Source organism: Diceros bicornis, chromosome 1, assembly GCF_020826845.1.
Source record: "Diceros bicornis minor isolate mBicDic1 chromosome 1, mDicBic1.mat.cur, whole genome shotgun sequence".
NCBI classification, from domain to species: Eukaryota; Metazoa; Chordata; class Mammalia; order Perissodactyla; family Rhinocerotidae; genus Diceros; species Diceros bicornis.
Genome location: NC_080740.1, coordinates 37,253,730 through 37,397,908, shown reverse-complemented (window position 1 = coordinate 37,397,908; position 144,179 = coordinate 37,253,730). Strand labels below are relative to the sequence as shown.

The 144,179-nt window shown below is 37.9% G+C and overlaps 2 protein-coding genes across 3 annotated transcripts; both read left to right on the top strand.

Moving 5' to 3' along the window:
- Positions 1–54,700: 54,700 nt before the first annotated feature.
- CCDC112 (coiled-coil domain containing 112) lies at positions 54,701–79,532 on the top strand. 2 transcript variants are annotated; one of them, XM_058538743.1, is made up of 10 exons: positions 54,701–54,894; positions 62,900–63,021; positions 66,744–66,865; positions 69,947–70,036; positions 71,818–71,893; positions 72,298–72,688; positions 75,664–76,077; positions 77,544–77,639; positions 78,656–78,774; positions 78,977–79,532. In XM_058538743.1, the coding sequence occupies exons 1-10, from the start codon at positions 54,778–54,780 to the stop codon at positions 79,005–79,007; spliced, it is 1,578 nt and encodes a 525-aa protein (XP_058394726.1). In that variant the 5' UTR covers positions 54,701–54,777; the 3' UTR covers positions 79,008–79,532. The 2 variants fall into 2 exon arrangements, with proteins under 2 accessions (XP_058394726.1, XP_058394735.1); XM_058538752.1 differs by lacking the exon at positions 75,664–76,077.
- A 3,183-nt stretch (positions 79,533–82,715) lies between these two features.
- PGGT1B (protein geranylgeranyltransferase type I subunit beta) lies at positions 82,716–134,492 on the top strand. The gene is made up of 9 exons (XM_058538766.1): positions 82,716–82,922; positions 91,060–91,178; positions 104,456–104,523; positions 108,915–109,066; positions 110,704–110,836; positions 116,565–116,610; positions 124,055–124,239; positions 129,279–129,387; positions 133,056–134,492. Exons 1-9 carry the CDS (start codon positions 82,783–82,785, stop codon positions 133,235–133,237), a joined length of 1,134 nt encoding a protein of 377 aa, XP_058394749.1. The 5' UTR covers positions 82,716–82,782; the 3' UTR covers positions 133,238–134,492.
- The last annotated feature ends 9,687 nt before the right edge of the window (positions 134,493–144,179 follow it).

Below are 144,179 nucleotides of genomic sequence, written 5' to 3'. Positions count from 1 at the left end.
AAAACATGAAGAACGTGATGAGATCGGATGCCTCTGAAGAAGGGAACTGGGTGGTTGGGGAGTCAGGGGAAGAAGGGAAAGTTTGCACTGTATACCCTTTTGTAAATTTTGAATTTTAAATCATGTGAATATTATAGTTACGTAAAAAAAATAAAATCTACTTTTAAATGTTAAGTCCCCAAAAAGGGGGTAGCAGAGAGTTAAAATATGAGGAGCTTCAGTCCCTTGCTATAACCTGAAATCTTGAGCAAACTGATGAGAGAGGTGCACAAGTGTAGATAGCAAGTGAATCCCTAGGAAATCATAAAAGGAAGCAGAACTCAGCCTTACAGAATTAGGTGTGGGTTTGTTTAGGTTTTTTTCTGAAAAATGTATTGAGACACCTCTCATGAATGTGCATGTGCTGGGCCCCCTTGGCCCATAACTGGGAAGCAGATAGGCAGGCCCATGACAGGCCAAAGTAAGATGCTAGAGGGAAGCATCAGGAAAGCTACAGTGAATCTGAGTGGTTTAGCCAGCAGAGATTGCCAGCTGCATTAAATTATGCATAAATGCGTGTGTGGGTTTCTGTGAGGGCCCACCACCAATTAGGGATTTGAAAATTCACAGTGTTTAATTTTGTGAGGCTCGTTTGAATTTTAGGCAGGAAGATGTTGTGTTTTGACGATACTCTGTCACAGTATCTTCCTTAATGGACGTCCGTTCTCCTCAAAACAGAATAAATTTGTGTTCCCTGGCGTAAACAATAAATAATGTACACAGAAAGTGCTTTACAATATTGGTTACAACTGTGTCTACAATCTGCTGTTTACACTCCCATCACTTGGTGACAAATGAGCTTAATGCAGTGACGAAGCTACCACAGAGCCCTGTGCAGCCCACAGAGGAGAAGTCACAGTTCACCAGATACCCAGTTGGTTATCAAATTTGCAAATCAACCACAATAGGCCACCAGCACTAAAACTCTTCAGAGCAATTCATAAATGTTAAAAATTAGAATTTACTTAATGGCGTACTGAATGAGGGTACTATAATACCATCTATGCACTAAATAGAGGGTTTTTTTTTAGAAAAGCAAAACATACACAAGATCTGTTCTTTTTGTTGTGCTTGATGGACATCTAAAAGGTTTATACCAAAATATTCATATTGCAACTCTAAACCATCGGAAATTGGAACAAAGGCAAATCCCTGAGGTGGGCAGAATTCTCTACTGAACTAGATTCAAATGAGCCACCACTTCTAGGATGACAAAGAGTGCTGGAGACCAGAGTCCTTCACTTTGTTTCCCTCCTTACAGCAGGCTGAACACATTTGGCTGTCAACTCATCTTCTTAGTTTCACAGCTTAAGCTATTTACATGGATTACTTCATTAAATCTTCACAACTACCAGTTGGGCTATAGTTATTCTGTTTTCTGGATGAAGAAGCTGGGACACAGAGAGGCTAAGTCATTTGCCCAAAATCACATGGCTAGTCAGTGGTCAAACCTAGGCATCAACGAGATCATTTTATATATGCTGTGTTTAATAGAAAAGTACTAACTTTACATTTGAATCTTAGACGAAAAGAAAACTGTAATAAACTTGGGCTGCCATGTACAGTGGTGCAGGTGAGCACTGTTCAATCATGGGGGTCCCATCTGTGTTACTGCCCCTATGAAGGGCACCTGTGCAGTGCACAATATACACAGGCATGTGCCCTGGCCCTGAGTAACCTGAAGGATTGATGAACTTTGGGTAAATATTTCTTTACCACGGGAGCTAGTATTCCCTAAATGATCCCTGTAAGTTAGGAAAGTTGATTATAGAAAAAAGCAGAGGAGGAGACGAGATTATGTAAAGCATTAAGAGCCTGGCAAATTTATTTTATGCTTCAAATTTGACAAACTAACTCATTTTGCTATGAGAGATGTGGTAATTAGAGTTATCACCTATCCTCCCACATCTCTTCCCTCTGTCTTCTGGTTTTTGTTCATTGTATTATTATTATTACATGGTCAAGATTTATGATATTTACAATCTACTAGAGATTGTAATTCCCACAGTTGCTTAGTCTCTTTTGTGTGTGTGTGTGAGGAAGACCAGCCCTGAGCTAACATCTATTGCCAATCCTCCTCCTTTTTTTTTTTCCCCCTTTTTCTCCCCAAAGCCCCAGTAGATAGTTGTATGTCATAGTTGCACACCCTTCTAGTTGCTGTATGTGGGACATACAGGGCTGGACAAGCGGTGCGACGGTGCGTGCCCGGGATCCGAACCCGGGCCCCCAGTAGCGGAGCACGTGCACTTAACTGCTAAGCCACGGAGCCGGGCCCACTTAGTCTTAATCTCACATCTAAATGGACCACCAGACCTTATATCATGACCTGGAGATCAATTCATATTGATTATTTTCTTAATTGGCCCCAAAATTATCACTGAGTACCTATAATTTTGTGATTTTGTTCAAGTATTTCTGTGGGATGGATTCCAAGAACTTGGAATTGTTGGGTAACAGGGGACAAGCATTTAAAAATTTCATAGGCATTGTCAAATTTGCCTCTAAAAAGGCTGGACCAATTTACTCAACCAACAGTCCAAGAGAATATCTTTATTCTTATGCCCTGGCCAACCCCAAATGTTAACACTTTTTAAAATTTTTGATTATTTGAAGGGTTGAGAAGAGTGTCCTATGCCAGAACCCAAGTCAGAGATGAGGACTATTAGTAGTTTCTTGCATATTTTCCACAACATTTTGCTGATATACCAGCATAAAATCTATACACACACACACAGTGTCTTTTTTTTAAACATAAAAGGGCACGTGTTATACAAACTGTTCTCCATCTTGTTTTTTTCCCCATTAAGGATCTTACAGAAAGTTCCATATCAGTGCATATCCATCTAATCTTTTTGTGTGTGAGGAAGATTAGCCTTGAGCTAACATCCGTTGCCAATCCTCCTCTTTTTGCTGAGGAAGACTGGCCCTGGGCTAACATCTGGGCCCATCTTCCTCTACTTTATATGGGATGCCACCACAGCATGACTTGACAAGCGGTGCGTGGGTCTGTGCCCGGGATCCAAACCTGCGAACCCTGGGCTGTCGCAAGTGGAGTGCGCGAACTTAACTGCTGTGCCACCGGGCTGGCCGCATATCCATCTAATTTTTAAGAGCTGTTGCAATATATAGATGTTCCAATATTTACTTAATGTTCTACTAATAGTCTCTTAGGATTGTTCCAGACTTTTACTTCAAAAAATGCTACAGTTAATACCTTATATCTACATCTTTGAACACTTGTATGAATATATCTGTTGATTAGTTTGCTAAAAGTGAAATTTTGGGGTGGAAAAGTATATGCATTCAATATTTTGATCAGTGTTGCCGAAATGGCCTTTAAAGAGGTTGCACCATTTGCAGCCCAGCCTGTTTACCTACAGCCTTTGCAAAATCGTGTGGTGGTAGATGTTTGGAAGATTGCCAATCTAGAAAGTGGAAAATGATATCAGTTTAATTTTAATGTCCACTTGTCTTATGGGTAACTACTGAGAAACTTTTTAGTATGTCTAAGAGGCAGCTGTACGTCTTTTTCTATGAACTCGCTTTTTACATCCTTTGCCCATTTTTCTATTGGGCTTTTGGTAACTGCTATTTCTTTTTGATTTGTAAGCTTATTTACATATTGAATAAATTAGTCTTGGCCATCTGTTTTGTTAATGTTAGTTCTCATTTGTAGTTTGTCTTTTGTCTTTCTCTGAAGTGTTTTTAGCAATGAAGAACTTTTTTTTTACTTCTACGTAGACAAATTTATCAATAGTTTATGATTCTAGGTTTTATGTCTTCCTTAGAAAGGTCTTCTTCATTCCAAGATTGAATTAAAAAATTATTTCATATTTTCTTCAGGTGCTTTCATGGGTTAATTTTTTTATATTTAAATATTGACTCATCTGCTGCTTATTTTGGAGTAAGGTAGGCATTCAGTTTCCTTTTTGTTCGAATTATTGATGATCCATTTTTTCCCTGCTGCTTAGAAAAGCTGCTCTCAAGAAGATCATAGAATTTCCAGTGGAAATGTACCTAAGTAGGCATCTAGCTAGTGCTTCACGCATGTTGTTTTGCTGATTGGTGCTCTTCCGGTCACTTTGGGATCTCACGAGGTGCTCACCAAAAATACAGGTCCCTGCCCCAGGAGCGGCAGGTTCTGAAGCTCTCAGGTGGGGTTCAGGCTGGTCTTTCTTTCCCTAACTTTTATTTTAAAAATTTTAACCCAGTAGAAATGTTTCATGAATAGTTCAATAAACAACTATATATGTTTCACCTAGATTCACCGTTATTAATGTTTTTCCACATTTATTTTAGCTCTTTCTATATGTATATTTATATACCTATTCATATACCACACACACACTTTTGTTCTTTGAACTCTTTGAGAATTAGTTGCAAACGTAATTTCTCTTCACCTTTATGTATTTCCACATTTTTATCCTAAGAACAAAGATATTCACCTACATAGCCACGATATAATGATCATGCTCAGGAGATTTACTGTTGTTATTATCTAACTAAGAGTCCATATTCAAACTTTCCCAGTTGTTCCAATAATGTCTTTATAGTTGTTTTTTTAATTCCAGATCCAGTCAAGAATCCTCAATCTTCAATCCTCTATCCTCAATTTAGTTTTCACATCCTTTCAGTCTTCTCTAACCTAGGATAATTTCTTTTTTTTTTTTTTTTGGTGAGGAAGATCAGCCCTGAGCTAACATCCACTGCCGTTCTTCCTCTTTTTGCTGAGGAAGATTAGCCCTGAGCTAACATCTGTGCCCATCTTCCTCTATTTTATATATGGGACACCGCCACAGCATGAGTTGATGAGCAGTGTGTATGTCCACACCCGGGATCCGAACCTGCGAATCTCGGGCCACCAAAGCGGAGTGTGCAAACTTAACCACTACACCACTGGGCCAACCCCCTTTCCTTCCTTCCTTCCTTCCTTCCTTCCTTCCTTCCTCCCTCCCTCCCTCCCTCCCTTCCTTCCTTCCTTTCTCTTTGTCTTTAATTACCTTGACATTTTAGTTGCTTTGCAAAATGTCCTACAGTTTGGATGTTTGCTTCTTCATGATTAATTCAGGTTGAGCATTTGGGCAGGAATGCTCCATAGACGATGTGCATCATATTAAGAGACACTTAACGTCAGTTTGTCTCGTCATTGGTGATCTTAAGTTTAATCACTTGGTTAATGTGGTGTCCACCAGATTTTCTAGGCATCCATAATTTTTAGATGCTACCCATGTGAATCTGATGTAGAGCCAGGTTTGGGAATCACTAATTAGTCAGATATACTCAGAGACGGGAATCTCTCCTAGGGAGTCTTTGAAGGCTGGGCATTTGCAGGAATTTTATTAGCTGTAATAAAGGGGAACTTACAGTCTTTAAGAGCAGACAGAGTCTTCATCTAGTTTAGTTCATTAAAAAAATATTTTTTAATACCCAAAAGAAAAGAATTAAAAGCAGGGATTCCATCACATACTTGTACAATCATGTTCATAGCGACATTATTCACAATTGCCCACAGGTGGAAACAACCCACATGTCCATTGATGAATGAATGAATAAACAAAATGTGGTATATACATGCAGTGGAATATTAGCCTTAAAAAGGAAGGAAATTTTGACACATGCTACAACGTGGATGAACCTTGAAAACATCGTATTTAATGTTCCTAAGTGAAGAAAGCCAGACACAGAAAGTTATATACTATATGATTCCACTTATATGAGGTACCTAGAACAGTCAAATTCATAGAGACAGAAAAACACAAAACCTTTCTCTCTTCCATGTAATATCCTTTCAACTAGTTTGCAGCCTATACATACACTGCCCCTCTCTGTCCCCCATCTTCCCAACCATCGTGGGAGCAGTGTAGAGTCGACTGAAAGTTTTACTTCTTACAAACTGCATATTATCCTCTTTTAAAAAACACAACTGTTTTTTAGAGAAAACTAAAACGAAAGACTCTAGTACTAAAGCAGTCCACCCATTTCAGACATGGGACAACATCTGTGGCACTTGCCCAGAGCTCTCCTCTTTAAACAGAGCTTGCTCTCCTGTCCTGTGCTTGCAGAGGATCACGTGGCTGTTTGAAAACAGGTTGCGTGTGATGATTGTATCAAGCAAGCTGTAGAGAATGCTGAGGTCTTTTATTTTATCTCCTGGAGGCTTCAGGGCAGACAAAAGAAAATTTGGTCAACTAGAAACAGCTCGGCATTTCTTGATAAGCTCATATAACAATTCGTAGGCAAAAAGAGAGTTCAACTTTGCCATAGCAACAAATCCATTCCATTTCCTCCACGGAGGCAGCCCCTGGCAGGCTTATTACCTGCCCTCACAGCTCAGCATGCACTTGGCCGCCAGGCTGCGGGCTCTGTGTGAGGTGCCCCATGCTCCATGCAACTCCAAATCCAGGCCCAAGGAGCCCGTCGGTGCCACTTGGATTCCACGCTGATCAGGTGGCTTGATCCAAGGTCCAATCCGAAGGAAGTCACCAAGCAGGTGGTGGGTCTCCCCCTGCCCCTCACGGCTGGTGTTCAGCTTTGGGACATCTGAGGAGGCTGCACCAGCCTGGATTCATCAGCACTCCTTGGAGGATATTTCTGTCCTTTCATGGAGCAGGCAAGGGCAAAAATAATCAAAACAGAGACAGGAAAGAGAGCTCAGAGTGAGGAGAAGAGAAAAGGATCAGAGCGTCTGGTACCTCGCATGGGAGCCAGTCTCTCTGCTTCTCAGGAGTATGGGCCCCTCCCTGCACCCACCACCCTGAAGAACAGGCCAAGGCCAAGTAAACAGCTCTCACTGCCTGCAACCTGATCCCAGACTCAGCTTCTCTAGAGCCTTGGAGCCATGCTTCCCAACCTCCCCCAAAGATAAAGTGGCCTTTCAGGTCTTGAATAAAGAGATGGCTGCAGTACTGAGGAGGAAAAGTAACCAAAAATCTCCCAGGACTCAGGGGAAAAGAGGGGTGACCCCTAGCCCAGGCATGAAGAGGAAGAGGTAGACCTTCAGTGTTCTTTGGGCCCAGCCTGGTCCTTCCAAGGCCCAGAGAGTAACAATCCAGTTCAAGTGGGATATCAGACCTTCAGCAAGAGCCTGCAGGAGGTTGGGGAGAAAGACCCAAGATCCTGCGAGTAAGATCTTCCTCTCCACCCCACTCCCCCATCCTCTTTCCCACCATCATCCTAGGCTTAGGCTAGGCCTGGGTGAGTGGAAAGTTAAGGCTCTTTGCAAAGGGTAGGAGGAGACACTGAGCAGAAAAGGAATTGAGCAGATAATACCCTGCACCCCAAAGGCATTCCCCTTTAGTCCATCTAGAATGACAAAAGATTTCCTTCTTCATTCTCTTTGCTTGCAGATTGACTTCTGCCCTGTAAGATAGTATTTTCCTTCTTGTGACAAGCCTCCTACGTATCACTCCCATCCAGGCAACCATCACCCACTCATCTGGAGGAGACTATTTTTGCGCCCAATTCACTTACTGGAAACTACTGTGCTTCAACGTCTACAGTGCAGATGGAAAGAAAAACAAGAAAATCTAGTCCTCTGCCTTGGTGATGAGAGTGGAGAATCAAAAGCAGCAATATATGTAGCTAGCAAGCCTTTAGTGGTGAGGGAAGAGGTGAGGGAGGAAGGGAAGAGGGCCAAAGGTCGTTGCCAAGATATGTTTCCTCTACTCAGTATTTGGTCTGGGCCTGACCATCTTTCTGTACACCCAATTCTGTCCTCCAGAAATAGGTGCAGTGACCCACAAATAAAAAACACTATAAGCAAATGTGGTGCCTCTTTAATCCTTTGATGAGTTATAAAAGTTGTCTTTGCAGGTCAGTTATAGTCAGAGCAATCTCTAGGGAAACCATATTTGTTTTTAAAGGATGAGAATTGAAGTCACAACGTAAAATTGAGAAATTGACATAAAGGAGTCTGGAATCTCTTGAAATGAAAAATAATAACAGAAATATTAGACCCTTTGTTGTTAAGGAAATAAAAGAAACGGAAAGGGAGAGGCCACTATGCGTTGAAGAAGCAAGTGTGGAGTCTCTAAGTACATGCTGAGAAACACGAAACACTGTGCCTGAAAATGTATGAGAATGTGGCTCTAAGATTCCCCACACAGAAGCACTCTCTTAGCGTGCAAAGCACATGAAGCAAACAGACCACCATGGAGACCTCTCCCAATTTCCACTGTTCTAGTAAATGCTATGAGATAACAATCTGAGCTTAACCACTCTTCCTTCAGTGACACTGCCCACCATCTTGAAACATTTAAAGCAGTGTCTGTGGGAAGTTTAGAATAAGCTGGAAACTCATCTTCCAAAATGGGAGCACTCCAGCCCCAGAGCACTCCCATTGCCCTGAGTTGATTGACATCAACTCCACTACACTGCACTCTGCTGAGGCAAGGGAGAGGAAAGGGGATGGCAGCAACAATGAAATACACTCTGATTGCAGCCCTTTGGTATCTATCCAGGGAGGCAGAAGCCCTGCTGAATGATCATCAGTGGATGAAACCATTAGACCAACGGTTGACAGGAAATTTTACAAAGGAGGAATCAAGATGGCCCTACCTGAACCCATCAGGCCCTACCTGATGAAACCTGGCGTCTCGAAGAGTAAGACAAGCAATCATGGTATCCTGGTATGCTGCATGAGGAAATACACAGCATCACTTATCATGTGTTCTTGCCAAAAAGTTTACCCTAAACTGAATCAATCCTGTTAGTCTAACTTCCTGTTTATAGGAAATACATGAGTAGAGGAATAAAGTATTCCACCAGGAAGCAAACAGTCAAAGGCAGATCATGGAATATTCTACAGAACAATTGGCCTTTTCTTTTCAACACATCATTGGGATTAAAAAGTAAGAAAAAGGAGGAGGAGAAGGAGAAGAAAAAGGGTCTGCTCTATACTAAAAGTTGCTTAAGGGACATAATAACCAAATGTGATATGTGGACCGTATTTGGATCCTGATTACAAAAACTGGGGTGGGGGGGGATTGAGGCAATCAGGGAAACTTGTATATGAACTGTTATTAAATGATACCAAAGAATTATCAAGTTAATTTTGTTGATTATGATATTGGCATTACAGTTATGTAAGAAAATGTCCGTAGTTTTTAAAGATGTATGCTGAAGTTTGTAGAGGTGAAATGATAAGATGCCTGATATTTGCTTTAAAATACTTCAGGGGCTGGCCCCGTGGCATAGTGGTTAAGTTTGGAGTGCTCTGCTTCGGCATTCCAGGTTCACAGGTTTGGATCCCAGGCTCGGACCTACACCACTTGTCAGCCACACTGTGACAGTGACCCACATATAAAGTGGAGGAAGATTGACACAGACGTTAGCTCAGGACTAATCCATCTCAGCAAAAAAGCCAATAAAATAAAATAAAATACTTCAGAAAAAAAAGGATAGATGAAGCAGGAGTACTGTTTAGAGTTCTTGTGAGATTAGATGTTAATCATCTTAATGATTTATATATATGAATAGACAATGTGCACCAGTGAAACAAATTTGCTCTGTGAAACACACAGACACAATTGAAAACATGTTAGACTTATTAGCACTCACTTAAAACAACCAGAAAAAGTGTTTTTCTGAGTCACTGCAAATAGATCTGTTCTTTCTCCATCTTTCAAAATAATCAAAACCAAAAACTTCTTTAGGACAGAAAGACAGCTCACACACAAAGAAATATGGATAACGTTTGAAAGATATATCTTTGAAAATCCACTGATTTCTAAGAAGCTTAAGGAATGTTAACCTCAGATTTGCCACTTGGAACAAAATGGGGCTGGATTCTCCCTGGTGCCCAGGCTTTCTCTAGGACAATGGTCTTCAAAGCACCACCTGGCAACTTCTAGAAATGCAAATTCTTCAGGTTTACACCAGGCCTATGAATCAGAAACTCCTGGGGGTGGGGCCAGCAATCTTGTTTTAATGAGCGCTCCAGATGATTCTATGCACACTAATAATGAGAACCACTGCTCTGAGAACAGCAAGTTAAGTATTAAGAAGGTATATCAATTCTGGGAACCCCTGAAAGCATCGTTTACTGCAATGCGGACGTAATGCGCTAAATGACTCATGGCTCTTATTTGCTAAATGGTGGGGGTTTATCCAGTGGTTATGTCCCACATCCCCTCCTATGAACGTGTCTCAGCTGTATAGCTATTGTCAGGAAGTATGAGTTAACAATTCACTTTAAATCCAGCCCAGGCCAGGAAGTTAATGTTCTCAAAGGGTTTTGAATCTGGTTGTCAGCTTGTGCCCATTTAACATCTTATTCCTTATGCACACCTCAGCTCCTGATTCGATGAACCTCATCCTTGAAGTGTTATCAGCTGTGGAGTATTTGGTGGAGCCCTGCCCCAGGCGACTGAACTTGATCCACTCCTTGGCGGGTCCCCACTCAGGGATTTTCTTTTATTCAACTAGTTGGTTTATGCAGAAGTTAGAAACAGAAGCAAAGAAATTAGCAGAAGTCTGTGCTTACATCAGAAACATTTTCTCTCCCTTGATCTCTGTGAGAAGTGAGAAGTCTTAGTTCTGCAAGAAAATTATCATTGTTCAAAGAGATTAGAAATGCCCCTTGGAAAATATAGTTGTACTTCTAATACAGTCGTCTGAATGCTAACTCATGAGTGAAAGCAGGAGAAAGGAGTCACCTGCCGGCATCACGGACTCCTGAAGCCGGGTCTGAACAGGCTGAGGCTGAGTTGCTAGGGAGTCCAAGGAATCAAGTCTCCACCGTGGAGAAAAACCAGCTTGAACCAATCTTTAGTTTGAAAGGCAACAGCGTTGACTATGCAAGTCCAGTCTCGCTAGGGCCATGACTGCTTACCAACTTGGAGATGCAGGTCTAAATTTCTAGAAGTGGAAGCCTGTTTCCTAGTAAATGACAAGACAAAGAAAGAAGAGCGTTGATCTTAAAACCTGACAATACAAACTTCAGAGCTCAGCTTAACAGATATCTGTGTGAACTAGGTCACATTTGTTATTCTCTGAGCCTCCGTTTCCTCGTTTCCGAAATGAGAATAACACCTAGCTTGTAAAGGTTGGGTGGACTTATACACACACACACAGAACATTCTGTTCTGCTATAGTCATCTTTTTGTAAACGTGAATTAGCTCACATGTGATTGGTAATAGTGGAATACTGGCAGAATAACATGGAAGTCCTGAAGGGCTTCACCAGCACGCTGTTTTTCTGCTTGAGAAACAGTAGCTGATCACAGGATATATCTACACAGTGAATATGGCAAGTGTGAGGAATACAGTACCGTCCACAATGTCTAGTGACCCCTTATTTTTTTGGCTCAGTCCCATCCACTGCTCTGTCCAGAAAGTGTTATTGCGTAGCTTCCCCCCGTCTTTGGGCGTGTTGCCCTTGCCATCATAACTCAGCAGCCTCATGCTCCCTTATACCCATTCCATCGAGGTACATTCACTTTTTAATTTTTTTAAGTAAAAATTTTAGATTTACTGTAGTATTTCTTTGTTAGAAATTTAACTTTTTTTAACTAATATTTTTATTAGGATTGTTATTTTTGTTGATGCCCTGGTTACAAATTTGCATAGATTTTAAGGGGTATACTCCTAATGTTATTTTTCCCATAAGCCTTGTTATTTTTAGTCTGAATGCTAATTTTAGTATTAATTTTATAGAATGCTAGGTTTATCAGAAGGACACATATTGTTATAAAGCAGAAATTGCATAACGCAAATAATACACACACACACATACACACACGTGCACACACACACACACACACACTCTGCCACATTTTGATTCCTGGTGGCACCGGTAGACTCTTGTCACTCATTTTGACTTCCCAGCTTCTAAACTTCTATCCTTGGAGAAGTCACACGTACCCTTAGGACTTTGATGGGGACAAAGATTACCTCTCAATATAGAGTCTGAAAATGCTGCATACTCATTTGCCCAGGCCCCTTGCAGCAAGGGCAGAGGCCTATGCCTCAGGCTCTGACAATCAGGGCCACTATGCCAAAACTCTGGGAGCTAGTGACATTCAACCCAAGGGGCCAGGAGCCCACTGTCACTTCTGTGGTGATGGTGTCACTGCTTTCCTCCCCAGAGTGGTTTTGGGACACAGTGTTGGTGTTCTTATTTCCTGCTTAATCTGTTGCTACGTCTTCAGACCCTCCTATGATTCAGGAGTTACCCACTATCTTTTCAAAAAACTTGTCTGCTTAACTCAGCCAGAATTAGCTTTTGTTGCTTGCTATGAAGAACTCTAGCTGATATGGTAGTTGTTATTACAATAAATTCAGTTTTTTTTTAAACATCTACTGCATCCACTACACTTTAAGGGACACCCAGATGAGCAAATTACCTATCTGTTCCAGATATCTATTGCTGAGTCTAACAAACCACCCCCAAATCTTAGTAGCTTAAAACAATAATCTATTATTATCTTTCATAGTTCTAGGGGTTGACTGGGCTCAACTGGGTGGTCCCTTCTTGGAGTCTCTTATGCAGTTGCAGTTGGGTGTGGCTGGCACCGGAGTAAGCTGAAGGCTGGACAGGGCTGGTCGCCCAAGATGGTTCCTTCACTTACGCGTCTGGCTCCTTTTCCCCTCTCCCTTTCCACATGGTGTCTCATCCTCCAGGGCCTTGCCGTGTGGCTTGGGGCTTTTCACAGCGTGCTGATCTCAGAGTAGTCACACGTGGCAGCTGGATTCCAAGAGTCAGGAAAAACACTTACGGGCTACACCAGGAATTGACACGGTATAACTTCCATATTCTATTGGTCAAAGCAGTCACAGTGCCTGCCCAAGTTCAAGAGGGGTGGAGAAATGTAGAAATGAAGTCTAGTTCTTGAAGTGGGAGTGGCAAGGTTATGCTGCCACTGCACTGCCAGAGATATTTTTGTGGTCGTCTTTGGAAATACAATCTGCCACACTGTCCTGAAGGGGAAAGGTACTGTCCAGAGAATAATGTAGAAAAATATTCAGCAAATATGGTTTTTAAAAGGCAAAGTGACCATCCTTAAGGGATAAGTTTGACTGTCCATGGACTAATACAGAAAATACACAGTGGTATGGTTTTTAAAGGAAGGTGTTAACTTCCCAGTGGAGAGACTCCCCCACCCCTTCACACAGCGTCCTAATCTCTATTTTATGGCAAATAATGCAGTGCAATTTGGACCCTCTAAGAGTTTTAGAATCCAAGAGAAAAGTTCTCTCCAAGTTATTGGCATTTTTCATTACTTGGGAAAATCTACCATGTGAAGAAATTGATAAGCAGTCTCCTAGCTAGCAAAGCTTTGGAAGTGAGTGTTTAAAAAAAATAATAAGTAAACAAGAAAGATAGTAAGTAAACTGCTAAGCTCCAGGCCTTTCCCTGAGCTACATGGTACATGAGAGTGTGATAAAGGAAGAGGGACAGCACTTCTGAATTTCATTTTAGTGGTTAAAATCTGGGAATATGTCTGAACACAACTTGATTTAACATAGTGGCTGCCCAAATAATAGTCTGTTTACCTTCACACGAAGCGATCTTTTCTTGTGGCTACACTTCAGGGATGCAAGAAAGTGTGCTTTGTCTCGAATCTCCAATACTTCTGACTCTTAAAGATCGTTTTTGTTGTTTACCATTTGGACATTATTGCTTAGGGCTACACATGCTCTTGATAGCACAGACAGAAATACCTCTATTGGTTACACAAAGCTCCTGAATCTAGCTTTTTAAAAAAGAAAATCTATTTATCCTGGGGCTCCTCCAAACTTGACCAGGAAAGTGGCTTGCTGTTCTGGAGCCTGAGGGGTTTAATATCTTACGTATGGTTTTTGTCTCATGTACTCCATTGGGGCCAAGGTTAATTCCATTTGGTTAACAGAGTGAGCCAAAAGTTCTCAGTGATGTTTCCCTGGATCTTAGTTCATTTATTTCTGCTTTGCTTCTGTCAAGGCAACTTTCCTATAAAATCTATAGAGTCTTAATATCTAATATCATTTTCCCCTTCACATAAAGTTTTCATTGGCTTTCCCCTACTACCTTTACATTATTGTTATTATCAGCATCATCATTTGTATGAGTTAGTTCTTTCTTAGTTTCAAGTGACCTGGGACCAAACTCAAATTGACTTAAACAAAAAGTGCATTTATTGGCTGGAGAAGCTGAAAGACCCGTGGGCTGGGCTGGCTTCAGACATGGCTGGATTTAGTGCTTACACCATCTCATTGGGACTCAGTTTCTTTCTATCCCTTTACTTTGATGCCTAGTGTTTTGACTTCATTCTCAGTCTCCATTTAGTTTCAGTCTCCAGGCTGCCCCCTCATAGTGACAAGATTGCTGGGACACTTCTATCGAGCCTTACATTTTCTCAGGCTAAAGTTCAGCTCAACAGAGAGGGTCTTTTTTAGTAGTTTCTGAACAAGTCTCAAGATTTATTCTGATTGGACCAGTTTAGGTCATGTGACCATCTCTGAACCAGTCCTTGTAGACAGAGGAATATGGATTACATTCAATGGCTTATGCCTGAGTCACATGTTCTGTCCTTAGAGCCAGAGGAAGGATTCCTAGGGGGATGAATCTGCAATGAGAGTCAGGAGCTGTTTTTGGAGATGGGAAAAAGAATGCTAGAGAGGCAAACAACAACGATTAGTGTTACTATTACCATCATAATTATTTTTAAGCCACCATTATTTGTATGATTTCATTTAATCCGCAGCACCTGGTACACAGTAGCTGCATAATACATGTTGAAGGAATGAGCTTTTCACTAATGATAAACATTAGTTCATCCTCTAAACTGCCAGTCAGACAGGGCTGCCAAGAGTCAGGTGCATAAAACAAAGAAAACATTACTCCCTTGAAGCATAAATAATACATCAGATTTTAAAGCAGTTCTTCTTCAGATCTTTGTTATTAGATTGTTTTGATTACATAGGCAGTATTTGCACATGTTATAAAATGAAGTACATTTTATATTGCTGTATAAATGGATGGTTTTAAGTCTCTCCCTAGGCGGGCAAATCTGACACACTTCGCTTTCAGCCAAATTGGAATGCTTCCAAAATGCACTTTCAGATGCTGCAAATGCACCTCCGTTCTGGTGCCTCACTGTCTAAGCAGAAAGCCTTCCCACTCCTCAGGGGGAGAAGGCAGAGGCGAGAGGAGAGAGGAAGAAACTACCAAGTCAGCTTCGGCAGTGCAGAGGGGGTATATTCTTTCTTTTGCCTCTTTCCACTCCTATTGCTTACTTTCTCTACTCTCTAAGCAGGGAAAGGCAGCTTGTCACTATCTAGGGCCATAACCTTTGGTAGAGGACAGGACACAGAAAATGATGTGAGTGGCTATGTCTAAGTTCTCCCAAGAGTGGTACTAAGAAGGGCACATAGCTAGTACCATTCTGGATGCACAGAGACAAGCTAATTTATAACTAGCACCATTGTATATGCATAGAGCAGAATTAATTCATTACATATAACAAATGCCTTGGGGTAGTAGGGAATAACTCTCACACCGAATTCCAGTTGAGAAAGGCTTCGTTAGATCTTGGTGCATCATCATCTTGTTTGATTTGAGTACCTTACTGTCTGTTGAAGAAAAGAAGGTTAATTATTTCTCTGGCTATGGACAGGAATGCAAATCAAGATCGGCCAAATATACACACACACACAGACACACACACATATTTTTAACTTCAGGAAGAAATAAGTAGTGCAGCCTCCTGAGTGTAAGGAAGAGAAAATCCTCAGTACTCATGGCTCCCCCTTGGAGATGGCAGAAATTGCTGCTAAGGAGCATCCTAGCGTCCTAGTGTGAGCAGAAAATGGTGTTGTAGTCAGCTTCAACCTCAGGCACTACCCGCATCGTTGGACCCTTTAGGTCTGCACTGAGAAGGGCAGGTCTTCCTCCTTGACACCATCTTGTGGGTGCCCCATGCTTTGGTGGCTGTGGTGAGTTTTCCACATTTCAGAAAGGAGAACTAGGGGAACCTTCTGGAGAAGCACCTTACCTGCCTCCTACTTCCTGCCCAAGACGGCAGCCCTTCTAGCTGGAAAGAGGCTCCCTCCATTCTGCACGAGGCTAACCATGAGTAATAGTTTGTCACTGGTGCTATCTCGCCCTTTCACCAAGAGGTAACTGAAAAGATTCCTTCTATGTATCTATCTTCAGTGCCTGGAGTGAGAGCTCTGGAGAAGCGAATAGAGCCATGAGTCTTCTGACAAAGTTGCAGGAGGTGTCAGAGCTACTGGGCAGAGACAGATGGTGCCTTCTGTGCACTTGGCCATGGCCCCAAGCAGCAGAGAGCCCAGAGACCATGTAAAAGAGCAGCCATAATCCCACAGTCAGGTATGCAGGTGGGGTAGGTAGGGTTAGAAGGATCTTCTTCTCTCTTCTGTGGAGCCCCCAGAATAACCCTTCCTCTCCCCTATGCACAGAGATGAGTTGGACCTCTTGAGTTTACATAATACTTTTCATGTGGATACCTCAAAATACTTCTTGGAGAGAATTTCTAAAGCATCAGAGAGATGGGAGGAAAATCAAAGCTTGATTGTTATGGCCTCGTTCTGATTTTATAGCACACTGAGAAGAAATGGTCTATCATATCAGTTAATATTTGTGCACGTTTTTTTGCTTCTCTCTCCACTGACTGCTTCCCAGAGGTAACTTAGCAAACTCCAGCATTCAAAGAATTTAATCAATCAGGGCTGTATTATGAAATTTTGACTCACTGAAGGCAGTTTCGTGAGCAATTTTTCAAAGCTGATTTTTCATTAGAAAGAAGATGGGAAGTTGGGAATTAAGTGGGAACAAAACAAACTGGCAAGGATATGTATTACAAATGCTTCATCAAACAAACAGTGAGTCATCTGGTTTCACCACAGCCCTCCTCCGAGGAAGCTGCCCGCGGACTTTGCCGCCTGTTTGTATTTGTAAACTGCAAATTGGTTTAGAAACATTATTCTGATAAAGAGTGGGTTTACTTTATTCTCCTTCCGAAGGGTTGGCCTAAGGGTTGAACTTAAGAGTAGATTTTATTAATAAAAACTGTTCAAACAGTTCATGATTAAAATTTTTATTTAATTCCTCTTCATTTTTAATTAAAATTAAACTGACCTATTTCACATAGCCCTAGCCTAATAAAATATAATGTTTACCTTCTATTCTGGTGGTATTAGTGTGAAATATTTGCTTCATCACAAAATAAACTCAGAGAGCAATTTGAAATCAGGTCAAATAAAATCAGCAGTCAGTTTGGAAAATAGTCTTTTCTTCTACCCTGGCATTCTTTTCCTCCGGACTTAAATTTTCTATGAGGGAAAAAAATGTAACAACAGAGAAAAAGAACCAAGAGGAAAATAATAAGAAAAACAGAATACTATGAAAGAGTGTAAAATTTTTTTGACCAAACTGCTGCTGATAGCAAGTATATCTGCGTGGAAAATACAGCATTTATGCCTTTGTTAATTTACTAAATATTTGTAAAGTGCCCAGGGTATAACTGCTGTAGAAGATGTGCAAGCAGAATGATTTGAGAAGGTCATGGGTCATAAACTCAAATGGCTGTGAGACCTACGCAGATAACACAAATGTGTGATTGTGACCAAGGCAATAGGGATGACCAAGCAAACAGAACAATGCTTGCTCTCTCTAAAACATTCACATTTAATTTAAAAAATTACCCAGGGTCTACTGTGGGCTTCCAGTTTCCTGTTCCTGGAACATTGAGGAGGAAGTCAACTCTTATGGAAAAGCTTTCATTTAAAGTGAGCCTTGAAGAGTAAGATTTCAAAAAAAAAAAGAAAGAAAAAGAAAGACAGAAAGAGAGAAAGAGTGGGAAAGGACATTCTAACCTGAAAAATTTCACAAACAGAAGCCTAGGTTGCAGTGGGAGAAGGGCCTTGTGAGTAGAATGAGGTCTTGAGTGCAAATGTAGGGAATTTAGACTTTATTGAATATGTCAGGAATACAATTTTAGATCCCCTCCAAACTGTTCTTTTCCCAGGGTACCATGGCTCAGATATGGTGCTACCATCCTTCCTGTCATTCTGGCCAAAACCTAGGAACCATCATTTTTGACTTTCTTTTTCTCTCAGAACCCAGAGACAGATTCAGCTTTTGTGGAAACGAATCTCATACATTGGTGGAAGAGGGTTCTCTGTAAGAAAAAGACTGTAGTAAATAATGCTGCAATGAACATAGGGGTGCATGTATCTTTTTGAATTTGTGTTTTCATGTTCTTTGGATAAATAGCTGGATCACATCGTGTTTCTTTTTTTCTTTTTTTTTTTTGTGAGGAAGATCAGCCCTGAGCTAACATCTGTGCTAATCCTCCTCTTTTTGCTGAGGAAGACCGGCTCTGAGCTAACATCAATTGCCAATCCTCCTCCCTTTTTTTTTTTATTCCCCTCACAGCCCCAGTAGATAGTTGCATGTCACAGTTGCACATCCTTCTATTTGCTGTATGGGGGACGTGGCCTCAGCATGGCCAGAGAAGCGGTGCATCGGTGCGCGCCCGGGATCCGAACCCGGGCCGCCAGTGGCGGAGCGCGCGCACTTAACCGCTAAGTCAGGGGCCAGCCCTCACATCGTATTTCTATTTTTAATTTTTTGAGACATCTCCTTACTGTTTTCCATAGTGGCTGCACCAGTTTGCATTCCCACCAGCAGTGTATGAGGGTTCCCTTTTCTCTACATCCTATCTAACATTTGTTATTTCTTGTCTTTTTTTTTTTTTGCTGAGAAAGATTTGCTCTGAGCTAACATCTGTTGCCAATCTTCCTCTTTTTCTTTTTTCTCCCCAAAGTCCCAGTACATAGTTGTGTATCATGGTTGTGGAGTTGTACCTCTTCTATGTGGGATGCTGCCTCAGCATGGCTTGGTGAGCTGGTGAGTAGGTCCACGTCCAGGAACCAAACCGGCGAACCCCAAGCTGCTGAAGCAGAACGCACAAACTTAACCTCTATGCCACCGGGCAGGCCCCGTCTTATCTTTTAATAATAGACATTCTGACAGGTGTGAAGTGATATCTCATTGTAGTTTTGCTTTGCATTTCCCTAATAATTAGTCAGGTTGAACATCTTCTCTTGTGCCTGTTGGCCATCTGTATATCTTCTTTGGAAAAATGTTTATTTATATCCTCTTTCCATTTTTTGACCTAGTTGTTAGTTTTTTGGCTGTTGAGTTGAATGAGTTCTTTATATATTTTGGAAATTAATCGTTTGCTGGATATATGATTTGCAAATATTTTCTCCCAGTTGGTGGGTTGTCTTTTCGTTTTGTTCATGGTTTCCTTTCCCATGCAGAAGCTTTTTAGTTTGATGTAATCCCTTTTGTTTATTTTTTCTTTTGTTACCTTTGCCTGAGGAGACATGGTATTCAAAAATTACTGCTAAGGCAGACATCAAAGAATGTACTGCCTATATTTTCTTCTATGAGTTTTGTGGTTTCAGGTCTTATATTCAAGTCTTTAATCCATTTTGAGTTAATTTTTGTGTATGGTATAAGATAATGGTCTACCTTCATTCTTTTGCATGTTGCTATCTAGTTTTCCCAACACCATTTCTTGAAGAGACTTTCCTTTCTCTGTTGTATGTTCTTGGCTCCTTTATCACAAATTAGCTGTCCATAGATGTGTGGGTTTATTTCTGGGCCTTCAATTCTGTTCCATTGATCTGTGTCTGTTTTTCTGCCAGTACCAAGCTGTTTTGATTACTATAGTCTTGTAGTATACTTTGAATTCAGGGAGTACGATACCTCCAGCTTCATTCTTTTTTCTCAGGGTTGCTTTGGCTGTTTGGGGTCTTTTGTTGTTCCATTGACAATAGCCAAGGCTCAGAAGCAACCTAAGTGCCCATCAACAGATGAATGGGTAAAGAAGATGTGGTAAATATATATATATACCATGCAATACTACTTAGCCATAAAATCATGCCATCTGTGACAACATGGATGGACCTTGAGGGTATTAGGCTAAGCAAAATAAGTCAGAGAAAAACAAATACCATATGATTTCACTCATATGTGGAAGATAAACAAACAAACAAACACATAGATATGGAGAACAGATTGGTGGTTACCAGAGGATAATAGGGTGGGGGGAGGGTGGAAGGGGTAAAGGGGCACATATGTATGGTGACAGATGGAAATTAGACTTTTGGTGGTGAGCAAGATGCTGTCTATACAGAAGCCGAAATATAATACTATACACCTGAAATTTACATAATGTTATAAACCAATGTGACCTCAATAAAATAAAATAAAACAAACTAAAAAAAAAAAGACTATAAAACTAGGTATAAAAAAATGAATATTTATTTTGGATGGGCTGGTGCAAGTGGCAGGACACCTGCCTCCACAGACCCTATATCAAAGCCGTCATTGGAATCTGTTGCCTCTACTTCCAAAAACATGTCCCAGATCCAGCTGCTCCTCCTGACATCCACCACCACCTCTCCAGGCTAAGCCGCCATCAGCTCTGCAATAGATCCCTACAATCCGGACCCCAAGCTGGTCTCGCTACTGATACTCCGGCCCTGCTGCAGTCTATTCCAAACACATTAGGCAGAATGATCTTTTGAAATCTATATCAGATCACATCAGCACTTTCCTCAAAATCCTTCCGTGGCTATCTATTACACACAGGTCTCCAGGGTCCCAGGATACAGCCCCTGCTTACTTCTCAGGCATCATTTTCTGCCACTCTCCCCACTGATCACTCCACTGTAGTCACCTTGGCTTCCTTGTTATTCCTTTAACAAGTCAAGCACTCCACTGCCTTAGAGCCTTTGTATTTGTTTTTCCCTCTGCCTGGAACACCTTTTCTCTAAATATTTTCATGTCTCTCCCCCTCACTTTATTCAACTTTAGCTCAAATGTCACCTGATCACCCTGTCTAAATGCGCCACCCTTTAACCTCTATCCCCTTACTTGATTTACTCTATATCCTTTATCACTGCTTTCTTTATTATTATTTATTTATTTGTTATTGTTTATTGCCCCCACTGGATGTAAACTCCATGAAGGTAGGGATTTTGTCTGTTTTATTCACTTCTGTTTTCCCAAAGCCTAGCATAGTTCTTGCTATGGACAATAGGGTAAATCCTTGTCTGGAGGAATATGGCATCCTCCAAAGCCTCTACAGTTTTTCAAACCCAATGTCCAGCACTTAATTTTTAAAAAAAATTCCAGGCGTACCAAGAAACAGGACCAAAAGAAAAACAGAGAATACAAAGAGACCCAGAGATGAACCAGTTATTGAAATTAGCAGGCACAAACTTTATGTTAAGTATAATTAATATAAGAAAATAGATTGAACATATGGGACATGATGAAGATACAGATTCAGTATGGTAAAAAGGCCTAATATGAGTGCAATTGGACTCCTGGAGAAAGGAGAAGAAATAGGATAGAAGCAATATTTGAAGAGATAAGAGCAAAGAATTTTCCAAAAATGATAAAAGACATCCAGCCACAAATTCAATAGGCTCGCCAAGCCCAAAATGGGATAAATACAAAAAAAGCCACAATTAGGCACATCACAGTGACATTGCTAAAAATGACAAAGAGAAAACCTTAAAAAAAAAAAAAAAAGCAGGAGAAAAGAAAAGGAAGCTAGAAAAATAAGGCACTACCTTCAGAAGAACAACAGGATTGACAGATTAGTTCTCAAGAGATGTGTTAGAAATCAGAAGGCAATGTAATTGCTGATGCTCTGCCCCCAACTGTACTCCAAAGAGTTGCTTCCTGCTTACCTTTGACTACAGACCAGCTCCAGTCTCAGCAAACCAGTAACCTTCTCTACTATTCAATGGCTGAACTATACCTTCTCCAACAAGGTCTGAACTCTTTCCATGTTTGTCCTTCCTTGAGTATTCTCTCAGCTGTAGAATACCATATTGAGTTTCCTTATACTATATTGTCATTCTTATTATAATAATTATTTATTAAGTCTGTTAACTTTACTAAAATTCTATTGTTGGGCCGGCCCGGTGGCTTAGTGGTTAAGTGCGTGCACTCCACTACTGGTGGCCCGGGTTAGGGTCCCGGGCGTGCACCGATGCACCACTTCTCCAGCCATGCTGAGGCCATGTCCCGCATACAGCAACTAGAAGGATGTGCAACTATGACATACAACTATCTACTGGGGCTTTGGGGAAAAAAAAAAAGGAGGAGGATTGGCAATAGATGTTAGCTCAGAGCCGGTCTTCCTTACCAAAAACGAGGAGGATTAGCACGGATGTTAGCTCAGGGCTGATCTTCCTCGCAAAAAACTAAAAAATAAATAAAATAAAATTCTGTTGTTTAACCCACTTATTGAAATCAGACTAATACAGAGGACTATGTCAAAATGATAAAAGGTCATTCCACCAGGGAGATGATAGAATAATTCAAAATTTGAATTCATCTAATAATACAACTTTAAATTATACACAGCAAAAATAGACAGAACTGAAAAGAGAAGTGGACTAATCTATAATCATAGTGGGAAATTTAACATACCTCTCAATAATTGATATAATAAGCAGAAAGCAGTATCAATAAAGTTATAGAAGATCCAAACAACACAACTAACAGACTTGACCTGATTCACATGCATGAAATATTCCACATAAAGACAACAGAATACACATTCTTTTCAAGGCACTTGGAACATTTACCAAAATTGACTATATGTTAAGCCATAAAGGACACCTCAATTTTAAGGTATTGAAGTCACTTAGAGTATGCTCTTTGACCGCAGTGGAATTAAGCTAGAAATAAATCATGAAAATCTCCAAATATTTTGAAAATCAACAATACACTTCCAAATTAAGGTGTAACCTTGTGAGGTTTTGGACTTATTTGGAATAATGTTGTCTTTGTTTAGAATAGTTTAAATACATTTCCTTTAAGTTATCTTTGGATCAACCATACCAAAATCACAGACTCATTACTCGTATATTACAATGTCAAATATTATTCAACTTGATCTGTGTTCTACTCCCTGTCCCTTATTCACAATATTTGACACTGAGTGACTTTTGCATATTTCCAAAAATCAAATATGTATTTAAAGGACAATGGCTTGCTAAGATTAAGGATTTGTGTGTGTGTGTGTGTGTGTGTGTGAGGAAGATCAGCCCTGAGCTAACATCCGTGCCAATCCTCCTCTTTTTGCTGAGGAAGACTGGCCCAGGGCTAACATCTGTGCCCATCTTCCTCCACTTTATATGGGACACCGCCACAACATGGCCTGACAAGTGGTGCGTTGGTGCACGCCCAGGATCCAAACCCGGGCCGCCAGCAGCGGAGCGCGTGCACTTAACTGCTATGCCACAGGGCCGGCCCCAAGGATATTTTTTAAGTGGCCTGCTTCACCACTTAGCTTCTCTATGCCTCAGTGTTCTCACATATAAAATAAGAGGGTTTGAATTGGAAGTCTCTAAGGCTTTCCAACTCTTAAAATATTATGAGTAGGTGAGCTCTGAATATGTACAAATATTCTATTTTCAGAAATATGTATATTACCAGAAAACACTGTCAAAGATCATTAATTAAACTAGATGCAAACGTATAGTCTTCATTTACATTGATTCTTGATTGCACAAAGAAATATGAAGAATCCAAGTCATTTTTTTCTGGAGCAGTTATTAATTCTTGGACTTAAGGGTGACTGTGAAATTAAAAAAAAGTAAATTCTCCCTGTACAGGCATCTACGTGGTGTTATGATAATGTGTACATGCTGATGACAATGTTCAACATATTCCTAGGATGAATCTAGAATTTGTTCTCAAGATGGTGTTAATAATGCAAGAGGCCTTTCCTGGAACAAGTTTTTGGTCATCTAGTCTGACTTCAGGTCAGATCTACCACTAGTCATCTAAGTAAGTAATTTGAACATCAGATACATTTTATTTTTCTTTCTCTATGTTAATATTGTTATTAGACTAGATGAGTATAATTTTAGTAAGAGTGGGGAGGACTCTCAGTGATATACATAAAGGTAACACCAGTCTCTTTGCAGAAAGACAGACTGACTTTCAACTCTAGTGTGCCTATTTACTTGCTCTGAGTCCTTGGACTCGTTACTTAATGCTTCAAGTGGATGCTATTGACTGCAGGTGACTGAAATCCAGACCCAAACTAGCTTAAATGAAAAGGGAATTTGTAGTCTATTAATTGAAAAAGTCTAGAGAGAGGGCACTGTCAGCGTCATCTCAGTCCAATGGCTCTCTCGCCCTCTCTCTGTGATTGTTTTGGCTCTGCTCTCCTCTGTGTGTGAGCTTCTTCCTCTGACTGGTAATGAGATGGATGTAGCAGTTCCAGGCATCACACCTGCACATCCTAGTATAGCTGTACCGGTTATTAACATATTAAAATCTTTTGGTACCCGTTGATAAGTAGCCATTGCTCTAGACCTGCGAAGTGCCCCCAACCTCCAGCTGCTGTAGCACTCCACCCCAGGACCTGGCCACAGTCCAGCACCTAATGGGGTGATATATAGCACAACAGGGAATTCCAGACCCTACTTTGGTCTTATGTCCATCATTCATTCTGATAAGTATGTATCACTTAAATATTATCTGTATCACCCTGCTGATACATATCAGCATTTGGAGGAAGAGAGCCTATCTTTCCCTATGGCTTTATGTAAGAGCAAGAAAAGAAGTTTCTGGCAAGTCTCTAGCTCACTATCCCCCAATTCCATTTGCCCAAACTGGATAATGTATTTCCTAACCAGTTTCTATGGCAAGGGCAATGTCATGCCTTTATTAGCTTAGAATAAAGTTCAGAAACTGATCATCTGCAAAGAGGATAGGCTCACACCTGAAGTTAGAGGAAGGGATGACTTCCTTGCTGGGTGAGAGAGGGGTGGATATCAGAACAAAAGTCAGAATACAATTGAGAAGGGGGAAATGGATACCGGATAGGAAACCAACAATGCCTGTTCTTTTAATCTCAGTATCATCATCTATCAAATGTTATTAAGGTTATCTACTTAACGACAATGTATAAGGATTAAATGAGGTCGTATGATAAATTACTTAGAACAGAGTTTGGTTCATTAATTCACACTAGGTGCTCAATAAATAGTGGTTACCAACAATAATATGGTATTAATGATAACAATATTAATGATATTGCTATTGTCAAGAAATGGGAAGAGTCTGAGATTTCACACCACTTGCAAGCTTAACAAGTTAGCCTGCCACAGTTTAACGGATCTTGGCAAAAGACACAACATCTCCTGGGTCAGAGATAAAGAACTTTATCACTCATAGCATTAGCAGTAGCCAAAGTATCAGCATTTTCTTGTGCCAGTTCCTGGAGCCCCAATTCCAAGAGGATCTCCAGTCGACGTTGGAGTCAAACAGACATTCCAGCCTCTGCTGCTTACTAGCTGTGTGAGCATGAACAAGTTCCACAACATTTTTGTTCCTTAACTAGAAAATAGAGAAAGTAATAGCACCTACCTCGTAGGGCCATTATGAAGAGTAAATTCTGAAAAGTGCTTAGCATAGAGTCCAGTGCACATTGACTAGACATTTGTGGGACAAAAGGCCATTCCATAAGCCATCTATACATGGCAAGTTTAGACTGGTCATCAAAATGATGAGGCAACCCGGAGATTCAGTGCCACCTCTGTGCCACCATAAGATCTCTCTAGGTAATGCATCGGCCCATTTCCTGGACTCTGTGCAGCCACAGAGCCAGCTCCTAGTTCTAAGAGATGGACGTAGGGTGCAGTAATCAAATTATGGAATGTTGGATATGCATCCTGGTTCCGCTTCTTATGAGGTTGACTCTAAACTGGTCAACATCTCAACAAAGAGTTTTGATATTTAAATAAAGCATGTTTATAAATTTCTAACTAGCACAGTTTCTGGCACATCTTACACTCCCAGTAATTATTTATTCCTTTCTTTCCATCTCTATTGTATTAAGGTGGAACAGATGTTTTCTCTGAGTGATTGTCAAGATGTCACTTTTGGGGAGGCTAGAAAGGAGCAATTATTTCAGCAAATCTTAAACTCCTTAAATTTTAGTGAGCATTAGAATCACTCAGACAGCTTGTTAATAATGCAGGATTCCCAGACTCAACCACAAAAATTTTTAGTGAATAAATCTGGGGTGGTGCCCAGTAATCTGCATTTTTAACAAACTTTCCAGGGGCTTCTTCTGCTGCAGATGACGCGTTGACCACACTTTGAGAGATGCTGTCTCAAATGTACCAAACTGTTTTGGGCTCAACCATCTATCTAATATTACTCATTTCTGTTTCTTTTTTTTACCATATTACATAATAAAAACTTGCTTTTCAAAATGAGATGTAGCATAATGGTAGAGAGAGTTAACCTGGGTAGGAAGGCAACTCTTTGGTTTCCACTCAGAATCCTTGTTTGGTTGTCAGGACTTAGAGTTGACACTGCAAATAAAAAGTGAATTTTCCAGTGATTAGGAGATGCTGTCTTGATTTGAGAGACGGGAAATGGAGAAATTTTCTAACTTTAAGGGCACAGAAACACATGAAAGAAAAAAGTTGTCAAAGAATAATGAAAAGGATTTTTATCAAATCGAAAGAACACAATCCATTAATATGGTCACTGAGGATTCAGGTTATTTTACAGATAAATTCAGAAGTGGTGTTTATATGTTTTCGGTAATGAACATAAACCCTCAGGGTCTAATTACGTTAAACTGCAGCATTAATACTTCCTGTACTTGAGAAGAGAAAAATCATGTGCAGATAAAATTGATAGTAATGCTCCACCCTCTTCCATGGTATAAAATTGCGCACGGAGGTGGCTGATGGGGGATGGCTGTCAGTTCTTCCCTATAACAGAGGCCTTGGGACAAATAGGGTATTGCGGCCTAGTTCCAGCTGGCTATTTCTAAGAAATGAAGTATTTGTGTGACAGAGACTCTGTGTTCCTAAAGGAAGTTCCCTACTTATTATTCAAATCCATACACATCCCTGGAACAGGTTCAGCAACAGAAGTTCCTTTGCTTTAGGATGGTGAGGTATAAATAGTTTTGTAAGATTGAATGCCCGGATCATCTCATAATATTGAGAACATTGGAATGTAGCTGTGAATCAAGTTTCAAGCTGTTGTACCATTTCTTGAAAAAAAAAAAAAGTGTACTTCCTTAACTAATTCATCCCTCAAAGGTCTAATGAATTTAATTGCTCCTATTTTGAGCCTGGCTTCAAACAGTACACCCAATTAACCTGGCTATATTTAAAGGAGTGGGAAAAATCATCACATCAAATAAGAAGGCAACACTCGGAGACACAAAACTGAAAACAATGTTACTCTTTATTGAGTCAGCTTTTGAGAAGAGTGACCTGGAGGCCTGAAATCTCCAGGCCATCCTAAATTTGGGGGTAAGCATAGACACAGTGATGTGGAATGAATGATTTCCTTCACCAGGAGGAAGGAAGCTGATACAGCCCAGAGAGGGGAGAAGAACCTTTCTACTGGGTCTCCAGAGTAGACAGTGTCACACCCCAACGCTTTCCTAGGAGAGAAAAGCTTTCCTCCACAACCTTCCCAGATTCTATCACAGAGGACCGTTTGTGGAAGATGCTGATTCAAAAGTTTTCCTACAATATTTTTAAATGAAACAGAAGACTGTTTGCCAATCATTTTCAATCTATAAGACCACTATGACTTTCTGTATGCACCTCTTTTCCCTAGCTCTTACTTAGATATAATTGTCCAGGCATCCGTCCATCTCCTCCCTCCCATTCTCAGGCTTGTTATCCAGAGATCACTCTCCCAACCCTTTCTACCTTGGTCACTTACTTGTCTAACTTCCTATTCCCTCTGTCCAAAAATTATCACAGGAGAGTGATGAAACTCAGAAAGCTGTGAGTAACTGTTGCCAACTAACTACTCTGAGTAACTCAAAGGAGGTTTCAGAAGCACTTAATTGTTTCTCAAAGGTGTTTTTTAGTTATGTTAAGAGATGCAATCACCAACCACTCTGAACCAGTCCAAACCCTACCAAAAGAGCAATAGCTGCTCAGACAGGCAGAGAAGTACTCAAGAGTTACCTTTGCTTCATTTGAATGTTAAAATCTCCACCCTAGGAGGAGCTTAGGCCTTACTACCATAATATGTGATGTAATGTGTGATACCAGCTCAACACAAGGTTGACATAAGGGAAGCCATATTGTGGAAAAGAAACCATATTGTAACTTTGAATGACCTCTGATTAACTGACAGTCTTTGTGGATTTTATGGCCCCTCCCAGCTGCAATAAGTTGATAACTCTGTTCTTTTTAGTTCCTTAGGAATGTGATGACCCCTGGGGAAGATAGTCTATGCTGACTGCCATCATCCATGACAACTGAAAGATCAGGGTATAGGGCATTGCTCTGGTCTCTGATGCATATCCAGTAAAACAAAAGACTATCGGGACCTAAGAACAGACGGATGCCTCCACCCTGAGACCAGATACCTCCCCCACCTAGAGACCGGCCCCCTGTATAACTCGCTCGCAGTCTTTGTTCTGTAAGATGGTTTTTTTCGGACATTAGTCGGCCATCCTCCCTCCTGCTAGCAAGCTGTGATAAAAAGTCTTTTCACTCCTACCACCTTGCCTCTTGACTACTGGCATGTCTTGTGGCGGGAAGACGACCCCCCCACCTTGGGCAGTAACATGTGGAAGCATGTTTGGCAACTGCACCTGCACAAGCGAATACCCACCTCTACATGTGATGATGAAATTTTGAATATTCATTCCCCATCCAAAAGAAGAGGCACCTGTTTTCCCTTGCTTGGGGGCCATGACTTTGGAAGCAATTCCGCCTGGTCTCTTTATTTGCTGCAAGTAAATTTTACTTTGTGTAACAACTACTTCTGGTGAAGGCTTTGATTTCAGCTCACCAAGAAGCAAACCCACTTTCATTCGGTAACATAACTACATCTTCATAATGCCCCACAATTTCTCTATGCACTCGTGAAAAGCATTGGGTTTGGGAAAACCAAACACTGATACTTTAGGAGTGCTTACTATGTGCCTAGCCTTGTTCTAACTTATTTAATCCTCACATCAGGCCTATGTTTATTATATCCATTTTATAAAGAAGTAAAATCAAGGACTAGAAAGGGTAAGTGACTTGCCCAATGTCACAGTTTGTAAGGCTTAGAGCCAGGATTGGAACCCAGGCATCGTGGCTATAGATCCTATGCCTTTAGCCACTATCTAAACTAGAAGATTACCCCGCAGTGTACCCTCAACCTCCATTCTCCTGGCCAGACCTTAAGTGGACCATGTGACTTGAATAAAGGTGGAGAAGAAGAGACCACTGCTTCTGTCACGCAGAGTCAAGAGGACTAGCCTTGCCCCTCCCTGAGATCCCTCAGAGGACACTGACAGCAATGTTATGTGAATCCCTTCAGACCTGAGCTCTGGAAAACAGGCCTCTTTCTTTCCTGAAACCACAGATCAATTGTCATTGTACTGAGCAGATCTGCCTCTAAGAAAAAAGTTCCATTTCTCTTTAGGTGTGAAGACCCCCATCACATGTGTCGGCGAGGAGGGAGGTCACCATCTTCTGTTCTGGCTCTGTGGTTTTGAGCCTGCTCACCTTCAGTCCCCAAAGCAGAGGTGCCCGAGCTCCACCTCCACCAGCCCTCTGCCTGGGCAGTGGTCCTGGGCTGTGAGGAGCTAGTGCAGCTGGAGGGAATGTCCCCCCGTGAGCAAACGGGACCCTCAAGTCCCCTCGTGTGGCAGTGGGAGGTGCTCACTAGAGAGAAAGAAGACACACTTCTGTTAGGACCCATCCAGCGTGGCTCTTGGGCATTCACACAGCGACACTCACAGTCGTCTTTCCTGCAGCCATTCACTGGGCTCCTCCTGGCCACAGGTTCCCCATCTTTAATGCATCCCAGGATCAGATTCCAAGTGCAGAAGAATATGAGAGGCTATAAGTTATAACTGTTTTAATCTTTTCATATATGTATAAACCCTCAGAAAAATTACTAGTTGTTGTTTTCTCTTTTTCCTTTCCCTTCTCTGTCTTTTTTTCTCCCACACAATAAAAGCTCTGGGTATCTTCTGCTATTTGCAACAGCAATTCACTTTGCTTGTCTCCCCTCCACGATGTTTTAATAATAGTGCTTCCAATAATTTCTAAACTTAAACACAATGCAAAGCTTGCTTATCTTTGATAAGTAGAAAAACATTTTTACAAAAACAAAACCAAGCAAAAACTGCATACTTATGTTTATGTATGTCTGCAATGGAAAAAATAGGTGACCAGAATACACCCCAGGTCAAAAGTGGACCTCTATTTCCGGGAAGATGGAGTAGACACACTTTTCCCTATGCCTCCCACTAAGTACAACTACAAACCCTAGACATTATATAGAAAACAAAAATAAAAGACTGAAAGGTGGAGAGATAAGGCAGACTGTCTACAGACAGCAGGAACCCACGGAACAACTTAGTGTTTAATTCTCTGGGTTTTCTTTCTTCCTCCTATACCCCAGACTTGGAGCTGAAGAATCCACCCACCCGGAGAAGTCGGTGGGTGCAGACACAAAAAGGTCCAACAAAAGCCTGCTTTCTCTAGCCAAGGGAGCAGGAAAGGGGCAGCCTAATAAGTCGGATAATAACTACTCTACTCCAGCCGAACACCATGGAAAATACTGTGGCTCCACCCCCAGCAAAGGTTGAGTGAGGAGCCTAGACTTCCACACTAGGCTGTAAGGAGGTGGTGTCAGAAAAGGCTAAGTAGGAAGCCAAGACTTTCATCTCTGCCAGATGGTAGCAAGTCCCTCCCTCAATGGTGTCAGGGGAGACCACGTGGGGGCTTGGAATCCCACCCTCCATGGACAGGAACAAGGCACTCCTCCTCCTTCCTGCTGGGGTAGTATGAGAGTCAGTCACCACCACCCCATGGTAATGAGGCTCCCTCTCTCCCTAGTCAGTGTCAGTGGAGCAGTAACCAGGGGCTTCCAACCCCTCTGAGCCAGGGAGGTATCAACGGAGGCCTAGTGGGGAGTCAGAACTCCCACCCCTGCCTAGCAGTAACTTCCAGCACACAAATTTTTAAAACTATAAGACTCAGAATAGGCACAGTAAGAAGTTATATATTTACTTGACTCTATTATTAGCAGTTCATTAAATCTAGTACCTTGGATGTTTGAAGTATTTAGTTTCCTCTCTGTTCTAAAAAACTTTAATTTTTAAAAAATTTACACAATATGTGAATATAGTCTAACTTGTTTTAAAAGTTCAAACTTATAGAAGTACTATGTAGAAGAAGGTATTTGTGGCTAACAGTTTATGTATATCCTTCCAGACAATTTTATATCTATTTATATAAATATACACATATATATTTACGGATCTATATAGAGAAAAATAGCCATTGAAGTTTTCTTAACATAAGTGGAATCAGGTTCTATGGGTTGTTCTACTACTTTTTAAAAACTTAACACAATATCATGGAGACCTTTACATGCTAGTACATGATATTTACATGTCAATACAGTTTTTTCCCACTGTTATGAATATATCACATGATTATATCATAATTCAGTTATTCCCCAAATGAGTATCTTGTACATATTCTTTGGGCACGTATACATGTATTTTTCTAGGGAAAATATCTAGAAATGGAATTCTTTTTTTTTTTTTTTGGTGAGGAAGATTGGCCCTGAGCTAACATCTATTGCCAATCTTCCTCTTTTTGCTTGAGGAAGATTGGCCCTGAGCTAACTTCTGTGCCAATCTTCCTCAATTTTGTATGTGAGACACCGCCACAGCACGGCTTGATGAGTGATGTGTGGGTCCACTCCCAGGATCTGAACCCTCGAACCCCAGGCCACTGAAGCAGAGTGTGCGAACTTAACCACTACACCATCAGGCTGGCCCTTAGAAATGGAATTCTTGATTGAAAATTGTGCACATTTAAAGTGTTGATCCATAACACCACATTGTCGTCAGTAAAGCCTGTGCTAATATACACTCCCAATAGCGTGTGAGTCTCGTTCCCCCACACTTGGAACCCAGCATCTCTGAGCCGGCAGCACTAGCCAGAATAGCTCCCAGCTCTGCAGCAGCCCCTCCAACAGTGTCCTCTGCCAACCCAATCCTGTCTTCTTCCTTCCAGGCACTTTTCAAAACATCTAGTCCATTAATGGCAGTCGTTCTTGTTTTCTAGCATTACTTTGTTGCTTATTTTAAAAATATATGTCCTGTTAATTGAAAGGATTTGAAGAGATAGGCATAGGTGCTCAGTCTGACATCTTGTTCTGATCTTTTAGCTCTACACAAAGCGAAGATGAATGGTTCAGAATGGTCAAAAGAGAGAGACTTGCTAAGAACCTTTACATAGAAACTCTCTAGGAAATTTTCCTCTTTTGAAAATCTCAGACCCTGAAATCCGCCAGTGGGCTCTGTGAAACATCATCTGTGATGTTAGTTTTTCTGTTGAAAGCCTCTAGCTGCGGGTCAGGGGGCAGAGGACATAGATTTTTATATCATCCTAATGGACTAACGGCTCTAAATCAAATCCTGGCAGAGTATCAAAGACTCACGTCAGAAACGCAAGGGTGAAAGTTCTCTGTCTTGAAAATGTATAACTCTGGGCTTGTTTTTTTTTAATGTTGAATATATTTGTCATATTCTTTTAATCTAAGAAACCAAAAGAAAACCACATGGTGCCAAAGTAAGAAAGAAAGACTCCAAAGAATACGGAATAATTTTGGAAGCAATAAAATCTACTTTAAAACATTTGCTTGTTTTAAAGAGCAGGCAAATGACCTCATGTCCATATCAAATTCTCAAATCTGGACAAACACATTCTGTTTTCTATTTAAGGTCCTGTAGGAGAGTCCAAGCAAATGCTTTGTCCAGCTGGTTTGTGCCTTGAGCTGCCTCTGCTCTGGCAGGATTTCACCTGCTCTAATCGGCAGGAAGGTTTCTGGCCACAAATTCCACACTCCAGGCTAGATCTCAGCAATGTTGGGAAGTGGAGAGATTTTTTTTGTATCTCCCTGGCTTAGACCCCATTTTGGATCTTTTTCTTCTTCCTCTGTGTTTTCTTCTGTGCCCTAGCTATAAAAAAGTTTTTTGATTCTTTGTTAGATTTAGGCGCAAATGACTGACCATAGCTTAAACTTTTACCCCTTGAAAAATGTCTGCATTTGAACATGGATGCTGTAACTGTGGAATCCTGGTGTCAGCGAGAAGAGGAGGAGCAGGTAAAACGGCACTCTCTGGGCACCAGGGCCTTCCGAGTACTCAAGGTAGGTGAGGGGTAGCCTCCTTCATCTGCTCACCTGGCTGCCACTTTCATCTTCTCACCAGGTCTCTCACCCCATGGAGGCCAACAGGATAATACCTTTGTGCCTCTTATGTTTAGAGAAGAGGCAAGAGTTGCAGGGCTTCGTGCAGTAACTGCTTAAATATGAGCCCCTCAGGGTCCTCCAGGGGAGGGAGGTGGTGAAAGCAGGTGAGATTCTGGCCCCTCCCCCGCCCTCTTCAACCGAAGCCATTCTTGTTTTCCCTTTTTTAAAGTGTAAAATGTTTGAAAAAGGGGTTCTATGGCCAAAATAAAGGTGGAAAACAACAGTGAAGGAGAAAAAGCTCTCTGGAATGGAAAAACTCTGGGCTCTAATTCCTGCTTCCTGGAGCTCAGGTGACTTCACTATGCAGTGGCTGATATGACTAAGTCTCAGTGCTACATCTGGCCAAAGAAGATTGTACCCTGCAGCTGCCTCCCAGCTCAGGCCGCGCTTTTGTAGAGAGGGGACCTGTCCATTCCATCCTTGGGACAGGAAAGATAATGCACATGAGAGACATTTTCCGTGAATGTGGAAAACCAGACTGTTGCAAACGTTATACTTTAAGTAACTCTCCACGCCTCAGTGTCGTCATCTGTAAAATGGGAATGATGACAGTGACCTCACAGTGTTATTGTGAGGATCCAGTGATGCCAAGCTCTCTGCCCAGTGTTTGGGCCACAATCAATTATCATTATCATTAAGTCAATTGTCATATCATCAAGGCTATTATCATTAAGTATATGCTGTTCTCTATCACTCTGAAGTCTCATCATGCACGACCACGTGTCTGGACAGGAACTGTTTGGATGGCATTATACTTCTTATCCTATATTGTTGAACTCCCATCTCCCCACAGCACCTAGTTTAGTGTCTGCACGTAGTCAGCACCTAGTTTAGTGTCTGCACGTAGTCGCTTCTCAACAGAAACTCGTCAGTGAGTCATAAATATTGCAGCTGAGGTCGTGGACTCACAGTCCATGAAACTGTGTCGCCCAAGTTGCCCTTGTTTTTGTTTGCTAGAGAACGCTGCCTTTACTTCTAAACACTTTGTGATTTTTACAGAAAAAGAAGTTTCTGTCATTTGATCTTTTGGTCTACCTACATGAAAATGTAGAGGAAAAGAGAGATAAAAATCAAGTTCTTTTGTGTTTTTCTAAATTTACTTTTGAGCAACCCAAAAAGAGCTTATATTTTCTGCTTTTAAACTATAGGATATTGGAAGAATCTTTTGGTTTCACTTTGCTTTGTATTCTCCACTTATAAAAAGAGGAGAAAAACACATTTTTGCATGCTGTGGAGACTATCTTGTTTTTATAAGATTAGAGAGGTAAACATCAATAAAGATCAGCTACATAAAGTGTATTCAATTGTAGGAACATCAAGAGGACTACATTCTTTTCCACCATTGGGTGGATTTGAAATTAAAAATAGATCTGATATAAGATTAATTTTATAATTTATGAAGTGGCAAAATAAATGATTTAATTAAATTTGAAAATATGCATAATAAATATTGCAGTTAGTATTGAATAACAAAGGAGTTTTCTTACTTAACATATGCTTTAAAAATAAATAGGAATAAAATGGTACAGTCACTCCAAAATACAGTTTGGTAGTTTCTTTAAAACTAAACATGCACTTACCATATGACCCAGCAATTGCACTTTTGGGCATTTATCCCACAGAAATGAAAACTTATGTTTACACAAAGACTTGTACATGAATATTCATAGAAGCTTTAGTTATAATATCTAAAAACTTGGAAACAACCCAAATGTCCTTCAATTGGTGAATGATTAAACAAACTGTGGTACATCCATACTCAGCAATAAAAAAGATCAACTGTTGATACAGACAATCATAGGAATTATGCTGAGTAAAAAGCCAATCTCGAAAGATCACATGCTATGTGACTCCATTTATGTAACATTCTTGAAATAACAATATTAGAGAGATGGAGAACAGATTAGCGATTGCCAAGGGCTACGGAGGGAAGGTTTAGCTGTAAAAGGGTAGCAGGAGGGAGCATTGTGTCGATGAAACGGTACTGAGTCTTGATTGCAGTGATGGGTACACTCATCTACACATATGATAAAATTGCATAGAACTATGCACACACACAGGAAAGTAAGGGCATGTGAAATGGGAAATCTGAATAACCTCTCTGTATTCCACCAAAGTCAATTTCCTGGTTTTGATATTGAGCTATAGACATGCAGATGATACAGTTGGAATAAACTGGGTGAAGGGTATTTAAGACCTCTCTGTATATATATTTTGCAACTTTCTGTGAATCTATAATTATTTCAAAATAAAAATTTAAAACAAAAATGTAAAAATAATAAACAGAAGTTCTATACAAAAGAAATTTCCATTGCAGACATTAGTTTTTTCAATAGACATATATAAAAAAGGTGCCCTATGGCGTGACAAATGATGTACGGAGGGTGAGCTTTGGGCTTCAAAAAAGTGAGACAACAGACTTTCTCTTTGATTTAGCTTGTTAACACAGATGGAGTAGATTTTATCATAAAAAACTTTGTTTTCCAAATTAATAATTAAACTTTCCCTAACTCCAAATATTTTTACTAATCTCTTAAAAATCCAGGAGCGTTCCCCAGGATGGCTGTTATAGAGCACACATACTTATCCATATTTTCAGAGAAATAAAATGAAGCATAAAGTTTCTCACCATATTCATGTTATATGCTACAGAGTTTCTGTTATCCCAGAAGTTCTTTATTCTTCCAATTCTCTGTATTTCCTTCCCTTTCATTTGATCTTCACAATAATCGCATGAAGTATGTAGAGGGAAAAAAAAACAGAAGCAGAGAAATTTTAGGCTGCTAATACTACCGTTCTCTATGAACTGCGAAGACAATCGAACATACACAGACACAGTTTTCGCCAGTAACCGAGACACCCCCGGTATTCCCCAAATGTTATACCAAAAGGACACAAAAATGTGGAGAGACTTGACAACTCCTCCAAAGTACTGTGCTGAGGCAAGCATTATACTGTTTGGTTCACTCCATTGCCCAACATTTATTCTCCAACAATCCTATGAGGTAGGTATCTTATAAAGAACCAGATAATTCATAAATTCATCAATGAGGTCTGTAGATGACTAAGCATGAGATTAGTCCTAGTCCTGCCACACTTGCAGTGACTCTGCGCTCAGCTTCCGGAGCCATGCTGCGTGGATGTGAGACTCACCTCTACAATGTATGAGTTATGCTGTCCGGGTCGGTTACATGACCTCTCTGTGCCACAGGTTCCTCATCTGTAAAGTAAGGGGAGTAATAACAATCAAGGTGTTTTGAGGATCAAATAAGTTAATACATGTAAGTTGTTTGGATCAGGGGTCATTATGTTTTGTCCTGTGGGCCACATCCAGCCCACTGCCTGTTTTGGGAAATAAAGTTTTATTGGAACACAGCCACACTCATTCCTTATGTATTACCTGTGGCTGCTTCTCACTACAGCAGCAAATCTGAGCACTTGCAACAAGACCATACGGCCCACAAGCCGCAAACATTTACTATCTAGTCCTTTACAGAAGTTTGCCAACACCTGATTTAGATGAATGCTTGGCAAACACTAGGTGCTCAGTGAGTGTTGACTATTGGTGTCATTGTTTCTGTTAAAAGTTCACACTGAAGTCTTGGAGACTAGACTTGCCCCACCCATTGATGGACTGGAACTGTTTATACTTCAGATTTATCAATGAATCCTTCAATCACAATTCTAAAGTCTCTCAGTTACAAAATCTATACAATTGGCCATGTTTTAGGCCTGTGTCATGAGGGCAGTAATCTGATAGACAGGTTTCTACTTTCAGAGAAAACTAGAGTCACTTTAATTAATCAAGAATAGCTGACCTGTCAAAAAATCTTGGTTTGTGGCATAGTTGCAGCACGGCTTTTCCAGGTCAGATGAACAAATGTGTTTGCTAGGAAAGCATGAGGCAATGGACTGATTTTCTCCCTATACCAGGTCATTATGGTCATGTGCTCTGGGGATGGGAAAGGTTATTACCTAAGAGGCCCTGCCATTTCTGGAGGTCAAGTCTAAAGATAAGGAAGAAGAAGGGGAGAGATCATAAACTAATCTGGATTTGCATAAAATAGAAAATAAAATAAAAATAATAATCCTTTCACTGACCCAGGTAGAACTCCTGGATTAATTGGTATCAGCCCAAATTACAAGGCTAAAATAGATCCGTTCTTCACACAGCATGCATGTCATCTTTGAATATACAGATCAGATTATGTCCTTCCCTTGGCTAAAATCTTCTGCCAACTTCTTCTCATTTTAGCATAAAACCCAGATTCTATGATCCTGCTCTGTCTACTTCTCTGACCTCGTTTCTGCCACTCTTCTCTCCGTTGGTCACTTGGGCCCACCACATAACCTTCTTTTGTTCCTAGCACACGGCCAGCATGCTCCTGCCTTAGGTAGTGGCACTTGCTTTTCCTCTCTCTTCTCTCTGCCTCGAACGCTGTGTCCCCACATCTTCACGGGCCTGGTTCCCGCTCATGCAGTGGCTCTCAGCTCAGACAGCACTTCCCCAACCAACTTTCTCCCAAGATTACCCACTCACATTCTCCAGCACATCTTCCTATTTTATTGCGTTCATCATCATCATCTCTCGCTGAAATTATCTTGTTTATTTATCTGCTTGCTTGATAATTGTCTGTCTTCCTCCACTAGCACATAAGCTCTGTGAGAGCCTGGAATTTCCTTTGTACATAATTGGTAGTTAATAAATAATTGTTCAATGAATGAATAAATGAGTGAACCAGCAAGGTTTTTACCCCACAACTAAAAAAAAAAGTCTGAGGTAGAAAAATCAGCACTCTTGAAAGAAAATTAATTTAGGTCAAGGAGCAGTATGTACTTGGAGTACAATAAGGTGACAGAAAGACTGTGTCAAACAGATCTATTTGGAATGTGCTTTTGAAATGCGTTCTTCTGATACGTCCATCCTATCTCCTGCCATTTGGGTGAGACTTTCCTACTTGGAAAGCCTATGGAAGTGTGTTTTAACTAGCAATTACATTCCTCCTTGTTAATCTTCATCAAACTGCCTTTGAGGCCAGCAGACAAATGGAATTCCCCTGAGCTCTGAGTTCACCTAAATGCCTGCAGGTAATTTTTCCCTTCAGTGTCTCTGGGATCACAGTCAAAAGGTCAAGTCCATCTTTCAGAAGAGAACAAAATAACTTATAAACACTCTGAACTTTTCCTTTGTGGTTCCATTTCCAGTTTTTTAAAAAATATGAGAAGTTATTAACATGCAAAAGCATATTAAGGAAAATTACCTTGCACCTGAGAGTAGCTCTCCAGTATTTTCACAAAGGGTAAAAATAGACTCATCATATGGAAGAAATGATGTCATTAGCCTTTGGAAAGATCTCTAACAAAAGTTCTTTTATACTAGTACTAAAATTAGACAAATATTCCACACAAAATGAGAGATCTAAACAGCCCCTTGAATTACCTATACTGTGAACTAAGGCTGCTGTGAAAGCAGGCATCTGGTGCTTCAGGAATCTCTCCTAGGACCAAACGCGTCTACTTCCTTTGTCAATAACACATGGATATTATCATTGAAAATGTATTTAAATTTGCATACAATGTAAAATGTACACAGTTCATGCATGTGAAAGGTTCTAGATTAACTTTAGAAATGAAAAAGAGAGGAGAGTTAAAAATAATTCATTGAATTTAGAGAAAAACTACATGTAATACTCAATGCATTTGGATGAAAGAAGCTTAGCCTAAGTACAAATCTTATTTTCTAGCTCAGACGTTTTTTTAGTTGTGTGGTAAAAACCTTGCTGGTTCATTCATTCATTCATTCATTCAACCATGACTTATTAAGCTCCTATGATGTACCAAGTGAAATTCCAGGTTTTCTCAGAACTTATGCACTACTGAAGGGAGACAGATAATTATCAAATAAGCAAATAAATTTAATTCCAGCTTTAAATCTGGAAGTTCTAAATGTCAAGCAAAATATCTGAAAGAGTCTTGACCAAGCGTTAATATTCTTCATGTAAATTATTTAACATCGATTTGGACAGACATAGGGAACATTAATTCTAGCAAGAATTCAGAATTTCACGTAAACACAGATTTGAGTGAGAATTTCAAAGTAGGGCAGATGAGAAGTGTGTCTTCCAGTAAGATTATATTTTTATTGAGCTGAAAGAGGATTGGGCCCAGATTTTACTGAAGCAAATTAAATATTGGATATTTGTTCTAATCATGTAACAAAATGCATTTTCTAAATAGAGTTTATAAAATAAGATAGCTTTGTAGCTATTTGGTGGATTAGAAAGATTGGACTTTCACAGGGGGACACACTTTGTTGTTCTCTACAGAGAGCACAGCCCAAGGTGGATCTCTGAAGGAGAGCTTATATGCGCAAGAAAACTCGGGCCTTGTTTGCTGACTGCTCGGTCTCTGCTAGGTGCAGAGACCTTGCTGAGGGCTTTACACCCATGACCTCACTTAAACTTTACAAACAACCCAATCAGACAGGTAAGGAAATGGACAGAAACAGAGAGTTAAGTAACTTGCCCAGGTTGACACAGCTAGTAGGTCAGTGAGAAACCTAGATTTGAACTTAGATCCAACACTAGAGTCCATAGCACTCAATCACTTCACTGGGGCCTCTCTGTCTGAGAAATATCAATTAAACTTGAATCTGACTCAAGCAAGTGTTATGGTCCACTTGACTGTTTCTCTACAGCAAAGTGCTCAGATCCCTGGACAACTCCAGGGCATTCGAAGGGCTCATTTTGACAATGCCCAGCAAAGATATTTGGTCTTAGTGCTTTTATTTTTCACTGTGGATCTTAATACAAGTGAAGTATTGCCATTGAAGAATGCTTTCTGTGTCAGAGGAGGGCTTCTGGGCAAAGTCATGAGGCATTTACACTAAGGATTCATCTAACTGAAAATTTTCATTATGAAATATTTCAAATAAACAGAATAGCATAGAAAATAATATAACAGTTGCCTATGTAACCACCTCCAGAATTAAGGAGACACTTACTATTGGAGAGGGGCTAGTAGTACATTTTTATCCACTCCTAAGATTTCTGTCTCTGTGAAGGGAGCTCAATTATTGATACACTTCTGGTCTCTCGCTGACGTCTCTGTTACTCCGGCTCATGGGAGGTGGAGAGTCTGCCCTCACTGGCAAGTTTGGTAACAGGAACTACTCACGCTTAGGGCTATCCCTTGCTTTCTTCTTCCTCTTGAGAGCATGCTTTCCCACAGAGAGCAGCTCTCAATTGCTTTCTGCCATGTAAGCAGCTAAAAGTTTCAAAGGTGCTTGTGTGGGAGGCCAGAGGGGGATCCAGCCCTGTTGGTGACTGGATCAGCACTCCTGTCTATTTTTGGGGTCGAGTATTTAGAATTGCAGATCTGAGCCACATTTTCATCATCTGTTTAACTAGTAATAAATGTGATCTTCTGTTGTCAGTCTTTCTGACTCTTCAACTTCCTTTTATTTGGTTCAAAACTTAGGCGGGAAGAGGGGTGCTATTTTGAGGGACTCCTCAAACTCCAACATTAAAATTTAACTATGCTAAGAGCCCTCCTTCTCAAAATGAATAAAAGTTACAATGATAGCTAAAGATCACCCTCTGCCCCCAACCCTGCCACCATATCTCCTTCTTCTTCCTTCCCTAGTGCTAACCACTAACCTGAGTGTATCCTTCCTGTACATATTTTCGTGTTTTCACTATATAGATATGTTATGAACAATATTATATTGTCTTATGTGTTTTAAAATTTTATAAAATGGTATCATCCTGTGCACATCCTTTTGTAACTTGCCTTTTCCATTCAATATTTTCTTTGAGATTTTGTTCCATATTGATATATATGTAGACCTATTCTTTTTAAACTACTAAGTAGTATTTCATTATATCAATAACCTGAAGTTGTTTTTTTCCTCAGAGTGAACAATGCTACTGTTGATATTCATGCGTTTGTTTCCTTGTGCAAGCTTTTTTCTGTAGTAGATATCCATATGAGTTAAAAAAATCTAGCTGATATAACCCTGGGTTCAGATAAACCCTGAAAACTTGAAACCTTGATGGCTTAACACAATGAAAGTTTACTTCTTGCTTATATAAAGTCCAAGTAGATGTGCAAGGTGGGTGTGAGGAAGAGGGAGACAGTTCTATTCCACAGAACCATTCAGAGACCCAGGCTGATGGTGATTCTGCCTCCTAGTCAAGGTCAACCTGTTTGTCAACATCCAGCCAGAAGGTGGAAAAAGAGAAACAGTGGAAAAGGTACTAGGTTTTTAACCTCTTTGGCCCAGAAATTACTTTCACTCACCTTCCATTGGTGAGAACCAGTGCACCTAAATGCAAGCTGGCTAGGAAATAGTGACCCTGGTTGGGCAGACTCATTCCCCCAAACTGCTCTACCTTCGGAAGGGGAACATAAATTTTTGGAGGACAGCTGACCATCTCTGCCACAACACCTAAAAGTGTTGGTTCTTTCAAAGAAGAGTTATTCGCCCTAAGGTTTTTATTCTCTGGACTTTTCTTTGTACTGAGGATGGTATTATAGGCTTGTGAGTCTTGGTAGCAGAAATATATTAACAGAATTACTGTTAGCTTCGCTCTCTTGCCATCATACTTGATGGCATGATGAAAGTGAACCATTGTTAGTTGTGAATTATTGGTAGTGGGTGAGGGAACGGCACCACAGCAGATTTCATTCACTGTCACTTTCCCAGACTTTGAGACTTTGACAGATCCCTTGCTTACTGCAATGCCCAGTGATTCCACCAGGAAAAATCTTATCAACTCTAAAGGAATGGACCAGAAGATCAGACTGATTTTACCCAAATGTTATACCAAGAGAAATTCCCTGGGCAGGTTTTCTGAGGTCAAGACAGCTGGAGAACTCCTTGGGGCAGGACAGAGATGGAGCTTGGCTTCCACCTCTATCTTCCAAAAATTCTAGGCTACTTTCACATCTTGTGTCCTCTGGTCACTGAACTCTGACTGCAAATAGGAAATAGAATTCTATCAAAGGCACTTGGGAATAACATAAAACCAACCCTACACATATTTAGGATCAGTAAGTAAAGGATCAGTGCCAAGAGGAGAGAAGGTATTTAGGAAAAGTAGAGTTTGAAGTCTTTCTTTTAAAAACAGGCTTTAAAAATACGGAAAACAAAACAAAACAAAATAAAAATATCTCACTTTTGGCAAAGTACCCTCCAATCATCTAAATGGTGTTTCCTATAGAAAGGTAAAACTATTTGGTTAATAGTAAATGCTGCTCCATTCTCTAATTACTTTAGAGTCGACAATGATATGAGACTAGGGGAAAATACAGAATTAGAGTTTAGTTGAGAGAGTATCAGATTCTCTATTACAGTCAAATATTCTGCAGCCATCAAAAAGAAGAATCATGTGTGCTGGTCTAGAATTATCTCTAAGATATTTGTTAAATAAAAAAAATGCATGTGTAGACAGTGTATGTAGCATATAAATATTTGTGTAAAAATAGAAGAATATAAATATATAAATGCACACATATATATTTACTCTTATAGGAAAGAATATTTCTAGGATTATAAACAAGAACCAACAATAGTTGCTTCTACTGACGGAGAATGAGAGATCAGGGGAATGGGCATCAGGGGTGAGAGGTAGACTAACTGATCACCATATACTCTTTTTTGTTTGAATTTGCTATTTGTGTGTGTGTGAATGTGTGTATGCTTGTGTTTAAGTGTGAGAAAGAGAAAGGTACAGTAGTCAATCCCACCACCTACTGAGAACGGTTTTTCAAATTAAGGATTAAAATCCAGTGAAAGTAAATTTAGTAACTGTCATTTGAAATTAAGAGAAAAGGGAAGCCAGCTATTATAAGACTTTCCCTCTATTTTTTCTAAGTTGCTGCTTCTCCATCTGGTTTTGGCCCAACACACTGAGGGTATGATCCACGTAGTTAAAGAACAGCTACTCCTCCTGAAAGTGATTCTCCGCTGGGGGCCACACACCCTGTAGGACCAGGACAAGTGGTCCTGAACTTGTTCAAGGGACCATGGGCAGAGAGGAATGGAGAAACAACAGGAGGAGCAGATGATTCCTAGAATTGTGCTCACAGAATGGTTTACTTTAGAGAAACACATCCTTATAAAACCATTAGGCATGTTTTTGCAACTATAATTGGCTTGTATCCCCTTTTGTGACCAGGATAGATTATTTTAAAATATATTTCTATGTATTCTGTTTGGGGCAGAGTTCTCTGGACTGCATAGGGCCATCTTGCCAGCTAATATATTTTCCATTAAAATATTTCTGGTCATCCTGGACTAAACCCAATACAGAGCTCTGTTTCTTTGCCATCCTAACCTAAAGGGTAGCATATGACAACCATGGGGGAGGAGAATGGTGATAGTGTCATTTGGTGATTCTTATACCCACCTCAACCTAACACCCACACTCACTCACTTACCAGCCATCCTTGGGGAATAAACTGTTCTAAATCAAAGATCAAACTCATTGCCCATTGGCCATTATAACCTTCCACTGAAAGGGGAAATTAAACCAAACCAAAAGAAAGTTCACCAAATTCTTCTTACTGTGCTAAAAGGAAGAAAATTACCATAACAATTCTAATAATTTTTGATCCTGGTGTAATACAACTGTGACATACCTAGGCCATAGGTAGATACTTTATGGAGTGACACTTTCCAAAAATTCCTGTGGGTTTTGCCTTAAACTTTTCCTTTTCCTACAAATTTACTAATCAACCTTATCAAAAGGAAATTTGTGACATACCTAAATGCTTAGAGACCAGAGAACAAAGTTAGGGCTGGAAATAGTGACCTGGTTTCACTAGATGTTGCAGGAAAATTACTGATTTATAGGTCACTGTTTTTTTCTACCAGAAGTGTCTGACTAAATTAGGTTACCGCCTGCAGGCTCTTCACCTGTCTCTCACATAAATAAAATTTCCCAGGAGTGACTTCTCAGCCCTACTCATTGGATGACTGGCACAAAGACATTTCAGCCAGTATAAACTACCTTTTTGTTTGTTTGTTTCAGGAGAAACTCAGCTCTCTCAAATGGGTATGATATGAAAATTTGCTCAAAGCCAAAGGTGAGTGATAAAATAAAAATCTCTAAAAGGACCCTTCTCTGTCTAAGATTCTAGAATTCTATGATTGTAGGATATGGAATAGAAAGTAATGAGATGTGTTCCATGTAAATGAGCAGATCTAGGATTAGAAGTGTGTCATAACTTGAAGACAACTCAAAATTTATTTTTAGGCTACACAAATCTTTCAAGCCTCTTGATTTCAGAAACAAAACACACTCTAGTTAGTTTAAGCAAAAAACAGAATTTCATTAAAGGTTTTAAGTAGTTGTCAGAATCTCAGTGAGGGCCAGAGAATCAACCATGGATGCTCTGAGACCAGGAGCCACATGCAAGTTACACAGCAGGATGGCTCCAGGGAAGACCCCACTATCCCTAGACACAGACAGCCCAGCTCTTGACCCCAGCGGTGGACACTAGAAGCTACTGCTAGAATCTCTGGCAATGGTCTTGGAAGGTGCTGCCTCTCCCTGTACCTGCCACAGTGGATTCCTTGAGGTACCTCACTCACTTCCACATGGAGGTCTCAGTCAGGTGGGTCTGATTAGCAGAACCTAGAGCCTCTATCCCCAAATCTAACATGTCAAGAGAGTTTCTGACTTCTTTGGAGTGCAAACTCTTCAAAATTAGAACATTCTCCAAATATAAAATGGGCCCAAACATAATGGATGTCCAAAATGCGTGACAAATGCCCACTTCAGTGAAGCAGTATAACCTCAGCTTCCCCTAGGTGCCTGGAGAGACTGAGACACACCTTTCCAGGGGAGTTAATGCCCCAGGCGGCAGACTCTTGACCAATGGGAGACGGGGAGTGGGAAAGAGCTGGCAGATAAATTATTTTCCCTTCCCTTCTTCTGATGGGCTGCCTTGAGAGGCAGTAGTTTATTTGGTCTTCCTGTACCATCCCATGAGATAGAGCATTAACTGTACTTGCTACCAATAGCAGGCTGACTCAAGCCCTCCTCATGTTTGCCCCTGCCTCAGTCCCTTCTCCCCCACTCCTGCTTCCCTGAGACTGCACCTCCCTAAAAAGTGGCAGCTCATAAGCTGTTCTCTTAGGCTCTGGTGTCTAATGGAACTCAGGCTACAAGAGCATCTTATTGCAGATGCAATTTATTCTCACTAGAGTCTTTGCCTGGTCTCTCTATGACCAGCTTCAATTATTTTCCCTAGAAAACTTGTGATAGAAGCTCATGCTGATTTGTAAAGTTTTCCTGTTGAAAACTTCTTTTCTACTATCTCTAATTTATTTTTGCCTTATGTGCAAAAAAAAAAGAATTATTCATTGGGGGATTGGGTTGTGAGTGTGGGGGTGGAGGAATTAACTTGTCAACTCTCAGATTCACTGAGAGTCTCCTAGCTCCTAGTTGAAATGGCTTCATGTTTTGTTATAGCATGTCTCTGTGCCCTCCCTCAGGTTATTTTCTCTGCTAAGAAGCCATTTGCCCTTCCTTTATTACCACAATTAAATGCTTCTTGTCCTTGAAAACTAGTCATTGGTGTCTCCTCTATGAGGAGGCTCTCCTGAGGACCCCCAACCACATCTCTAGTTTATGTCGAGCTGTGTATTCCTATAATACCCTGTGCATTGTGTTTATGTGGGCTCCACCGGCCTTCAGCTATTGGCCTATTGGCCTGTCTTCTCTAAAAGATGGTAAGCTTCTTGAGGGCAGGGACCATATCTCATTTGACCTTGTAGCCCTAGCTTCAAGCAATGTAGCACATGGTGATTATTTAATAAAAAGCTGTTGAATGAATGAATAATATTTGTGGAATAACTGACAATAATTCCAGTCAAGGTCTCCATGCCATGTTGTGGCAGTGCCATGTTGTGGCAGTGCCTGGAAAAATCCTCCATCCAAGCTCCTCTCTGCGTGGAAGAGCTGCTCCACCCTTCCACTCACCTGTGAGATAGTCATAACTGCATTGCACCATCAGGGTTGAAAAAAATCCCTGTAATTTCCCTAGGTAGGAAGAAAGACCAATGAAAATGTTTAGTGTCATGTTTGATTGGTTCCTGAGTGAGTGAATGAGGGTACTAAGAAATTAAATTTCTACTGAAAAAATAAGTAAAGTGTAATTTCACCTAGAACTTGCCTCATAGATGACCAGTGTTTTCGTCTTCTACATACCACTTCACGGATGGACAAAAAGAGTTATTCAGAAAAGACATTTAACTCACTCCTCCCATATTTGGCAACCCTCTGTCTCATACGTCTAAAGTTAGTACTCTTTTCAAATACTTGTTCAAATATGCCCTAATTTTTGGTTTATTCATTTATTTATGCATCCATTTAACAAATATTTATTGATGCTACAATGGGCCTGTTTCAGGCTAGAGATGCAACAGTGAGCAGAACAAAGATCATCCCTAATGGAGCTTGTGTTCTAATAGGAGAGGTGTACCAACATTGTAATCTTCACTCAATAATTCTTTCTTTCAACAAATATTTATTAAGAGCTATTTATTAAGCACTAGTTATTAAGGACTACATGGCAGAGATACAGGGGTGATTCATGGAGGTGACTCCAGATCAAATCATCACACAAATAGATAATAACAAATAGTGATGACTGTTATGAAGGAAAAACAGGTTAGAGGGGATCCAAATCTAGGTGGGGCTGGAGGTGGCCAAGGAAGGCTTCCTTGGGAACTGACTTTCAAACTGTGTCCAGAAGGATCATGACTAATTAGATAAAGAGAGTGTTAGAGGCTCATTCCAGACGGTGTTGCTAACATATTGCAAAGGGATACTGGCACATTCAGGGGTCTGAAAGAAGCCCAGGGGAGCTAGAGAACCAGGAGAGAAAAAGAGGGAAGCAAGAAAAGTGGTCAGGACCAGATCATGCAGAGTTTCAGGCCATTTAAGGTGTCTGGTTGCTTACATCAGGGGATGACAGATTACAGAAGGCTGAATGAGGCTCTTGGTAAAAATTAGTTCATGAACTTAAAATTACTAGTCTCTATTCTTTTGGTTTACATTCTTGTATAAGAAGTTGAGGGGTTTTTTTCTAACTGTTTGTATCATATAGGAATTGGTAATATTAAAAACTATTCTAACAGTTTTCACTAAAAAGCACTCTTAGGGGCTGGCCCTGTGGCTTAGTGGTTAAGTTTGGCATCCTCTGCTTTGGCCACCAGGGTTCGGTTCCTGGGGAATTAACGTACACCACTCATCCACGGCCATGCTGTAGCAGCGACCCACATACAAAATAGAGGAAGATTGGCAACAGATGTTAGCTCAGGGCAAATCTTCCTCAAGCTAAAAAAACAAAACAGGAAGATTGGTGACAGACGTTAGCTCAGGGAAAATCTTCCTCGGGAGAAAAAAAAAAAAGAAATCTTAGATTCAGTATAAAATTTGGGAAAGTTTAGTATTGAAGAGACTCAATGTCGGTTAACTATATTTGAGAGTCTGAATGTGAGAGTAAGTGTTTTTATTTATCTTCCAGCATTTCAACTAGTATGTGCCTTCCTACCCTATTGCTTATATATCATAACAAGAACTTTCTAACTTTCACGCATAAAAGATGAAAATTTTTTTTGCAAAGAATCAAATTGAGCCTCTGTACAGTTGTTTCTTGTTTCTCGGGTGACATCTGGTGGATAAAAACTGAAGTGCAGTTTTATACAGCTTAAGAAAGGTGAAGTTCTCAAATTCCATTGGTAGGAAGTCGTTAAAGACTATGAGCTGAATTGGTTGAAAATTAATTTTGCTTATATTTTGACATGATATTATCCACAGCAAGTAGGCATTATGGTATCAGGCGTGATGGGGAGAACGCTCAGTGCTCTATTGGGTTTGGCAGGCCATGAGTTCTGCTCAAACCTCTGACAAGAAATAGCTAAATGATTTGATTTTTTGCTTTTTAAAGAGCTTCCAAATTAAAGAAACCGATTAGCTACAGACGGACAAGAATCAGATTGATATTGGACTTCTGGGTGGCAATACTGGATAGAAGAGACAACAAAACAATATCTTCAACATTCTGAGGGAAAATTTCTTTCTATCTAGAGTTCTCTCCTGAGCCAAACTCTCCTTCAGATGTGAGCAAATACAAGCATTTTCAGACATGCATGAGTATGAACATTAACCTTGAGTGAGTCCTCTCTGAAAGAGTTACTAATTTAAAACGTCATCTTTATCAAACACCATGTTTCAGTTTATTTTGAGGTATTTTCTTTTTTGCTGTTTCAAGTTGGGTCTTTATTTCCGTTATGTTTTCTTTTTTTTTTTTTATTGAAGTGTAATTGACATACATCCATTATGTTTCTAACTGGTTGTCGTTTGTATAGATGAAGGCAATTGATTTTTACACACTAATTTTGTACCCATCTATCTCATAAGTTCTCATATTGTTTGCATTAGATTTATAATTGAGTTTCTTGGGTTTTCCAGGTATACAGTTACCTGTAAATAGTAATAAATGTACCTCTTTTTAAATATTTATACCCCTTATGTCTTTCTCTTGTCTAATTGCATTGGTTAAACCTCTAGAACTATGCTAAATAACAGTAGTGATTATAGATATAATTGTCGTGCTGTTGATTTTAATGGGAATGCTTCTAGTGTTTCCTCATTAAACATAATGCTGATTTTTAAGTAATATCCATCTTTCCTATTTTATGAAGATTTTTAAAAATCAAGTATAGGATGTTGAAATTTATCAAATGCCTTTCCAGCGTATTTGGAGAAAATCATATAATTTTTTTTCTCTTTTAATCTATTTATCAGCCAGAGTTCAGTTGCAGAAAACAGAAAGAGATTTAACACAAGGAATGAACTGCTTATAAATCAGTGGAGAGCTGGAGGAGCAGGCTCTCAGAACCACACCACAGAACTGGCCCACCAAGAGACCTGTGCCCTCTGCCACAGTCAGGAAGTCACGCTCCCATCCGTTAGCTCCAGGAGCACGCCATCTTAATGTGATCTGGGATTGAGAAGTTGCCACCAGAATTCTTAACTCCAGGAACACAACTTCTTATCTCTCACCTCTGGATCAGGAAACTGATGCTAGAACTGTCAGCTCCAGAGTTGCACCATTTCTGCTATAATCTACCCCAGCAAAATGTATGCCTCAGACACCACCTCTTTCCCGATTTAATTAGAGTTCTGAAATCAAGTTTCAGACTAGTGCATCTGATTGGCAAAACATAATTTATGTTGAGGACCCTAGGTTCCCATTCTGCAAGGGAACCTGGGAAATGATGATTCTGAGCATTCCAGCCTCTGCTGTATAGAATGGCACACTATAAAGAGATTGAAATAGATGCTGAGTGAGCCAACAGACTGTACCCAACCACTTCCTAACATAGTGACTAATATTGAATCATTCTTATGATCCTAGGGGGGAAAAAACCTATTTTTCTTTTGATTCTTCTAAGGTGCTGCTGGATTCAGTTTGCTAAAACTTTGGTAAACATTTTTTGCATCAATATTCATAGTTGATTTTTTCAGTAGTTTTTCTGTGCTTTTGTTGTCAGTTTTTGGTAATAAGCATATGCTCCTTTTATTATTAGAATTTGGAAGCTTTCCTCTTTTTGTCTCTGCTCTGGAACAATTTCAAAAGCATTTGAGGCTGTAAGATTCGGTAAGATGAGCCTGTGAAGCCCTTTGGGCCTGGTGCTATTTGGGAGCCTACCATTTTGACAACTTTTTCTTTTTTCTTAAGTTTTTAATATTTAATGTTTAAATTTTGAATTTACCAATTTTAGTATATTGTATGTTTTTAGGAAAATGATTCATTTCATCTGGATTTTCAAATTTATCTGCAGACAGTTAAGCAAAATAGTCTCCTGTGATTCTTTTATTTTCCTTAGTATTTTTTACTATGTATATTTGTACTTTCTTAATTTTAATTTTTGAGCAGCTTAGCTAGTAGTTTATCTATCTTAATTTGTTAAATTTATTTATTGGGATCATCATTTCTCTGTTTTTAATTTTATTATTTTCTACTTTTACATGTCTCAATTCATTTCTCCTTCTTTCCTATTTTGGTTGTTTATAAACTGGCAGTTAGGAAACCCTTTTCAACTGTGATTACAAATCTAGAAGCATTAAAGAAAATACTAAAATATTTACAAATTTGACCACATAAAAATAAAAAGAACTTTTTCAAGGCAAAAGTTATAAAACAAGTTAAAAGCCTAGAAGAAAATATTTGCAATTTAAATCACAAAATTATATCACAATCACCTAATTGATAAAGAACTCTTAAAAACTGGAAAGAGAAAGACCAGATACCAATGGAAAAGGTGTGAACAGAGAGTTCAAAGAAAAAGAAAGCAGATGTCCTTCAAATCAGGAAAAAAAGCTGACCTTCACTCATTATAAGAGAAAGGCATATTAAAATTACTGGGAGATACCATTTTTTACCTATTCAGATTGTCAAAATTCCAAAAACTCCAAGAAATATCATGATGGCAAGTAATAAAGAAACAGACACCCTCAGGCATTGCTAGTAAAAATGCAAACTGGTACAACTCCAATGGAAAGGAATTTAGCAATATCAAACTACATTGCATTTATCCTTGAGTCAGCAATTCCACTGAAGATACACTTCCCCAATATGAAATACTGATGAATCACTACTTGTAACAACAAAAGATTGGAAAGAACCCAAACATCTGTCAGTAGATGACTGGCTGTATAAAACAACGGAGTATTATGCATCCATTGTAAAAAAATGAGGAAGATTTCTGTGAACAGATGTCACATAAGTTCCAGGATATATCGTTAAGTGAAAAATGTAAATTGTAGAGTATTATATATAATATGTGTTATGAGTTGAATTGTGTCTTCCAAAGAGATATGCTGAAGTCTTAATGTCCAGTATCTGTGAATGTGAGCTTATTTGAAAATAGTCTTTGCAGATGTAATCAAGTTAAGATAAGGTCACACTGGATTAGGATGGACTGTAATCCAATGACTGGTGTCCTTATAAGGAGAGGAAGGGCGGGCCGCATGGCTTAGCAGTTAAGTGCGCGCGCTCCACTGCTGGCGGCCCGGGTTCGGATCCCGGGCGCGCACCGACGCACTGCTTCTCCGGCCATGCTGAGGCCGCGTCCCACATACAGCAACTAGAAGGATGTGCAGCTATGACATACAACTATCTACTGGGGCTTTGGGGGAAAAATAAATTAAAAAAAAAAAAGAACTTGTTAAGGAGAGGGAAATTTGGACACAAAGAGAAACACACAGCGGGGAGGGCCATGCGAAGATGGAGGCAGAGACCGGAGTAATGCTTCCACAAGTCAAGGAACACTATGGGTTGCCAGCAACCACAAGAAGCTAGAAGACAGGCATGGAACAGACACTCCTTCTGAGCCCCCAAGAAGGAACCAACCTTGATTTTGGACTTGACTTTGGATGCAAGACTTCTTAAATATACCTTGTCATATCGTTTTGACTTTACGTATATTACACGTTTTACATATTTTTAAAAAAGTAAACCAAAAGAAAAAAAAAGAGGAAACACTAAAATTAAACACAAGTACAATCAAGAGAACCCAACTATATACAAATTGATTCCATAACCACACAGAAAAAAGACAGATTTCAGAAAACTTTTGAACACAATACTCTGAGTGGATATCCTGTGCAGGACATATTCTAAGGGCAAAAAGAACTGCAAAATGATCTTAAACTTTGCTCAGTAGGTTTACTATTGGTGGTCATACTGGAATTATATTTTGAAACTACATAACTGTTGCAAGAAAAAGCAAATATGTAAATATGATATTTTAAGGAACCAAGATTTTCAGTGTAAGAGAAAAGAAATGTAAATATAAAAGAAGTTAAGGAAAGACAAACCTCTGATGTTAAATCAGAATTGGCACAAAATGTAAGAAATGAAACTATACAATAAAAATTTTTGTAGCTCGGACCACTGAAAGGGCCTAGAAGCGAGGACCCAGGCAGCTGCCTAATCTGCATGTTGCAAAGGCCTGCTCTAGTTTTCTAAGATTCTTTTTTTGTGTGTGTGTGAGGAAGATCGGCCCTGAGCTAACATCTACTAATCCTCCTCTTTTTGCTGAGGAAGACTGGCTCTGGGCTAACATCCGTGCCCACCTTTCTCTACTTTATGTGGGACGCCGCCACAGCATGGCTTAACAAGTGGTGCATCGGTGCGCGCCCAGGACCTGAACCAGCGAAACCTGGGCCGCCACAGCGGAGCGCACGCACTTAACCGCTTGCACCACTGGGCCGGCCTCATCTATTTATCAGATTCTTAATCATTTTTTGGAATTTCCTATCTTAATCACACATTAAAAATCTTGAACAAAGCAGTCATCTTGCTTGTTGTTATATTTCTTTGGAGTATCCAGTCCAGTGTTGCCCCTTGCAGAGACCACTTAATTCAGGTCGTTGATTGACTGATTTCCCCTGAGGCTGCCAGGTGAAAGGGTGAAAGGTAAGTACATAAATTAGAGAGGTTTTACCTTCTCAATACACCCAAGCTACCTACTTCCTCCTACTTCATGGGGAAAAGAAAGCAGCCCTCTTCTCCCTCCACATCTACCAACCACCTTGTGCTACAACTCTCTGGTCAGGAAGAGCCTGTGCCCCTATCAAAGATCGAACTTTCCACTTGTGTCCTGGACTCCACGGCACAAACACCGCCTACTCGTCCCCACCTTGAAACACAACACGACAACAACAAAGATCACACATCTTCTGTGATCACACATCTTCTTCCAGCTACTGCCTCATTTCTCTGATCAGCTGCATCACATAATCATCAAAATAGTTGTCTGAGGACATCATTTCTAGCCCCGACCTTCATGATCCCCTCAGCCAGTCTCTGGTCCTCACTGTGCCACTGGCCCTGCCCTTGTCAGGGTGGCCCAGGGCCTCCCTGTTGCCAAATCCAACCATTATTTCTGTTTTCTTCTCACTCAACCTCTGGGCAGCAGACTACACAGTTGATCTTTCTCTCCTTCTCGAAACATTTGCTTCCATAGAATTCCAGGTTTCCTCCCTTCCTGCGGACCTCTCCTTCTGAGTCTCCTCCTCTTCCCGTCTGTGGTCATCTATGTTGGAGGGCCCTAGGACTCAGTTCTCAGACTTCAATTTATACTCTCCTTGAGTGATCTCATTCAGTCTTATTTTAAATATTTTCCATGTAGAGATGAGGAACAAAACCACATCTTTAGCTTGAATCTCTGTCCCGAGCTCCAGAAACGTTCATCCAGCTGCTTGTTTAACGTCTCTACCAGGATGGTCTCTGGAGTCAGGCTGCCCAGGTTTGTGTTCTAGTCTCTACCTGTGTGGCCTTGTGTCACTTAACTTTATCTGTGAAGTGGAGATGATATTAGGACCTACTTCGCTAGGTTATTTAGAACAGTGCTGGCACAAAGTAAGAGCTCAATAAATACCCAATTTGTTTACTTGTTTAAATTCCCTACTAGAAGTTATGAGAGAAGTAACCTTGTGTATGTGTCTAATTCAACAATGAATTCTCAAGGCCTGGCATATAGTAGGAGGTCCATATTGATTGATTGAATGAATGTATGAATTCCTTTAAAGGAGGAAAAGGCAGTGCATCCAAAAATCAGCTGAATTGCCCCTGGTTGCCTGTGCCTTGACTGGAGAAGTCATCTATGTCTTTTTTCCAACTTCCCAGCACAATGCCTTTGGAATCTCTCTTCTCATTGACCAAGTCCTAAGAGTGTAACTGTGTCATTCCTGCCTCTGGTATCTGACAGTGTGGGGCATGCTTCTGATTTTTTTTTTGGAAAATGTGAGATATAGTTTATTGTTCAAACTCATCAATGCAGTAATGCTTTTTCATTTAGACTCAGTTTCGCAAGCACTTAGTAGAAACCCAGAAAGAAGTTCTATTATGTAAAATATCTATATATGTATAGATGTAGATAGATAAAATAGACGTATATAACCATATATGACTCGAATAAATTTAAGTATGACAATGAAAGACAATTTTCTTGGCGGTTAGAGAACGGGTGCGGGGTGCAGGGGGTCGGTTTGGAAGATTTTGCCGAATAAGAGCCGACACTCGCAGGGAAAAAGCTTATACAAGGCTTTTTACAGAGCAGCGCAGAGCGAAGCCCGGGGCTCACCACCGTGCCCCGCCCCGCCCCGCCCCGCCCCGCCCCGCTCCGCTCCCCGGCCCCGCCCACACCCCGCCCCGCGCCCCGGCCCCGCCCACTCCCCGCCCCGCGCCCCGGCCCCGCCCCGCATTTCGGCCGGGTCCTGCATCCCGGCGGAGCCCGGCCGCACAGGGAGCCGTCTGCGCAGCCAGGATCTCCGTCTGCCTGAACCACTCGGGCCCGGGTGGCCGCAGCGGCCCCAGCGGCTCAGCGAGGAAAGATGGCCGCCCTGACGACGGTCGTGGTGGCGGCGGCGGCCACCGCGGTAGCCGGGGCTGTGGCGGGGGCGGGCGCGACCACCGGGACCGGCGTGGGAGCAGCGCCTATGCCGCAACAGGTAAATCGAGGAGGGTGGGAAGCTTCTCTGGTGGCGGGCGTGGGCCCGAGGGGGCTGCAGGTCCCGGAGGAGGGACGGGCCGCCGCCCTCGCTGAACAGGTGTCCCCTGCAGCGCGGCCCCGGGAGGTGGGAGGCGCGGGGTTAGCCTCCCGTTGCTCGGGGCCTGGCGCACCCCGGGCGTTGCTCTTTGTTCGCTTGTGCGTTTAGCTGCCCTTACAGAGCCACCTCCATGTGGTTTTGGAGTCGAGAAAGACCTGGGTGGAAACCTGGCTCTGCCTCTTATGGCATGTGATAGGAGCATACTTATCCTCTCCGCGACTCAATTTCTTCTCTAAAAATTGGAGCTAATCATATGCACCTTCCCGAGCCGTGGACATTATGTCTGGGAAGCCCCTGGGACACTGCTTAGTTGGAGAGAGATTCAGTGCCCAGTAACTGGTGGCTGCTCTATTGTACCTGCGCTGGAAACACAAGGAGGAATCAAATATGGGATGGTCCAAGGCAGATGAGTTTCCAAAGATCCTCGTAGGACCTCTTTCTCCAATAAGGACCAGAGGATCCCTCAAGGAGAATTGTTGGATCCAGTTGCTCAGGCCAAAGATCCTAACTCCTCTCATTCTCACACAGACCACACCCAAAGCATGGGCAATTCCTGTCTGTTCTACCTTCAGAATAAACCCAGAATCCCACTCTTCTCACCACCTCCAGTGCTGCTACCCTTGTCCACGCCATGATGTCTCCCCTGGCTGAAATACTTTCCTGATTGGTTTCTATTCTTCCACTCTTGCCTTCCTCAAGTATTCTCAACTGTCAGGGTGATTCAATTGAATAATGGCACTCTTCTGCTCAGAACCCTCAGAGTATGAGCCAACGTCTTTACCATGGTCTACAGGGCCTGTGAGCTGCTCCTAGCACCTCCCTGTCACCTCTTCTCCAGTTCCCTGCTCTGAGTCTGCTGCAACCATACTGGCTTCTTTATGGTCCCTCAGACATGCCACACACTCTCCTACCTCAGGAGCTTTGCAATTGCTATTCCTTCTGCTTGGAATGCTCTTCCCTCATGGTCCCATGGCTAGCACCATCACTGCCTTCAGATAGCTTTGTTCAAATGTCATCAGCCCAGTGATTCTTCCCATGACCTCCCCAAGCTGAATCCCCTGATCCAGCACACCCTGTCCCCTTTTCTCGTTTTATTTTTCTCCATAGCACTTATTACCATATCATATGTTACCTATTTTTTTATTGTTTTTCTCCACCCGCCCACTTCTCCACCATGGGAATGTAAACTCTATGAGGGCAGAAACTTCTGGAAGTTTTATTCACTGCATTCCCAGCTCCAAGAACTGGGCGTGTTTAGTCCATAGTAGGAACATAGTAGGCACTCACTAAATATTTGTGGAGCAGTCCAAACCTGCGGGAAGGCTGTTGTGAGCTGAGGACAGGTTCCATCTTTTTCTTCCCCTAAGAAAGCAATGATTTTGTGTCTTTACTTGTATAAGTTCAGGAAATTCCACCTCCGGCAAATTTTCTCACACATCCTCTAATTCTCTTTATTATTCTCATTCTGGCCCAAATGTCTCAGGAAAAACATATAAAATATATAAAGATACAAAATATATAAAATAATTTTAAGTAATTTAAAAATATTTTTTTGAATGTATGATCCTAGTAGTTTAGCTATCTTGCTGGCTTTCTCCATAAAACCTTTTTGGCTTGCTATAGCTCAAAGTGATTTGTTCTCTAAATTCTTATAACCATGTTTTACCTCCTGATTTGCGTTTCTTACAAGTTACCTAATATTGTTATTGATGCACACTTTTATCACTCCACTGCGGTGATTCTCAGAGGTTTGCCTTTCCAGGGGTTGGATCAGATTCACCTGTGGAGCTGTTTCAAATGTTTTATCAGTTCCCTACATTTAGCAGTGTCTGGAGACATTTTTGGTTGTCACGATGTTGGGGCGGTGGTTGTGTGTGCTACTACCATCTAGTGGGTAAAGGCCAAAGTGTAGCCCCCTACAACAAAAAGTTGTCTGGTCCAAAATGTCAGTAATGCTGAAGTTGAGACACCCTGCTTCATATTCTCTCACCACTTGAGGGAAGGCAGAGCCACATAATTGACAATCACAGCAGTAATGGGGTAGAATTCCTCAAGGATGTTTGGGCTTTAAAAAGAGAATTAGAATCACTGCTGTACCATATTATGAGATCTTTTAGTTTAACTTTGTGTTATCCATCTTTGTACTTCCCTCAACATACCACACACATACCCATACACTCAAATTCTGCAGGCTAACACTGAACTTGAATATTTGTCATATGATTAAATGAATGAATGTTCCTACTGGCTCTTAACAGTGAAACCAACTAAAATTTTCTTGAGAAGATATAATTTTCCTGGTGACAACCTCATGATATTAGAGATGCCCACCAAAATATTTAAAATTCCTGTATTAGTCTGATGTCCATAACAAAATACCACAGACTGGATGGCTTAAACAACAGAAAATTTTTTTCATAGTTCTGGAGGCTAGAAGGTTCTGTCAGAATTGGTTTCCAGTGTGACTTCTCTTCCTGGCTTCTAGATGGCCACCTTCTCGTGTGTCCTCACATGGCCTTTCCTCTGTGCACGTGCAGAGAGAGAGAGAGCTCTCTGGTGTCTCTTCCTCTTCTTATAAAGATACCAGTCCTATTAGATTAGGACTGTACCTTTATGATCTCATTTAACCTTAATTACCTCCTAAAGGCCCTATCTCCAAATATAGTTACAAAGGGGGTTAGGGCTTCAACATACAAATTTTGGGGGGACATAATTCAATCCATAACAGTTCCCTTAAATTATTTTGGAGTAATTATCTTTGAAATTTTAGAATGATTTTATGTTATTTATGTAGAGGTTATTCTACAACCTCCTTAGGGTGTGAAATCCCAATTTCTTACCCATTAATTAAAGTAATAATGTATCTTATCTATGCTTTTTAATATTTGTGTATTATTTGTTCATAATCCCCACCACCACTGTCTCACAAATCTCTTTACCCTCCTCTCAAATCCATTTTCTTCTTGATCATTTTAATTGTTGAATTATGACTTTTTTGAAGTATTCCTAACAGATCACACTAGGTATGTCCTGGTTTTGTATCAGGATAGGGCTACGTCTTCTGTTGTTTCTATTGACCTTCCCTCTGATGGCCTAAATTTTATGGCCCTTGGCTGCCTGCGGTAATCCTTCAGTAATAAGTACATTCCTTCTCTAACTTTAAATGATTACTCAAAATGGATTTCCTCTAGAAGATCACACACATGTGTAGGGCTCTATGTCCAAGGGTAGTAGGATGAATAATGGCTCCCAGGGATATTCATGTTCTGATTCCCAGCACCTGTGACTATGTGACCTTACATGGTAAAAGGGACTTGGCAGATGTGATTAAATTAATGATCTTGAGACAAGGAGTTATCCTGGATTATCTGGGTGGGCCGAATGTATTTACAAAGGTCATCATAAGAGGAAGGCAGAAGGATCAGAGCCAGTAATAGAGGATGTGACAATGCAAGCAGGAGGATGGAGTGATGTGAGAAAAGGGGCCATGAGCCAAGGAATGAAGGAGGCCTCTAAAAGCTGGGAAAAATTAAGGAAATGGATTCTCCCCTGAAGCCTCCAGAAGGAATGCAATCCTGCTAACACCCTAATTTTAGACTTGACCTCCAGAACTGTAAGAGAATAAATTTGTGTTGTTTATCCCAGTAAGGTTATGGTAAACTAATTTGTGGCAAGTTTGTTACAGTAGCAATAGGAAACTAATATATAAGACCTGAGAAGGCCGTAGGCCTCATCTTTGGCTAAAGCTCTTTGCAAACAGGAAGTGAAGGCTAAGGTTGAGTTGTAAACTGCCTGCCTGAGTATTGAATGTATGTCCCAGCATGCACACAGACCCCCTCAGCAAAGGCAGGGAGACTCACTGGTTCAAGGCATCCAAGAAAATCTCTTAGCTAACGACTAAGCTAACCAAGCAGAGATTTCAGTGCCACAGAAACAAAGAATATGGACTTTACAGAATTGGTTCAGGAAAGAGACTAAACAAACAGCAACAACAAAAATCCTTAGGGATGGGAGAGAATCTCATTTTCAGAGTTACCACATTATATTTTTTAAAATGTCAAGTTTTTAACAAAAAAATTGTGAGACATGCAAAGAAACAAGAAAGTATGGTCCACACACAGGAGAATATTTTTTTAAGCAGTGCAGAGGAACTGCCCCTAAGGAAGACTAGATATTGGATATAATAGACAAAGACTTCAAGCTGAGTATTTTAAATATGTTCAAAAAACTAAAGGAAACCATGGCTAAGGAACTAAAAGAAAGTATGAGAATGATGTCTCACCAAAGAAAAAATATCTATAAAGAGATTAAAATTATAAAGAAGAATCAAATAGAAATTCTGGAGTTAAAAAGTGCAAGAACTCAAATGAATTCACTCGAGGGGCTCAACATCAGATTTGAGCTGGCAGAAGAAAGAATCAGCAGACTTGAAGATAGGTCGATTCAGATTATCCAGACTGAGGAACAGAAAGAAAAAAAGACTGGAGAAAAATGAACAGAGCCTCAGAGTCCTGTGAGACACCATCAAGCATTATGCATAATGAGAATCTCAGGAGAGGAGAGAGAAATGGGCAAAAAAAAAAAAAAAGAAGAAGAATATTTCAAAAAGTAATGGCTGAAAACTTCCCAAATTTGATGAAAAATATTAATCTGTTGAAAGACAAAGACCAAAAGAAAATCTTGAAAGCACCAAAAGAAAAGTAACTCAATACATACCAGGAATCTTCAATAAGATTAGTAGCTGATTCTCATCAGAAACCTTGGATTCCAGAATGCAGTGGGATGATATAGTCAAAGAGCTGAAAGAAAAAGACTCTCAACCAATTCTATGTCCAGCAAAATTATTCTCTAAAAATGGAGAGATTAAGACATTCCCAGATAAACAAAAACTATGAGAGTTCATTGCCAGTGTATCTGCCCTAGAAGAAATATTAAAGGAAGTCCTTCAAGCTGAAATAAAGACACTAGACAGTAATTCAAATGCACATGAACAATAATATGAATAATATGAATAAAGTGTACTGGTAAAGGTAAATATAGGGGTAAATATAAAAGCTACTATAAATGTATTTTTTTGTTTGTAACAAACTTTTTTTTAGAAAATTGAAGAGGGAACACTTCTCAACTCATTCAATGAGGCCAATATTACCCTGCTACCAAAATCAGACAAGACAATATCAGACCAGTATCTCTCATGAATACAGATGCAAAAATTCTCAACAAAATACTAGCAACCCAAATCTAACACCTATAGCTAACGTAATACTTAATGATGAACAATTAAAAGCTTTCCCCATAAGATCAGGAACAAGACAAGAATGTCCACTCTCACCACTTTCTTCACTGGAGAGTCTAGCCAAGGCAATTAGGCAAGGAAAACAAACAAAAAGCATCCTGATTGGAAAGGAAGTAAAACTATCCTTATTTGCAGCTGGCATGATTTTGTATATAAAAAATCTTAAAGAAACCACAAAAAAACTACTAGAGCTAATAAACAAGTTCAGCAAGATTGCAGGATACAAGAGCAACATCCAAAAATCAGTTGTACTTCTATATGTTAGCAATGGACAATTCAAAAATGAAATTAATAAAATAATTCCATTTACAATAGTATCACAGAATAAAATACATAGGAATGACGTTAACAAAAGAAGTACAAAATTTATACTCTGAAAGCTCCAAAACATCATTGAAAAAAATTAAAGAAGACTTACATCAGTGGACATTTTGGGTTTGTGAATATGAGGACAATACTATTAAGATGGCAGTACTCCCCAAATTGATTTACAAATTCAGTGCAATCTCTGTGAAATTCTCAGCTGCCTTTTTTGGCAGAAATTAACAATCTCATCCTAAAATTCATATGGGCCATGCAGGGGACCCAAAATAGCCACAACAATCTTGAAGAACAAAGTTGGAGGATTCACACACTTCTTAATTTTAAAACATTCTAAACTATAGTAATCAACAGTGTGGTATTGGCATAAGGATAGACATATAGATCAATGAAAGTTAAGTGGTAAACCCTTACATGTATGGGCAGTTGCTTTTCTGTGGGTGCCAAGATAATTCAGTAAGGAAAGAATAGTCTTTTCAACAAATGGTGTTGGGACAACTGCATATCCACATACAAAAGAGTGAAGTTGGACTTCTACCACACACCATGTACAAAAATTAACTCAAAATGGATCAAACACCTAAATGTAAGAAATAAAACTATAAAACTCTTAGAAAAAAAATAGATGTGAGTCTCCATGTCCTTTGATTAGGTGATGGTTTCTTTTATATGACACCTAGTGCACAAGCAACCAAAGATAAAAGAGATAAATTGGACTTTATCAAAATTGAAAACTTCTGTGCTTCAAAGGACTTTACCACAAAAGTGAAAAGACAACTGATGGAAATGTAAAATGGTGCATGCAACGTGGAAAACAGTTTTGCAATTCCTCAAAAAATTAAAAACTTTTGTGCTTCAAAGGACATTGTCAAGAAAGTGAAAAGACAACTCAGAGAGTGGGGGAAAATATTTGCAAATTATATATCTGATAAGGGACTTATATCCAGAATATATAAAGAATACTTCCAACTCAACAATAAAAAGATGACCCAATTTTAAAAATGGGAATGTAAAAAATAGAGTTACCTTATGATCCAGAAATTCCACTGCTAGGTGTATGCCCAAGAAATTGAAAACATGTATTCACACTAAAACTTATATGAAAATCTTCATAGTCGCATTATTCATATTGGCCATATAGTGTAAATAACCCTATTATCAACTGGTTAATGGGTAAACAAAATGTGATAGATCCATATAATAGAATATTATTTGGCCATAAAAAGGAATGAAGTACAGATTCATGGTACAACATGGATGAAGCTTGAAAACATTTTGCTAAGTGAAAGAAGCCAGACACAAAAGGCTACATATTGTATGATTCCATGTAGATTAATTGTCCAGAACAGGCAAATCCATAGAGTCAGAAATAGATTAGTGATAGCCAGGGTCTGGGGGGAGGAGGGATGGGGAGTGACTGCTAATGGGTACTTATGGTACTTAATGGGTTTCTTTTTGGCATGATGGAAATATTCTGGAATTAGATAATGGTGATGGTTGCACAAATTTGTGAATATCCTGAAAACCAGAGTTGTACACTTTAAATGGATACATTTTATGGTATGTGAATGATATCTCAATTAAAAAAATATTTCCTAAACTCATTACTTTATTCTTGCTTGCTCCTAGAAATGTAAAGCCTTGTTTCCTTTTTCCCTCATCTCCCACATCAGTCTGTCAGCAATTCCTCTTGGTTATACCTCCAAAGTGTATTTAGTCGTCGTCTTTTAATCTGCACCATCACTCCGTAGTCCTAGACGCCATCATTCCTTGTCTGTATTGCTGCACCAGCTACCTCACTGATCCTTCTGCTTCCAGTCTTGCCTCACCCCTCCCCCACCTCCCACCAATTTATTTTCCAAAAAATACCCAGAAAGATTTTCTTAAAAAATTAAATGTATCATGGCATTCTTCTGCTCAAAACCCTTTAGTAAAATCCAGACTCCCTAAGTGACTTAAAATGCCAGTGTGATATGCCAGGTACCTACCCCTCTACTCTCATCTCCTACCAAGCTCCCCACCTTTACTAATCTATGTCACAATTGCCTTTCCTTTTTCCTCTGCTTGAACTAGCCAAGGTCTTTCGTCCTCTAGGGCTTTTGCACGTGCTGGTCCCTCTGCCTGGGACACCTTTCCTACGGCTTTTGGCATGACTGGCTGCATTCTTCCTTAAACATCATCCCCTTGAATAGAACTTCCATGACCATTCTAACTGAAAAACAACGCTTTACCCCATTATCTCCATCCATTTTATTATTGAGTATAAATTTATTTTTGTTTTTTATGCAGGGTGATGGCTATTTTGGTACTTCAGGTGGAATTCGTCCTTTTCATCTTCAAAACTGGAAGCAGAAAGTTAGTCGGACTAAGAAAGCAGAATTTATACGCACAGCAGAAAAATTTAAAAATCAGTAAGTATACAAACACTATCTTCAAATAACATTACTGGCCATTTTATTATGAATAATATAAAGTTAATTCTCTTCCACGCTATCCAACCCCACATTAAGTTACAAAATTCTAGTCACTAGCCTTTAAATGTAAAACAAGAGAAAGGTGGAAAGTGTGAAATAGACAAATGATAGATAATAGGCTATTTAATATAAAGTTAATTTTTAGTAGAGTTATTTAAATTATATTTGTTTATTTTTACCATTTGAATCAGTATATTTCAAGGGAAACGACACAGTTATTACTTTAGATCTCATAGATCAAATAACAGATTGAATACATTTTCACTTAGCAAGGTAAGCACTAGGTAAATATTTTTGAGTGAGTGAATAATTTTAATGAAAAGTCTCTACCCTTGAGTTATTTTTTTTTGAAATGAGCTTTTAATTGATCTCCCTCCCTTGGTCTCTGCCCCTTTCAGATCCATCCTGTGCATTATGACTAGACTAATTGAAAAGTTGCCATTTATTTTAAATTTTAGTGTATATGTATTTTTTCTTTAAATAACCAGTGATGTTTATTGAATGTTCAGTGTTGTCAGCAGCACCATGATATAAATATAGTGAGGAATGATAAAATAATTAGAACTCAGAGCACCCAACCCTACCCTATGGTGGAGAGCTTTATGAAAACACTGCTTTGAATTTATACAATATCAATTTGCTAAAGAACCAAGAGAAAAGGAGCCTTTTGTAAGAAATGGTCACTGGACCAGAATTAGTGGCAGTTGTTTGTTTAGAAATTTTACCACTAAAAAAGTATATTGTTTGAATTTTGAAGTTGTACCATACTATACTTTTATAGTATGTGCATACATACTGTATACTGTACTACCATACTATACTTTGAGAGATTGAATTCTCACTGCATTTATATAATATTTAGATTCTTAATACTCAGAATTTGAGAAAATACAGTTTTATTTTCTTTGATTTCCAAAATGCATTACCTTAGATAGAATTGGACTCTAGGTTAGGGGTTCTGGTTTATGTTTCTCTCTGGAGTGGGTAATCCCCCAAATGGTTAATGTCCATATATATATATATAGCAAACCAGTAGTTTATGCCTGTACAGATACCTTGTCTACCACTACGCGTTGGTTTTACAGCTCTAGACTTTCTTCATCTGTTAGAAGATTTTGGAAAAACTCATTGAAAGAGTATTAGAAAAATCCATTGGAAGAGTGTTTCTATACAACAGTTCTCATTGGGTACAAAGAGAAAAACATAATTTGTAATATAATTCTGTTCCATTTTCAGAATAGATAATACATTCACATAGTTCAAAAATCAATACATATCAAAGGGTACACAGTGGAAGGTCTCTGGTTAACCCCTGACCCCAGCCGCCGACTTCGCCTCCTCAGACAACCACTATTTTTAGTTTCTTGTGTATCTTTCCACAGATATTTTATGTGCGTGTAAGGAAATAAAAATACATATTCAGATTTTTCCTTTTTTATGTAAATAGTAGCATACTGTACACACTGTTCTGCATCTTGTTTTGTTTTAACTTGAGTATATCTTAGATACCAAGGAATTTTTATTTTGTCAGGCATGATAATGGCATTATAGTGTTATGTAAGTCAAATATCCATAATCTCCAGAGATGCACACCAAAGTATGTTGGGGTGAAATTACATGATGTACTGGATTTACTTTAAAATACTTAAGTAAAAAAAAGAAAAGAAAAGAAAGATAGATGAAGCAGGAGAAGTAAAATTACCAAATCAGAGTGATATGAGAGGCATATCATATGAGGGTATATGAGGGGGTCAATTTACTATTCTCTACTTTTGGATATATCTAACATTTTCACATGAAACCTTTGTTATAAAAAGAGTGTATCTTGGAGATCTTTCCCTATCTGTACGTAGAACATGGTACCACTGGATTGTATTCCAGTGTATGAATGTATCATAATTTATTTGACCTGACCCTTAGTGATGGACATTTAGGTTGTGTTCAGTCTTTTGTTTTAACAAACAATGCTGCAATTAATTGCAGTATCCACATAGGTTCCAAGTCATCTTGCACATGTATGAGTGTATCTTTAGGAAAAATCCCTAGAAGTCGAAATGCTGGGTCAAACGTATATGAATTTGCAGATGTGATAAATATTGCTTAATTGTCCTCCATAGGTAATTTGCAATTCCACCAGAATGTATGAGAGGACCTATTTCCCCACAGTTTTATCAACAGAATATGTTATTTAAACTTGTAACGTTTTGCCAATCTGCTAGGTGTACAGTGTTGCCGTGGAATAGTTTTAATTTGCATTTCTCCTATTATGAGTGAGGTTGAGCATCTTTCATATGCTTGGCAATTTGTCTCCATTAGTATTTTTTGAATGTCTTTATAGGTTAATATTTCTAATCCAGGCATGGCAAAACATAATTTACTTACTGTCGTAGCATATCCTGTGTCCACGGCAGATATTTTGATCGTAGTAATTTCCCCCACCCCCGTCCAGAGCCTAGATGGGCTTCCCAGTCCTCAGCACAAGACTCCAGTAGCCACCCTTCTCCATTAGAGCTGACCTGTAGACTGAAGTCTGACATCTCTGTTCTACCCATTGCTTCCTCTCTCAGACACACGTGCTGAGTTATGATCCCCTCAGCCTTTGGGGCAGCCAGGTGAGGCCTGGGACAGTCTCATCTGTTTACCCTAATGTGCCGTATAAATATTAAAATTTTCTCTATGTGTGGCAAAGTGAAAGAGATTGGGAAACTGCCTTAGATAGTTGTCCTTCAGGTTGTATGAAATTAAGTGGCCAGAGACACTCCACCACTCATTAAATCCGGGATTAGTGGAGAAGAATTCATATTAATTTCTACCTTCTGGGAGAAAGAAAACAGGTGTTGAAAAATAAATGTCTTCGTCCAACCGAAAAAGTTTCTTGATAGTATTTGTTTTGTTTTACCCCAGGGCTCAATCTAACAATTAGAACTCCTTACTGGTAGATGGACTAAATCCAGGGAATGAGGATGAGACAAAAGAAGCTTTGAAGTAAATGGAGACAATATCCCTTAAATATCCTAAAATGCCTGTCTTCATAGATAGTTTGCCTCTCAAAGTTTTAGTTTTATTAACAATATTAATAACTTGCATTTCCATAGTACATTTTTACTGTGTAAAGATCCCTCACATATATTATCCCATATAAGGTTAATCACAGCCCTGTTAGGTAGTGGAGAGCTGTTATTATACACATTTTAGTGATGAGGCAGTTCACACCAGGAGAGGTTAATATTATTCACATTTTAGGGGTGAAGAGATTCACACCAGGAGAGGTTAAATGTCTTGGCTCAGGTTACAAAGTTAACAGTATCTCTATTGAAAGCAGCCATCAGCAGTGGCGGCCATTTTCCGGCCACAGTGAGATTGAATTGGAATCAGTAGCCAAATAGCTATTGTATTTTCGAAGCAAGAATATGACTGCATTTCCTTAAACTAACATTTTGTAATTTAAATAACAATTCAAATTATTTGTGATTTTAGTTGAACTTAACTCTTTTCTAACTACTCTTTTGACTCTTTAGCCTTATTAATCCAAGTAATTATATTTTGACTCCTGGAATTAATCCAAATATAAAGTACTGATTATTATGAATGTCTTCATATTTTAAACAATTAAAAATACATTTAAATCATATTTATACCATTTGTTTCTTTTCCTAAAGAGTTATTAACATAGAAAAAGATAAACACAGTCATTTCTACAACCAAAAAAGTGACTTCAGAATTGAGCATAGTATGCTGGAAGAATTGGAAAATAAGTTGATTAACAGCAGGAAAACAGAAAGTAAGTTGCGTTCATGATGAACAAAAACTGTTGAGTGATATAAAGGTGGAGTTTTGCCCTGTGCTTGTCTTTGTGCATGGACTGTGTTATATTCTTGATCAAGATTCTTCCTACTTGGTAATAAGTTTGTCGTTCTATGTGTATTTCTTCCAATTTAATAGGAGAAGGAGGGTTTTGTTTTCTGGTTGACAAACGAATTAATGCTATTAAAATTTCTTAAAATGAGGGAAATTGATTCTTGGGCTCTCTGATCTTAGCTCATCACCCTGGTATTGACTGAGGGAACATCAGCAGATTCAGAACTTATACTTAGTAGTAATATGAAGTGGTCAAGTCACATAATTGCTTAAACCTGAGTTTACTTATAAAATATAAATAAGATATAAAACCTACCATTTCTACCTCAGGAGAGCTGTCCTGTGCAGCCCATGAGATAATATATGAGAAAGTGCCTTATAGGTTGTACAGCAAATATGTTCTATTGTTTGTTATGAATATTAATAGTGTACTAAATGTTGGCCTTAAAGAAGAATTCTATAAGAACAGCTTGTTTTATTGTAGAGTAAATTTTATATGTTGCAAAATCTTTATAATAAAAAACTGCTTAGCATTGCTTAAAGGAAAAATAATGGTTATCAACTGACTAAGCTTTGTAAAATATTAAGAGTTAAATATAGAGATTATACGGCTTATGGTAATCCTTCATAGCCAATTAAAAGAAATTCTTAAGTCTTTTTCTTTCAGAATATGAGATTGCACTATTTTTAAGTCATCTTTTGTCAGGTAGTGTCAAGAATCATTCTCCCTCTTCTGTTGGAACGACAACAGGACCTAATATAAAAACCAAATTTCCAGTTCTCCTCTTTGATTCACAGAGAAATCTAAACATCCCTAGTTTAATATTTCTTAATTTCCCTCAGGTCTTTTGTAGAAAGTTGAGAGGCTGATCTTTCTCTCTCTCGATCATGCCGTTAAGTACAATGTCTTCATTCTGTGCATTGTAAGACACTTGATATTCTCTCTTTTTCTTTTTTTCGTGAGGAAGAGTAGCCCTGAGCTAACATCTGTTGCCAATCCTCTTCTTTTTGCTTGAGGAAGATTGTCCCTGAGCTAACATCTGAGCCAATCTTCCTCTATTTTGTATGTGGGATGCTGCCACAGCGTGGCTTGATGAGTGGTGTGTAGGTCCATGCCCAGGATCCAAACCTGCGGACCCTGGGCCGCTGAAGCAGAGTGTGCGAACTTAACCACTACACCACCAGGCTTTCCCCTTGATATTCTCTTTTTTAAGGCAACTTTATTTTTATTTATTTATTTATTTATTTTTGTGAGGAAGATTAGTCCTGAGCTAACATCTGTTGGCAATGCTCCTCTTTTTGCTGAGGAAGACTGGCCCTGAGCTAATTTCTGTGCCCATCTTTTTCTATTTTATGTGTAATGCCGCCACAGCATGGCTTGATCAGCAGTATACTGGTCCAGACCCGGGATCCGAACCTGCAAACCCCGGGCTGTCAAAGCAGAGCGCTATGCCACCGGGCCGCCCCCAAGGCAACTTTATTTTTAATCTTTTTATTTCCCTTTGTTCTACAATTTTGCCTCTCTTTATTCACACTTTGTTATTCACACACTCTGTAGGAGACGAAGGAATGCATTGTCTTTGTATAAGGATGTAGAAATTTCCCCTTCCCATATGACAGCTCAGAGGTAGTAAATACCTTTTCCTTACCTTAAATGTCATGCCACAGTTTTAGCCTGCATTTATGTAATATTGTACTTAAATGCTTTGCCTAATCAGAGTGGTAGTTCCAAATGAATAAATACAAGATCATTTGCCCTACAGTGGTATCACTGTAGCTGATGAAACTATGGCAAAACAAAACAACAACAAACACTTTTCTAATTACTTAACTTTACTAGATAAGTTTCTTGACCTAAAGTCCAACAGTGAGTAAGACCCTATAAAATACATTGGATATAGTTTCTGCTTTTATGAAACTCTTGAATTTTAATAAAAAGTAGAATAAACCAAAGTCATATATACATATTTGAGGTTTGTTTTGGATATTAGCACTCGCTGCAGGCCTATAGGTAAACTTTTTAAAAAGATAATTGCTTTTAAGGACTTTTGGACAGAGCCATTTGGTGCTTCAGGCTCATCTGAGAAGTTGCAAAAAAATAACAGGAGGGAGGTGCATAAATAAAGTACCCAAAGATGATAAAATAATAATATTACTATTATATGAATATATATATATATTTGTATGAATGTGAATATATGATGTTGGCCTAATCATTTAAATAAATATTAAAGTAAGATTATTACTTCAGAAAGAAAATATGGAAGAAGAATCCAGTTTTTCTGCTACTGATACAGAACATCTGGAAATGTCTCTGAGACCTTCCTCTGTTTTTCAGGCTTTTATTGTGGGCCTAACATTTTACTTCAGGCTGGTCCTTTGGTTGAGCTTGCCAACCTGTAGCATAGATACCACTAAATGGCACCTAAGGCACCTCCTCAAGGCTGTGACAAGAACACCAGCGGCTATCACCAGTCCCTGTCTTAAAGGATGTGGTTAGATGAAATTAATTCTCATTAGGAAGTTTTCAGTATTCATAGAATTAACATTGGTTAGACAGTTTTAATATTCCAACAATAGAGTTGAGATCAAATTTCAAATTCTCTTTCTGTAAATTATAACAAATTAAAAAGAAAAGACAAAACTGTTAAAGAACAAGACACAACGAAGCCTAAGCTACTGATGCATGTATTTAAAACAGTGTCCAATAACTCAGTCTCCACAGAGTTAAAAAAAAGAGAGAGAGAAACATTTCCTTGGCACAGGTTATTGTAAGATTTAACCCATTGTTAAATATCAGAGGAAATGGACAGATGCTTTATTTAGAGCAAAGGTACTTGAGATTTTCAGGCTGTTTTGACACTTATAAATAACCATCTTTTGGTTATTATTTCGTTGCTTTTGGCTGTCTTTTACTAAGTGAAGGTGATCAGTCTTATGTGTAGAATCCTGTATTGTAACTACATTTGTCATAGAATTATTTTAAAGTACATACTTCTTACAGGAGCAAAAATCCAGCAACAGTTGGCCAAAATACATAACAATGTAAAGAAACTTCAGCATCAGTTAAAAGATGTGAAGCCTACACCTGATTGTAAGTAAATTTAGATTTCATGTTCTTTCTTATGAATTAGTATTTTTTATTCGTTAGAAAAATTTATACTTTTCTAATAAGAAATTTTTCTATTTGGCATTAATGGAGCTAAGCCCTACTTTATTGGATAGGGATTAATAAGATTACATTAGAGAACTGTAATATCTGATGTTTATGTAGTTTTTATTATCTTTAAAATGCTATCAAGTCCTTACAAATCATGAAGTAGGCAGAACAGATATTAATGTCATTTATAGGATGGAAAATCTGTGGTGTGGAAAGATTCCAATTCAGCTAGTAAAGCGGAAAAAAGAGGATTCCTTGATTCATAGTCTAGTGCTTTTCCTATCATTGCTTTTTGAAATAATTGCCTCTCAGAGGCATTTTGAATAGCTAAGGAAATGGTTAAATAGCATTGGAGCAAATACTAGTCATTTGTAAAAACAAAATTGTATCCTTACCTCTTTGCTTACACCAACATTCATTCCTGAAGGATTAAAGCAATATAGTCAAGTGCTCAAGATGTATGGACTTAAGAGTCAGACAGATGTTGGGTCAAATCCTTTATCTATCAGTTATGTGATTTTAGGCAAGTTACTTGATCTCTCTGAGCTTTCATTTCCTCAGCTCTAAAATGGAGATAATCTTAGAACCTAACTCTTAGGGTAGGTTGGTTGGTTGAAGTGAGACAATGCACATAAAGCACTTGTGCAGTGCTCATAACATAGTAAGCACTAAAAAATGGTAAATGTAATATTATAATTATTATTTATTAAATTAATACATGAAACCATAAAAATACTAGAAGAGAACATGGGTTAATATTTTTATAATTGTATTATAGTTTGTAAGAATGACAAAGATCAGAAACCATGAAGACAGAAGTGGACATAATTGACTATTTGTATTTCATTTTATTTATTGATTTTTTTTTTTTTTTTTGGTGAGGAAAACTGGCCCTGAGCTAACATCTGTGGCAGTCTTCCTCTATTTTGTTTGTGGGTTGCTGCCAAAGCATGGCTTGATGAGTGGTGTAGGTCCACTCCTGGGATCCAAACCCGGGAACCCCAGACCACCAAAGCAGAGCATGCTGAGCTTAACCACTATGCCACCAGGCCGGCCCCCATAATTGACTATTTTTTAAAAAAAAGTCAGGGGCTGGGCCCATGGCCTAGTAGTTAAGTTTGGCACGCTCCACTTAGGCAGCCCGGGTTCAGTTCCTGGGCGCGGACCTACACCACTCATTGGCAGCCATGCTGTGGCGGCAACCCACATACAAAATAGAGGAAGATTGGCACGGATGTTAGCTCAGGGCTAATCTTCCTCACAAAAACAAAAATAAATAAATAAAGGTTCATCAGTTAGACAATCAATTAATTGAATTAGGGTAGATTTAGATAATGAAATATTATGTAGCCATAAAAAGAATGAGGTAGCCGTATACATATTGATATGGAAAGTTAACCACGGTTTTTTTTACTTCAACGTTTTGTTAAATAAAACATGCTTGTCACAAAACGGTCTGTGTAGTATGAAACATTTTTTTGTAAAAAATAATAATATTAATATTTAATAATATGAGTGCATAGGAAAATATCTGTAATCAGAAAAAAATTGCAATCATAAAAATTAGCTTTATAAAAGCACAATTTTCTTATCCTTTTGGTTAAGAAATGTTTTTTTAAGTTAAGGGAACATTCCATTTTTTCCTAATATTTAATTCTTAGTCATACTGAAATATGATGTAACATAATTTTTCCATCCTTTTTTTTTTTTTACAGTTGTTGAAAAGCTCAGAGAAATGATGGAAGAAATTGAAAATGCAATTAACACTTTTAAGGAAGAACAGAGGTTGATGTATGTTTTAAATTCATTTTGGATATAAAATTATTGACTTTTATTTTTCAATAATTCTCCACTAGCTTATTGTATACAAACCATTTTATTCTTATGTATTTAATGTTAGTCTTACACAAAAGCAATATAATATCTCTCTCCTTTTGTTTTAGGTTTTAGACTGCTTTTCATGTTGAAAGTGAATTTTCATTTCTATTTGGACAATATAAAATCCCAAATAAGAATTTGAAAGATTGTTTTTTTCTATGAGGAAACTCTTTTAAGCCTAAGATTTATAAATGTTAATAATTTTAAATGGAGACGATGACATGAAAAGAGTCAAGAATAATTAAATTTGGGGAAAAAATGAAGGGTTAATATGGATTGGTTTGTATCTTATTCAAACTTTATTTTTAAAATTTTAGATATGAAGAGCTTATTAAAGAAGAGAAAACAACTGATAACGAGTTGAGTGCCATATCAAGAAAAATTGACACTTGGGCTTTGGGTAATTCAGAAACAGAGAAAGCTTTCAAAGCAATGTCAAGCAAAGTTCCTGTAGACAAAGTAACACCAAGTACTCTTCCAGAAGAAGTGGTCGATTTTGAAAAATTCCTTCAGCAAACAGGAGGGCGGCAAGGGGGCTGGGATGATTATGATCACCAGAACTTTGTAAAGGTGAGAAACAAACATAAAGGGAAGCCAACGTTTATGGGAGAAGTTCTAGAACACCTTCCTGGAAGAACACAGGATGAAGTTCAACAGCATGAGAAATGGTATCAAAAGTTTCTGGCCCTAGAAGAAAGGAAAAAAGAGGTAATAATAATTGTAATAGCTATGTTTGTTGTACATGTCTGTGTTCGAGGCACGGTGCTAAACTCTTTAACATGTATCATTAACTTTACAACAACCCCATGAGGTACATTTATATCCCATCTCAGAAAGGTGAAACTGAGGCATTGAGAAGTTAAGTAATTTTACCCAACTAATGGAACTATAGTTGGATTTCCTCAAGCCCAAACATTTCTACCCCAAGAAATAATACAATGGGCCAGAAAACTTCTGATTGTGGGCAAAACCCTCTGTGTCCACCAGAAATGTGGGAAATCCAGATCTACTCAGGCTTTTGATAAAAGTCATCTTGCCAGCAAAAGCCACATTGTTTTCAGTAGAAATAAAGAGGCAGTAAGAAAGAACTCCTTGACTTTTAAAAGTTTATTTGAGTTTTAGAACCTTAGTCTCTTTGCTTATTTTAAAAGACTCAAAATTTTGGCTACCCCAGAGAAAAGAGTAACTCTTAATTGTAGCGAATACCTGAAAAGTTTCATTTTCACAAAAGTATTATTCTGGCTTTGGTTTAGATGAGGACTTCTCAGCCTTGGCACTGTTGACTATTTGGGCTGGACTGTTTGCTGTGGGGACGGTCCTGTGCATGGTAGATGGTCAGCAGCATCCCTGGCCTCCCCTCACTGGATGCCAGTAACACCTGCTTAGTTGTGATTATAAAAATGTCTGCAGACATTGCCAGATGTCCCCTGGAGGGCAAAAATTGCCCCTGGTTGAGAATCATGGGTTTAGATAGTCTAAGTCTGAGTCCTTTTTTTTGTAGACTTCAGCTATAATAAACTTCAGCTCGCTTGGTTCAACAACAAAGGTATGACTGTACAACAGACAATACACCTAAGGAGCATTATAGAAATACTGATTCCATGTTTAGTCTAAAGTTTTAGAGGAAACAGCTGGGGTTTGTTGTTTTTTCCCTCTGAAATAAATTGAATGTAGAAAGATTGACACTTGGGACTTTAAGAAAAATTTTTGAAACATAAATTGTTTTTGAAAACTCAAAATAACAAGCTATTAAGAATTATTTGGGCTTTTTTTCCAGGCTACTGAAAACTTGGGGTCCCTGGACCAGCAAAGTGGTCTGTGGACCAGCAAAATCAGCATCACTTGGGAACTTGCTAGAACTTACCAAGCCCCAACCCTAGACCTAATCTGAACTCTGAGGGTGGGGCCCAGCAAGTTGTGTTTTTAACAAGTCCTCTAGGTTATTGTGTTACAAGCTCAAGTTTGAGAACCACCTCTCTAGGGATTCCTTCTTGAGGGAAAAGGAACAGACACAGTGCTTCTTGTAATGAAGGTCAACCACCTGGATTCTAGCTTACTCTTCTTGTTCCCAACCACTCTGCTTCCTGATATTTGATGATTGATTGGATGTAGGGGTGAGGTAGGAGGGGGTGTGAAAGTGGAGGTGCCATTTACTGAAGTAGGACATGTTGGAGAGGAAGAGGGAAATTGGGGGGAAAAGCATTGGGAATGTAGTTTTAAATCTACTGAGTTGAAGATGTTGAGTAGGGAATTTACCATTTTTATCTCCCACTTCCTTTAATATGTCCTTTGTTTTGCCTAAATGAGATACTTATTTTCAGACATGCCCTGAACTTTCTGGCCTGAGTACCCTTGCTTATCTTATTCTCATTTTCTGGAACCTCCATTTTTTCTTGTCCCCTCCACTGCCAGCCTATCACAATCTGCCCAGATCAGATGCTGCTTCCTGCTTGCCCACGCAAACATAAGTGATCCCCCTCAGAATTTCACTAACACTCTGTTTATACCTCTTTTATGATGTGCTATGGTGCATTCTGTATTCTAGTATTGATGCACATATCTCATCACACCTAGAGGAGAGCCACTCAAACTTGATCCATGGACTGGATGTTACTTTGCAAATTATTACTGGTCTTCAGTGAGGTAAAGTGATTGTACCAGAATCAGCTACCCAGTAAAGCACACTATTTAGTTCAGTTGACTTTTTTTTTCATAGAAAACTTTCTCATTGAAGAAAGCAGTACATTAGGTTTACATTCTGGCGCAAATTCCTGATATTGTTGTGGACTAGCACTTTCAGTAGCATTGTACTAGATGGCATTTGGTATTGTTTTAATTGTCTATGGTTCCTATCACATTACCTTGCATATAGTACACATACCATAAGGATTTATTTAGTGAATGAATGATATACCATGAGGAATATCATGGGTTTCCTGACTTGAAGGGAAAGTAATTCAGTGTATGTATCCTTTATGGCATAGAGAGGCTGCTAAAATTTTAAATAACCTTTACATACTCGTATGTAAAGCTATGGAACTAGTTTAACTTTTTTGTTTTTTTTACACTTATGAAGCACTATGTGCCAGACACTGACTTATTTAATCTTTGAGAGGTACTACCTACCACTTTTACACATGAGCAAAATGAAGACAGAGAATTTAGTGACTGATCCAAGGTCACTCCTAGTAAATGGCAAAGCCATGATTTGGTCCCAAATAGCCTGGCTTCAGAACCCATGCTCTCAACCACCCCACTTTTAATTCCTTTTCTGATATTTGACCCAAGAAAGGTCACTCAGAAAGTATTCTAAACCTAGAAAGAGGATTTGGAAGCAGAAGTGAGATGATCAGAGGAAAGGGATGTTGCCCATGAACGCAAACAAAGGAGATAAAGGGGAAGGGGACACTTAATGAGGTGTAGTCCTCGTGAACCTGTGGAGTAAGAGAGGAGAGGAAAGCCAAAAGAATAAACCATTATTCAGTGTTTTAAAAGATACATTAATTTTTTTAAAAGCAGAAGTAGAAAAAATTTGCATTTGTTTAAAAAAGCACACTTTAAAACCTAAGCAGCTGGCATCCTGCAATCAGTATGCTCTCTAGAAAGATGGATTTGAGGTTGTTTTAAAGAGCTTTTGGTTATTAAAAATACTTTTGTCTTGCTATCTTGTTTTAATCATTTAGTCTATTCAGAATTGGAAAACCAAAAAGCAGCAAAAAAAAGAGGAAATTTTCAAATTAAAGGAAAAGGCAGAGAACATACCTAGGCTTTTTCATAATAAACAGGAAGATAATCTAAAGCAAAAAGAGGAACAAAGAAAGAAGCAGAAATTGGCAGTTGAAGCTTGGAAAAAACAGAAAAGTATAGAAATGTCAATGAAATATGCTTCCCACTTAAAAGAAGAGGAAGAGAAAGAGAAAAAGCAGCAGAAAGAGCGCCAGCGCCAGTTTAAGCTAAAATTACTACTAGAAAATTATACCCAGCAGAAGAAAGAACAGGAAGAATTTTTGAGACTTGAAAAGGAGATAAGAGAAAAGACAGAAAAGGCAGAAAAAAGGAAAACTGCTGCTGAGGAAATTTCCAGGTTTCAAGAAAGAGTGAGTAAATGTGTTTCCTAAATAATTTTTTGATGCTACACGTAAAGGTATTACTTCCAGATTCAGTTCAGCAAGAATTAATTGAGTGCTTCTTATATATTGGACCTATACCTAGCATTAGTGTATCAAAATGAGTAAGGCATGCTCCCTAATTTCTAGTAGATTCTAGCCTAGTGGGAAAGATAGATGTGCAAGTGGGAGATTTCAGTATAATGTGGTAAATAGGCTGGTAATTGAGGTGTGGACAGAGAACTTTAGGAGGTGGATACACAGGGAGGGAAGCCTACCATAGCTATGAGTGTCAGACCGAAGGTGATACTTGAGCTGAGTCTGGAAGGAGAAGAAAGGGGAAGGAGAGGGGGATCCTTACTAGCAGAGGAAATAGCATGATTGGCCGCTTGAAGGAGTATAACAGTGTGGTTTGTGGGGGAAACTATAAATACTTCAGTATTCTTAGGGCATCCACTGGGAGATGGGAACCAGCAGGAGACAAAGCTGGAAAAATAGCCATAGACCAGACCCTGAATGTCTGGTCTTCTCTACCAAACTGGCTGGCTCTACCCCACTGGTGATTGGCTTCCTTGTTCACTGTCCAGCTCCCCACCATAATGTAAGCTCCATGAGGGCAGAGGTTCTGTCCTTTTTGTTCATCCTTGTCCTCTAGTGTCTGGTACATTGTAGATACTCAATGTATACTTAAGGGAACCAAAGTTACTCCTGAAATGTAGGATTTAGGTGATTTAAAACAAATATATACAAGAAAAATGCTAATCAAAGAAAGAGGTTGCAATCTTATTATCAGACAAAGTGGAATACAATCCAAAAAGTATTAAAAAAGACAAGAAAGGATACTTTAAAATGATAAAGGGTGCAAAAAAGGGTGAGATATAACTGTTATGAATGTAATTGTTATGAATTGTTATATGCATCAAAATACATAGCAGCAATATTCATAAAGCAAAAAATAAGGGAAGTACAAAGAAAAATAATAGACAAAAACACATTAATGGAATTTTTCTTAGTCCATATGTAAAAATCTCCCTAAACAACAAAAGATCTCATGCCTCCCCACCCCTCAAAGGGGCAAGCAGGCCACATAATAAAATACTTAGAAAAAAACCCCAGTAAAACAGGAAATATAATACAAGAGATCTAAAACCAGGCATATCTGTATTGATAAGTGAAAATGGGCTTAACTCAGCTCTTAAAAGAAAAGGAGTTTTAGAGTGCACCATAACATAAGAGACACCTAAAAGAAAGTGATTCAGAAATAAAGTACATGTATTACATTTATATTCAGAAAAAATAAAGCTCTTAGCCTTTGTTGGAAAAGGTTAATATTGAAGAAGTATTGATATTATGTTTAAGGTAATTTAATTTTACTTGCAAGCAACTAAACTTGGAAACAAATTCTAATTATTTTACTTTCTTAATGTTATCTTTTCTTGTTGGTATGTGTTTTTTAGGATTTACATAAACTTGAATTGAAAATTCTAGATAGACAGTCAAAGGAAGATGAAAAGGCAGAAAAACAAAGAAGACTGGCAAAATTAAAAGAAAAGGTACTCTGTACTGACATTAATTTATCTTTATTATTATTGTATATCTTTATTGTTGTTATTGATTTGTAAGGATACAAACATAAAATCCATTTTCTTTATACCCAGCTTTATTTCTGTATCATCTCCTTTAAATTTCATACTTATGTATTTACATATTATGAAGCATAGCTTAGTACAATTTAAGCAACTATTGTTTAAATTCTACCATTCCACATTATAAGCACTTCATTTTCTTTTACCCTAAATTACTTCTCTCTTCCTACTCTTCATTCTCTTCGTTATTCTTCCTATATGATACTCTATTTTAGACCTGTGGCAGCTATGAGCGTCTCTTAATCTCACTGGTTATCCTCAGAACTAAAGATGTTGGTGACTCTCATGGGTAAAACAAAGGACTTACTGATGGTTATTTATCCTAAATTTATTGTCTGGCTATACCACTATCATACTTTGCTGCATTACATTTCCCTTATAATAGAAATAGAAAAAAAAATAGAACAACAATAGAATAGAATAAAATAATTGAACTAGAAAAAATAAACTAAACTAACAGTTTAAAATAGATGGATGAAGCCGGCCCCGTGGCTTAGCGGTTAAGTGCGTGCGCTCCACTGCTGGCGGCCCGGGTTTGGATCCCAGGTGCGCACCGACGCACCGCTTGTCCGGCCATGCTGAGGCCGCATCCCACATACAGCAACTAGAAGGATGTGCAGCTATGACATACAACTATCTACTGGGGCTTTGGGGGGAAAAATAATAAATAAATAAAATCTTTAACAAATAAATAAATAAATAAATAAATAAATAAAATAAAATAGATGGATGTAGTCCAAAGGTTATTTTAGTTATATGAGCACAATTAGAAGTTTACTAAAGAGATTATTAACAGTTTTATTTCTGTTTAGCTGATATTAAGTATGTTTCTTAAAAGGGCCCTCTGTTACTAAGGATCTTACTCACTAGTACCAACTTAATAGTTCATATAAATTAACTGGCACTCGTACTTCTGATTACAGGTTGAAAACAATGTTAGTAGAGATCCCTCTAGACTTTACAGACCTACCAAAGGTTGGGAAGAACGGACCAAAAAGATAGGACCAACAGGCTCTGGGCCGCTTCTACATATCCCACATAGGTAAAAAGAACTTAGAATGGGTGTTCACTTTATAATAATTTAATAACTACATGTTTATATTTTATGTAGTTCTGTATGTATATTTTACAGTAAAAAGTTGATAAAGCAAATCTATATACATTTTTAAATGTTAACATTTAATCAGTTAGGATTTTTTTAAATTTCCATATATTTATAATTGCTCTTCTCTTCTTCTCCTTAGGGCTATTCCAACCTGGAGACAAGGAGTTTAAAAAGAATATGAGATAGTGAAATTGGTGTTCAGTTGATGAGAATGTTAGCATATTCACTTATACCACGAGAGAGTAACTAACCATGTTCTTTAGCTATCACTAGCCTAGTCAGATTGATTATTGTGTTATATGTGAATTGACAGGTATTAAGGTCCATGAAGTATTGTCATTAGTATTTCCTGTTTATACTAAGAGGGTATTTAATGCATATGTTGGCCTATTATTGATGTAAAAGTTTTTTGAATAAGTTTATGTTACAAACGTTATTTCACCTAAATACTCAGAACATTTCAAAGATACTTTGTTTTTGTCATGGCATAGCAAAATAAATTGGGACAATCATAGAATGCCATTTTTTAAACCAAAATTTTGTAACAGTTATAACTTGGAGGTAAATTAGCCTGAGTAACAAAAATGTAAAGTTTCTTTTTGAGTTATGAAATAAGTTAGTACTTTTTCTAAGTTAAATTGGTAGTTTGTCAGTTACTACATTTTTGTGTAATAAATATTTTGTATTTGTTTGAAGCATGCTTTGTTTTATATAGAGAATATTTATTTTAAAAATATGCTTCTCACCTCATATATACTCTATTATTTATATTATTGATATAATCTTTTTGGTTTCCTTTAGCTATTCCAAATCTCCCTTCAGCCTTTCTGGACTTCACACATTTATAAAATCTTTGTGTCTTTCACATCTTCCTGGCTGATGCAGTTTTCTTTTCTGCTTCTGTTTGCCTCAAAATATGAAAATTCTCTGTTCTGAAACATCATCTGAAATAAGTTAGCTTTTGAATACTATGATTTCTCTTGGTGGCATTTAAAATGTTTTAAAATTGCTAGACTAATATATTTGGTCAAAAGAGTTAATTTTTAAATTTCTAAACTTTTGTACATGAAAACACAATTTAACTTAATTTGACTCAACCTTTTATATTATAAAATCTTAGTTCCTAAATTTAGTTAGTTCCCAACTTATAGGAAAGATACCATATACACAATGAATATAGGAAACTTGTTTCTTACAACATTTATCTTAGAGTATCTTTAATTGTAATTTGATCCATTTAGGTTAAATGACTCAGAGATTTACTGTGAGTAGTGGTCAAAACCTTTTCTTATTTCACAGTTAATATTCAAAGTAGATGGCTTCCAAATTTTGGAAACTGAATTCTGATTATACATTATTGGTACAAAATGAGAGAATTAACATGAAACATCCTTAATCCGGAATGCCCATTTTGCTTGTAGTACTTGTTCTCCATAACTTTTTTAAATGATTTGAGGCAGTTTAGAAATAAAATATACAACAGGACAAGGGATTTTTTCTTTTTTTTGAGGAAGATTGGCCCTGAGCTAACATCTGTTGCCAATCCTCCTGGTTTTCTTTTTTCTCCCCAAAGCCCCAGTACATAGTTGTATATCCTAGTTGTAGGTCCTTCTAGGTCTTCTGTGTGCGACGCTGCCTCAGCATGGCTTGATGAGCGGTGAGTAGGTCTGTGCCCAGGATCCAAACCTGCAAACCGGGCTGTTGAAGTGGAACTCGCGAACTTAACCACTATGCCACCGTGCTGGCCCCAGGACAAGGGATTTTAAAAACACAACTGAACTGCTACAAGATACAGAAAAGTAAAGGTTTCTTATGTGTTGCTTCCTAACATGTGGCTTTTTGTTGCACACAAATGCAGCTTTCAATGTCCTGCATCTGAGGTAAGCATACTGGGTGATGTAATTCTTATGGCTTTTTGTTTATTTTTTGTTTTGCTTTTTAATAAAAGAAATTTGGAACTTTCTTTGAAGAAAACAGTCCTTCTAACTGAATCTTAAATAAATGAGGGATTTATTATATGGATCCTTTATATAAAGGACATAGAATAAACATAATATGTTCAGTTACAGGCTCATAGAAGAGATGTCAAAAGAACATTTCTTACATTGGTTTAAAAAGTATATTAACAAGATACTTAGAAAAACACTAAAGGAAAAATGTTATAAAGCACTCATAATTCCATCACCCCAGGATAACTTTTTCCAAAAATATACCTGCATATTTTAAAATAGCTACAGTCATAGGATACATTTTAGTTACTTTACTATACTCACTTAACATTATATTACACATATTTTCCTGTGTTTCTATATAATTCAAACATTTAATGGCTAAATAATATTCAATTATATAGATGCTCTATCACTCCTATACTTTGAAGACTTGAACTGGTTACATTTCTTAGCTAATAATGTAGAGTGGCATTTTATGCGGGGGTTAGATTCTGTCATGCATTTGTCAAAAATCTTGTCTGGTCAAAATCATTAACAGCCTTTTACTTACCTAGCAGGTATATTATATTATCACTCAATGAGTATTTCCTCCAGATTTGGATCGTATTGCTTGTTCTTGAGCTGAGAATCAGATGAAATATTTGGCTTCCCTGTAAGTGCCAGGTTGAATAGGATTGTCTTTCTGAACATATATAGAGTGTGCTTAGTTGATTCTAGTAAGTTAAATGTGTGTGATATGACTCCACTTTGAACATCTTCAGACATTTGACTGTGTGCGCGTGTGTGTGAGAGAGAGATCTTAACTGAAATAGAGTGAAAACTCCTCTAGACTGGGCACATCTGAAGGGCAAGGACTGTGGCCTCCATATTTGTAAGGAAGCACCAAGGACAGCCGTCTGCCCTTGGTTAATGTGGTATTTGTTAAAGACATGCAGAAATGCCTGTGAATAAATAATTACTAGTACCTAAAATTTGGTGCTTTGGATTGTTGAATAAGTATAAGATAACTCCAGCCCACACAGTATGCTTTTAAGAAATACATTTTCTAAGAAAGCTAACAATTAAATTTATACTTAAACTTTTATTAGCACAGTTGCTTATAAAGAAGCTAGTTCAGGCCTGATCCTTGGGTGGATTTTTCTCCCAAGACTGCCTCATGAACTTTTAAAGGGAATAGAATATGGCTGTAGCAACTTAAATCCCCCTTTTTGATTAAATAGCTAGAAGTGTGTTATTTTTTAGTGTATGGGTAGTTGGAGAACATGTTGAGCTTGTTTACTATTGCAAATTGATGCATTTGCATTAACTCAAGCAAAAGAGTAAAATCTTTTAAGACTTGTAAAAGAAAATGGTGCAAGCAGTCACACATATAAATATATATATTATGTATGTGTGTATGTTGCATTTATATATATATTTTAAAGTGATTCCTGGTATTCTAGAGAGGACTAGGAACTACTCTGAACTTTTGAAGCGTCAGTAATTATTTCATAAATATTTATCTCCAGAGTTTGATTTGTAGGTCTAGTTTCCCTATCCATTCAGCTTAAATCTGTGGCTCTGTGGCCTTCCAAAAATGAGTCTGGTGGCAAATTTATACTGACCCATCCCTGTTTTCGTATATACCATCCTTTAGGGTCATGATTTTCTCTAAGCGAACTCGAAGCTATTGACATTGCACTTCCTCCCAAATACCGAACGAGGGTAAAAGTTCTGGAAGGATTTGTGGGCTGAATTTTACCAAGCTTGCGAGGTGTTTCCAAACATTTGGGGCTTAGAGTAGAAAAGCTTGGGTCGTGCGCTATCTAGGGAGAAATCAGAGATAAAATGCTGCGTAAAACTTTCTTTTAACTGTGTAGTTTCAACCACAGATTGGGTCTGCGGCAGGCACACGCCCCTCTCCCCACCGGCCACTTCACATCGCCCCTCTGGGTTCCCTCGCGCCTCACGCAAATTGCTTCCGGGTCGCGGCGGAAGTCGCTTCTGCAGCAACATGGCGGCCACGGAGGACGAGCGTCTCGTGGGGACTGGTGAAGGAGAGCGGCTGGATTTCCTGCGGGACCGGCACGTGCGGTTCTTCCAGCGCTGCCTCCAGGTCTTGCCAGAGCGCTATTCTTCGCTCGAGACCAGCAGGTAATTCGTGGCCACAGTGAAAGGGGTGGGCACGGGTTTCCGGCCCCAGCGGAAAGGCGCCCGCGGGGGCTGTGCCGCCGCCCACCCGGCACTGCCCGGGGCCTCCCCTCTCCGCCGGGCCTGCGGCCACCCTCACTCCCCCGAGCTGCGGCGGGACGGTTTGAGGAAACTGTAAGTCGGAGGCTTTTGGAATCTCCAGTTTCCGCCCTTTTCGTTTCCCAACCATTTTTCCTGTCAACTCTGAGCTTCCTTTTTACTCCCTCTCTGAGCCTGAGTCACTTGGCCTCATTTCTTCCGAGTATAAAGAAAAAAAGACAGGGTTTGTCATCGAACTTGAGATAAATAGCCTCTCCCGTGCTTCCCTTTCCTCCGTGCAGTCGTTAATTTTTAGTTGAATGCCTGTATGGTGTTTGATGTGTAGGAGCAGCAGAGAACCTCTGAGGTTTGAGTAGAAATTAACTTTCCAGGAATTGTAAATCGAATGATAGGAGAAGATTGGCGAAAGAGGTGCAGTGTTGCGTGAAGCAGCCTGTTAAAAGTGTATTTGCCTTGTAAGTTCTAGTTGGCTGAGTGTGGTCTGGTAGAGACTGAGAAACGTGTATTAGTCATTCAGAGTAAAAGTCTGAAGTTAAGAGAAGGGAAAGGAGGAGGCGATCTCTGCTCTGCATTGCTGTGTTTTGAAGTGAGGCTCCAAAGCTGGAATGGAAAGAGAGAGGAGATTGTTTTTGCTCTGATCTCTCTGCACATTTTCTGAACTCTGAGTCTCTGGTATATTTTGTACACTGCATGACTGGGTCAATTTTGGAAGTTTTATAGACTACTTCTGCATACGTGGTCAAGAAATATTTACTATGGTAGGTGCTGGAGTACAGCTGAACAAGACAAACAAGTAGGCTTGATAGAGTTCTATGCTGTGTGTTAGTAAAGGGTTCATGGGAGCATATAGGAAGGGTAGGTACCTAATTCAGATTTCTTTAGAGAGGGCTTCCCTAATCACTCTCTCCAAAAGAGACCACTTCTAGTCACCACCTGAAATTAGTATTTATTGGTTTATTTGTTTAATATCTTTCTTTCACACTGGATTGTAAACTTCATGAAGGCAGGATCTTGTCTATCTTGTTTACCTCTGTAACACTAGGGCTGCCTGGTGCAATATGGTAGCCAACTAGCCACATTTGGCTATTTAAATTTGAATTAATTAAAATAAAGTCAAATTAAAAATTCACTTCCTCTGTTTGCAGTAGCCACCACATTTCAGGTGCTCAGTCACCAAATTGGCCAGTGGCTTTTGTTTCTATTTCAGCATTTCCGTTATATCAGAAAGTCCTACTGCACAGCTTTGCACTAGGACCTTGAATAGTGTCTGGCGTATGAGAAGCACTAAGTGGATATTTGTTGAATAATGTGAGCTGAGCCCTGAAGGATGAACAGATTCTTGCTAAAGAAAGAGTGAAGCATTGTTTTTATATTCCTTTCTCCCTCCATAGGTATTGATTGACTAGCAGAGCCCATACCTAGACCTAAATTAAGATTTCTAAAACTCAGTCCAATGGTTGTAATGATATGGGATGTTAAGCAGAATGTTGATAAATCACATTTATATTTTATGGGGATTAATTTTATGTGAATTCAAAGCATTTGGATTAAAAAACCATCCATCCTTTTGTGATTGTTAAGCAGTTCAGCTTTGCTGGTAGCTATCATTATAGGTCTGTGGTTGCATTTTTAAAATTCCAATGTGTTTGATTGGTCTATTCTTTAAAATTCCAACATGGACAAAACTGTATAGATTAATGAATGTTGGCAGCAAACTATGTAACCCTGCTCACAGCATAAGTAAAAGTAAACAGCAAAAACTGTCTGATTGAACAACTAATTTAACAGTTGATTTAATAACTTTAGTATAATATTAGAATCTACACCTGACATTATATATTAGATAATAGATATATAACATCATGGTGCATTAGTTAAGAAATATTAATTATGTCCTTTTTATGTCTCGTGTTTGTCACTTGAATAGAATATTTTTTTTTATTGTTTTTGGTTTTCTTATGGCTCACTTAATAACCACATTGAAGATAATCTGTACATATCAGTTTTTGTAGTGATTTTTTAAAATTTTTCAGTTTTTCTCTTTCTTGTTTCACAGTCTTTACTTTTCTTAGTTTAGCCTTAAGTCCTTTCGTGGTATATGTGGTTCATAATTGACTTTAAGATGCTTGAGAAAAAGTTCCAGCCTTTTAAGCAAAGGTCACAAAGTTTCTACTAATACCAGAGTTTTAAGATAAAACAATATGTTGACTAAGTCGAGTTCTTATCCAGTATTGCAGTTATATTCCACAAGCATTCATTGAGTGCCTACCATGTGCCTGGGTATGGGGATGGGGTATTAAACCGATGATTCAGGTGTTCCTGTGTTCACTTCTTTTTACTGATAGATATGAAACAACTGACTTTTAGGAAGGCTGATTGACTAGAGATTTGGACACTTGTTTTCTGACCCACCATTTTGACAAAATTATTCCATTTCCTTGTTTCTTTTAGTGTGACAAGTAGAAATAACTTTCATTTTTCTAATAAGGGTAGCTTTATGAAAACAAAAAGGTATGTTGTTTGTTGTTTCACTCGAGGTTTTTCTTCTATATGTATTAACTTCTCAAAACTGGTAGTTACCAGTTAACTCAAGTGAATATTAAACCTTGGATTTTGAGCTTTGTCAATTAACAGGTTTCTTTTTTATGAGTGGTTTAGAGAGTTTTTTTGGTTATGAGATATTGTTGCCATTTGTATTTGGGTAATGGGAATTAGAGTAGGCTTTTTTTATTGAGGATCAAAATATTGACCATTTTCTATGATGTTATTTTTACAGATCCAACTGTTCTAGAAGAAGGGTTTAGACAATTAGTTTTTATTTTACAAGACATTCACAGTCTGCCTAGTCTTTCTCTTCTCATGCCCTTCCATATTCCCCTTTGTATCCTGTGTTTTAACCACTCAGCGCCTACCATCCCACAAATACTACTGTCCTTTCATTTTCTCCCTTATCTGAAGTGTAACACAGTCTAGCAGTGTGTCTCTCCAAGTGTGTGATGGTGATAGTGGGAGGCTCTTAATCAGTGACATCGGGTGCTTATAAAAATACACCTACCTGGGCCCTTCTCCAGATCTACTGCACTGGACTCTCTGTGTAGGCCTGGGAGTCTGCATTATAACAAGCATCTCAGGTAGTTCTGATGCACACTAAAGTTTGAGACTGTTTGCCTGATAGCAGAAACAAATATACAAACAGATTATTACAACAGTGCTTCCCAACTCTAATATGGTATGAATCACTTGAGCATCTTGTTAAAATGCAGATTCTGATTGCATAGGTCTGGGTGGGGTCTGAGATGCTGCAGTTCTAACAGGCTCCCAGATGATGCTGATGCTGCTGGTCCCTGACCACACTTTGAGTTTGTTTGCACGATGATTGTGGTATTCACAGGACATTCTGGAAGCACCTAAGTAGCTCAACCTGAAGAGACAGGGCTCAGAAAAGGCTTTTTGGAAGGAGTGACCCTGGAGCTAAATATTAAAGAATGTATTCAGTTTCTGTGTGTATGTGTGTGGGGGTGTGGTTTATAGGCAAATGGACAATAAATAAAGACAATAAAGACAGATACGTGAGTGTTGAGCAGAGAAAGTCCATCAGTTCAGTGATAGTGGTTCAAAATGTAAGGCAAGTGTGGTAGGAATTTAGTCTGGAAAGGTAGACATAGGCCAGATCACAGAGGACTTTGTGTACCATGTCAAGAAACTTGAATTTGATATCATGTAAGTGATAGGAAGTTGCCAAGCAGTGTATCTTCCTAGTTAGGTATGCATCTCCGAGTGACCATTGAATTTGAGATTGGTCATTGTATTGAATGGGACAAGAACCAGAATCAGGAAGACCAGTTAGGAAGCTGTTGCAGTAGTCCAGGAGCCAGGTGCTGGGGCGCTAGAAGTAGGGATAGAAGGAGAGGATGAAGGAAGAAAGAGTCCCAGGATTCTAGGATTGGAACTGCCGTCTGGTCTAGAGAACAAGAGGCAAAAGGAGCAGGTGTAGAAAGGAGGACGGTGATTTCTATAATAGCACGTACCAGGTAGCTACTTAGTTATTTTTCCGCCATGATTTAACCTGCTTAAGGTTAGGAGGCTTGTTTCATTCATTTTTATCACGATCTAGTCTGTAGTAGATGTTCAGTAAATGTTTCTTAATGAAAAATTATTTTGCATGTTAAATAATTCCAAAGATGTGGGACTGTACTTAAAAATATTTACCAGATGAGTCAGCTATTTAAAAATATTACAGATGAAGAATAAGGCTTAAAATTCTAGAATTCTTGCAGTCTTTCAGTCATTCATTCCAAAGTATGTATTGGGGTCTCTATGTGCTGTGTATTTTAACTTCATGATTAATTCTAATGTGTCCTCTATGGCTGGCTCTTTCTTCATTCCACTGTTAACAATTTTATCAAGCATCTGTGTTCCTATTTCTTAATATAGCTGCTGATTTATAATTTTAGAACTCTTGGTACTATGATTTAGCTATAGCCCCACCTGAGATCTAGGCAGGGAATGCAGTCCACTGTTAAAGACACTTGGAGATCCCAGTAAAGAGATTGTAGTAGAAAGGGGCAGAGCAACTGATCCAAAGTTTGGGAGTCTAGTCAACTCCCATAAATCAGTGTTTCCAATATACTTCCAAATGGTCACTCACCTGCTCCAGCCTGACAATATGCTGCAAATTTAGTGGCATAGAAAAATCATATTAGTGTGGTTAAATTCTTTTTTCCACTGCCCAGACTTTTTCTTTTTAATCCTTGTTTCTTAAGCCTGAAAAGTTTGTTGTTAAGCCTGAAAAATTGGAGATTTTTTGGAGACATCATTTAGTTTACCTCTCCCATCTGCGAACTGATCCCCTGGTGAAGCAACTTGATTTGGGGGGAAATGTTACTTTTTCATCTATGTAAGATAAACTTTTTACATGTATCGTTCGTAGTAGGAGAATGATCAGGACGCCATGGCTTGCTTACTTCGGTTTTTCAGGCTACAGACTCAGAGTTCAGTCGCAGGGAAAAGAACAGACAAATGTTCTCCAAAGAAGTAATAAGGTAAAAATAACTTCACTGGCCTGATTTTAGGTGCATGCATGGCAAGATTACCCCTCTGTATACCTGCACCAGGGCAGGTTGCCCAGCAGTCTGTACCCCAAGTCACAATCATCTTGGCGCTATAAACCCTACATTATTTCTCTCAGAGACCCACAGCCCAGAATTCCTTTGTATTTCCTATGGCTTGTTTCATTTTCTCCCTCTCAGAATTTTAGGACTACTTGAGAACTCTGGTGTAGTGAGAAAAGCAGTACTTTCCTAGCCTATTTTAGAGGCAGGCCAGACATTTGCCCCAAATTAACTTATTGGTTCTGTCTGCCAGCCATGCTGGGTGCTTCATTTTATAAACATAAGCTTTTCCCTCTAGCTGTGTTAATCCTATAAATCTTAGTCTCGACGGCTGTGAATTGAAAATGCTGGACTTCTGGAATCCGGTAAAAGTTAAGTATGCAAGATTTTAAAATAGTTACCAATGAGTAGTTTACTCATGATTGATTTCTGGTATTTGCATTCATACCCAGGAGCAAGTAAAATGAAAAACAGATCATTCAAATAACACTTATGTACGGATAGCAGTGTGACTTTAGAGCATTGTTTCTCAGCCTTGGTGCTGTTGACATTTTGGGCCAGGCACTTATTTGTTGAATGGGGCTGACCTGTACATCATAGGACATTTAGCAGCATCCCTGGCCTTTACCAACTGGATGCCAGTAGCACCCTCCCCAGTTGTGACAATGAAAAATGTCTTCAGAGTGGCCCCTGGGGGACAGTAGTGCCCCCAGTGGAGAAACACTGCTCTAGAGAAGTGCTTCTAAAGCCTGGCTGCACATTAGGCTCACCTGGGAAGCTTTTTTTTTTTTTAAATACTAGGTGCCCAGACTCCAGCTTCCACCTAGAATTTCTGATTTCATTGTCGTGAGTAGAGCCTACCTCTTTAGGTTTTGTTGGTGGTGTTTTAATTTTTTTTAAGCTGATTCTAATATGCAGCCAGGTTTGAGAGACACCCTTGTGGAGAACATCACACTGCCACTCAGAATTCCTAAGTTGTTTTAATTGGTTATCTAGCATTGAAATCTCAAGCAAATTACTTGAATTCTTTGGACTTCATTATCTTGAGCTAGAAAATTAAAGAGGTGGACTAGATAATTTCTGAAGGTAGAAAAGAATACTAACATTTTTATAGCTCTTTGGATATGTTTTTTTTTTTAAATATATTGTTTTATTTAGCTATATCTCATTGTTTTTTTTTGTTTTTGAGAAAGATACACTAACATCTGTTGCCAGTCTTCCTCTTTGTCTCTTTTCTCCCCAAAGCCCCAGTACATAGTTGTGTGTCATAGTTGTAGAGTTGTAGCTCTTCTCTGTGGGATGGTGCCTCAACATGGCTTGATGAGCTGTGAGTAGGGCCACGCCCGGTATCCGAACCCGCGAACCTGGGCCATGGGCCGCCAAAGCAGAATGCACGAACTTAACCACTAGGCCACTGGGCCCTTACCTGGATATGTTTTCTTATTATGTATTTTCTACTAACAGGAAGATCTTTGTTTTATCCTACCTGATCAGGTTGTTTTATAAACAACCTTATGTTGCTTTTTTCTATAATAATGCTTTAATAAACTGAATTATTAGATGCTTAATTTTATCTGACTATAATCATTCACTTTATGGATAACAGCAAAACTAAAAACCTTGTTAGAGCTCTCCAGGAAGGTTAGACGTAGTATTGTAGGTCTTTTGTTAGTTAATTCAATAAATATTTGAGTGCATACCATGAACAAGGCAGACCTTATCTCCTGAGACATAATTATCACCGAGAGCAGGGATTTTCAAACTTGGCTGCTGTTAGGTAGAAGTTTTTCCCGTGTCTGCAGTGTCATTTTGTTTTGGAGAAAAGCTGAATTAAATTGCTGTTTGCTGCTTCTCCCCTTATCTAATGGATGCCAGCCTTTTTCAGCCAGAGATCAGAGAGAGAATTATACCCTAAAAAAAATGAGTAACTGTTTTCTCATTCCTCCCAAAGTTGGTAATACTATTCTGGATAATACCATTCTAGAGGCACAGGAAAGAAGTTAATTTTTATTATATGCAATGCATACCTTAGGGCATTAAGGCTTAACTCTCTTTTGGAATCTCCGTTAAAAAGGTTACAGAATGTGCCAAGTGGTTCTGCTATAAGATTTTGGACCAGATAATTTGAAGTATTAATTTATCAGTATTAGTTATAGGAATTATTAGACTATGGAAATGAGATTGCTCAATCAAACAGCATTGTAGAATGCATCTCAACGTGAAAGGAATGATATATAACAAATTCTGTATGTAAAAAGCAATCACCAAGGTACTAGTTTTTCTATGAAAGCACAAGGTTTAGATTTGTGATTTAGTGTACAATCTTGAGGGGGAGGTTGTTACCTTATAGTTTTTCATTCCATCAAAAAATATTTCTCTCTGGGAAAAGGGAGTTGAAATGCATTTGTATTTTTTAAAGTGTTCCTTATTTCCCAAAATTCGTTAAAAGTTTTTTTCCAAGGGAGTCACATTATTTATGAATAAATTTAAATAAAGATAGATTTATTCTAACATTCCTTAAGAATTAAGCACCAGCTAAAGGCATAATTACTCTTGGCAAATTAGTGAAAATTGTGATTTTTATATATTTTCCAGCCTTTTGGCCTTATTTATACTGATTAGGTGCAGGGAAATCTCTTTTTTAAATCTGCGTTTAGCCTTCAGGTTGCTAGTGTACTGGCTTCAGTGAATTCATGTACGCTTTAGATGGGTAGGATTGGTTTCTTAACCCCTAAATGTCACTTTCTTAAAAATTGCAACAAAACTTTGATATTATTAAATTATAAAAATAAATTGGGTTTTTTGGGTTTTGCAAGATAGGAGTATTGTTTAAATTATTTTGAAATTAAAATAAGTTTATTATTTTTCTGAACCAGAAGGACTTCAGTGGTTTGATAGTTAAGATGAAATTTTACGTTTTTTTCTTTTAGGTTGACAATTGCATTTTTTGCGCTCTCCGGGCTGGATATGTTGGATTCCTTAGATGTGGTGAACAAAGATGATATAATAGAGTGGATTTACTCCCTGCAGGTCCTTCCCACAGAAGACAGTGAGTGAGTTTTTAGCATTTTATTTTTAGTGTGTCTAGTTGTACCTGACATAATGTGTGTTGGACTAGGAAATCTTAGTATTTATTCATAAACTTTTAACATATTTTAATTCATCTATGTTTTCCTTGTAATGCAACACTCCCATCCTGTTCCAATACAACACTTACTTAAGTCGAGTCATTAATCTTTTGAGAGAACAGTTTAGAGTCGTCTGGGATTAGATAGATTCACAATTGTTGCACCATGCTATGTTGTGCAGTTCTGCTTTGATGATTTCTTGTTGATTATTTCTATTCCATATTTATGTTTGATAAGTTTTACAGCATTCACTCTATTTTTTGTTCCCAAGCATTCTTTTTGTCTCTTCAGTGAAAAAATCTTTGCCATCAGCAAGTTTCATTTCAGTCTCCTGGTCATTTTCCCTCTAATGTTTCATTAGCATTTCTTTAATGGTTTCTTAGAACTCTTACCGTAACACTTCTTAAAGTCATTTTTATACTTATTAAAACTTGATAAATTTTGATCAAATAAATTTATAAATTACCTGATCAACTAAACACACAAGTTTTATAAACTCTAAGTGTAAAATACCTAACTTTAACTTGTAAATGTTAGAAATTCTAACTTTCACAAGATTAAGCAAATAAACTTCCAGAAAAATCATGCAATTTTTATCATGGTCACCCCTTACCTGTCTTTTAAGAGTCAGCATTTATAAATTAACAGTGTGGTTCATTGGTTGGAGTTATCATGTATAAATCTCCCCCAGGTGAACTTAGGAGAAATAATAGGCTAAAACTTTATTTAGAAAGAGGGAGAGAGAGAGAGAAAAGAGGTTTGATCTATTAGTAGATGCTGTTGCACATAGTTTGTGGCTTTCTACTTTATTGTTCTTAAAGTTCATTGTGTTTGTTTTTATATATATATATTTTTTTTTTTTTTTTTTTTTTTGGTGGGGAAGATTAACCCTGAGCTAACATCTGTTGCCAATCCTCCTCTTTTTGCTGAGGAAGATTGGCCCTGGGCTAACATCCATGCCCATCTTCCTCTACTTTATATGTGGGACACCTGCCACAGCATGGCTTGATAAGTGGTATGTAGGTCCACACCTGGGATCTGAACCTGTGAACCCTGAGCCGTCAAAGCAAAGCATGTGAACTTAACCACTATGCCACCATGCCAGCCCTTGTTTTTATATAATTTTTAAAATCCATGCCTGTTGATGAATTCTTATTGAAAAATGATTAAGCCTTTTGAACTAGGTCTATCAGAATATAATACATAAATCTAATCACTTTTCACCAGCTACATGAAGCAGCATATATGATATATTGGTTAGTAATTATAGATTCTAGCATGTTGGTCAATAGAATTTATTGAATATTCTGCTAAACCTGTGGGCAAGGGCTGTGATAAATTACAAGGTAGGGTCCTCATTCTCTAGAAGCTTTTGGCTGAGGTGAGGTCACAGGTCTAGTCATCTGAAAAATGGAAGTAATTTGTGTTTTCCCTTTTTACCAGGATCTTTTTTTCACTAGTTTAAGTGAAAGTCTGGAATTCTTTACAAAGTTAGATATTAGACAGATGTAAGGTAGTATTATTACAGGTTCTGATTTTTGTTTGTTTACTGAGAATACATATGTGTCCTGATCAAATTATATACTGTACTTTCTTAAAGAAATATATCTCACATAGTACAGTTAGGAAATTATACACTGTGGTATGTAGAAAAGTTATTCTGTAAGTTTTTGCTAAAATATATTTTATATTATTTTTAGAAAAAATTTACTGATATTCATTCCCCTGAAATAAAACAGCCATTGTCTCTACAGAAAAGTATGGACCCATAAACTAATCTTACCTCAATTTAAAAAAAAAAAGGAATGTTAAAAAAAAAAAAACCTAAAAAAAAGAAAAGTACGGACCATAACATTTTAGTGAGAGATCTAATACTATAGGTTTCAAGTACCAGAACGTTGGTCGCTTACCATGCTTCCTACTTGGTCTTTTCTTATATTTTTCCTCACTTTTTTGGACTATTTGCTGGTTCCATGATTGAGGTATTTTTTTGTCTGCTCTTTAATATGTGTTTCTTTCCTCTACTATTTTATTAGTGAAATGAGTTTTTTACAACAAAAAGAGAATTCTGTTTTTAGTACCTTATTCTTTTTAAAAAGCTGCTTGTCTCATTGTTTGATCTTTTGTTATAAGAGATTTGCTACTATCTGAACTTTCATATTATCCATAATAATTGTGTTTGCTACAAACTCACTAGAATGGCTAAAATGAAAAGGGTGAAATACAATAAGTATTGACAAGAATGTAGCATAACTGGACCTCTCATACAATGCTGAAGGAGTTTTACAACTACTTTGGAAAACTATTTGGCAGTATTTACTAATGCTGAACACATGTACAGTCTGTGACCCAGCAGTTCTACTCCCTGGTACATTCTCAACAGAAATGAAATCATGTGTTCACCAAAAGATATGTACTAGAATGTTCATAGCAGTATTTTTCACAGGAGCCCAGAAGTAGGAACTATACAAACTACCCGTCATCGGTATAATGGATAAGAATATTCACCCTATGGAATACTAGGCAATAATGGGAAAGAACCATCTATAACTATATGCAAAAATTTGGATAAATGTCACAAACGTGTTTTGAAATAAAGAAGTACATAGTATATTATTACATTTATATAGAGTACCAAAATAGGCAAAACCAATCTGAGCTTTTGGGGAGTGACTAGAAGGAAGTAGGAGGGTGCTTCTGGGGTGCTGTCATATACTTTTTCTTGAGCTGAGTGCTAGTTATACAGGTGAGTTTACTTTGTAAAAGTTCATTGAGCTGTTTAATTATGATAGGTCTGCTTTTCTTATGTTTATTATACTTTAATGAAAGTTTAAAATTTTTTTTGAATTAGGATTGGTACTCAGCATTCTTTTGAGACCCATCAGAATTCTTTTTCCCGTTGTACTGTGGCGTCCATGGACTTCACTTGTCTGAAGCCCATTGCTACAATCATTGCTGCCTAACTGTTGCTTAAAATATTTTTGCTTACTTCTGAATTGTAAACTTCTGGAGGGCAGGGAATCTATCTGTCTTACATTTCTTTTCCCTTTCAGTGCCTAAAGCACTGTTGTATATCAGCGGTTGTTGCACTGTTAAATCACCAGTACCTTCTCCAACTTTGCTGTTCCTCTTTTGTGTATTCTCACATTTAGCCTAGAGCATCCTCTGGTTCCTCAAATATTTTCTCATTCATAAGGCATTTGAAGGCTGGGTAGAATATGCTTTCTCTAACTCATAGGTCTGTAGTTGTCTCACTTTGTGATATCACATAAAATCTTAGGGAATTAAATCTAAAAATGTTAAAATCCAGAGACCCTAAAGGAAAAATTTGATAGATTTGACTAAATAAATATTTTAAAATGTTATGTAGTGAAAGATAAAGTTAGATAAGGGACAGACTTGAAGGAAATTGTGGCAATATATATAATAGACAAATTATTAATATCCATACTATGAGAAATTCTTAAAGATTGAGAAGAAAATGACACATTGCCATTTAGAAAAATGACAAAATTTATGAAAAGGTAGTTCACAAAAGAAGTATAACCAATCAGTAAATACTTGAAAAGAGGGTTAGCCTTACTAGAAATCAGAGAAATGCGATAGAAACAGTGATATTACATTATTTTTTACCTAACACATCAGTTTAGCAAAAAGTTTTTAAAAGTTGGTAAGAGTGTGGAGGAAAGAGAGATTTAATATTCTTTTGGTGGAAATGAAAATTTTTACAACCTTTTGAGGGGCATTTTAGGAGTATAATTTTTTTACCCTATTTGACATATTCTCATGTGCGTTGTAGTGGGTTGAATAATGGCCCCCAGAAGATATGTTCAGCAGAACCTCAGAATATAACTTTATTTGGAATAAGGATCTTTGCAGGTGTAATTAAGGTAAGGGTCTCAAGATCAATGACTGGTGTCCTTATAAGAGAAAGGAGAGGGAGATTTGAGACACAGAGGGGAAGGCCATGTGAAGACAGAGGCAGAGATTGAAGTGATGGATCAACATGCTAAGAAACACCAGGATTGCCCACAGCCGCCAGAAGCTGAGAGAGAGGCATGAAACAGATCCTCCCTCAGAGCCTCCAGAAGGAAGCAACCCTGCCAACACCTTGATTTTGGACTTCTGGGCTCCAGAACTATGAGAGAATAAATTTCTATTGTTTAAAGCCTCCAGGTTTGTGGTATTTGTTACTCACCTCAGGAAACTATGTGTGCACAAAAATGTATGTAGAAGAATGTTTGTTTTGGCATTGTTTATTTCAATAACAAATTAGAAGCAAAATAAATGTTCACCAAAAGTGAAACAGTTAAACTGTGGTCCAGTAAAGAATACTGTGCAATAGTAAAGTGATTGAGGTAGATCTGTATATGTACTGGCATGAAATTGTTCATCATATAAGGTTAAGTGATAAATACCAACATGTACAGAGGTGTTTTGCTTAAATGATCTTTGACTATAAATATATAGGAAAAACTGAAAGAATACATAGAAAATCTTTGTGGAGGGGGAAGTACGTGGGAACACGTGGGGGATGGCAGGATTAGGTACTTTAATTTTATTCTGTATATCTGCACTGTATGAATGTTTACAGTAAATATGTTTTGTATTTAAAAATTCAAGTTAGAAAAAGCTTTAGCTTAACTTGTCTTCAAAACACAACAAAAACAAAACTGAGCTTAAAGTTATATGGTTATACACAAATATTTTGCTAATGGCAGAAATAATTGCCTTACATTATTTAATATTTTATTATTTTCAAAGCACTATCAAATATTAACATCAAATTTGTCCTTTGCCTAATCTGCCTTCCACAGAAGAGGAAAATGAGAGGCAGAGTGATTAAGAGACCTGCCTGAGGCTACACGCAGATGTTAAATGATAGAGTTGGACTAAAATCCCAGGCTTCTGACTCCAAGTCCCAATGCTGCTTTACTGTTGAAGTGTATAGGTCCCTAGTGGAAACTATATATATTATCATGTATGCCACTTAAGTACATTGTGAATATTTAATCAAAATTAACCCTGGCCTTCCACTTAACTCCAGGGTTGTAAAGACCCTAGCAGTAACCTAGTATTAAGTGTGTGGTCAGACCATTGGAGGATTGGGACCCTTCTCATCAATCTCAGGAGGAAGTATTTAGGAAACACAAGGGATCAGGCTGGGAATTCTGTGTTCCCTTCTCTGATAAAGGACACAACCAGAAAATTTTGGAGCCAGAACAGACCAAGGAGTATTATAGTCCATCATTTGGCAAATGAGGATGTTAAGGTCCAGAGAGATTAGTAATTTCTCCACAGTAATACAGCTAGTTGATGCTAGAGGCAAAATTACAATACAGTTTTCTGTTTTCTAGTCTTTTGATATTTCCATTACTGAAAATACCATTAATGGATATTTCCAATACTGATTCAATGCAATAGGTGCTCTGTTTATCATGTATGTTTTTCCATGAGATATAGATTTTTTTTTTCTTATGAGAACTTAAACTGTTTTATGGCTCTAAAGGAAAATAAATCTGCTATCTGTTCCTTAATAGATCCCATAAAATATTAGGATTAAGTGTTTGAAAATGTAGGTAAGGTGGTTTAATATTAAAAGGTAAAGTGTTTAATTTTATTTTTTTAGTAGATTTTTCAGTCAGATTGCTGCCCTTTTCTAATAACATGCTTAAAATGCAGTTATAGTTTTATTTGGCTAAATTGAGCATGTTCCAAATATTAAAAATTATAGAGCGCCTGTTTTGAAAGCATCATAGATCAAGAATTTTTTGTGAAGATAGTTCCACAGTGGTTGGTTTATGTCTCCAGCTGTCCCTAGGCATATGTTTAGTAGGCCACAACACAGATCTTTTCACAGTCCAATTGCAATTCTAAATGAAACACTATTAAATCCTTAATCTCTATGAAAGAAAGTCTCCCACCTGTTTTTTCTTTAATTGGTCTAGGTTTAAGTCTAAAACTAACCTGTGAAATTTAGAAAATAGATTAAAAAAACATTTTTTAAGCTGTAGAATTTTTTATTTACTTTGGGTCTCTCTTGATATCCTGAAACAAGAAGTTCTGTAAGCTGTGTCCTTTTACTAGGAAATCTTGTGTTTTGTGAGACCCGTGAGGAATTATTTCTGTAGTCCTAAAATATAAATGTCCATTTTTACATAAAAAATTGCCACATTCCTCACTTGAATTCTGTTTGCTTAATGCAAACACCTAACTTTTAAAATGGAGATTAGAAAGTTAAGAACATGACTAAATCAGGTTTTGAATTATGTTTAAGCAACATGACCACCATTAATAGTGTGGTGCTGTTTTCTACCATTAATAGTGTGGTGCTATTTTAGCCCAAGAGTTGTCCTTTATTAGAAGCACCTAAATATAATTTTTAATGATTTTTTTATTATCTTCCACAATAAAATTTTCTTTTAAAAGAGGGGATATATACCACTTTCTTATGAAAAGCAACTCTGCTGATTAAAATAAATCTTTTTAAACTCTCATTGAAGTTTTATATTATACAGGTTTATAACCGTTTTCTTTGTTTTCTAAAGAATTTCTAAATGCACTGTCTTTATGATGCTTGACATGTAGTTGGTGTTTATTATGAGCTTAATAGTAAAACCCTAAGTTAAAAGGTGAGATATGACTCAGTCATCAGGCAGGAGTCATATTTGTAACTTAATCATTGTCTTTCATGTGTAGGCACGCAAATAAAGAGATTGTTTTTCTTTTCAGTTGATAGCTAAACACGTTATATTCTCTAATAACACATCCCTCTACGTTCACATAAGCATGCATACGTATTACATCCATGTACATGTTTCCATTTTTGCTGCTTCTCCTTTTCTTCCCACCTACCCAATTTCATTTTTCTGAAGTAATCTGAATAGTTATGATATCTTGCTATCTAAACTACTTCCGTGTAATAGGATAAACTAGTTTGACTTTATGTCTCTACAATAGTGGAGGATGCATTCACCAAATCGGCGGTTCTTGATTCTGACTGTGTATCAGAGGGATTGTTTTTCTTTTTTGTTTCTTTTGTTGTTGTTGTTTTTGTTTGTTTTTCTTTTTAATATGCGATTGTCCAGGCCTCACTCGCAGGGTTTTGATGTGAACCTGGGTTAGGACCCAAGAGGCATAGATATTTGTTCAAACTATTCAATGGATTCTGTGGGGCAGCCACACCACACTTTGTTTTGCTGCTACTGAATAGAAACACTAGATGGTGCTATCTAATTACCGCCAGAGAAGTTCAGACTTACCCTGAGTGCACATCCAATTATAAATATGAAATGAATTGCATATTTATACTTTAATAATTGTCATGAATAAGTAAGCTTACTAGAATTATAAAGGAAGGCACAATAGCAGAGAATCTTGACAGTAACCAGAAAGGATTGCTAATGAATTTTTTTTTTTTTTTTTTGTTTTTTGGTGAGAAAGATTAGCCCTGAGCTAACATCTGTTGCCAATCCTCCACTTTTTGCTGAGGAAGATTGGCCCTGGGCTAACATCCATGCCCATCTTCCTCTACTTTATATGGGACGCCACCACAGCATGGCTTGATAAGCGATGCATAGGTCTGTGCCCAGGATCCGAACCTACAAAGCAGAGCACAAGAACTTAAGCAGCACACCACTGGGCCGGCCTCTCAACTAATGAATTTTTAAGATGACAGTATGCACTCTCCTTTTGAAAAGAGGGAATAAAAGGCATTTTTATTTTAAAGAAGCTTTCCTTGAGAAATTACAACAGAAGCTGTTAATTTCTTCCTGTTTCACTTTTGATAAAATCTAATTAACTGATTTTAAATGGTTACTCTTTATTGAGCCACGGTCACTGTGCTGAGCACAATCTAAATATGTCCTTTAACACTTACAAGAACCCTGCGAGATATTGCTTGCAATATACTATTGTACCTAGTTCAAAGATGGAGGGAACTAGCTCAGAGAGATTGTTACTTGCCTGTAGAACACAGAGCTAGTAAGAATAGGATCTTGAGTTTGATTCCGTGTCCATGCCACAGTCTCCTAACCTTGTGTGGTATTTTTGAGCATCAATATTTTTGCTGCTTTTCAGAAAAGTTACTAGTTTAAATAAGCTGAAAACCTAGAAATTAGCAAATAGAAATGCCATTCATTCATTTACCTCTAAGGAAATGATATTTCATTCAGAAACAGATATTTATTAAACCTCTTCTATATGTCAGCTCTGTGTAAAACACCTGGGAGAATTATCTGACTTAGCAGGGGTCTCAAGAAAGGCTTCCTAATGGAAGTATAAACTCAGACCTGAAACGTGGAATCAGGTTTCTTCCATCAAAAGTAGAAGTGGGATCAGATTTTTATAGAGGACTATTAACAAGTCATTAGCTTGAAAGGATAACCTTTAAAAAGGCAATCTTAAGGGGAAAAAAGGAGAAAACTGATTTCAAAAATTTAAATCATAATAGAAAAACATTTTAGGCATCAGATAAAATATAGGGCTTAGGAAAATATACCTTTGGACACTACCCCTCCCCTAACTATGGAGAGATTGAAACAAGTGAAACATCCAATTTGGAATATGAAAGAGGTGTTAGGCAAAATTTTAAAGATGTCCCCCTTCCGCCAAAATTCCTATGCCCTGGTTATTCAATCAAACACTAATCTAGGTACAGTAGTCCCCCCTTATCCACGAGGGTTATGTTCCAAGACCCCCAGTGAATGCCTGAAACCGCAGATAGTACTGAACCCTATATATACTATGTTTTTTCCTACACGTACCTACCTATGATAAAGTTTAATTTATAAATTAGGCACAATAAGAGATTAACAACAATAACTGATAATAAAATAGAACTATAATATAATATAATATAGTGTATAACTACACTATAATAGGAGTTATGTGAACATGGTCTTTCTCAAAATATCTTATTGTACAAATTTAATTCCTTTTCCATCTTAACTAAGCACTTATGCACTGTGGTTGCAACTTTTGCAATTTGGGATGCGATAACAGAACTAGCACAAATTTCTTTTTCCTTCTTCACAATTTCACAGATAGAAGATTTGTTCTTACTCTAGATCTTAGCAACCTCAGCGTACAATTTTTTTTCTTTCCTTATTAAGTTAAGAACTTTCACCTTTTCACTTAAAGGAAACACTTTACATCTTCTCTGTGGCGTATCCAAATTGCCAGCATCTCTACTCTTGCACTTTGGAGCCATTATTAAGTAAAATAAGGGTTACTTGAACACAAGCACTGTGATGCCTTGATGGTTGAGATGGCTGCTAAGTGACTAATGAGGGGTAGCATATACAACAAAGATACGCTGGACAAAGGGATCATTCATGTCCCGGGTAGGACAGAGTGGGACAGGGTGAGATTTCATCATGCTACTCAGAAAGGCACTTGCAACTTACAACTTGTGAATTGTTTATTTCTCAAATTTTGCATTTAATATTTTCAGAGCCCGGTTGACCACAGGTAACAGAAACCATGGGTAAGAGGGGGCTACTGTACTACACAGACTTTGCAGATGAAGTTAAGGTTACTAATCAGCTGACCTTAAAATATGGAGATTATCTGTAGCTGTTGTATATACAGGTGGGCTCAGTATAGTCACATGTGCCCTTAAAAGGAGAAGGCGGCAGAAGAGTCAGTCAGAGAAATGCAGTAAAAGAGGGCAAAAGAGAGATGCTGCAGAAGGGGAAGCCAGAGAGAGTCTAAGCATGAGAAGAATTTGAGCACTGTTGCTGGCTCAGAGATATAGGGGCCCACGTATAAGAAATGGCAAGAGCAGCCTCTGGGAGCTAAGGGAGCCCCCCGGTTGACAGCTAGCAGAGAAATGGAGATCTCAGTCCCACAACTGCAAGGAACTTGATTCTACCAAAGAACCTGAATGAACTTGGAGGCAGATTGTTCCCCAGAGCCTCCAGTAAGGAATGTAGCCCTACCAACACCTTGATTTTAGCATGGTGAGATCTGCCTTGAACTTCAGACCTTACAGAGCTGTGAGATAATAAGTAGGTGGTGTTTTAATTTGCTGAGTTTGTGGTAATTTGTTATGGCAACAATGACTAATACAGAGAACAAAATTCACCCTTATATCATGCCACACAATGTTATTTTGTTTGTTCCTTTCTGGGATTTATTGATAAGCACCCTTTGCTTAATTATAAACATGATAATGCACATATGTGTTTGTATCCTACTTTTTCTCTTAACTTGATGATATATATTTCTCCATGTCACTACGTAGTTTTCCCTAATTATTACTTTTTTATATGTGTATAAGGAAGATTAGCCCTGAGCTAACATCTGTTGCCAATCCTCCTCTTTTTGCTGAGGAAGATTGGCACTGGTCTAACATCCGTACCCATCTCCCTCTACTTTATATGTGGGACCCCTGCCACAGCATGGCTTGATAAGCAGTGCGTAGGTCTGTGCCCAGGATCCGAACCCATGAACTCCCGGGCCGCCGAAGTGGAGTGCACAAACTTAACCACTGTGCCACCAGGCCAGCCCCCCTAATTATTACTTTTAATAGCAGTACAGTTATTCATCACTTAATGACAGAGTTAAGTTCTGAGAAGTGCATTAGGTGATTTTGTAGTTGTGCAAACGTCATAGAGTGTTCTTACATAAACCTAGATGGTATAGCCTACTACGCACCTCGGCTATAAGGTACTAACCTTATGGGACCACCATCATATATGTGGTCCATCGTTGACCAACATGAGGCACGTGACTGTGTAATGTTCCTTTGAGTAGATATGGTATGTTATACTTAACCTGTTGAACTTTTGTGTCACTTCTAAATTTTCGCTAGTACTGCAGTGAGTGTTTCTATGCATTTGACCTTCTTCATATTTGAAGTTATTGGAGCAGACTCTCAGATGTATTGACCTTTTTCATATTTGAAGTTATTGGAGCAGATTCTCAGATGTATTGTTACTGAGTCAAAGAGTATGAGCATTTTTATGACTCTTATATAGTGGCAAGTCTTAAATAGCTTGCCAATATAAAAGTCTTTAGCAAAGATAAGAGAACCATGTTCATCAAAATCAGTGTTAGACTGGTGACATAGTGGTTAAGTTTGTGTGCTCTGCTTCTGTGGCCCAGGGTTCATGGGTTCAGATCCCAGGCGCGGACCTGCACACCACTCATCAATCCATGCTATGGTGGCGTCCCATATACAAAGTAGAGGAAGATTGGCACAGATTTTAGCACAGGGACTATCTTCCTCACCAAAAAAAAAACCAAATCACTACTAGATAGTATCCTTTTTTAAATAATTTTTTTGTTAATAGAGGGAAAATGCTTGGTGGAGAGTTTTAAATTTAGTGGATAAAGTTTCTTAAATTGTTGAAAGAATTAGTGTATAAGCTACTGTTGTAAGTATTTGGGGGGATATAAAGCTGAATAGAGTACAGTACCTGATTTGAAGAAGTAGAAAAGTGAAAACCAGTTGTTATGAATTAGTCATGTAGCTGTCATAAGAGATATGAAGCTGGTTCCTCACATCAGGAGTTATTTTAAACCAACTTCATTTTTTTTTTATTGACAATGCATGTCTAGTCCGCTGAAACTACATTTCTATCTTCTCCATCTATCATGCTGATTTTCTAATAGCTATCAAAACCATAATTATTTTCTTAATGTGGGTATGACTGTTTTTCATTTTGTTTCAGCTTTATTGAGATATTATTGGTATATAACATATGTAAGTTTAAGGTATACAATATGATGATTTGATACGTGTATAGTATTTGCAAAATGATTACCACAATGAGGTTAGTTAACACTTCTGTCCCCTTACATAATTACCTTTGTGTGTGTGTGTGTGTGTGTGTGTGGTAACATGTAAGATCTACTCTCTTAACAATTTTCAGGTATATAATATAATACTGTTAATTATAGTCACCGTGCTGTACATTAGAGCCTCATAACTTATTCAGCTTATAGCTAAAAGTTTGTGCCCTTTGACCAACGTCTCCCTATTTCTCCCATCCCCCAGCCCCTGGCAACCACTATTATACTCTGTTTGTACAAGTTCAGCTTTTTTAGATTCCACATGTAAGTGAGAACATATAGTATTTGTCTTTCTCTGGCTTATTTCACTTAGCTAATGCCCTCAAGCTCCATCCATATTATTGCAAAAGGCAAGATTTCCTTTTTTATGGCTGAATAATAGTCGTGTGTGTGTGTGTGTGTGTGTTACACACTGCATTTCCTTTATCCATTCATCCATCAATGGACACTTAGATTGTTTCCATGTCTTGGCTATTGTAAATGATGCTGCAATGAACATGGGGTTGCAGATATCTCTTCAAGGTAGTGATTTCCTTTTCTTAAAATGTATACCTAGAAGAGGGGTTGCTGGATCATACGGTAGTTCTGTTTTTAATTTTTAAAGGAACCTCCATACCATTTTCCATAGTGGCTGCACCAGTTCACATTCCCACCAACAGTATATAAGGGTTCCCCTTTCGTGGATGTGACTTGTTTTCTTTCTTAAGTTCCCAGTTTATATTCCATTGATATCTTGAAAAGTGGAAATTTTTAGATGAAAAAATATTTGTTTGAGTAGAGATTAAGTGCTAACTTACAGTGTTCTATGTACTTTGAAACGAAACGGATTGTTGCACTCAGAATGAAGATTTGTTTAATACTGAAAGACAAAGTACATATATTTTCTGTGACTCTAGAGCCGCTTATACCTTTAGCTTGCTCACATGTAAAGAAACAATGAGTTAAAGCAAAAAGACACTAGATGGGAAGTTAGGATTCTAGCTCCTGTTGTGTTATTAACTGACTGTTTCCTTGAATATGTCACTTAACCTTTCGGCTTCTGCTTTCTCTTCTGTAGAATGGGAGATTAAATATGTTGATCACATGAAATATGGTCATATAGGAGAAGTATGAAAGCATTTTGTACACAGTGAGGTGGTTTATAAACTAGAGGTAGATGGTAGGAAATAATTATTTGTCTCTGGCTGGTTTGGAAATTAAATAAAGAAATTCCCATAAAGCACTTATAATAGATCTGGCACATAGTAAGCGTTCAACATTAGCTAGAATGAAAATGGAGACAGTGGCAAAGTTTTGGTACTAAAATACTCTGTTTCTGAAAGATTGTATAATTGAACTGCTTTAGAATCTATACAAAAATAAGGTATACTTTAAATAAGTATGTGTTTTTATTTTCTAGGATCAAATCTAAATCGCTGTGGTTTCCGAGGCTCTTCATACCTGGGTATTCCATTCAATCCATCAAAGGTTAGTTCTGTTTGGGTCAGGAGAAAGGAGAAAGGGAGATTTTAGTGAGAAAGAAAACAAAAAAATTATACAGAAAGAACCAGGTTTCCAGGTTTTAATGTAGCTAAATACTAATGTATATTATGAACTGAAACTCTTCAAAAGCAAACTATATCTGCCTTACTTCCTAGAAGAATGCACAGTCTATATACACACAGAAATTCCTGTCATTACAAAAATTATGTCCTTACTATCCTGTGTGTGTGTGTAAAAATTATTGGTGATTTCCTGTGGAAAATGGAAATAAAGCACTCAAGTGCTTGATACTTACTCTCTAAGAAGCCAGTGAACTTCCATGTGTTAGAGAAGGACTGTGCATTTGGCTCTCATTTCTTAGGAATAAAAGAGAAAGCTCTTGCCAAGGCAGTGATTGAAGACCCAAGTAGTGATGGCTTTGATGACCTTCATGGCAGTAGGCACACTGTCTTTAGGGTTATGGCCAAAGGCTTTGGTACCAGCACGTGCAGGTGTAGAAAGCAGTGAGTCCTAACAAAATGAGTTTTTTTTCTTCAAAGAATCAGACCCAGAACAAGTGTAGGTATTTCATCTGTACACAAAATACTACAGTAGAAAGCAGAGAAAAACTTCATCATTTTGTCAAAATAGAAACTTTTTTCCTTAATGGACTCAGTCTGCTTGTATAATGTTTACAGGCCAGTATCTGGCTACACTGAGTACATCAAGATTTATATCCACTTGCAAGCTGGAGGTAAATGGTGTGCTGCCAGTTTTTCCATAATCTGCTTCATAATTTTAGAATAAATAGCAGTGATTTTAGAGAAGGTGACATGGTTTGATAGAGGCACTGCTTCAACTTTCTTCCTCTGCCTTAAGCTGTAGACCAACTTGTTTTGTCAAGGTCATGTGAATTTGCCAAGGTGTCTCCAATCATGTGTATCCATTGCATTTTAGTAGGGACTCTAAAAACAAAGAATTCATAAAATTTGTCCTTTTTTGCCATATATATAATATTTTCCAATTTAAGCCAGTCCTGAATAAAGATAGCTCTCCATTTAGTTAAAATGGACAGGATATCTGGATGTCATGACATTGGTAATGATGACCATTATACAGTACCATACCATATATATATAGGTGTATACCTACACTTGTTGGAGTAAAACAATGCTTTGATAACATTACTTTTAATAGACAGTCCTCTTCCTCCTCTGCAAGACATTTTCAAAATAACGAGAATAAAATTTAAGAAGAAACCATTTTTTACCTTTGGTGCACAGACTTGCCTGAAACCCATTTTTGGCTCTTAATTCACCTAGACCCTGGCATCTTCTGGGGAAGCTAGGTCCCAGTCCATGCTGTGTTGCCTTCATCTGAATTCTGAGTGGTGGAAGGAGCTAGAGACTTCAGGTGGAATCATAATGGCCCACAAGGAGTTGTCGCTGAAGAGGGTGGCTGAAGGGGGTGACTGAGAGTCCAGGAGACAGATGAAGCCAAGAGAATGTGAGAATGCACACAGGATTGTCCAATAGAGTATGTAAATGAAATAGTGTCATTGGTTTTTCTTCTGAAACCACCAAACCACCTCTGGGCCACTGACTTACCTGGACCTTCACTGGCCATAGAGCACTTTTTGAGAAACACTAGTAGATTCTCCCAACCTGCTTTTCTCACTGTTTTCCTTCACAAACCCCATATTCTCTATTAAATTATGTATTGTCCTTAATGTGTACTACCTATCCCAGAATTTTCCTTCTCAGCTTTTTTGCTTTTACTTTTTCTTCGACCTATAAAGCTTCCTCTCCATCTATATCTAGCCAAGCTCCTCCTCTGCTGCAGAAAAGAATCCTTTGTTTAAATCCATGTGTTATTATATTTCCCTCATGACATTTATGACATTCTACTTTGTATTATAATTATTTAAGCAGGCCTCTCTTCTGCCCTCAAGGTTAAGGTCCACATTTGATTTATGTTTGGATTTTAACATAGCAGATGTTTAGTTTTAAGTACCAAAAAATGAAATATACTATAGAAGTTCTAAGAAGGCTGTTATAAATATGGAACGGATAGCTAGGAGTATGAGAATTGAGTTCTAAGGAGGAACTCAGAATGAAAGAGATATCAAGATGAAAATTTGCTTGGCTTATTTGTGAAACTATATAAAGAACTGTATGTAAAGCTGAATGTGTGTGGTGGGTTCAGATTATAGAGGGTATTGAACACTTATTCTCTGAGGAACCACGGAAGGTCAGTGAGCAGGAAAATAATGTGATTAAGTCACTGGTGGTTTCAAGACCCTTGAGTCATGACTCCAAAGAAGTAGTGGCCCTTTTGATATCTGCCTTGCACTTGCATCATCATCATTGAGATTACTAGGATCTTTATAGACAGTAAGTTTATTTAATCCTCACAATAACCCTATGAGGTAGGTACTATTATCTCCATTTTCCAGAATGAGGAAAATTAAGCCAGCCAACAGGTGGTAGAGCCAGGATTTGATGCCTTTCAGTGGTTGTAGAAGTTAACATTTTAGAAAGCAGAGGAGTCTATTTTAACCAAATCTTTGGTAAAGTTTCATTTTAACTTTCTGGTATTATGAGTAATTATTCTAGTATTTGAAGCAATTACTGATGAACCCAAACTAAAATAGAAGGGAAACTTATGAGAAAGATGAATTAAATATATGCTCTTGAGGGGCCGGCCAGGTGGCGCAAGCAGTTAAGTGCGTGCGCTCCACGGCCCGGGGTTCGCCAGTTCGGATCCCAGGCACGCACCAACGCACCGCTTGTCAGGCCATGCTGTGGCAGTGTCCCATATAAAGTGGAGGAAGATGGGCATGGATGTTAGCCCAGGGCCAGTCTTCCTCAGCAAAAAAAGAGGAAGATTGGCAGATGTTAGCACAGGGCTGATCTCCTCACAAAAAATATGTATATATATGCTCTTGGGGCTGGCCTGGTGGCAAAGTGGTTAAGTTCATGTGCTCCACTTCGGCGGCCCAGGGTTCACAGGGTCGGATCCCGGGCGTGGACCTACACACTGCTTATCACGCCATGTTCTGGCAGCATCCGACATATAAAGTAGAGGGAGATGGGCACGGATGTTAGCCCAGGGCCAATCTCCTCAGCAAAAGAGGAGGATTGGCAACAGATGTTAGCTCAGGGCTAATCTTCCTCACCAAAAAAAGACATGCTCTTAGTCTATCAAATTGACACTTTCTTAAACTGAGGAATAAATTAGTACAATGTGAAATTTTACATTTTTCAAGTGAAATAATTTTTTTTAAATAACGGATTAATAGGATCAGTTATTTGGCACAGTTGGCCTGTGCCAACTCCTAGAGTCTGGACGGGATTTCCTGCAAGGAGTCACATATTTTAGAAAGCTTAAAAGATCTTTGATAACTCTTCGTAGTTATCTTTTGTTGAAACAGTCAAATCAGTGAAACTAGTTTGACACGTACTCTGATAATATGAGTTTCCTAGTTAGACTTCCCAGCTCTGCCTGGGCGATTGCTAGTCTAATAGTCTTCTAATAAGTCTTTTAAAACACTTTTTGCAAGCAATGTCCATTTGGGCTCTAAATTTTATTTTATTTATTTATTTATTTTTGCTGAGGAAGATTCGCCCTGAGCTAACATCTACTGCCAATCTTCCTCTTTTTGTGTGTGAACCGCCACCACAGTATGGCCACTGACAGACGAGTGGTGTAGGTCCATGCCTGGGAACCGAACCTGGGCTGCCAGAGCGGAGTGTGCCAAACTTAACCACTGTGCCACCAGAGCTGGCCCATGGGCTCTAAATTTTAGAAGTTATGCTATTGTATTTCTAGAGAATTTTTTGAGTTTAGTACCGTGAGGTCTTTGCATTTTTTGTTTTTTATTTTTTGCTATTCTAAGCACTGATGTTTATTAGAGACTCAAATAATTAAACTGTATATGAGAGCAGAATAAGGTTTTTCAACTGTGTTGTTTTGTAATATTTTTATATGATGATTACTACTGTGGTATTTAATGTGGATTTGTACAGCATAAAAGAATTTTTATTTCTACATGCTTTTCTAACTTTATGAGACTTAAATTATTATACTTAAATCAACCAATATGGTTGATTAAATATGAAGTTCCAATAATTTAGTTTATTTGAATATCAGAATTACTTCCATAAAGCTTAAAGTCTTTAGGATAAATTTAAAAATTACGTAGCCTGGAAAGTATGCAATCATACTTATGTTGAGACATTATATAAAATCGAGGTTTTTCTCAAATCAGACGTCTATACAAATCATCATGAACAATATTTAATTTTACTATTTAGTGAAACCTCATGTCACATTACTTAATGAAATAAGTTTTCATTTCACTTTATTAATTAACATTATATTAATTTTGAATTCAGAATTCTGGAACAGCTCATCCTTATGATAGTGGCCACATAGCGATGACCTACACTGGCCTTTCATGCTTAGTTATTCTTGGAGATGACCTAAGCCGGGTAAATAAAGAAGCTTGCTTAGCAGGCTTGAGAGCCCTTCAGCTGGAAGATGGAAGGTATGGGTAACTCTTTATTACTTGTTTTTTTTTTTTTTTTTAAGAAAAATCTTTTGGAACTAAAAAAAAAATGGGTAAAATACTATACTAGAACTTTAGAGCTTATCGTAAACTCTTATTAGAACCACTCTTAAAGTTCACTGTATACATCACTGTACAGTTAAGTACCTAATCAAAAATGTAATCCAAGATTTCTTATGTGAATGAAAGTAAAAGTAATCACAATAACAGAACTCCATCCTTTTTGCTTCCTTTTTCTTTTCTTCTTTTTTTTTTTTTTGAGGAAGATTAGCCCTGAGCTAACATCTGTTGCCAATGCTCCTCTTTTTGCTGAGGAGGATTGGCCCTGACTGAGCTAACGTGAGTGCCCATCTTCCTCTACTTTATATGAGACACCGCCACACATGGCTTGAAAAGCAGTGCGTAGGTTCTCACCCGGGATCCAAACCTACGAACCCTGGGCTGCTGAAGTGGAGCGCGAGAACTTAACTGCTACACCACTTGGCTGGCCCCTTTTTTTTTGTTCAGCTGAGACAATAGATCCATAAATAAATGGTTGAGTAGTTTCAGGATTATGATCTGCTTTAATTTACCTTCTGGGTGAAAAAATAGATATTTTGAAGTAAACATACATTTAGTCTGAACTTTTATTCCTTAAGACATAGTGATAGAGGGAGAAAGGGATGAATATTAAATATTATATTCTTGTGTAGGTAGTTTCCATGACATTTTTAAAGGATAGAAAAAGAGATCGGTTCATTAGTATTTGATGGTTCGTGTGGTGTATCTAACTAAAGAAGAATCTTCCTAGAGTTTTAAGGTGAAACTTTTTTTTAAGTCTAGGAAGTGATAAGCAGTAGTGATGCTAAGGAAAAGACTTTGCGAACAAATCCTATTATGTTGTTACATCTGTGCTCCATCTATTAGTAGGTCTGTTTTCCTGTCAGTATTTTAAAAACACTGCTCTTGATGAGGGAAAAATTAGTGTAGACATACTGAAATAAATTGACGTTAATTGGAAATACTGTAAAACAATATTTACCTTAGTTGTTACATGTGACTAATTTCTCAATATTTCAGTATAGTCTTTAATTACTGCTACCTTATCATTGTTTATAAATAAAGGAATAGACATGAGACATAGACGATTACCTCTCTAAAACTAATTAAATAGGTAAAAATTAAATTAAAACAATATGATCGATTAATTAAGGGTTATCTGTATATACATTTAGAAGAAATTTCACATAGCAAAACTTGGGCTTGGGAATTTCTTACCCATTAGGTCCCAGGTTTTACCTGCTACTGTTTCTGCCATTCTTAAGCCAGTGTACCACAGCTGTCCCTTGCTGAGCACAAACAAACTTACTCTGAGTGGTGGTATCTGGGAAGGAGTAACTGTAGTGGTATGTAAAGCTACCCAGAAATCGGAACTTTGGAGTAGAGTAAGCATTTAGAGACAGTTTTATATTATTCAAGTTAATAGCCCTCTTCTGTACTGATTACAAGTAGTATATGGTTTTTAAATCCATATTTAGTGATAGATTTCTCTTGAGTAAAGACATGAAGTAGGTGTTTCTAACCTCTGCAAAAAAATATAGTACAGTGTTAATAGTAAATAATATTATTATTTTCAGTTTTTGTGCAGTACCTGAAGGCAGTGAAAATGACATGCGGTTTGTATACTGTGCTTCCTGTATTTGCTATATGCTCAACAACTGGTCTGGCATGGATATGAAAAAAGCCATCAACTATATTAGAAGAAGTATGGTGAGTTATGTTGATAAACTGAGTGTTCATTTTAGGTTATTATTGTTGGTATATGGGGGCTGCAGTATAATGCATGCCTCATCTCCTTCAGCAAGAATTTGGAAATAAGGGCAATACAGTTGATTTCTAGGTATGTCATGTATCAGAACAGCCATGTAGACATAATTGCCAAGGACAGATTGACTGCTTGGTCATTAAAATTTAAATGTAATCTGATTGTATCTAAAAAAAAAATGTCTTTTTTCAGAAAGAGATTGGTCAGCCTCAGAAGCGGAAAAAAAGAAAAAAATAAAATCTCAAAGGCAAATGTTAATAGTCTGTGCTAGCAGGGGTCAGTGGAGAGCCCTGACCAAACATAATGAAAAATTATGGCGTCCTGGGTGAGATTATTCCTGTATTAGGTATGAGGTTTGAGTTCCTTAAGCCATTTTGACTAGTAAGACCCAAATGTAACACGATTGACTCGGCTGACAATAGATTTTTGGATCACTTTTGGTTTCTTAGTACTTTAATGTGTTTTTTTTTTTAAATCTAAGGTTTATTTTAAGGAGAATATCAAGTAGAAATGTTATTTTTTTCACACAATACAATTTAATCTTTTTATCTGCAGTTGTAAGGAAAGCTTAATCTCAGCCAGAATTATCTTTTGCTCTACTTTTTAGTTTCTTATATAAAACTGGAGAAATAAAAGTGCTGCTTCCCAGGTTTATTACTTCCCAAATATGAAATTTTTAATTTTATAGGTTAGAATATTTTAGGTTGGTAATTCAGCTTTTACTAGTCAGTATTTCAAAATGAAAATGTAAGTTCGTAAAGGAACAGAATTATTTTTAACTGAATGTGTGAATATGAATCAGATTTTGTAGAATCTACAGTAGCACAAATTTTTAAAAGCCTATGGAGGCAGGAAGAGCAAGCCTTTAAAGAAGTTTTAAGAGGAAAGGAGATTTATGTTTTATACAGGGGTATTATACGCATGAGTACTACAGAAGTAATACTGTGTTCTTAGTGCGTTGTATTTGGAAGTACAACCTATTGATTTGCCCTATTACTGATGATGTTAAATTTGATCACTTGGTTAAGTTGATGTGTGCCAGATTTTTCTCTGTCAAGTTAGCATTTTTCGCTTTGTAATTATTCAGTATCTTGTGGTGAGATATTTGGAGACTTATGTAAATATCCTGTCCCTCATCAAACTTTTATCCACTAGTGTTAGTATACATTGATGATTTTCCAGCTGTGTCTTTCCTTCTATAATTATCAATTGAAATTCTGCTGTTAGAAAAAGCTTTCTCTTTGCCTCCATTTATTTATTTAATTTCACTATGAACTCTGGATTCTTGTTTTATTCCGTGGGTTATTAACTGTTACTGTCATTTTTTTTTCTTTTTTTTTTTTCATGAGGAAGATTAGCCCTAACATCTGTTGCCAATCCTCCTCTTTTTGCTGGGGAAGATTGGCACTGAGCTAATATCTGTACCCATCTTTCTCTATTTTATGTGGGATGCCTGCCACAGCACGGCTTAATAAGCAGTGCGTAGGTCCATGCCAGGATCCAAACCTGTGAACTTAACCACTACACCACCAGGCTGGCCGCCTATTATTATTTATTTTGGTGCTCACATTGTCCCAGATTTGGCCAGTGAGACTCCCTTCAAGCAGGCTCTTGTGCCTTTTTGACATGTCCCCTTCATTCTTTGAGCATCTTCTTTCTTTCTGCACTAGATATTCCAGGTTCATCTTTTACTTTCCCAGCCGTAGCTCTGGAATCAGTCATTTCTTCAAAGAGCCCTGGTTCTTCTTATTGGAGAGTGGTGTTTAGAAGCCAGGATTTGGGCACTAGATATGCTCATTGGGATTGTGATATCATTGCTTCTAGCCCCTCTCTCAGCAGGCAGAGCTAGGAAATGTATATATATGCATGTACACACAGACACCCCCCTTAAACACATACATCTATATGTATTTCTGTATCTATCTATGGATTAAAAACCATGAGTCCATACTGATACCTCTAATTTCAATCTAACATTTTAACCTTCCTCTTTTCATTTGTAACTCCATTCTCTGACAGTGGCAAACCTGGCTCCCATTATCCAGAATGCATTGGCTCTGTTTGTGTAGATCCTCACCGTATATAGTCAAAATACTATATTTAATAAATACTTGGGTTACTTCTTTTGTTTTCCCCCCTTTAGTATGTTTGTTATTTATTTGACATACCATTAAGTTAGTTTCTGTTGAATTCCATTTTAGGATTCCCCCCCAACTTTGTTGATTTTATTTCCTTAATATGTGAAATATTAACTTGGTTCTGAAAGTCAGAACTATACAAAAAGGTATATTCAGAGATATGTAGCTCGTGGGGGCCTCCTGTGCCTCCTATCTTCCACCCCCTTCCTAACCCCCATATTTACCACCTTACTCCAATTCATTGTGTAGATAACCATTCTTATTGTTTTGTCTTTCCTATACTTCTTTTTGATGAGCAGATATGTATATTATTTCTCCTTCAGTTTCTTACTCAAAGGTAGCATGTCATAGATACTGTTTTGCAGTTTGCTTTTCTTACTTAACAATATAGCTTAAAAATCATAGCATACCAGGTCATAGAGATTTTCCTCCTTCCTTTTTTTCACAGTTTCATAGTACTCCATTGTGTGCATGTGTTATAGTTTTTTCAACTAGTCTATGTATAGAGTACATATTTTCCAAATATAAACAATGTTGAAATTGAAACCTTCTGCGTATGTGCTTGTGGATTATTGGAGATACATCTTCAGGATAAATTCCTATTAGTGAAATTGCTTGATCAAAAGGTAAATGCTTATGGGAAATGCTTATGGGATTTTATTAGACATTGCCCATTTTCTCTCCAAAAAGTATGGACCAATTTATATTCCCACCAGTGTATGAGAGTGCCTGTTTCCATACAGCCTCACCAATGGAATGTGTTGTCATACTTTTTTGATTTTTACCAATCTGGTGGGTGAAAAATGATAGCTCAGTGTATTTTTGATTTGTATTTATTTTATTATGAGTGAGATTGACCGTTTTCTTAACTCTAGCACTATACAAAACCAGCCTGGAGGCCACATTTAGGCTGCAGTCCCTGCTTGCTGACGCCTACTTCTAGGCTGTTACTTTGCTTTTTTCTAATTTTGTATATGTTCTTTCTTGTGTGCTTATCTTTCATTTTAGCCACTTTTCTCTGACCCTTTTTGCTTCTTTATCTCGTGGATTTTTTTGGCTGTTTTCAGCCTTTCTTTAATGTCCCTTAGTGTCTTTTCATTTGAGACTGTTATTCTTTAGGCATCCTATAATTTAGTCTTCATTTCTGTTTAGTTTGTCTTTTTTTCCCCTTTCTTTTCTGAAATTAACTCTCTCTTTATTTCTTCTTACTGTTTGTCCTTTTCTGCTTTTAATTTTTAATTTCCTTTTCATATCCCAAATGCTTGTTTGATGATATGTAATTAAGTTTGTAATTGGGGTGCTGTATTACAGGTTTCTTCTGCTTTGTCACTGTTTTGTAGAGATGGAAGCAGATTTTCATATACTGAGATGTTTTCATTCTGATCACTGTGTTTTCATCTCAGAGTTACTTTGTACTGACTTGTCTTTTTCTTTTTAGTCATTTAGTGGATTTTTTTTTTCTTACAAGAATTGCCTCTTTTCAATGCAAAGAAACAAAGTTTGATTTCTGAGTATTATTTTATTTTTGCTTTTTTTTTTTTTTAGTGATGTAGGAAGAGTTGTGAGTTCTATGATTTTCTAGTAGGAGAGGTTCTCTTTGGTTTCCTAGGTCTCTAAATTTTTCTCTTTTGAGTTTTCCTTTATTATCTGATCTTCAAAGGGCCCTTCTCCCTTCCTTTTTAACTGTCTTCACCAGAGTTATGCCCTTTGAACACTGCCACTTTGGCTTACACGGTCTCTTAAGTCCCTTGCCTCTAGTCAGTGCTGAGTTTTACCAGAACTCTTTCAGTTCAGGCAGTCCTCACTCTGCATAGTAGTACCAGACTGTAATGATGATCATGCAGCCTGAAATGATGCAAAGTGATCTTAATCATCAATGGGAAAAATCACTGTTGTTCTGTGACCTTTACAATTTTTTGCCAAAACATTAAAAACTCTTACTGTCAGTTATAAATATATGGAGAATTTTTTTAATAGTAAGACCAATATTTATTTAGCACACTATAATTTAAAATATTAGTAATATTGAGAATTAAAGTGTTTTATTTGCAAAAAATTTATAAAAAGTAGTTTGAACCATGCTTTGCCTTCTCATTATATAACAGTATATGCAGTGAGCATCTTTACTGTCTTGATAAATGATACACTCTTTTCTAAGTTTGTATCAGCTTTCAACATTTTATCTTTTGCGTTATCATTGTTGTGAAATAGCTCTGAGAGTTCTTTTTCTGTGAAGTGTTTGCCAGCGTCAGTTTTCTAGACTGTCTTAATCCTTTTCATCTTAACTACTCTCCTCACTCATGTAGATATTTTGCCTTCACTTAGCTCTTTGGCTATGTATGTAGTCTCAAACAGCGATACTGTCAACATTTCCATGATCAGCTATTTCTTCTATAACTCTATGTTTGAACTCAATTTCCTTTCCAGTGCTATTGCTTTTCATTTCTTTACTGCACTTTCATCTTTGGTGGCCAATCTCCTCTTTTGGTTATGCCGTTTTTTAAAATGTCATGTGGGTTTATTACTAAGAGACAGTACAGCCACTTACTTTGCTGTCTGTGTGTGAACTGTTATAATAACATGCGCAGTGACAAATTACTAACGGACTTTGAAAAAGGTAACATGATTGGTCACCATCATGAGACACATCTGTTATTTATGTAGTGATCTGTGGACTGAGGAGCTAGCAGCAAGTTTATACTTTATGTGATCACTCACAGTTAATATACATACCATGGTTACTGAAATTTGAACCAAGTTGTGTTGTTTAACAAGCCATGGTACGTACAGGGAATTTGTGCATAATGGAACTGTGCAAAGCAAGGACTGCCTGTATTTCACAGTTAGAGTAGACTTTCTCTTTCAGGCAATAATTTTAGATCAATCTCAGACCTGCCATTAACTCCCTCTCTCTTCCTCACGATTTTTCACAAATTGCCCTGCTCTCTGTAAAAATGTATCAGGAGTGTGAAAGACGGCTTGTTGGGATTGGGTGTTTCTTTTTCTGTAGACAGGTAATTTGAACGTCTTCCAGCTTTGCTAAGGTTTCAGTTTTATATAGTTGTATTGTTCTTGTTCAGTTTTGATTTTGTAGGATATGTGGGGAGATTCAAGTTTAGGCAGGCACCGTTATCCTTGGCTACTCAAAAGGCTCAAAATAGATTTGTTTCATATTTATCATGTTTTATGAGTATAAAATGCTTATATTTTTTATAAACTCGCATATTCTTGCAAGTGGGAGAGGATAAGGCTTGGGGCTTTTTATTGGGTAGAAATTGAATACGTAGATGCCATCTTTGAACAATCAGTTCTCAGAATGTGCCCAATATATACATTTAATAATTTGGCATGATGAATAAGACAAGAGCAGGTTTTGAAAATGCCTAGATCTACTTCTTTGTGGAAAAGAGTAAGTATTTTGGAAGATGTAAAGGGGAAATAAAATTAGATCAAGAGGGAAAAAATTAGCATAATGGCAACTTATTTAAATTATTTTTATTTCCCTATTAAACTGAACAATGTTTTTCTTTTTCAGTCCTATGACAATGGGTTGGCACAGGGAGCTGGACTTGAATCTCATGGTAAGGCATCTTAAAATAAATGAACATGTAGTTTCTTTTGTTCTTTTAAATAGCTTCATGGTATCTTCAACATGGAGGACCTCAGAAGTTTGTCTCAACCCTTGGTGCAGCTTGAGTATCTTCTTTCCTGCTTCTCTCTTTTGAGACTGTTGTGCCAATGTGAGCCTCTTCTAGGTCATTAATCATTCAGAGATTATTCAGACGAGAATGTTCATACAATATTTTCTGGTAATCTTTTCAAGTGTTTACTTCATGAAAATATCTTGGGATGATTTCTTAGGATATTGTTAGAAAACAGCAAGTTTTCTTCTTTGGCATAACACTAAAAAAGGCTAGATGCAGAATATTAAATATGAATAATGAATTTGTGAGTAAATGAAAATTTTTTATTTGCCTTTAACATAATTATCTTTAGTCATAGTCATAAAACATTTTGCTACATAGTATATGTTCAGTACATACGTTAGTATAATCTCTTCTTTCACATTTTCCCCTACTTTTGGCAGAACCAGAATTGTGAGATGTTAGTCACTTAGTTTGTCAGCACATGAATAGACTGAACTCTTGCACATTGAATTTTTCCATGTAAAAGTAAATAAGCTTCCATACTCTTTTTAAAAAGATAAAGCCGAGATCAAGGAGGCTTTCTGAGTGAACTCCTTATTTCCCGTTGATCACAGCAATTTTTTTGTGCTCACCTGTCGTGTCCATCCCTCTGCCAGTGTGATGGAGTGGAAAGAACAGATCAGTATTCAGGTCTCAGCCTGACACTAGCTGTGTGACCTTGCCTCCTCGCTTAATCTCTCTGAGGGTTTCCTTATCAACAGAGTAGAAATAATTATATCTTTCTTTAAGGTTCTTGTTAGGATTATAAGAGATATGGGGAAAAGTGGTTTATAAACTATAAAACATGTATAAAAAGATGTGTTTAATACATACTCCTCAACCCTGTGTCCTTGTACTTCCCCTGGGACCTTGTCCTATCAGGTATCTCCTCCCTCTCTCACGTCTTTACTGCCTCCTTTAATGTAAGTATTTGTAGAGTGTGTGTCACTAAGGAGTATAAAGAAGACTGTCTTGGATTTTCCTTTGAAGCCATACTATAATTAGGACAACTTAATTCTTGTGTGTGCCTGAGTCTATACGAGATTGGGGGTGGGGCAAGCTGGCAACAGCACTTGGTGAGGAGGGATATACTTGTAGTCGCACAAAGAGGAAATCTGACGTCTGTAAGAATTTCTGAGAAGACAGGGTCTGGTGCTCACTATTGTAAAGGGTGTTAATGGCTGAGGAGAAACCTTACTAGTACAGGAGACCTGTGGAACAAACACTGTTGTTCCCAAGAAATTAGGATTGCATTCTCTGGGATATGAAACAGAGCAGGCCGCTCAAACATGATACTCTCTGATGGATCCTGTCAGGAAAAAATCTTGCTCAGTCACACAAGTTGTGATTTTGAGTCAGTATGACTTGAGTAGGATTGCACCCATCGAGATCATCAGTGATGGACTGTGATTCATGCCAAAAAGCTTCCCTCCTCCTTTTATCTCTAAATTTGGCTTGGTAAATTTGAGGTCTAAAACCCTAGAAGAGGGCTTCCTAATCAGAGTGCCACAGTATATTGGTGTACCGCAAATGGGTTATAGGTATGCCAAAGCTATTGCTCCCTTAGCCTTTGGGCAGCCAAGCAGGACCGGGGTGTCTGGAGTCCCTAGTAAGATGGCCAGGAGCACTCGCCTCAGGACACCGTGATGTGCCCTACAAATATCAGGTATTATAATGTGTTCGATGAGGTTAGATAGGCTGAGAAGTACCACTCTAGAGGACTTTGGTATAGCTTTCCTTCCCTGTCTTATCTTGTTACTATGTACACTGGTGGCAAGTGAAACCTCTTCCTAAAAAGTAGTCCTGCAGTTTGACCACCCTGTGAAGTCATTTTGTTCTCTGGCTTTATTTCACTTTCTTCAGGTTTTGGCTCAAATGATATTTTTGGATAAGCCCCCTATTTAAATTTGCAAACCACCCACATACACACCCCCTATAGAAACACAGACCAACCACATACCCACACCTTCTTCCTTATTCTCCTTTCTGGCTTTATTTTTCTCTGTATCATTATATTTTATCTCTTTGTTTGTTGTCTATCTCTCCTCACATAATGTAAGACTCATGAGAACAGAGATTTTGGCCTGTTTTAATCACTGTTGAATCCCTGACACCCGTAACACGTGTGGCACATAGTTGAATGAACTAACAGCTGGTTCTTTGTCATCATCCCTGTGTTGATGGCGCTCAAACTGTTTCCAAATCTGTACTGTTGCTTCTGAGCTGCATAGCCCCCTTTCCATCTGCCTGCCAGGCATATCTACCTTGATGTCACTTCACTATCTCAAGCTGCACATTTTTAAAACCATCGTTCTCCTCTTTCCTTCTTCCCAAGCCTGTTCTTGCTGTTTGGGAGTGTGGAACTACCACTAAATCTACTGATATTTCATAGAAGCCAGAAACTCAGAATTTGGGGTGTTTAATCTCTTGTTCTGTGTGGCTTTTTTTCCCTTAATTTGCCAGTCACACAGTTGTCCTCCATAGGTCACCAGTTTATAATCCTTGATCTATAGGCTAAAAGGAAAAGAATTGATTTATTAAGCAGCTGCTCTGTGCCAGCTACCGTTTAGTCTCATTTAATTCTCACGCCAGCCCTCTGAGAGTAGGCATCTTTGTAGTAGTTGGATTCAATCAGAGAAGCAAAACCACTATGAATATTAAAGACTAAGAATTTATTATAAGAATAAGATTTTACATAGTTGTGGAAGAAAATGGAGAAATAAGGACCTGAAAGGGGTAGTTTGTGGATCAGGGAAAAGTTACTGACAAGCCCTCCTGAAGCACTGGCACAGGTGGACAAGTCAGACCTTGCAGGGGAATCTGGAGAGCCAGCACATCCAGCTGCCAGAGGGTGACTGTGATGGAGGAGCCTGCGGAGGTCTGTTGCTCCTGCATCTGTTTGTGGGCCTGATGTCACCACGACCGGAATTAAGAAGAACTTGGATTCCAAGTATTTGAGAGAATAAGGGCAAGCTGGAATCTCTCAGCACCTCTGCCTTTGTCTCTTACCTCCTCTAACCACAACCAGGGCAATGGCTGCTGCTTCACTTCCACCTTACAAATCTTACACAGATTTCTCTTAACTTCAGGCCATACAGAGAAGGGGATTCTGGGAAACAGAATTCTAGCTTAGCCAATTAACACAGTACAAAACCACCGCAATAATTACTGTCATTTTACTCAGAGAAGTTAAGTAACTTACCTAGTAGGCTCACTTGTCAGATAAGTGTCGTAACCCACTTGAAACCCTGTGCTTGCTCAGCAATACCATTCTGCCCACATTTACATCCTTTAGTTTAGTTCTCTGTGATCCATTTCCAGCCGAGCTTTGTCAGGTAAGTGATCCCGTCCATGTGCTTTAAGCTGTAGAGAAAATGTAGTCTCCACGTGTTCTTACATGCCTTTTTACCTCTGGACTTGGCTGATATTCTCTTTTTTTTTTCGCCTGAAGTACTTCTCCTCCACCTACTTTTCCTCGTTTCCCTTTTATTAACCTTCCAAGTTTTACCCATCTTTTTATGCCTGGTTCCAGTGTCACATTCTCTGTAAAACCTTTCACCATCTCTTGTTCCTGCTAGCCCTGAGCACCTTCTCCCTTTGCTGTGTTCCCGTAATCTTGGTACATACCATTTTCACAGTACTTACCCTTGTTTACCTTATCTTCTCTACTAGCTTGTAAGCTGATCATGTCTTATTCGTGTCTTACTCCATATGCGCTATACATTTGTAGTAGTTCAGTATGTATTCAATGAATTGGTTATCCTGTATCCTACTCTGCATCCCAAAGCTGAGAAGGCTGAGTTTGGAATGTGTACTTCTGCTAGTTTGATAATCAAGTTTCTTCATATGCTTTTCTTCCTAATTCTGTAGTCTACGTGTTATTTAATACAATGTTGTGTTCTTAATTCATCTGCTCTTCTCTAACTACTGCTTAGCCTGGAGCCCATTTGTCATGAAAACTAAACAGGCATACTGGAACCTTCTAGGCCATGATCATCAAATGTAATGATTCTATTTATCCTAGTGATTCTCTTACAATAGTGCAGTTTTAGGGTAAAATCTTCATGTGTTTTGGAAGAATTGAATTTTCCTGTGTTGCTAGGATTAAAACTATTTTTTCCTCTCAGGATTCATAATATAAAATTTCTGATAAATTATGATTTCATGATTCTTTTAAAATATCTCTACTCCTTAACCCAGAAGAGAAATATTAAATTCTCTTTGGCTTAATTTCATCTAAGCATTCAACTCCTTTGAATACAGAGCTAGAGCTGGGAACACCTCCTTTACCCACCCCTGGAAGAACTGGGGTAGGTTGGTGAGAGAGAAGCTGTATGGTCCCTTCCAGCTGTGATATTTTATGACTGAGGTACTCTGCATACATTAATTATCCATATAACTGAGATGTATCAGTTTAGGTGGCAAATTTTTAGCAATTTCAGATGGAAGTCTGTCTCTTATTTGCATGTGCCCTAATATTCTCTTACTGTTATATGCCTTCGATAAAGAAGATTATTTTCATACATTCTTCAACCAAGGCATTATGAACACAATTTAACCTTTTCTTGATGAATTGAGGTCATTATTATGAGAAGCAGTTCTTGTATTGTACTGTAATATAATGATGTAATATTCTTGAAGTTTTTTGAAACTTGTGGGAATTATTGACCTAATCCTATCTAGCCCCGAAACAATATTCTCTTTGAGTTCTTGTACCTGCATTCTTTTAGTATTTCTTAATTTACTTATTGTCAAGATGTTACCTATCTTTTCTTGCTGTTTTATGTCTGTCTCTAACACTCTTCTAACGTACTACTTTTATTTATTTATTTTTGTGAGGAGATCAGCCCTGTGCCAACATCTGCCAATCTTCCTCTTTTTTTGCTCAGAAAGACTGGGCCTGAGCTAACATCTGTGCCCATCTTCCTCCGCTTTTATGGGACTCCACCACAGCATGGCTTGCCAAGCGGTGCGTCAGTGCGTGCCTGGGATCCGAACCCAGAGCTCGCGCACTTAACCGCTTGTGCCACCGGGCCGCCCACTAATGTACTACTTTTAATCCAGATTTTTAGAACTAGTTTCTTAGAATTTTGTGTAAAACAAGAACCTCTCGGGTAAATGTTGGTAAATGAATTTTAGCTTAAAGCATAACTGTTTATAACTGTTTTTGGCTGCTGAGAGCCCAAACTTACTTCAGAAGTTATTATTTTCAAAATCTGGTGATTTAAGCAAGTAAAGAGTATTTTTACTTTTGAATTGCGTCACTTTGCTTTAAAGAATCCTAACAAGTAATTTGGAGAGTAAGAATTAAATGCCTCTTTTTACTTTTCGGTAGTTAGTTTTAAAGATTACATACTGTCTATTAGAGGCTTTATGTGTAATGATGTTATAATATGTGAAGTCATGGCCAGCTTATGAAAGAGAAATTGAAACTAGTGGGTCGGTGAAGGGGAAATAAGGTCGATAGTCGCTTAATAGACGGTCTTGTAAAGGTTGTGACAAATTTGTTTTGCTTTTCTGTTTTAATTCACTCATGATTAACATAGATCTCCCAACTAATTGGGAAAAATTCTGAAGATTAAATAGTTCTTACTGACAGTAACCCTTTTAATGTGATAGCTGCCTTGAGCTTTCTAGAGGGAATCTTCACTTTTCCTTTTCCAGAGAATACATCCAAGATTTGTAACACCAGAAGGAAAGGTACAGGATGAGGCATATTAGGAACAATCCATTTATTTTATTTTTTTAATTAATTTTTTTGTTGAGGTAAGATTTGTTTATAATGTTATATAAATTTCAGGTATACATCATTATATTGCAACTTATGTATAGATTACATTGTGCTCACCACCAAAAGTCTAATTGCCATCCTTCACAGTACACATGTGCCCTTTTACCCCCTTCATCCTCCTCCCACCCCTACCCTCTCCCCTCCTCTCTGGTAACCACCAATCTATTCTCTGTATCTATGTGTTTGTTTGTTGTTGTTTTATCTTGCACATGTGAGTGAAATCATATGGTATTTGGCTTTCTCTGTCTAACTTATTTTGTTTAGGTCCAAGGAACAATCCATTTAAATAGCTGAAATTAATAAAAATCACTAAGTGAAGTTGTAATAAATTGGAAGTATAAGTGTTTTCACATTGTTTGGAGTTGATAACAAATAGTGCTAGTGGAACGTGTTGTTTCTATTCCTTTATGGAAAATACTGACTTTTCATTTTCTGAGGAAATTTATTACCTTTTTGAGTATATTGGTTTCCTATTGCTGCTGTAACATTTTACTGCAAACTTAGGGGTGTAAAACAACACAAATTTATGCTGTTACAATTCTGGAGGCCAGAAGTCTGAACTGCATCTTACAGGGCTAAAATCAAGATGTCAACAGGGCTGGTTCTTTTTGGAGACTCCAGGGGAGAATTTGTTCCTTTGCCTCTTCCAGCTTTTGGCGGCTGCCAACATTCCTTGACTTGTCGCCGCATCCCTCCAATCTCTGCTTCCATAGTCACATTGCCTCCTGTTTCTGTAGTTTAATCTTCCTCTGCCCACCTCTTATAAGGACACTTGTGGTTACATTTAGGGCCCACCCAGATAATCCAGGATAATCTCCCCATCTCAGGATCCTTAATTTAATCGTATTCGCGAAGTCCCTTTTTCTGTGTAAGGTAACATGCACATGTTCTAGGGATTAGGACCTGGATATCATTGGGGGGCATTGTTCAGTCCACCATAGCGGGTGTGGATACTCACTGTGCATCTACTTCCAGATACAGTTTTCTTCCCCCCCCCGCCCCACACACACACACTGTGTCCCTCTCCCCTCGCTCAAACTTTTCTTCCTTAAATTTCTTAAGCTGACTAGGTATCATATCTGCACATCAGCTTCTAGCTTGTTTATCTTATGTATGAAAATTAGTCTGTAGCTTGAGGCAGATTGAACTTCAATTCATAAGCAATATACTGTCTTTAAGGGAATTAAAATCAGACTGAGGTGATGGAGTCCTGGAGAGGGAGTGGTGGTCCTAGATTTTAGTTTCAATTCTGCCATTAACCATGTAATTTATAACAAGTTCCTTAATCTCCCTGAGTCTTTTTTTCATAAGAAAAATGTTTCTTTTAGCTTTAAATTATTTTAAATTCTTTTCTCTTTCCATATTAATGTTGAAGACTTTAGTGCTTAGTGGCTATTTTAAAATTATAATTGTCTTTTAAATTTAAATTACTTTTATTTCACTATTTTCTAGAATTCTTTAATCGCTTTTTTTTCCTCCAACCATTTTATATTATTTTCCTAGATGTCTAACTTGAAGTTTAAAGTATTGTGTGGTTTTTATTAACAGGAGGATCCACTTTTTGTGGCATTGCATCCCTGTGTCTGATGGGTAAACTAGAAGAAGTTTTTTCAGAAAAAGAATTGAACAGGATAAAGAGGTGGTGTATAATGAGGCAACAAAATGGTTACCATGGAAGACCTAATAAGCCTGTAGACACCTGTTATTCTTTTTGGGTGGGAGCAACTCTAAAGGTAAGAGAAATAATGAAAATGAGAAACCTATATTCTGTGTTAATGTAAACTGTGCTTAAAGAGTTTGGTCTTTGTAATGTTCATTAAATATTGTTAGGTTTAGGCTACTGAGTTTTTCCTGTTGCTCTCCCAAAGCTAGTCTCCGGTTTTTCCATAGACTTCAGTTATCTACTTGAAAATTCCCATTCTTATAAAACTCCAGTGGCCCAGAAGCTAGGTAAGGAAGTAGGTATAAGGTCACAAAAAACTTGTTACTGAAACTGACCAGTAGTCCCTCTAGAGCGGGGGTCTGTCTGAACATACCAGTAGAGGTTTTATGGGAAGATACTAATCTTAAAAGATAAACCATGAGCCATTTCTTTAAAAACCATTTGAAATTTTTTATTAATTTATTTGTGGAAACCTTCTGAAATGTGTTGATATGTTAATACATTTTTCCCCATCTCTTCTACCTTTTGATATACCTAATTCCGTGAGGTTTTTAGTCACTAAAAACCCACAAGTTTTCTCTTAAAATTGCCTTTTCAGGGCCAGCCCGGTTACATAGAGGTTAAGTACACAGGTTCTGATCCTGGGCGCAGACCAACACACTGCTTGTCAAGCCATGCTGTGGCAGCATCCCATATAAAGTAGAGGAGGATGGACATGGATGTTAGCCAAGGGCCAATCTTCCTCAGCAGAAAGAGGAGGATTGGCGATAGATGTTAGCTCTGGGCTAGTCTTCTTCACAAAAAAAAAAAAAAATGCCTTTTCACCTTTAAACAATGTCACTTAGTTCTGATATTCTGAAATCTAGCAAAAGTCTAATGTTCATCCTTTACATAATACCCTAAATTTTTCTCTTAAACAAAATTCCTACCTATGGTTGAAATAAATTCAGAAAACAGAATGATTTTAAATGAAGGCAAGAGCCTTTCCCTTTCCTCACGTCTAGTGCTATTCCTCAGATGTACCATTTTAATTTTTTTAATTGGGGAAAACTTCAAACATATTTAAAAGTAGACTATATATAATGAACCCCTATATGTCCATCAACCAATCTCAACAGTTTCATCCCAAAGCCAGCCTTCCTTCATCCATACTCCTATCCACTTCCCTCTCTCTCACTGTATTATTTTAAAGCAAATCTCAGATACCATTTTTTGTATTATCTGGAAATTCTTCGATATAATTGCTAAATGAAAGTAACTTTTAAAAAACCACAACTGTAGTATCGTTATCAGATCTAAAAAGTCAGCCATAATTCCATATTATTATTAAATATCTTGTCAGTGATAATGTATATTAACTGTTGCATCACATCAAGAGACACATAATTGCTGGTTGTTTCTCCTTTTGATCAAAGGGCTCCAGAGTTGTCAAACCTGATTTCTCTGTTATAAGGGAGCCCATCAGCTTTTTTTCCTTTTTACTTTTTTTTATGGTGGCAAAATATACATAATGTAATATTTGTCAGCTTAACTATTTGTGGGTGTACAATTCAGTGGTGTTAATTACAATCACAATGATGTGTAACCATTACCACTATCTATACCCAAAACTCTTTCATCATCTTCAACATAAACTCTGTACACATTAAAGACTAACTCCCCATTCTCCCCTCCCTTCAGCCCCTGGTAACCTTTATTCTACTTTCTCTGTGAATTTGCCTGTTCTATGTACGTCATGTAAGTGGAATTATATAATATGTGTCGTCCTGTGTCTGGCATATTTCACTTAGCACAGTGTGCTCAAGGTGATCCATATTGTAACATATATCAAAATTTCATTCCTTTTTATGGCTGAGTAGTATTCTATTGTTTGTATACATAGTATATGTATGTGTATTCTATTGTATGTATACCACATTTTGTTTATCCATTCATCTGTTGGTGGACACTTTAGTTGTTTCCACCTTTTGGCTATTGTGAATAAGGTGGCTATGAACATTGGTGTACAAATATCTGTTCATGTCTCTACTTTCATTTCTTCTGGATATTTATTTACCTAGGAGTGGAATTGCTGGATCATATGGTAGCTCTATGTTTAACTTTTTGAGGAACCACCAAACTGTTTTCCACAGTGTCTGCACCATTTTACATTCCCCCTAGCAATGTATGAGGGTTCCAATTTCTCTACATCCTCACCAACACTTGTTTTTTCTGTTTTTTTTCAGTAATAGCCATTCTGTTGGATGTGAAGTGATATCTTGTTGTGGTTTTGATTTTCATTTCCCTAGTGATTAGTGATACTGAGCATCTTTTCATGTGCTTATTGGCCATCTGTATATCTTTGGAGAAATGTCTATTCAAGTCCTTTGCCCGTTTTTTAATCAGGTTATTTGGTTTTTTTCTTGTTGGGTTGTACAAGTTCTTCATATATTCTGGATATTAATCCCTTATCAGGAAAAAGGTTTGCAAATATTTTCTCCAATTTCGTGTTTGCCTTTTCACTCTGTTGATAATATCCTTTGATGCACAAAAGTTTTTAATTTTGATGAAGTCCAATTCACCTGTTTTTTCTTTTGTTGTACCAAGTCCAGTGTCATGAAGATTTTCCCCAGTGTTTTCTTCCAACATTTTTATAGTTTTAGCTCTTGAGTTAGGTCTCTCTGATCCATTTTGAGTAAATTTTGTATATGATCTAAAGTAAGAGTCCAACTTCATTCTTTTGCATGTGGATATCAAGTTTTCCCAGTACCATTTGTTGAAAAGACTGTCCTTTCCCCATTAAATGGTCGTGGCACCCTTGTTGAAAATTGGCTGACCATATATGTGAGCGTTTATTTCTGGGCTTTCAGTTCTCTTCCGTTGGTCCATGTGTCTGTCCCTATGCCAGTACCATACTATTGTAATTACTGTAGCTTTATAGTAAGTTTCAAAGTCAGGAAGTACGAGTCTTCCAACTTTATTCTTTTTCAAGATTGTTTTGGTTATTTGGGGCCCCTTGCACTTTCATATGAATTTTAGGATTGGTTTTCCAATTTCTTACAAAAAATCGTGTTGAAATTTTGATAGAGATTGCGTTGAATCTGTAGATCACTTTGGTTAGTAGTGACAACAATGTTTTCTTCCTATCCATGAGTGTGGCATGTCTTTCCATTTCTTTAGAGCTTTAATTTCTTTCAGCAGTGTTTTGTAGCTTTTAGCATACAAGTCTTTCACCTCCTTGGTTAGATTTATTCGCATTTAATTCTTTTAGATGCTATTGTAAACAGAATTTCTTTCTTAAGTTCCTTTTGGATTGTTTGCTGTTAGTGTATAAAAACCTTGTCACCTTTTTGCAGAATGGTTTTAGCAGCCATTGAGGATCATTGCTTAGATTCATTATGTCATTGGGGGTTGCAAAATGGTGATAATCTATCATTCCTTCTAAATTTATTAACTAGGATTCTTTATTACTTTACCCTGAGGTATAGTTGGTACAGTGAAAGGCAGGTAAATAATTCTTTCTCTTAATTTTAATAATGTTCATTCAGTACAGTGAGTTGGTTCCCTAGCATCACCTAAAGTTTTCCAATAAAATAATTGTGTTTTACAGGCTTTTTTTCCTTTGAGTATCATTGTGAACTCATAGATTTTAAAATTTTATATGTTTTAATCCATTACATCATTTTTAAAGCTCAAATTGTCCCATCATTAGCCAATAGGAGCCCGTTCAGTTTGGCTCTTGAGTCTTTTTGATATGATCTTGGTAGTCTTTGACAACTTTCTAAAGGCAACCACTTTTAAACATTTTTTGCAATTGTAATTCTTGTGGATAACTTTAAATAATATGCTGATTTCTTGACTTATCACCTTTAGACAGTATCTTTGATTTTCAGCTATGAAAAATGAAGATTTAACCTTTTTTCTAGCAAATTGTTACTGGTTTTATATATTTTTTTTAGTTCTGAACCCTTTCTCCTCTTATACCTTCTAGTTCTGTCAGTTTACCTTCACTTTTATAATGTCAAGTTAGGTAACATTCAAATTTTATTCAGTAACAATAATAAAATATTTTTTGTTTTATGCTTTGCCATGTAGGTTGGTTCTAAAATTTGAAAACCAGTAATCAACACTTATTATGATCATGTAAATATTGTTTATTGCTGAACTAAATACAGTGTTAAGATTATAGTTTCTGTTTATGTAATGACCCATGTGCCCCCTGATGGAAAATGTTTCTAGCATCAGGATTCTAAAGAGTCTCTTTCCTTGTATCCTATTAATTAAATCAAAATAAATGAATAAGTTTGTTTCTTATTTGTGCCATAACTTTATTGGTTTTGTTTTTCTTTTTGAGAAATAATGCTTTTTCATTAATCACTGTTATCTTCCATGGCTCTCTGATTCATTAGGCTTTGTGATTCATGAGGCTTTGTGTCTTACAGAAATTTCTTGAACTCTATTGTCCACTGCTCACCCCCCACCCCCGTTCTCTTCACAATTTGATTTATCCTTAATTTTTTTCTATTCAGTGGGCTCTTGAGAGAGAAGACAGATACATGTCCTAAATCTTTAAGCTACCTAATTTTTATGCTAAAATCATATTTGTCTCACCTTCCATCTTTCCTAATTAAAGAGCTATAATTTTTTATTATTCTCAAACAAAACTGTCTCTAACATCTTGTTGATAACTTTGTTGCTCTTTTTTTGAAATATTTTTAGTTCTAGTTACTGCCAGTTTCTAACTAATAGCTCAAAAGCATCATAAGTGTTTGTTAAAATATAAGAAGAAAAATTTTCACTTTTTTTGCTTGTTTTTTAAATTTCACTTTTTTAAATGACTAAGTTGAATAGATTGCAGAAGTTGTGTTTTGAACCTAGCTAAATGTGACACAAGGAGGTTAGTTGGGCATGGTTCAAAAGAAGGAAATAGTGAGTGGTGGGTCAAGAAAAGGAGAGTAGATTTGATAGATGATAAAAAAGATAATAATTTTAAGTGCTCAAGTCCACAGAAGCTTTCTCTGAGAGCCTTGATAGAAAAAAGCATATTTAAATGATTCATATCTGAAAATTGAGCCAAATGTCAGTATGAAAGTTTGTGTCAGTAAATTTATATTTGTCATGTCATTTCAGCTTCTGAAAATTTTCCAATACACTAACTTTGAGAAAAATAGAAATTACATCTTATCAACTCAAGATCGCCTCGTAGGGGGATTTGCCAAGTGGCCAGATAGTCATCCAGGTAATTTATTTTTTGTATGAATCCAGAACAACTTTTCTTGTGTTACTTCTTGAGTAGATCTTCAAGCATCTTTGTCAGAAAGGGCATATGATAGAAAATTTAGCTTACATTAAATAATATGTTTTTAAAAGGATAAATTATTTAAGTTTAGGGTAGATTTAGGGTGTTGGGGGTATAAAGGAGGGGTTTAATTATCAGGATGTATTTGTATAGTTTGCATTTTTTCCAAAATATTTCACTTAGCAGTGTGTTATTTCATTTGAGGCAATAAGGCAGCTGGTCTGAATGGGCCCATTTCAAAATAAGAGAATCATTTGTTCCATCCAGAATCTTTAGGATTATTAGCTATCACTTGAGCTGTGTAGAATAAATTACTCTTAATCCAAAAGGAACCAGTTCTTATTCTTTTCAGAAGTCATTAAATCAAAAATCTCAAATCCTGAATATAGGTGTCCCTCACTGTCCATACTCTTGTTCCGGCAGATTCAGGTTATTTTTTTAGCTGAATATTTTGCTGTCTGAGCTCTCACCATTCACCATCTAAAACTCAGGAACAAAATAGATTCAGACAATGTGATGTTCCATACTTTTCAAACTTAGGAATGGCATAGATGTGAAGAGCGAAGGATTCTTGTATTTCATAAGTACTTTTAAATGGGTTCTTTAGAAATAATGAAAAATATTTATTAATAATGACATTTCTTCAAAATATGTGGATAATTCTGCTGTTTCCCAAAGCTGGACAGACCTCATTCTAAGTTGCATGCTCTGATATAAAACTGCCTGCTCAGTAACTACGTGGATGTCGTCTACAGGCCCCTCAGACCTAGCCTGCCAGCTGAACTCCCAATCTCCATGCTCCACCCTGCCCCAGAGTGTTAGTGGCACAAGGCCCAAGTGCAGGCCTAGGATTCTGCAAAAGTCTTATCGCTGGTCTTCCTGCCTCTAGTCTAGTCCGCCTTATATCGACACTTTCTGTGTGTGTGTGCATGTGTGTGTGTGTGCATGCGCGCACACGTACATATGTACGTACATGTGCTTAAATGAGAGGAGAGGGGCCAAAGCTTTTTTCAGACTCTAAAAGGGAGCTCTGATGCAAAACAGGTTGAGAAGCTCTAATCTAAACTCTTCTATTAAATCTATTCAATTATTCAAAGACTTTCTCAGCACTCAGAGTCAGTTCTTTGGCATAGCACACAAGACCTTCCAAGATTTGGCTCCTCTCTCACCTCTAGCATCATTCTCCGTGCTACCTACCCGTCCCCCTTGTGTTTTTTACCTGTAGCAAATGAATCTGTTTACAGCCTCCCAAAAAATCAATTTACGAGTTTGTTAAAAATAATTCAGAACACTGACATTTTTGATAAGCAAGTTGACAAAGTATTAGCTATTAATATATGAAACTAGATTAAAGGAATGATTGTTTTCGCAGCGTTGTAATAGAATCATGGTTTTTATCATTAGTCTAGAACCTCTTCAACTCATCTTCTATCATAGAACTGCTTGGTCGAAATAGGTACTTGAATCAAAATATAAATAAGGGGCTCACAAAATTGTATTTTTGTATCTGAATGAGCAGGAGTATTTCCTCACATCCATACTTATCTGTATTTTCATGTAAAATATGCTTCTTTAGAAAAACTGTACAGTGCTTTTAATTTCTAAAGCAAAATAATATTTTTAAATTTTGGTATTTGTAACACAGCTATAAATATATTAGAAAAGTGCCTCAAGAAAACAGAATTATTTTGGTCTTGATGCCTTTGTTTTCAATCAGTGCATGGTACTATTTTAACAAATAATATACTATTTTAACAAATAATGGGAATAAGGAAATAATCTCTTTGTTGTATAAACATACTTGAAATGCATTTGGAGTATTTACAGTAGCTTTTTTAAAGGAAAATTCTTGAAGCTTTTTTGTGGAGAGATCGGTTGTTAACTTTAACATTTGTGTAAATACTTGGATGTAATAGTTTTTACAGATATGTTACAGTGTCTTCAGAGCCTGTGCACTACAGAGTATAAAAAGTCTTTGTGATAAATTGAGTTTATGTGGAAAGACCTATTCGCAAGGGATGCCTTTATGAAAATCATTTTAACAAGATTTTTAAAATTAGTTTATTCTTGGTTCTAAAATCTAGTAGCAGATTTGACGCTAAGGGATTTTATATACATTTATAAAAGAAATTATGGAAAGAATGAAGTTTTATTACAAAGAATATATATTTCCACATCTAAAGTGCTTAAAAACGTCACCACCCACAAAGAGTTTTTTTTTAAAAAAAGCTATTTAAGTTTTGAAATAATTAACTTCTGATTCATGGGCTTTTACAAAAATCCTTTTGAGAAAAAAATGTTTTATTTTTAAATTATCTGAAAAGTGTAAGATCCTATTTTATGCTATTCTGGATGTATTTTATTTCTCTGTTACATTTTTTCCTAGAAAAGTTTCCTCATTTCTAGACAGTAAAATTTAATATTGCTTTGTGCCCTTTGTAATTTTAGAATAACTGCAAGGAAAATATAATAGTATAGGGAAAATCAAATTTATTTTTGTGTTCTGAAAATTAGAGGAGAATGACCCAGACGAAACCTAAGCATTCTCTGAAAAAACATAAAAGGGGATTAACGTAGGCCTCCATTAGTGAAAAAACTTTTTCACAAATAACATTGAGTAAGCACAACTATTTGTCATTCCTGTTGGAAAGTTAAATGATACTTATGTAAGTGAAACTTTTTCTTTAATTCTTTTGACAAAGTTTGGTAACATATTTTGAACTTTCCTAGCTCTTGAGGTCATAAATAATGGCCTATTCAAAAATAGAAAAATAAAAATAATTGACTGCTACAAAATCCGTTTTTTTTTTTTGTGGTGTTCCCATAACTGCAGGGCTCTGAGCTTTTCAGAAGCCCATATAAGGCTCACAGGCAACAGCCATGTGATTTCACTGGCCACTTTAATGGAAGTGGGTTGCTGCCTCCTGAAAGATGGGAAACTGTAGTGAGACCAGTGTAGAAGAATTGTTATGGTATGAACACTCACATAACCAAATAGAATGTGAGTTTGTTTTTATTGTTAGGTCAGATATTTTTAGAATGGCTGACATTACCCTAAATAGGAAAATTAAATATGGGACAGCATTCCAGAATGGATTATTTTGCTTAAGCTTCTTTCATTTAACAGTATGTGTATGGTTTAGGAACTGTTAGAGGTGAAACTTGCGGGGGGTAGTATTGCTACTTAGATTCAGAAATTTGTTTAAGGAAAAATTTTCCTTTTATGATACAGAGTTAAAGCCACTTGTTTCCATATTCTGTAGTAAGAAAAGGGGAACACTCACTACAGTGAAAAGTCTTACATATTACTGCTACTCTTCCTTTTTCTCCTTTAATCACAGAGGATGTTGGGAATGTCACGGCTTCAGCTAGGAACTTTTGTTTTTCTTTGTTAGTGATATTTTCTTGAATAAAATATCGTCTGATTTTGATGATCTGGCTTTTAAAAAATTGGTGTTTGAGACTTTAAGAAAACAAATACTTCAAAAACCATAGTATTTTTCTAAATTTATTTTTAATGTAGTGATGGGCTGATAGATATGTAGCTAAGATATTTTGTAGCATGTACAAAAAGTATGCCTGTTGTAATAAAAATGCCTCATTTTCAGATGCTTTGCATGCATACTTTGGGATCTGTGGCCTGTCACTAATGGAGGAAAGTGGAATTTGTAAAGTTCATCCTGCCCTGAATGTAAGCACTCGGACTTCTGAACGCCTTCGAGATCTCCATCAGAGCTGGAAAAGCAAGGACTCTAAACAATGCTCAGAGAATGCACACATCTCCACGTGACTTGACTTTAGATTGGGAGGGTGGGGGGATTTGTAGCATAACTGTAGCTCAAGGTTAAAAGCCATGTATAACCAAGTGTGCTCTTTTTTTAAGAGGTAGGTTCCTACAATCAAATCTTGTGCTGATGTCACTTTGGGATATGGTCTTGAGCCAGTAACCTTTGTACTGGGTTTCAAGAAAATCTTTGTTGAAGTTTGAACCACAGTGGACTCTCTTGTGGTTCTTAAATGTTTATACTGTATTTCTAAGAAGTTCTTTGAGGCAAATTAACTGTATGTAGGTTATCTTTTTGAACAACTCTTCAGTAGACTGTATCATATTATAAGAGGGACAAAAATCTTCAAAATAAGTTTACAGTTCACATAGCATTGATAATCTTCAGGTGAACACTTAGTGATCGATCATTTAAAAAGCTTATGCTGATGGTAGAAATTTGCTTTAAGGAATTAAGTATCTGGGATTATTCTTTGAAAACAGATGATCCCATAGTCTTTAAAAAGAAGAATGACTTATTTTGTCTTATTCTTCAGTGTGCCAATTAAACTTGTGTGGCTTATATAAATAATCATAGCAAGAATGAATAGGCCTGACTAATACGATAATTTTCTAAAGAGAAATTGTTTGAACAAGACTGTTATGTAACTGAGGGAAAAGTAATTTAACTGTATGTGATTTTGAATGGGAAAGTTTTGTGCTGTGCAGGTCATTTATTTAGATATTGCTGGTGAATAGCAATTATGTTTGATTTTCATCTCAAATTATTAGTTGCTTTTCTTTTTCTTTCTGGGGAAAAAACAGTTTTATCTAGAAGGAGAGACATTTAGTGGTTTTGTTTATTTTTCTGAGATATGTGATATTATAAATTATACTTGTACTTTTATAACTGAATTATTTTTAGCCATTTGGATTTTTTTTAGTTTCTTGCCCCCAGTGTATTAGCTGGTCTAATTTCAAACTGATGCTTTTCTAATTTTTTCAAATTAAATAAGTGAAAATTTAAGTAAAAAAAAAGAACCACTCAAGTAAATTTAATGGTATAGCTGCGTACATGGTTGTTTATATATTTATATTTTCAGGTAAGTGGGAGGGAAATGTACCATTTAGGGGTTAAGGACTGGGGTTTTGCTTTTGTTCTTTTTGTTTTGTTTTCTTCATTCTATGAACTAGCTAATTGTAAAGGAGTTAGTTTAAAAATTCATCTTTATTAGTAATCAATTTATCAATAAATCATATCCATCACTGTTGCTCAATGACATTCAAAGATGTGAGACTAGTACTGAAATGGGAGAAGGAAATCTCTTCACTAAAGGAGCTGAGTTTAAGTTAAAGTCTTGGTGATAATAAATGTTGAATTATTCTACAAGTATCAGTATAAAAACTAAATTACTAGTATCACTGTTTAAGTATGGGGATATCTAAATTTTTATTTTAATTTCTTTCCTAAATTGGAGAAAAAAGACCCTTAAATAATGATCCTTCCCAAGGGAAACCTAGTATATATATTTAGAGAAATGATTCATTTATCATTGGCATGCTTAGTTTTAAGCCTCAGTTTGGCAAAGTAAACTTTTTTTTTTAATTCAGAAATAAAATCAGTTTTCTGATGGTGGGGAAAAAATAAGCTTAACAACAGATGTTATCCTTCCATGAGTTATTCTAGTTGCTTCTATTTAAATCTTGGCAAATTAAGGCATCCATATCTCAAACTAAGTCATCTCTTAGACATTGGGAATTAAAATAGCATAGATGTAATGGCTTTAGAACTATGTAAAAAGCCCAGATTGTTTTTCCTGAATCACCATTAGTGGTTGGAAGGTAAGAAAGTAATAGTAACATAAATGAAAGAGAATTCCAAGGTAAAAGTATTTCAAAAAACTGTTAAGAAATATTTTCTAATTACTTGTATAATTTAATAGCATAAGATTCTAAATTATGATATGATTCTAATTGATATACTTGTGAGAGGCCTTGTGAAACTTTATGGACCAGTGAATGTTCACATTCCACAGCAGCATATTGACCAAAAAATACCTGGCCAGTGTGAATTGTGGAGAAACTTTCTTTTTCTGAATAGTTATTTACAAGAAAAGTATTTATTAATAAAATAAATTATAAGCCATATTTCACATATATACTTTGTTTTTTAGCAGTGATAATATAATGAGAAGGAAAATATGAAGTTTAAAATCTCAAATAACTCTATTCCCTATGCTTTACCCCCACCCCCAGTATGGTATTTTTTAGAAGATAGTAGGAGAAGCTTTGTTTTGAGCGTCTGCATGAAAACAAGGTTAATCAGGTCACACAACATAATTCAACCTATTTATCATCTACAGTGTTTTTAGATTTGACCTATAATATGTATATGTTTTTATTAGATCTTTAAATAGTTATTTATAAGTATTTAACTTCAAATAGAAGTTTTGCTGACAGTGGTACATAGTTTGAAAACTTTTGGACCTGATAATATTTGAGAGTCAATTTAGTAAGAAGGTGCTCTGGAGTCAAATAACTTGGGTTTAAATCCCAGATCTGCCAGTTCAGCTGTATGATCTTGGACCCTAACTTCCTCATTGATAAAATGAGGGGGGTGGAATCTAATTCATGAGGTTGTTTGAGGATTAAATGAGATAATGCATATAAAGCACTTAGCATAGTACCTGAAACACAGTAAATTCCTAATTATAATGTCTGTCATAACCATCATAAAATTATTGTTATTAAAACCTCTTTTCTGTAATAGAGATCTCACAGAGTTTAAACTTGGGGAAGATAATGGCAGCAGTGTAGTTTCTGGATCTCCCCGTGAGAATACAGCATAGCTAGGATAGCCACAGACCCTATTCTACAAAACTAGATGACAGGTGTCCCCATGAACCTCAAAATACAAATAAGTGAGGACAAACCACTGACCAACATAGTTTCCACGTCCGTGTGGGAGTAAGTGAGAGGCAAGCAGCTGGTGTCTGACAGCCTTGAGAAGAGGAGAACTAGAACATTGCCCACATTTCTCACTGCATTGGGCCAATCTGAGAGCAGAAGCTGAAACTGGGAGGCATTCTACAGGCTCCCATTTGCAGGTGAGTGTTATAGCAGTATAATAAGGTCTGATGATTGTGCTAGAACAGTCTGGGCCCTGTCTTGTATACGTCTTAAAACTAATGATGTCTCACTGCCTAGCATTGAGGAGAAACTGCTAGAATTAGAATCCAAATTGGACAGGGCAGGTACAATAGGATAAAGAGAAGAGAAAGTCCAGATAAATGTTGGAAAGGAAGGCCAATATACATACATTATATATAGACATATGTAACTTTTAAATCACTTTGTGAAAATGAAAAGGGAGAGCAAAGAAAAGTCATCCTAGAGCACCCCTCCCTCCTAAAAGTACAGGAAAACTCATTTCACCAAAAAAAGCAACTGAGAAGGATTTCAGTCAAATCCCATTCAAAGTTATTATAAGAAATAAAAGAATAAGCGGACCAACATCCCCACAATGAAAGCACACCAGAAAGACATGACCACAAGACTGATGAAAACCTAATACTTAAAAAAAAAAGTTATAACAGAAAATTTATAGAATTTAGAGCCACATCAATAAAAATGGGAAAAGCTGAAAATTAAATGACCAAGTCTTAAAAACTGTAGGAAAAAGCAAACCAAAAGAAAGCAAAGAGAAGAAATTAGTAAAAAGGTGGGGAGGGGGAGAAAAAGATAGACACACAGCCAGCTAACCTATTCAAGAAAAAAAGGGAGTAATCAAAAGTTTAGATGATGAGAGAAATCACAAAACAGGAGAATTTTCAAAATTATAAGACTACTTTAAATGTTTAATAAATTAGAAAAATAACTTTTTTTAGAAAAATGCAAATTTCCAAAATTTACCCTAGTTGATACAGAAATTCAAAACAAACCAATTACCATAGAAGAAACAAGTAAAGGACTCCTTACAAAAAAAAGCATCAGGCCCAGATTGTGTCAAGGGGATTTCTACCAAACCTTTAAGATTAAATAATCCTGATGTTTAAACAATTCCAGAGGCTAGAAAAAGCATCTCAAACCGCGAAGTGCCAAAAAAAAGAAAGCCTTCCAAAATTCATTTTTTAAAGTGAATATAATAGCATTGTTTCCAAAACCTGACAAACATTGTACCAAAAAGAAAATTCTCATGAATATCAATGCAAAAATTTTAACAATATATTACATACAATCCAACAGCACTTTCAAAAAGTAATACATCATGACTAAGTTTAGTTTAAGTTATAGGAAAGCACACATAATTCAGTACTAGACAATCCATTAATAGTCATGTAAAGAGTTAGGGAGAAAAATCATGATTACCTCCATCTTTGCAGAAAAAGCATTTGATGGAATTGAGCACTCATTCATGTTAAATATACTCAATAAGTAGACATTGATGAATAATTCATTGACATTGGACCTCTGCCCAAAAGCCAGCTAATCTTAACGTCGAAACAAAAGAGGGTTTCCAACTAAAGTCAGGAACAAGGCCCACTATCTCCTCTACTATTTAACATTGTGTTGGGGGTTTTAGCCAATGGGAGTTTGACAGAAGAAAACAAAGACGTGAGTTGGAAAGGAAGAGGTAAAACTATTTGCAGATATGATTTTATATCTGGAAAACCCAAAGAAATTTGTTGAAAAACTGTAAGAGAAGTTAGTAAAGTAGTAATTATATACAGTTAGGATATACGTATCAGTAGCCTTCACCAGCACGAAAGAGTTCATACTCTGATTCCATTTAGATGAAGTTCAAAATAGGTAAAACTTATCTATGGTGTCAGAAATCAGCATCCTCTTGCAGTCACTACTTCCCTCCCCAAAGGTAAGCACTATCGTGACTTAAATCCCCATCAATTAGTATGGTCTCTTTTTGAGCTTTATGTAAGTGGAATCATAATATATACATTATTTTTTAACTGGCTTCTTTAGCTCAACAAGGACTGGAAGAGTACAAGGTGGCTTCTATGGTGCTGGTATGGTGCTGGTGCTGGTTCTGTTTCATGATCTAGGTGCTGGTTACATAGGTGTATTCACTTTATGAATATTTATCAAGCTGTGTACACTTATGATTTGTGTACTTTTCTGTATGTATAATTATAGTTCAATAAAAATGTTTAGTAAAAAGAATAAAAGACTATATATATACAAACCTCAGCTAGTTAGAAGATATACTTGAAGAGAAGATCCCTTTTATGATTGCAAAAAAGAAAACAAAAAGAAACAAATAGTTGCATAGTATTGCATTGCATAAACATATCATAATCAGTGTCTTATTTTTCACAATTACAAAAATATTGCTGTAAGATCCTTGAAAATGTATCATTGCCTACTTAGTGATTCTTTAAGCTAAATTTATAGATGTGGAATTGCTGGGACAAAAGTGTGCACATTTTAAATTCTAATTCCTTTTGCCACGTTGCTTTCTAAGAAGGTTGTACTGGTGCACACACACTACCTTGACACTGAGATTTTAAAGGTCATCACAAAATAGTCTTCTGATAATAAAATACTGTCTATTTGTAACTCAGAATTGTGGCATTGGAAAAGACCTTAGTGGCTTAGTTCCTCACTCTCATTTTACAATTATAAATCTGAGGCCCAAAGATGAAGTAACTCATTCAAGACCTAATATGTATGTATTTATATGTATATGAAATTAGTGGCAATGCTGCGAGTAGAATGCATGTTTTCTGTCTCCAGGACAGACATCTTCTTTTCATGCCATAATATTTCTTTAATTGAGGTGTTCATCCCTTGCCCTTTTAATATTTTTCCAGATGTTTAGTTCTAATAACTTTTCATTAAAGCTCTTGTTAAAGCTTTAGCTAAATTAAGTGTTGCCGTTAAAAGCGTATGTGGGATTTCCTGAATTGATTAATAGTGCACTACAGTTATGTGAGATGTCACCATTGGGGCACGGGTACCTGGGGCCTCTCCATCATTCGTTTGCAACTTCATGTGGATCTATAAATTTTTCCAAATTAAAAGTTTTTTAAAAGGGTACGTGGGACCGTGAAAGGCATGTAAAATTCATTGTAGAAACTATGAACTTAGGCTCAAAGCCAGTTTCCCTTTCATTTAATCCTAAATGGGCAAGTTGGGGAGTTTGATCGAGCTTTATGAAATCTCTTACGGAGTGAAGGAAAATAATCATTAAAATAATCAATTTGATAAAATGTACATAAGTAGCTTGCTAGAATGTTAATGGATTTTCATCTTTCCATTTGAATTTCAGCATTTGAGTATCACACTAGAATGTCCACAAATAATATTCTGCTACAGAATTTTTTTTTTTTTTGCTGTAGAACATACTGTGGAAAACATACAGTGGTTAAATTATAGAAATATGCATATAGGAATACTTGTTCAGGCAATACCTTTTACTTTTATGCCTCTTAATACTTATTTTAATACTTCTCATACTAAGTTTATTTCCAACTCACAAATGTTGCTGTAAACATCATATATAGATTCTTTGGAGTTCCTAGAAGGAAATTTCTGGATTAATTTGTGGATGTATACTTTTAAAAATACTAGTAATAACTCTTTAATTGCCATTCAAATACAGTGTAGCCATTCATAAACTCACCAACAGAGTATTAGAGTACCTGTTTCCTCATGTTCTCTGCAACTCAGTATGTTATCAATCTTAAAATTTTTCCATTCTGCATGGGAAAAAAATGGTATTCCCTTGTTGATAAATAACCCGTGTGGAAAACAAGTCTAAGTTTGTGGGGTGTGGGGGGTGTCATTCTTTATATGTGCTGTGTGAATGAATGCTAGTTGTTCTATGTCTGTGAGAGTGACATCAGAATAATGTCTTTCCATTAACGTAGGACTTAATAGCAATAGGTTTCAAAGTGTGGGCTGCAGACAGGAGCATTGGCATCTCATGGGAACTCAAAAATGCAAATTCTCTGGCCACCTACTGAATCAGAAATTCTGGGAGTGGGACCAGCTATTTGTGTTTTAACAAGCCGTCCAGGTGCCTCTAATGCATGCTCAAGTTTGGGAACCAATCACGGCTTTAGAAAAAGCAGCTTGGGCAGGAGATGCAAGTGAGAGCCCCGTAATTATTTGCAAATTTAAATTTTACAAAGGGGTTTTGGTTAACAGTAAGCTCAGTATGATTCAACAATGTGATCTTTACTCCCACCCTGAAAGAGCTAATATGATCTTAGTCTGTGGTGGCAGGGTTAAAAAGGTAATGAATGCTCAGATATGCAAAGAAAATACAACATGTATTTTCTCAAATGGACCCAGTCTTCATTTGCCCATGTCTTTGGCCGTCAAGGGGTAGTGGAGGCTAGGGAACGGGGCGATTTAAATTTGTCAACTAACAATCTCAGTCTCTTCTGATACCAGTGTTTTTTTGCTCCTACTCCTTACCGTCTGGGTATATATGACTCCTGGTGGTTGGTGGGGGGCTCTGCTGCAGGTTGCTGCTCTGGTCTGGTGCCTGGACTGGTGCCTACTGAAGTGTCTGCCGATGGCCTAGTGTGTCCTTTGGAGGTGGGTTGCTGCCATTTGCCTCTGATTGCACAGTCCCGGCACAGTAGCCTTTGCTCTAATTCCAGGCCTCCTCCAATCTGCCCGATCTTAGTGACTCCATAGCTGCACCCTCCAGCCCCCTACACACACACCTCTGTGGCATATGCAGAAACTCCTAGATCTTAATGCCTGAAGCACTGTCTCCATTTCATATATCTAGCTACCTCCCTTCCCACTTCAACACTGCCGAGCTACCCTGGATGTAGATATAAAACTATTTCTCCTAGGACTGCAGCTTCGTCAAGGCTATGCCTGGAGAAGCAGGTCAGAGGGTGACATCACATACTACATGTCTAAATATTTAAGAGTTACAAATCAAACTAGAAAATTATGATGTTCTATCCTCCTAGGTTGACAAATATATAATGACAGATTTGAAAAAAAAATAGCAGGTCATACCAAATAATTGTGAGTAGCATAATTTCATAATTAATTTCATTTTCCACCCCAGGCCATGATTTGGCAGTGGCTACTGCTGGGCTGGAGCAGAGTGGACAATGGGAAAAAATTTCTCCCTGGCTTGCCACTTCTTCTTGGAGGGAGTGTAGGAGGTGGTTCTTTCACCCCAACTTAATCTCCTCTCTTTGCCCACCTGCACCCCCTCCATCTGAGCTCAGGGTTTCCCTTTACTTCACACAGTTTGTTCACAATACATGCCCAGCCTCCTACCCCATCCACATCACCCTTTCAAGCACCTCAAAGGAAGCTGAGGCTGGAAGGCCAGGATCAAATCTAGATATCTTGGCTGCCTCAGGGTTCCCAGCCAATGGCCAGCTCTCTTTTTCCCACCCTAGGCACCCTCCACACCTTGAGGAGCTCCCTTGTGCTTGTGACAAGCTCATATCACCTCCAACTTCCCCCAAACAGCTGCTCCATCATCACACCTTGGCCCTAGGAGTACATATCCTGGCAGCACAGTCCAAAAAGGACCTCGGGAAGAAGTCCCTGCAGGCCCTGGGATTCCAGGATCTGTGGTACCTGGGGCATGCTCTAGAGAGGGGCCCCACCAATTCCTCATCTTATGGGAGCACTGAAATGGGGTCCTTTAAAGTACAGGAGCCCTCTTGCCCGTATCTAAGGGCAGGCCACTAGCCCCTTTGTTCTCACTTTTTTTCGTGCCTGTCTGGACCTTGCTATTAGTCATTCCACACACCTCCTCTCCTCTGCTCTCATATTTCCACACTCACCCAGCTCTGGGAGTAATAAGATTTCCCCCTTCCCTTGTGGCAGGGACTCCATTTCTTCATCCCTTGAGTTTTCTGTACCACTGCCTTGATATCTTCATTGGAGTTTTAAGAAATTTAGAAAATCCTTTCTCAGGTGACAAAGCCTGGCTTTATTATTCTTATTTTGCTTCTGTGTATTTCCTCCCTATCTCCTTGCTGTAATGTGCTAAACCTCTCAGGCAAATGAGTGCCTCTGTGGAAAAGGAAATGCAAAGGCAAAGAACACATCAAAATTTTTCAGTTAGTTTCCCTGCCACATCACTTTAATGGAAGTAGGGTAGCAAAAATGAAGGAGGTGATGACACCACTGTGCTCTGTACTGTCAGGATACCACAGTCAGTTCAAGGTTCCACACATTAAAAACGTCAGAAGTAGAAAAATCATGCTTTCCAGAGGGCAAGGAGAAATGGGCCATATTTATCATATTCAAATATATAAAGAGCCATTCTATGGAAGAAGCTTTAGATCCAGTGGCTACTCCAGAATTTCTGTTAGGACAGGGTTAGGGGATAGCCATCAGTAAGAAAGTGAGGCCTAGAGGACTTGCCTTGAAGGTGATTTGCAGATCACTGTACTCTTTATTTATTGTGTATTTATTTGAGCTGGCTTTAGAGAGAGCAGGTGAAGATTACAGGTTAGTGTTAATGTATACCCCCTCCGTAGTCACAGTTTGGCTCCACCAGTAAGGGGACTGCTCAAAATTAGCATGTACAATAAATAGTATTTGTTGAACAATGGAATTAATAAATGAATAGCTATGTGAGAAACCTAAAGAACTTTGCAACATCAGAGCTGCCTGAGGCTGGCATGGGGAGCCCCAGTGAGTTCCCTCTGCTGGAGAAGCTGAGGCTTGGCTGGAAAGCAGGAAGGGAGCATGAGGACTGCAGGCTGGCGGTGCAGAGCTAGACCCACTTTCAGATGGCATTCAGTTTGGACAGAGGTATTCAACAGGAAAACAATTATTTTAGAGCATCAACCCATTTCTCTAAAAAAGTAGCATTTATATTGCCTGTTCTGAACAAACTGCATTTTCAGAGTAAGCAAGTCATCCTAGTGGATGAAGAGGTAAAGTTCTCTTTTTCAGAAAAATTCTCAGTTCGTAAATGTAGAAGGAATGATGATGGTTGAAAAGAACTATTTGGCAAATGCGAATAGATTCTAGGCAACAATCATCAGTGGATACTAAAACCATTAGGAGAAAAGTTGATAGAGAACTTTATTTATTTATTTATTTTTGTGAGGAAGATCAGCCCTGAGCTTAACATCCATGCTAATCCTCCTCTTTTTGCTGAGGAAGACCGGCTCTGAGCTAACATCTATTGCCAATCCTCCTCCTTTTTTTCATTTTCCCCCAAAGCCCCAGTAGATAGCTGTATGTCATAGTTGCACATCCTTCTAGCTGCTGCACGTGGGATGTGGCCTCAGCATGGCCAGAGAAGCCGTGCATCAGTGCGTGCCCGGGATACGAGCCCGGGCCGCCAGTAGCGGAGCGCGTGCACCCAACCGCTAAGCCACAGGGCCGGCCTGATAGAGAACTTTAAAATGGAAGGCTCAGGCTGCCACCATCTGAATCTACTGATCAATCCGAGCATCTCTACAAGTGGAACATCAGACATTACGAGCCTCCTGATAGAACGCCGTGTGAGGTACACAGTACTATCTGTCAAGATCCTGGCCAAAAAACGTTGAGACTGAATCTAATCAATTTGCCAGATCTAACTTCTAGATCTAACAAGTGAAATGGGAACAGGTAAATAGCCCCATGAGGAAGCAATCAGCCGTATCAGAAGGTAGAACATCCTGAAGACAAATCTGTTTTTTTTTCCAACAAGTCAAAGGCATAAAAAAATAGAGGGAGAGGGATAACGTAGACTGTTGTAGATTAAACGAAATGTAAGAGACATAACACATAGACTTTGGGTCCTAATTTGAACAAACTAACTTTTAAAAGACATTTTTGAAAGGAATCAGAAACTATGATTATGAACCAAATATTAAATGATATTAAAAAATTATTTAATATTGTTAGTTGTGATAATGGTTTGTGCTATAAAAAATTTTTTTCTCATATTTTAGAAATACATTCAGAATTTGGGCTGACAAATTCAGAGCTTCGTTTTAGAAAGACTATAGTGGGACTC

What these genes read in the sequence shown, in the direction of transcription:
- PGGT1B (XM_058538766.1), top strand. Translation starts at nt 82,783, where the DNA reads ATGGCGGCCACGGAGGACGAGCGTCTCGTGGGGACTGGTGAAGGAGAG. An exon ending in GGTCCTTCCCACAGAAGACA is followed by an intron (nt 91,179 to 104,455) that starts GTGAGTGAGTTT and finishes TTTATTTTCTAG; the next exon opens with GATCAAATCTAAATCGCTGT. An exon ending in CTTCAGCTGGAAGATGGAAG is followed by an intron (nt 109,067 to 110,703) that starts GTATGGGTAACT and finishes TATTATTTTCAG; the next exon opens with TTTTTGTGCAGTACCTGAAG.
- CCDC112 (XM_058538743.1), top strand. Translation starts at nt 54,778, where the DNA reads ATGGCCGCCCTGACGACGGTCGTGGTGGCGGCGGCGGCCACCGCGGTA. An exon ending in GCAGAAAAATTTAAAAATCA is followed by an intron (nt 63,022 to 66,743) that starts GTAAGTATACAA and finishes CTTTTCCTAAAG; the next exon opens with AGTTATTAACATAGAAAAAG. An exon ending in TGTGAAGCCTACACCTGATT is followed by an intron (nt 70,037 to 71,817) that starts GTAAGTAAATTT and finishes TTTTTTTTACAG; the next exon opens with TTGTTGAAAAGCTCAGAGAA.